General features: G+C 39.0%; 1 protein-coding gene and 1 long non-coding RNA gene across 14 annotated transcripts in view; both read left to right on the forward strand.

The window, feature by feature from the left end:
- Positions 1–11610, forward strand: part of LOC142055717 (uncharacterized) — a 13773-nt gene extending 2163 nt beyond the window's left edge. The window contains exons 2-3 of the long non-coding RNA XR_012660001.1: positions 11001–11164; positions 11490–11610. This is a non-coding gene — a long non-coding RNA (uncharacterized LOC142055717). The remainder of the gene's footprint in view (positions 1–11000; positions 11165–11489) is intronic.
- A 24004-nt stretch (positions 11611–35614) lies between these two features.
- Positions 35615–96646, forward strand: CYRIA (CYFIP related Rac1 interactor A). Of its 13 annotated transcripts, none has more exons than XM_075086767.1 (13): positions 35615–35706; positions 54659–54709; positions 56465–56612; positions 76170–76249; positions 85570–85691; positions 86595–86700; positions 87637–87773; positions 87857–87934; positions 88207–88323; positions 88421–88500; positions 90365–90491; positions 93140–93210; positions 94574–96646. In XM_075086767.1, exons 4-13 carry the CDS (start codon positions 76180–76182, stop codon positions 94635–94637), a joined length of 972 nt encoding a protein of 323 aa, XP_074942868.1. In that variant the 5' UTR covers positions 35615–35706; positions 54659–54709; positions 56465–56612; positions 76170–76179; the 3' UTR covers positions 94638–96646. The 13 variants fall into 13 exon arrangements, 10 of the variants coding, with proteins under 10 accessions (XP_074942868.1, XP_074942874.1, XP_074942871.1 ...); XM_075086773.1 differs by lacking the exon at positions 35615–35706 and adding an exon at positions 35953–36065 and having other exon boundaries at positions 56469–56612; XM_075086763.1 differs by lacking the exon at positions 35615–35706 and adding an exon at positions 35971–36065.
- Positions 96647–144179: the final 47533 nt, after the last annotated feature.

Here is a 144179-nt window from a genome sequence, read left to right on the forward strand (position 1 = left end):
GTAAGCGTAGTGGTTCCTGCTGTGCTGTGCATAGTCCTGGTGCAGGGTTGTGAGGCTTCCCTGGGCTCTCCTCTGCTTCATGCATTCCCCAGAGGATGGAAAGAAGGCCCCGGATCCTGGTGCATGGCTGTGGGACTTCTCTCCCTGGAGTAATTTTTCAGCCATTTTTTGTTATCCCAGTTACTCGTCAGTGTCCTTAGCTGCAGGACTGGCTAAAGAACACCTCACTGATGATCAGATAACTTTTTTTTAATTTGCTCTTGATTTCTGATTTGCCTCATTGTTGTTGGAGCTCACAATCTGCTTGTTCTGAACACTTTGGGTGGGACTTCTTGATGATCTACCAGTTGTTTTCCTGATTTGGCTATTTCCTTGATCACACAAAACCATCCTGTTGGCTGAGACAGGGGGTTGATCATGTTTTCATCTACTTCTGCTACAGAAAGAAGTTGATTAAAGTTCACATTGGAATAACCATATTATAAGTCGGACCCATTAGGAATAGTAGTGACTCCTAGATCTCAGAGACAGAACATCTGAAAACATACAGATCATCCAAAAAGGCAGAAAACCTTGGCAGCTCCATTTCTATATTCTCATACCTTAAACTTAATGAAAATGCTTAGACCCCTGATTTGTGAAGAATGAGGATCTCACTGACTGGGGTTCAACACATAAATATATTTTACCCTGTTGTAGAAGAAGATTCAGAAATTCACCCTGGAGTATATTAAACCATATGGTTTTATTCTGTGCTTGATTTTCAAATTCTAATGCCTTAAGTAGAGAGATTTGTAACCAAGGAAACATGAAGCAGTACTTCTCTTATTATTCAGTAAATTTGACACAAACTACAGAAAGCAACTGTCTATTTGCACTTTAAAGATAGAATGTTGTCCTACTTCCTTTCCTATAATTTCTCTCTGTCTCTGATAAATGACTTATAGCTTCAATGTCAGATATCATGGATATATAAACCATGGTAGAAGAAATTAAAAAGAAAAAAAAAGCAATTATTTTCCTTGACATAGATGAAGAAAGATTTATGATTTCTGTTTCCTCAGTAGATTAAATCTTTTTTTGCAGAACTACAGTATATTACCCAGCAGTTCCCTCAGCAAAGGGTCGTTGGGGGGGGGGTCAAAGATTTCAGAATGTTATTATTATCTCTGGTTTTAATTATTAACAGTTTTGACAGCTTTCAGACATCACAGCTAATTCTAATAAGAATAGTGATGATGTTCTGACTGGTACACATAATCAGGACTGAGAAGACCAAAGTTAGTCCTACAGGTTGGCTACAGAATTCTCCGTTCTGTTTAAAGCAATGTTCCAGATTTCTTAAGGTTGTTTAGACCCCAGCTGGGCTGAGTATTGAAGAGAGTATGAGCATGGATTTCTAGAGAAGGAGAGAAGGTGATTAGAAATAATTAATTAATGCCAAATGAACTCTTTGGCTTCCACTGCAGAAGTAGAAAAAAAAAAAAACATTCTGCATGACTTACAAACCTAAAACTGAATTTTCCAGTGTTTGTGGTTATGTTTGGGGGATTTTTCTTTCTCTGTCCACAGCCATCTGAAGTGCACCAAATAAACTATTCTGGACAAACTAGAAGGGCTATCTGTGTTGCTGCCAATGATGTGTATGGAGTTTGTGTTGCAGACAAGAGTCATCCAACTTCCATTTGCAATGAAGATCTTCTGTGAAATCTGTTAACAATTTCAGAGTAAAATCAAGGTGTTGAATTGTGAAGGTGCAAGCAGAAATCAAGTTATTCAGTGCCTTTTACTACGAGTATATGATTTATTATATCTGTCACAGTACTAAAGCAATTTGTAATTAGGGGAAAAAGGAGGAAGCTAGACTTGGTGCACATAGAAATTCAGATTAGATCAAAGCCTTCTGGTATAGCTATACCAGATTGGCAATATGATATGATATATGAGCTGTTAATTAAATCTACCTTCTCTGTGTCAGATTAAATATATGAGTATATATATCTTTATCTACACTGATAGCAGTTAGACAAGCCATAGCTTATATGATGACTGTACATGGCATACTGATGAAAAGGTAAACTCAAACAACTAAACACTTTGTAAATATGACAATAAAAGGCAAGCACAAGCAGAATAAATTCCCACTTGTCAGCTATTCCTAAATAAAATTGAGTATAAGATCGATAGTCCTTGCATTTTCTGTAGTCATGTAACAAAAATATTTTTATAAATATAATCAAAGTTTTTTATTAAGGTAGAACCACCTAAGGTAATTGCTAAAATAATATTAATTCCTTGATTCTAATAGGCTGCTAAAGTTACCAAAGGCAATTTTCTTACTTGTTAATAATTTAAAAAGTATAAAATAGCTAACTTTTATACTGCATTATGATTGATTTTATGGCTATTATGTATAAAATATGACAATTAGATTTCCCCAGAAAATAAAAGCCATAGTTTTGACATTCAATTCTATATATTGTAATCTAAGCAATCTATTTTGTAATATGAGTTGTGCAAGTATGCATTTCTCATCACTTGATCCATAAAAGAAAACAATTTTCACAATGTGTTGTGGTCGTTGTGCTTTGAACTCTAGCAGCTCCAGACGGAAATTCAGTACTGTTACAGCAAATTCTGTATTTTCTTCTACGTAGTGTCATCATCTGGTCCATAACTTCTCGTATACATAACATCATTAGACTCTATTACAAGAAGGAGGAAAATGGAGCAGTAGAATATTTTAACAGTTAATATGCAGAAAAACATAAAACATTAGATTTTTGTGCCCCTGTAAATGCACACTAAATCTTTATGAGAGTTCAGATAGCTAAGGTGACTTCTTTTTGCTGTAGCATTCTGTATTTCCATAGCGCCTCTCCTCTAAAAGGGTGACTACATGTGATAGTTAAGTATTGTTTATATTTCTGTCTTCTTTTTTTCCTTTACCCTTCAGATGCACCATCTGGGTCTCTATTTCTCGTTGTCTACTATGTTACGTCCTATTCAGCATTATGGAAGGCCTAATGCTGATGGCATTGCAAATGTACTATTTATTAACAGTGAATAATAATGAAAAGGGAAAGGATTATTAAGAAATGTCAGAAAAGGGGACGGGTGACATTTAGAAAGCATTCTACATTTCTGATATTACTGACATATTTCTGTGAAGGAAACTCAGAATCACAGAATCACAGAATCACAGGCTGGAAGGGACCTCAGGGATCATCTAGTCCAACCTTTCCAGGAAGAGCACAGTCTAGACAAGATGGCCCAACACCCTGTCCAGCTGACTCTTGAAGGTGTCCAACGTGACCGAGTCAACCACTTCCCTGGGGAGATTATTCCAATGGTTGACTCAAAATACTATTCTTCACAATATTCACCGGTTGCAGTGCTATTTTTTTCTTTTTTTGTTTTATTTTTGTAGTAAAGGACAATTTATTACCCCAAAGTAATCAGATAATTCTGGAAAAGGATACAGGACAGAATGCAGAAGTCTATGTTACAAAACTTTTACCACATCTGCACAACATTGCTATCCATCACATGAGTTTCTCTTGATTCTGTGTGGTTTTGATCGGCTTTATTTTGCCTGACTTGAATGCCTTGCTCTCTATCCAAAACAGAGAGACGACAGATGTAATTCATTTATCTGAACATAAGTATTCATGTCTATTTGATCTAGCTTAGACAAGCCTCAAGCTGCTGCTATAGAAGCATGGAAGTCTCCGCCAAGTCATGTGTTGCATTTGTAAACCCCATGCAGATGTTTGGAGAGAGTAGGACATCCCAAATGGTGCTAGACATCCTGAGTTTAGGCATCTGAATGGAGACCACACATATACGTATTTTCAGAATAGAAATCATCCCAATTGTCTGAGCCACATAGCTCAAAATGGCTAAATACATTGAGAGAAGGTACACTTTCTCTGCATTTAGTAGAGGGATTCTAGGGACTTCATTCAGTTCACTTCTGTGGCTATGCCTCCCACTAAATATGTGTTCATCATAGAATCATAGAATCGTTAAGGTTGGAAAAGACCCTTAAGATCATTGAGTCCAACCACTAACCTATCACTGCCAAGTCCACCACTAAACCATATCCTCAAGCACCATGTCTACCCTTCTTTTAAATACCTCCAGGGATGGAGACTCAACCACCTCCCTGGGCAGCCTGTTCCAATGCTTCACAACCCTTTCAGTGAAGAAGTTTTTCCTAATGTCCAACCTAAACTTCCCCTGGTGCAGCTTGAGGCCATTTCCTCTTGTCCTATTGCTTGTTACTAGGGAGAAGAGTCTGACCCCTGCCTCGCTACAACCTCCTTTCAGGTAGTTGTAGAGAGCGATGAGGTCTCCCCTCAGTCTCCTCTTCTCCAGACTAAACAACCGCAGCTCCCTCAGCTGCTCCTCATAAGACTTGTTCTCTAGACCCTTCACCAACTTTGTTGCCCTTCTCTGGACACACTCCAGCACCTCAGTGTCCTTGTAGTGAGGGGCCCAAACCTGAACACAGTACTCGAGGTGTGGCCTCACCAGTGCCGAGTACAGGGGCATGATCACCTCCCTGCTCCTGCTGGCCACACTATTCCTGATACAAGCCGGGATGACATTGGCCTTTTTGGCCGCCTGAGCACACTGCTGGCTCATGTTCAGCTGTCTGTCAACCAACACCCCCAAGTGCTTTTCCTCCAGGCAGCAAACATAACAGACAAAAATAGAAAAATTCATTCAGACAGTGATATTTCCTAATAGGGCCTTTGAAAACTGAACCCGAACCAGAAGCCTCCCCACCATCTACCCTCCTGAAAGTGTTAGTAGAGGTTAAGGCTATCTTCCTACTGTAAAACCTGGATCTACAACTAGGAAAAAGCCATCGGAGAAAAATTAGTAACTGTGAGGTATCATCACCTATGGGATACTCTCTAAAAGACAACAGAAATATTTTTTTGTATTTATTTGTTATTTGTTTTTGTTTTTGTTATTACTATTACCAGATATGCTAAGATAGAAGATCACAGAATCATGGAATCACAGAATGGCAGGGGTTGGAAAGGAAACTCTGGAGACCATCTTGTCCAACCCCCCTGCTTGAGCAGGGACACCCAGAGCAGGGGGCACAGGAACGCGTCCAGGAAGGGTTTGAATGTCTCCAGGGAAGGGACTCCACAGCCTCCCTGGGCAGCCTGTGCCCCTGCTCTGGCACCTGCACAGGAAAGAAGTTTTGTCTCACATTGCGGTGGACCTTCCTGTGTTCCAGTTTGTGCCCATTGCCCCTTGTCCTGTTGTTGGGCACTCCTGAAAAGAGTCCAGTCCTACTCTCCTGAGACTTAGCGGAGCCACTTTCCAGTAGTTCAGCCCCCAGCCTGTACTGGTGCATGGGGTTGTTCCTCCCCAGGTGCAGGACCTTGCCCTTGCTCTTGTTGAATTCCATGAGGTTCTCCTCGGCCCAGCTCTCCAGCCTGTCCAGGTCTCGCTGGATGGCAGCACAGCCTTGTGGCGTATCAGCCACTCCTCCCAGCTTGGTGTCATCAGTGAACTTGCTGAGGTTACACTCTATCCCATCATCTAGGTCATTGATGACTATGTTGAACAGGGCTGGACCCAGCACAGACTCCTGGGGAACACCACTAGTGACAGGCCTCCAACCAGACTCTGTGCCATGACTCTCTGAGCTCTCCTATTCAGCTAGTTTTCAATTCACTTCCCTGTCCTGATAATAATGAATTAATTAATTAATTAATATTTATAAATAAAGATAATGCCCTTTGGGGAAGAAACCTCTACTGGACATTTTTGCAAATATGTTAATAAAATACACAAAAAGTTGTTTTCCATGAAGGACTGTGGCACTGAAGTCCCAGAAAATAAGTATTCATCACTTCCTGAAATCACCTAAACTCCTTTGATGTGTTCCTTTCTTGTGGAACATATCATAATATTGCAAAAGTCCTGAAACCTGTTTCATGATGAGGCCATTATTGGAATTTCAAGGATTATATTTTACCCTGATGCTTCGTGAAGTGCTTGACCCAGTGGACATGCACAGATCAGTCATGATTCAGTCTGAGTATAATACCTAAATGTAGTGAGTTCTCATTGCAGACGTGTAGTCAGTACAGACGGTGGAGCTTGGAGGACACTATAGTAACAGGCAGAATGGAGCTATTGGCTGCACAACCAGAAGAAGCTCATCAGTAGCACAGGCATATTGTGTCATCTGAGATGCCCTGGGGTACGTAAGACCCACTTTAGAAGGGCTGAAGTCCTACATAGGCTCCACTGAGTGTATTTGTCTAGATTTCCATCAGGTGTAATAGGAAATCAGACATCTCCAGCTCAATACAACAGTGCATACTTAGATGTCTAGGGCGTATGAGGTGTCTTAAGAAGACCACAATGCATCTACAAGGGGCTAATAGACAGGACACAGGACCTGTATAAGACACATGCCTTTCCTTCTAGATTGCAGCTGCAGACGTTACAGGATGGCCCTAACCATCTGAAATGGCACTAGATAACTCTATAGGTAACTGAATTCCACTTACTATGGTCACCCAATAAATGTAATGATACTTTCCCTCTTCCTATAGCAATTCAAAAGTCAGAAAATTGACTAGAGTTTGATTTCCACCTCCAGTTTAGGGCTCTTTTTAAAATTTGCAGTAATGTCTTGGCCATTAGGATACAATATCCTCTTAGCCTTTCCTGCCTGATCTGTTCAGGTTTGTATAAACATACTTTAATAGTCTTTGGAGCATGGATTAGAAGGCTGGTGTTTGACTTCTCAGGGGACTGTCCTAACCTCCAGCCTCCAGAGTCGCTCTCACTTCCCATCTCAGACTGTAGCTGGCTTCCACTGCAGTTCCACAGTAAGGCAAGGCTCCAGTACAGTCATTGCAGGTAAATGCTACAATAATTCATCTTTTAGGTAGTATGAGAGGAACCCAAATACCCTTTCTGGTGGTTTTGGAAGGAAGATTCTGTCTATGAACATTAAATCCTACGAATCCTGTGTTTACGCTCTTAAAGAAAGTTTGTTTCAGTACAAAACTAGTTTTTAAAAAAGCACACGCACTCAGAAGCACTGCATCTTTTCAAGACATTTTCCCCCTTTGCGTTCCTTGCACAGACATTTGCTATGATCTGTGTATGGAAAATCAAACACAAAGCAACAGGTCCTGAATAGGACGTGTGAATTCAGTATGAATGCCTGTTATTTTTCTTATATGTAGATTCTCAAACCTTGCTATTGGAGAACAGTTTTAGAATCCGTTACCTCAAGTTTTATAATCTGTTGTTACATATTTATAGTAAGGAGTAGTCATGAAAAAATACAAAAGATTTTTGAAAATTCATCATATCAGAGAGTATCATTACGCTGAACCCAAAGCAATTACTCAAACAGCTAATAATCCATTGTTTATTGGTACAATATGTTTTTTTGAAGCATCTGGGTGTGGGTGTTAAATCTCTAACAGCTGTTAGTGATTCCCTGCTGTATTCCTGTATTTTTATTATTGTAATCCATGTATTTCTTGAATATTAGAAGCATTTTAATACATAGAGTTACCAAGCAACTACTCAAGACAGCTTTATTATATGCATGTTTTTTGCATGCTTCATGAGACTGCTTTGTGAACAGAATTATCAAAGCAAGAGAACAGAAGAGTAAGCTGGAGAAGGAGATCAGCTAAAGGAGACAGCAATCTTAGAGGACTAATTCTATGATATTCACACTAATAAACCTCAAAGACTCAAAGACTATAGAGGCTGGTAGCTTTCTACAGCTCCAGGCTTCACACTCTACCGTGTGAGGTTGGCTGCAAGCTTCTTACCACAAATAAGTTTTACAAGGACTACCACAAATAAATTTTTCAAGGACATAAGTCCTTTCATCTTGGCTCTGAAACTATACCTGTGTGGTGCATGTTCTCAAGCATACAACCTTACATCCAAAATTAATGATCCCAGCATAAAAAGCAGCTTCAAATGACAGAATTTTTATGTGGTGGTGGTAGTACTCATAAAACAAGGTGTGAGTATCCCTCATTTTATTTACAGTCTAGTTTTTGCATCCTTTAGGTGCATCTCAACATATTTTTAGGCCTTTTCTCCAATAGCAGGAGAGCTCAAAGCTTACATTTTTTATAAAAGCTAGATATTTCCTGTAATGACATGATTACTTAAAGCTGCAGTGTTTGGAGGGAAGCAACTACATAGACTTGATACACATTAGTCAGTATACTTTGGTTATGGTTAGACTGGAGAAGGGTAGATTCTAAGGAACAGGCGTGTCATGGTGCTTTTGGAAAACTGTGATTTATCTACATACTAATGCTAGTACATTAACAAAAATGCAATTTATTAAGAGATATGAGGACAAGATAGCAAGAACTTTATCAGAAACAGTTAACGTGGATTCACCAAGGGAAGATCATGCTTGACCAACCTGATAGCCTTCTATGATGATGTGACTGGCTCAGTCAACGAAGGGAAAGCGGTGGATATAGTCTACCTTGACTTCAGTAAGGCATTCGACCATGTCTCCCATAGCATTTTTACAGGCAAGCTAAGGAAGTGTGGGCTGGATGAATGGACAGTGAGGTGGAGAGATAACAGGCTGAACAGCAGCACTCAGAGGGTCGCGATCAACAGAGCAGAGTCTGGTTGGAGGCCTGTCACTAGCGGTGTTCCCCAGGGGTCTGTGCTGGGTCCAGCCCTGTTCAACATAGTCATCAATGACCTAGATGATGGGATAGAGTGTAACCTCAGCAAGTTCACTGATGACACCAAGCTGGGAGGAGTGGCTGATACGCCACAAGGCTGTGCTGCCATCCAGCGAGACCTGGACAGGCTGGAGAGCTGGGCCGAGGAGAACCTCATGGAATTCAACAAGAGCAAGGGCAAGGTCCTGCACCTGGGGAGGAACAACCCCATGCACCAGTACAGGCTGGGGGCTGAACTACTGGAAAGTGGCTCCGCTAAGTCTCAGGAGAGTAGGACTGGACTCTTTTCAGGAGTGCCCAACAACAGGACAAGGGGCAATGGGCACAAACTGGAACACAGGAAGGTCCACCGCAATGTGAGACAAAACTTCTTTCCTGTGCAGGTGCCAGAGCAGGGGCACAGGCTGCCCAGGGAGGCTGTGGAGTCCCTTCCCTGGAGACATTCAAACCCTTCCTGGACGCGTTCCTGTGCCCCCTGCTCTGGGTGTCCCTGCTCAAGCAGGGGGGTTGGACAAGATGGTCTCCAGAGTTTCCTTTCCAACCCCTGCCATTCTGTGATTCTGTAATATTCCCTTCTGGAAGACAATGTATTTCTAAGAATGATAAAAGCAAGCAGGACTACAGCACAAAAAAATGAATATGAAACATGAAACCTTGTTCTTTGAAAGGATTTTGGGTTTAAGGCTAAGTACTTGTAAGACAATATAATTTTGTTCAGTCTGGAAAATACAAACTGTTTTTCTTTGCTCTGTACTTCTAACTTGATATGTGGTTTAGAATTGTACCCTGAATTCTGCATAATATTTTTTTTTCTAGACATAACACCCACAAAGGTTCTACGGGAGTTTTAGCATATCTCCTGCAGAGCTTGTGTTCAGGCAAAATTAATAAATGTTTTCGGATAAGAACTGACATGGAATAGAGCCATGTGGCTTTTCACTGTAACCTCTAAAACTCTAGCTTCCAGGAACACAGCTTACTGCCATGATAAAAGGTCTGTTACCCACAGGCAGTTGTCTTGGGCTTTGCTAAATGGTTATGCTGCTAGCCTTGGAAGCAATATAAATGCATTTACAGGAGGCTATGCTTGGACTCATAATTAATAGTCCAAGAAGAATAAGCTCCAGTGTCTAATCTGCAAGCTGGACAAACTGCCTCTGGATAAATGGAAGTTTGCATTTATAAATGCTACAGTATACTTTCACGTAGTTAAACATATGGGATGTAACGTGCTGAAAAGCTGTAACATCCATATTTCCTATTAAAAAGACGATCACCTTAAGGTTAGTGAAAGTAAAAAGCTCTACAGGATATCACATAGGTCGAAAAAATACCTGATTATTATTAGCTGGCAGTAGTTTTCTGATAGCTTTTCCAAACTATAGTTCAGGGTCAAATTGATTTCAGATTACCTGTATTGTGAATTCACATCAAAAACTGTGGCAATCCTTTCCTGAGCAACTCAGATCTGAGAGCTGCACTAGTGGTTGCCATAGGTTGCCACCAGGGAGAAGAAGGACTGGATGGCTTTCTGCAACCCACCTAAAACCACTGTGGGTATCAGAGCAACAGCTGCGCATGAGACTACAGCATCTTTCATATGACATGAAGAACATAACAGACCAGGTAGACTCACATTGGGAGCTTTTATTTTCTAAGTCATTTATCACAACTTATAAAGCCTAGTTTTATGTTGCAAGGACATTAAGAAGATTTGCTTATAGTGGTGGGTTTTTTTATCCATTAGTAACTGGCCACACAATTTCAGACATTAGGATCCTGCTTTTCTACTGCCAAGCAGCTGTAAAGCTCTACCTGCACTTGTGGTTCATAAAGCATTAACCCTTCAGGCATTATCTGAAAGACTCATCTTTGTTAATAAAAAGGTCTGCTTCCAAAGACAGGCCAGCAAAAGTCACCTCTAGAAGGGCAAAAAGCATTATAATGATCATGTTGTTGCAGGCATCATCTTCTCTGGAATTACACTCACTGGCCTTCCCCCAGTGCCCTGAGGCATTACACAGGATAATAAAGATGATCTGGACTTCATTTCTTAAGGCTACTCCATTTTAGCTGAAGAAGGAACACAGCACTGTAGATAGAATATGCTTTTACTAAACAGGTTTTTGTGCAGCATGCAGAAAAAGAAACCAGCTTTGTGTTTCCTTTTGCATAATGCATTAACACCCTGTCACCTATAAATACTCAGACTCAACTTTCTGTCAGATTCCATTTATATTTCTATTTAATGTTTTCGTCCACTCCTTTCAGCACACTGTTTGACACTCTTCAAATCACAGAATCACAGGTTGGAAGGGACCTCAGGGATCATCTAGTCCAAACTTTCTTTGCTTTTTTACCGGCTTCTTGGGAGCTTGTCTACACATGAAATTAATTCATCAACTCCTCCTGAATATTCCTGTTTTGAAATAAAGGTATCTTATTCACATTTAGGTTGATTTGATTTCTGGACTAATCTGATTAAGTGATAAAATACTCTAATGATGATTTCTAGATATATTGGTATTGAGGGATAACTACATTCTCTACCTTAATCCAACATAGCTTGTTAGCTCTACTGTTAAAATAAAGTTTACTGCTATTAAGACTCATCCTAGTGAGATGAGACTATGCTTGATGCTGAGAATGTAATTAAATGAACTATAATGTAATATAATATAACATAATATCATATCATACATAGTCCTACCATAGTTATCTCTTTAATTCTACTTTAATCATATTTGATATAATTCCCAGAAGCTATGAATGATCCTGGGAACAGAAGACTTCTCATCTGATAGATTACATACTTTTGGAATGGATGGAATGAATGTTGCAATACAGAAGCGTCCAAGGAACTTCTACAGTGAACAGTATTAATTTGATTAGTATGATCTACTCTAATTAATTTTGTTTCATCTATTTGTTCCACCTCTGGTCACTTTGAGCCACTAGCATAAGGGTCCCCACATCGTCCTGTTGATGGTGGATGGAGTCTGGAGGGTTTGAGCCAGGAGAAATTGTCTCTCTTAATCTCTGCCCTCTTTCATCATGCAGGCTGCTGCATACATACACCTTCTCAGCTCTGGTGGATTGCCCTTATTATCAGGATATTGAATCAACAGCTGCTGCCTCCTCCTCCACAGTGTCTTTAAATATCTGCACTACACAGTGAAGCATGACCTGGGAGGGATGCTAAGCATGGGGACCCTTTTCCCATGCTGCAGCACTGGTCATTTCCCTGCCTTTTTCTGGGATTCTCTGTCATCTTTCCAAGACAAATCCTAGGGCAATCTTGGGGGCTGTTTGCCCCCTGTGAGGCAATAACATTAAATCTAACCCAAGTTTTTTTCCCTCTGCCCCACCCATTTCCCCATCTGCAAGCACCCCTTACTCTTGCTCATGCTGGGGTGGCGGGTAGGCTGTCCTGTATCTGCTGTTCCCGGCCGTGCTGCAGGCACTCTGAACCAGGAGAAAAACTCTATAAAAACGTTACCTCTGGGCCACAGGGCCATCAGATGCAGACACGTGACCTACTGCAACGCTATACGGTTGTGTGCAGTCTGTCGTAGAGGGAGCTAGGTCAGGACCATGGGGTTTTGTTAAATAAATGAGTTTAATTTACTCTTTATTCTTACTCTATACTTTACTCTTACCCCTTAAAAAAAAAAGAGTTGTTATTATCCACTCCTACCAGTGAAACATTTCTTAGAACTGGCCTTTAAGAGAGAGCAAATTACCTCAGTGCAATATTATATATATTTTTGATGTCATTCCTGAAAATCTTAATGTATCTTTTTGTTTTAAAAGTACATATGGGTATGTATACATATAGTACCACTGAGAAAAGCTACTGCTTAGCAAACAAAAGCATATCATCAATGGCAAACTTATCAAAATCCCAATTGTCTACAGCATCTTATGATGGTACATTTTTCTACCAGGTTTTATATGCCACCAGTGCAATTGCTGAGAGTAGACGGATTTTGGGGGTTTACACAGGTTAATTTACCTTATGACATTGTATGATTGCTTTGGAACACAGCAATATATCTACTATACCCACTGCTGAGGTCCTAGGTGCTGGCAACATTATTTAAAACAAGGACCTGTCAAAAAGATTCTGCACTCACTCTTAGCTCTATGTAAGGCTGGAGGAGCAAGGGCTCTGGCTTCAGAATATTTTTATTTAGCAAAAGAAAGAAAAAGAAATAACTTTTGCATTGTACACTTTTTATTCTGTTTCTGCTATTTGCACATCAATCTTCGAGTTAGGCTACAGACCAGAATAAAGATTTCTTACATTTTCAATGTAGTGAGATCTGAGATTAACCTGTTTTCTTAAGAGAGATGATTCAGTAACTTCAGGCATCTGCCTATGATCTCTCCCTGGGCCTGTAATAATGTAATAATAAAAATGTAATAATACAGTTATTTTCTGCATTGATGCAGGAGGAAACGAGAAAGAGGAGCAACTGTCAACACAGTGATGTCTTTAAAAGGTCAAAATGAAGCATGAAGTTAGAGCCTCCATGGGAGAGGAGAGCAGTGCACTAAAAAGGGAATGGCCATCCCCAAGGAAGTGTCCTGGTACTTCTGCACCAGGGCAACAGCAAGGAGTTTTTACTGTGTTTGCCAGCAAGGACGCAGCTTCCAACGTGGCATCTTTAGAGACAATGAAAAGCCAATCTGTGTCCTCTACATGGACTCTGCAGCACTGCCCGGCTGCCAGTGGCTCTGTGCTCTGCCTTAGGCACGGAGATGTGACAGGTCTAGCCTCCTAAAAAATCTGCTAGGCAGTTTTCAAGTCAGAGCCCACTGACAACAGACCTGAAGGCTCTTTATTCTTGTACAAAGACAAAACAAATATATGAGATTTATCTGGCTTTGCTTCATAATATCTAATTTGACCGGAAATCAGCTCACTTGTATCTATGGACAATATCTGACTTATTTTTAATACTTTTTCTAATAAATATCCCAAGGCATATTCAGAGAATTCTCGTTAATAGTGACGTTAAGCATTATGTGACTGTTATGCCAAATATTATTTAGTGTAATACAGTGAATTGTCTGTACTAGGACCAGATCTCTAAAGGATAAGCAGAATTTCTCTTTAAAAGTCTGGGGCTCTTCCACAGCAATTAACTGTCATTTCTACTGACACTATGATGGAGTTTACAGGTTTACAGGAATCTCAGAGCAGTCTGAATCCTACAGGATGCCATTAAGGAGCTTGCAGAAGATCTGTCAACAGCTAATCAACACCCCACCTAAAACTCATTATGATCATTTGTGAACGACATTGTAATATTAGCTGCAGGGTGATAAATCACAGGGAATGACACCAGAATAGCTGTTAGTCGCAGGAAAATGTAAACAACAACAAAAAAGCTTTCCCCGATTCTTCTTTGTTTTAAATTTCTTTTTGTTGGTACCGAGCACCATCTGGTGGATGGTGCCTGCTTGCACTAATACCCTTCCCCGGGGTGGAGAACAGCTTATTCTCACGCACACGAACTCAGTAAGGCAGGTCTTGCCCCCACATGCAAAGACAACACGTGTCTCACATAATTATCCTCCCAATCCTTATAAAACATAGGCAACTAACTGACGTATGTTCTATCGTTTATTTCTAAACACAAGAGACGCTCAATATACCAACAGATTACAAACTGTGGTTGAAGTGCTAAAAGACATTAGTGGTCAGCTGTACAGCTGCGTGCTTGTGTATCAGGCACTAACCTGCGCTTACCATGGGGCAAGCGCTCTCCAGAATATGTCTGAGGAAGGACAAGCTCTAATCCTAATTATCAGCCTCATCTTTACTTGGTGTTAGAAGATAAAGATGTAAAAAGTGGTTTTTAACCTTCCACATTTGTTTTAGGCTTATTATCCTGCCTTGTAATACAGCAGCCATACTTTAGCATGTTTGCTCCTTAGGAAATCCCAGCAGAATTTCTCCAAGAGGCCTGGTTTCACTGACTCCGATACTTCTCCATTAGAGACTCTTAGACTTTTATGAGGAAAACACAATCTCATCTCATTTTGTAATCCCCAAGACCCCTTCTTCAGATGCACAGTTACAACGTGCACGTAAACTGCAACATTAAAGAAGTGTTACCACTAGTCTTTATTAGCTGCATCTTAAAAATTTTTTTATATTAATTTTGTAAAGATGAGTTTTATGACAGGCATTTCATGCAAATCATTAGGGGGGAATGGCAATATATTTTTATTATCTGTACTGAGTCACTAATGTACAATTATTATCTGTGTGGATCTGAGTACAGTTATAAAGAGAACTGTACCAAATGTTTTTAAGCACAAAAATAGCTTTGACCTAGCTATACCTTGAAGAGGAAACATGAAAAAGGAGGGAGGTTCTCTTCCAGAACTGCCTTTTTTTCTTTTTTTTGTCAGAAGCCCCCTGATTCCCACCTGTAAATTGGGGCAGCGTGGAGGTGGTGTTGAGGGCAAAAGCAAGACTGAGTTACACAGAGGGAGGGAGCAAAATACAGCCTGTCTTGAACCGCATGTGAGAATGGTTCTATCCACATGCCCCAAAATTCAAGCCGTTTACTGCATGAAAGACACATGTCAAACACAAATCACCTCAGGAAAATTTCCATTTTTTATTTTTCCTTTGGTGGCATGGGATATGTAGACCAAATGGAATATACAGTCTGCAGTGCTTATTGTAAATAAATTCCTTCGGCTTTCGATTTTACTGTGAATATATCAAGAACTCTAGATAATACTATATATCTGCAAAGGGTAGAGCAAGAGCCATCATTATGAATTCCAAGATATTTTCATCCTGAAACATCCTCTTAATTTCCTTAGAGGCTTTGCTTTCTGGAATGAAAAATTGTTTGGTTTTTTTTTTCTTATTCCCAGTGTGACTGTTCTAGCATTCCAAATAATAACATTAAGGGTTTTATAAGCAAAGAAACACATTGCTGGGGGACAGAATAAAAAAGCTGGAAATTATTTTATGCCATTTATATTCAAAAAAATTAAATCAGCAGCACTAGAGTTATTAGTGTATTCCACATGGCATGGTGAATTGCCACTGTGCTCCAATAGAACTGGAAACAAAAATACTAAGGTTTATTGAAAGATGAAGGAGCCAATGCTCTTACTGCCTGAGAAGAATGTTCTTGTAATTTCTGTTAACATTACACATGTTTATTGAGATAGAATCAGTGTCGTGGAATAATTTTATTTGAAATGGATCTTTGGAAGCCATGTGGTCCAACTCCCTAGTCAAAGTATCAAATCTCAAAGTTGCATCCAATTTTGAAACCATGAGGCTGCTCAGGGCTTTGCCAAGCCAAATTCTGTGTCTCTGTAGGGATGGAGATTCCACAGCCTCTCTAGGCAACCCATTCCAGTATTTCACCACTCACATAGCAAGTGACTTTGTCCTAATACTTAATTGGAATTTTAACTGCAGATTGACCCTATTACCCCTAACATTGGAGGCTGTGCACCTCCAAGAGGAATCTGGCTCCATTTTCTCTATAAACACCTACTAAAGAGTTGAAAAAAAAGCAGTTACATCCTCCTTTGCCTGCTCTTCTTCAGACTAGATGAATCCATCTCTTTACAACTGTCTTCATGTCATGTATTCCAGCCCCCTGATTGTCTTGATGGCTTCTGCTATACTCATTTCAATTTTTCGCTGCCTTACTTGTACCAGGGAGCACAAAATTGGACATAGTACTTTAGATGCAGTCCTACAAGTGCTACACTGAAGAGACAGCAGCAGTCATGTCCCTTTTCCTGCTGGCTGTGGTCTTACTAATGCAGTCCAGTATGTTCTTAGGCTTCATGAAAATACATACAAAGCAGTTGCATGTAAACCAAACACTGGTGGTACTTTGTTGCGGTAATATAATGGTAATGTTTTTGTGTTGGTTTGTAAGTAAATTTCCAGAGGAAAACTGTAGTTAACTGTAGTTCTTATTGAATTAATAATCATATCATGTAAGCCATGTTATTTATTCTTAAGTTAATATCTTAATGAAATGCTATAAGCTGGAGATGCCCTCCTATGAGCTGTACAGAAAAATATCGCGTGGGCAGATGCGCAACAAATGCAACTGCAGTAGAAGCACACACCACTTTGCACTTCTGTAGTTAGTTTTATCCAACACTAATGAAGCTTTGTAGAACTCCTACAGAGCAGGTGATTATTACATCCATATGCACAGGGGAGGAATTGAAGCATAAATTAGCAACAGAACTAATTTTAAAGTCTGCAGTGATGGCCTAAATGACCTCTTACTGAGTGGGAGTTTTAGGAATTATTTAATTAGTGGAGAACCATGTCAAGGCCAAGTGGTTTTGGAAATCTCACGCTACCTTTTCTAACTTAAGGTCAAGCAGAGAACAAAAGTCAAGAGAAGGACCTCCTTCTAATCCTTTATTTTGTGTGCATATCATACTCATAAACAGTGAACCAGATTCCTCCTCCCCAGGTGCTAACCTTCCCATCAGGAGCAACACAGAGTGAAAAAGGGGAAAATTGGTTAGTTCCACAGTTCTGGGGATAAAAAACCAGCTAGCTAGATAGATGGATGTAATAGTTAATAGATTCTTCAAACCATTTCAGTAATGCAGTTGTTCAGTGCTTTGTCCACAGTACGTTGGTGCCCAGGACACTCTCCACCCATTTCAAAAATAATATTTTCCATTAACCTAATTTTTATCAGGGCAACCTGTCAAGCCACCTTTTTAACAATATATTTTCACAGCATGATTAGACAGTTTGCTTCCTTTCAAATCCTGAAATGTCTTTTAAAAGACATAGGGGGTTTTTCTTTTTTATTTAACAGTATGAAAATTTTTGTCAAAAGCAAAATAAAAAATCTCAAAAATGTTCCTGGGTGAACAGGGAATTTTTCTTTAAATATTTTCTTGAACAACATTTCAAAAATAATCTTGAAGGCCTTAAAATTAGGGGTGCTAACTATGCCAAAACAAAAATTAACATTCTTGAAAATGTTGACTTAATCAAAAAGTAATATAACTGAAAAATTAGGAAATATCTATACAACTGATGAGTGCCACAAGATGGCACTGTTTTATGCCACCTGATTTATTCTAAGACAATAAATAGATTAATGGAGATTATAAAAATAGTAAAGGATGTATAAACGGGTTAAATAAAACAAACAAAAAAAGGATTGTAATAAATTAACAAGAAATATAAAAAATTAGCTAAATAGTAGATTCAGTAGAAATAGGGTAGAACTCATTCAGCAATGACACATCTGCCCCAAAGTTATCGGGAGGCAGAGAGGGACTGGAAGTAAATACAGCTGGTCTGGTTCAGATTAAGCAAGAATGAATCAATATGATTACCTAGAATTAAATTTTCATTGTAAGTCTTCAGATTCAGGAAATAATACTTAACTGTCCCCACAGCATTTCTCAATCTTTTTCTTTTCTTTGAAAGACAAAATTTATCTACACTGATTTTCATGGTCAGAAAAAAATGTATTTTACAAGAGAAGGGAGTTCTAGGGCATGGCCACTTGTGCAGAATGTGTGTATTAACATTATTCACAGCCCTAACAATAATTTTACCCAAGCTTCACAGAACACGACACAAAGTAGCATGTTTTGATCCTAGGGAACAGGAATTTGTTTCATGTTGGTAGAAAGGAGGATCAAAAGAGCTTCTCAGACACACCTAATACACTTAGTTTGGTATTGCTGGTTGAAACTTAAGATAGTTGATACTTATTCAGACCTAAAATATTGTGGCTCTCCTATTAATGGGTTGCTTCATAAACCTCAGGTAGCTTTCTTCTCAACATTCCTGCATGAATGTCAAGATCAATTTTACCTGGGAGGCCATGTCCTACATCTTCTCTGCATTCCTCAAGGAACAGGTTGTTCCCAAAGGCATATGGAGGAAGGCATTTATTCCCACTGACTTCAGGGAGAAAATGTAGGCCATTAAATCTGTCTGTTTGGCAGTCTTAAGTTCAACATATAAGTCCTGCTGGGGAGCATCTCACACAATTAATATACAGCCTGTCTTTATATCAATACAGGTGAGGGGAAACTTTCTTACTCGTGGAAGAATGTCTAACTACAACATTTTTTTAGGCATACCTTTGAAAGATAGGCCCAGGACACTTGTGTCTGAGTTTTGAGTTGCCATTCATCACAAGTAGATCTGTGTCTTCACATAAAGCCAAAGATATTAGGAAAAGTCCCTGATGAATTTCAAGGAATGTCTGAAATTTGTCCCTTTCTGGATTATTTAAATATTACATTAATTTTTCTGTTTCTGTATTTGGAACATGCAGGAAAAGAAGATGTTTAGATACAAATTAACACTGCAGGTACAGCAATACAACCTCAACGAAGAAACATCAAACATGATAAACGTTGAAAGAAGCTTTTCTATTTATTTTCCATCCTCTTCTTAAACGGATCATAGAATCATTTAGGTTGGAAAGGACCTTTAAGATCATCAAGTCCAACCGTTAACCCAACACTGCCAAGTCCACCACTAAACCATGTCCCTAAGCACCACATCTACATGTCTTTTAAACACCTCTAGGGATGGTGACACAACCACTTTCCAGGGCAGCCTGTTCTAGTACTTGATAACCACTTCAGTAAAGAAATTTTTTCTATTACCCAATCTAAACCTCCCTGGTGCAACTTGAGTCTGTTTCCTCTCATCCTATCACTTGTTACTTGCGAAAAAGGTCAACACCCACACCACCACCCACCATGGTGAAGTGACCTGGGATAGTCCATCTTAAAAAACTATGACTTCATTGATCAAAGGTCCATTCATCCCTACTATAGGAAAAAAAAAAGCTTTGCAGCCATTATTTTAGCAGCCTCATGGGAGAGGAAAGCAGAAAAAAAGAGGAGTAGGATGAGGGATTTGGGATATCACCCACCTGGATGCGGTCCTGTGCTCTGGGTGCCCCTGCTCGAGCAGGGGGTTGGACAAGGTGATCTGTAGAGGAGGTCCCTTCCAACCCCTGTCATTCTGTGATTACATTCTGTGACATTTTAATCTATTCAAGTCAGGAAATGAATAATAAAGGCAAATCTTGGCAAAGGGTTTCTCAGCTTGGATCTTTATGTGTTTGCTGGGAAGGGAGGAGAGACAGGAGGGGGTCAAAACAGACACAGTGTTTGGAATATTGGCTCAGGACCCTGAAATATATGTTTGTAGTGAGTTTCTATTCTGCATAGTCCAGTCTTGTCATGTCTCTAAGCAACGAGATCTATTATATGCACTTGCACTAACACAGAGTAAATTGCCTAAAATATGAATAAATTTTAAGCCAGATCCAAATCTTTATTAAGTGATTGCTTTATTATCATACTAAGTAGGGGAATAAATATTGCTATGGGTTTAAGACCCTCATAAAGTTATTATTTTTCAGTATTCATATAAGAATAATATCTAGGAATTATTTATATTCAGAGTTCTGACTAATGCTCAAAATTATTGTGTGGGCAAGGTCTTCGCCTGTAATATTCACCTCTTGATATTTTTCAGAGTTTGGTGATGGCAGAATGTAGAAATCTCTGGATTATGGGATATTCAGTTGTGTTGCACTTTTATGCAAAATACACATTTTTTCCAATGCTTGTGATCTGTATGACACTAAAGGTTATAAATAAAATAGTAACAAATGCATGTCTCTCAAGCATAAACTATATCTAAAAATAATGTGCACTGAACTATGCATTCTATTAGAAGCAGACTTCTAAATTTCCACATGCAAACATGAAGTATGTTACCTGTATCCCGGGTGTTATAAAACATGACACAAATTAGATTTAAATCTTTCTGGTAATTCATTACATTCATCATAAAATATACAGGCAACATGGGATGATATCTTAAAATGGGAAATTAATGTTTTGGATATTAGAAACAAAAGAGTGTATTTATGGAACTTGAAAATTGGACTTTTTTGAATTTTTATACTCTGCTTTACGGTCACTAAAAGCTTTTCAATATTACTGAATAACTCTGCCATGAGTGATCAAATTTTACTGCACAGAAACACCATGCTATGGCACAAACAATAAAGAGGGGATAGTAATGGGCCAAATGCCACATAAAAAAATGCATGAATTTGGCCATCATAATAAATTTGATGCCATTGATGAAAGAATATTGGTCATGGGAGATTCACTTATTCATTAAACATGCCAAAGTAGATGTATAGCAACAACGTGCTGACCTGATAACATTTGAGGCCAATGTGTAATTGATACAAATTGATATATAATCTTATATACAGAACAATGCAAATTGATTATGTTGGACAGGAAACTGAAGAAGGTTCACTGCATTTACATTACTTGATAAAGTCTCTTTTATTTGCAATCTCCTCTGAACTGGATAGTGTTTCTAAATAGTTCTAAAAAGAAATTTTACTTTAGATGATTGCTTAGACTTCATAAAAGAGTATTTCTCCTTTACAGTTACTGAATGGCACAACATAGGAATGGTATTCAGGTCCAGATCTGGACATCCTCAGCTCAATTCAGCCATTGCAAAACTGCCATCTGCTACTATTTAAGAAATTACATAGGACTTGTGGAAGACACGTGCTTTTGTAGTGTTTGTTGGAGACAATGTATGATGCTCCAGGACATCTCATACACCATTACCTACCTATATGCAGGGGCGAAATCAAGCTTTAAGTTTTGTTGACTGTAACATGATCTTTAAACATGAAGCACACATACAGCCTCCTACAGGTAGAAACCTAAGGGTAGGTGTCTCCATCTGGAGCTGAATTCCACCCTAGATATCTTTTTAAAAGGACAGTAGAAAGCTGTTGTTGTTGCCCACACATTGGCATCTAGGATTGTTTGATACATCTTAGTGTTTGACCTGGTCTCTACCTGTCACTCCAAAATGGCTTGGATCACCTATGCTGTATTTGACAAACCCCTTAAATTCTTTCATATACCCAAGGCATCTCAGAAAGCAGTGGATGCTTATTTGTGAGCAAGTGAACAGAGGATATTTTGTGTTTATGAACCTCTCTACAACACAAAAATGGCTTAGCAAGCACCGAACACCTATAATTTTTCCTGGCACTGAGTAGCTTTAAGATCCAATCCTTTTCCCCCCCTGCCCCCTTCCTTTGTGGAATGTCTTACATAGTCTGGTCTCTGATTTCAGAGAGTTTAAATGGTATTCATCTGACCTATTTTAGACATCTTCATCTGATCAGGTATCTGTGAACTAATTTAATCCTCAAGGAGACTATGACACATTTCTAGACTGCAATTAAACTCATCCTAAAGTATGTGGCTAAAATAGCTCAGATGAATCACATGCCCATTTCTCTTCATTGTCTATAAAGTATGGCTAGCTCAGATGTAGACATGTAAAGTTAGGTCAGATGAATCATGTAATATGGTATCCCTCAAGGACAGAGTTGGAGGGAGGAGTTACATTCCTTCTGAAGTGACTTGTTACCATGGTGACTGGGTTTGTCAGAAGTCAGAAAGATTAATTCTACTTACATATTTGTATATAGTATGATTGTAATTTCATATGCTCTTATTGAGTCTCAACATATGAAAAGTTTCACACTGAGAAAATAGGGATATAATTATCAATACTCGACTGAGCATCTTTTGATCACCCAAGAATTTTAAACTTATCTGGATTAAAAACAGCGAGATAATCATGCTTTCACAGAGTTAGTCTTGAACATATGACACCGAATTCATGTTGGCTTTATGTCTTTCTGCAATGTTTATGCTGAACATGGGAGAACAACAAGCATTTGATTTAGCATAAGGTGGATCAGATAGACAATGACTTATTATGCATAAAACCTACCACTGCAAGGTCCAGGCCTCACAGAAATTAATAATTTAAAGAGACTTGAACTTACACAGCTGATTTATACCAGAATAATTATTATTATCATGTTTTCATTATATTCTGATCTGGTGCTAGGAGTCCTAAACCTAAATTTATTGTATCCTCTAAGCAAAGGCTGAGAGTAGATATTCAACTTCAGGTCTTGCTGGGATGAATATTTTACTAAATGCTTGATTCAGCATAGAAGAATCCCCTTCACTTTTGCCCCAATTCATCAAATCTTCTGTTGTGCCAATACAATTCCTTGTGAAATTGGATTGTAAGAAGGTCAGTCAAATTATGGGTGTTAAAAATAACTGGCATAATCTGAAAGTCCAGCAAACAGGAGAAGAAGGGGTACAAAACAGGAATGAGGAGGATAAGTAGGCTTCACTGTCAAACTGGCTTCAGTCTCAAGATGTCATGTTTACTACTAGGCAGCTAATAACTGCGTGTGGCCATAACAAAATCACACCACGTTTCTAAAACTCAAGGGGCTGAACAACCATCTAATGACAGGGAAGTCTAAACAACTTCCTGATGGAATTGAGGATGAAGAAATCTGTAAAGTAGGAAAAGACATGTGTGACTGAATCTGAATATCCTTCAAAGGCAGTTCTCAAGAGCTATACCAGAGTTCAGCTAAGTACCAGCTCTCGTGCAGCCTGAAGTTTTAATATTGAAGGAGGTACATACATATCCTTAGCCAGAGGACTGTGAGCCATTTAGAATCTAAATATTACATAAATATATGTGTTCCTATATTTACATTAAAACTGTGTTTTATAAGCCTTTATGTCAGTATTGTTTATCTTTGCCCATATGCCTTCATAATGAGAAGACTGCTCTCCCTGGCGGTTCCCAGTTGGGTGACACGGGTCTGTTCCCCATCCCCTAAGTCTGGAACTTGTAACAGCTGGGCATAATAGTAATGGTGTGCATCAGGAATGTGTTGACAGTTTGTGCCTCTCATGACTGAAGCAGAGTTACTATTTCTGCTTCCTAGAATGGGCTTAATTTGTGAAATAAGGGTGTAGATGCTTGCTTTAAAATGGCAGCAATTTTAAGCAAAGGCTCAAACCAAAGCTGTAGGAAACACTACTGATGAAATGTTGAGGTATCTGTGAAAAAGGGGGGATTTTGAGAACTGCTTTCCAGATTAAGCCATCAAGTTTCAGCCCCAATTACCACAACTTGCATTCATCACTACAGGCATCACCTATATGTTCTGAGATGGCAGCTGCTATAGAAAGGTAAATTTCTGTGATCATGTTACATTTTTGTCATATACATTGTAAGATTTCTCCTTTCTGTTTCCTTCATAACATGTATCATTGCTACAGCTATGCCCATTACTGCTGTTCTTAGCAACTTATCCAGGCCACCACAACCATTATGCCTTACTGAAGTGCATGTAGTGCAGCACAGTCCTAACACATCCAGCTGTGAGTGGGAAAACAGGGATGAAGAGTTACTTTTTCTTTTCTGCATGCAGGTAGCCTCTCTGTAATTAAAGCTATCAGAGGTTTTCTTCATCAGATTCTCCCTTGGCTCCCTGAAGTTCCACTCCCAAATTTCATTAAAACTCAATCTGTGCAATGTTTTTCTGTGCAAGGAATAAAAAGTCTCCCTTGAGAACAATTGTTTGTGAAGTGATGGGGTTTTGTTGCTCTGTAAAATAGTCCTAATACTTCTGCATATACATGAACACAGGTTACTTTACACATGTAAGTACATCACAAGCAGTTCCTTTAATTTGGTTTGAGCTGTATCAGCTTATGCTAACATAAACTGGCCCTTGACAGCTATAAGTATGTAGGTACGGTATTATAAAACTTGTAGGACATCAAAGATCAATTCTCATTACTAGAGTTTCTTAGGTTCTATTACATGCACAAGAAAAGGCTTCAGCCTGCAGGAAAGGAAATCAGAATGCTCAGGTTTAAGAAAATCTAATAAATATCACTGTTCATTTTTGGCTCTTACTTTACAACTTCATGCTTCATGTTGTCTATATAAATCTCCTCTTGGTATGTTTGTGACTTTTCACAAACATTGTGGTCTGAAAGTTCAGTGCCAGCTAACTTTGCCTTCTATCATTTTTTTTCAATGACAAGAAAGTGCACACATGTGTTTCCTGCTTGAGGTGAGGTTCATATTTACAGGATATGGAAAGTTAGCATGACAAAAGTAATGACTCTGTAGAAGGAAATTCACTTTCGTTAACAGGCATCCTATTTACTCTACTGTCAACTCGCATGATATGCTGCATACCAGTTCAGACACCAAAGTACTTTGGGTGAAAACTTCCTGCACAGAAGATGGAAACTTTGACAAAAAACAACAATAACAAAGAATATATGGCTGTGTTTACCCTGGAAAAAAATATATCAGTTAGATCCTTTCCTCAGATATGACCATCCATCTCCCATTGGGTCCACTGGTCACATACGAAATTGATCCCAGAAGATTATATTGAATTATTTGGTTTAATAAAAAATCATTGAAGAAAGATCCTTATTTTTTTACCCACTGGATTCCACTCACTGAGAGACCTCACTGCCTTCAAAACTGTTTTCCAAAACCTTTTAATTATGAGTGAAGCTTAATTCTTCTGGCAGTGGCTGAGGAATGATTCCCAGTCAGCAGAAAAACATCCAGGGAGATTGGGCAATGATCCTCAGCAGCTAATTGTAGGATCACTGTGAGGTGAAGAAGAAAAGGAGTAAGTCTGTATTCATAAATACTCAAAAAATGGACCCAGCGACCCAGTCACCAAGTTAGAAACCCCACATTCAAGCCAGTGGCTGGATTCGCAATGACAGGGGAACTGCCGGGCTGACTGATACTCTGTCTACAGGCGGGAACCACAGGAATGAGTCATTTAAAGGAAATAATTTTCCATGCACTTAACACTACTACAAGCCCTCTGCACTTAAATACTGGGTTTCACATGACTGCAACTCTAAGCACAAAAATCAGTATAAAACTGGGAGAAATTCCCATGAATTGGTGCAAAGATTTCTTTTGTAAGTTTTTTTTTAGGGTTTCTATAACAATAATGGGGCAAAAAATGTTTATTTGAGTGTTGCCAGAAACGGCATGTTTTGCATTTTTGTTTTAAAAATGAAATATTTTGGATGCTGATTTCACTCAAGATAATAATCACCTGCAACTGTTCTTTTGCAAAGGCTATAACACTAAAATTTAAAAGGATGGCATTTACCCTCAAAAGATATTATATTCTGTGAAGCAAGATTTGACCATAAGTCAGCTCATATGAATGACTGAATTGAGAGTCATGGAATAATATTCTTCTCTGCTCTGTGATGCATGAATTTAATTTTGCACAGTGATATGGATCACTGAAAATTATCATTTCCCGGGCTATGGAAGAGCTTGCCACTGATTAGAAATTGTAGAGTGCAACCAAATTTAGGCACAAAAAGGCTGAAAATCAGCTTAATGATATGAAGTTTTAGTCTTTGAGAAAAAAATGTGTGCATCGTTCACTAGTTACTAAAATACTCTGAGTGTTACAACAGCAAGAGCATGCAGACATTACTTGTGTAATAAAAATATGGGTGGTAACAAATTATATTTCTGTGAAGAGCAGATGAGGAGAGACGCCTACTGAAACCTGATGCTGCCTTTGAACTTTAAAATTTTGACTTAATAAGCTCTGCACTGGTGCTGCTTAGCAAAGAGCTGTCACGAAGGGCAGATTTGTTTCACAGCAGAACTGCTTTATTAAAAATCCTCAGCATTTCCATAAAGTCCTGATTCAGAAACAGAAGGAGGAGTTATACTGAACTTGACTGCTGACCTGACAGTGAGAATGGAGCTATTGTACCCAGAACTGAATATGCATATCTGTGCTTCTTCTAGCTGAGCTTCACACAGCAGTGACCCACCGAGAGAGAGGAACCCTTTAGAGATCTGAAAGTTGCTGACTGCCAGACACAGAAACCCTGAACCAGACCCTAAAGTCAGTAGGGTTCGTAGCCATTAAGAGGTTAAAATACAACTTTTAACCCTCTCCCTTTTTTCTCGATTTGCTGTAGGGTAATCAGTGGACTGCAAGCCATGTGTGGCAGTATGGCCCATGTCGTCATCTTTGTGCTATTCAACAAACTGCAAGTTATATGTGCTCAATTAATAGTGAAGATTGTCAGGGAAGCAGAGCTGGAAATGCTTATTTGGTACTGCATGAATTGAACCTGCTTGTTTGAATAAAACACTAATTACCTCATTGACTCTTTTGCATTAACCGTCTTCTTTATACTGTGCTTTACTTGGTGGGAGGGAGTCAGTACAGTTCAGTACAGAACGTGATACAAAATAATGGCTGGGAAGGAAAAGCTCTAATGGCACATTATGTGTTGTTCATTGGATGGCTTTCCCTATTACTGATGAACTTTCGGGATAAAGAAAATATAATCTGTAATGATTCATCGCAAAAATAAAACACATGGAAAGGAAGTTCATTCCCTCATCTTGAACCTCAGCAAAAGGCAGAGCTCCTTTCTTCTCTGCATGCCGTACTAGAACGACCACACCAGAGGTTTTTTCAGATTTTAATTGAATTTCAAACTCGGTGATGAAATAGTTTTTACCTAGTAATGGCAGCAAGAAAAGGTATCTTCTTTTTCTCCCCGGCCATCTTTGAGACGTAGAGGCTGACTTATCCAGGAAAATTTTTTATGCTTTTACAATCTTCATCCATGGTTTTCTTCTGTCTTCATCTTGACGGAAGCTGTGGTGCAGTTAGACATTTTCTTGTTAAAGCTGCAGTGAGATACAGATCTCAGTTCAGTCCTACAGTTCCTTTTAAAAATGATACCTGCAGCAGCAAGCCATCTCTCTTAACCAAAGGAATGTAGAAAGTGCACTGAAAGACTTAAAGCAGAGAAAATGCTTCTCTCCTGTTACAAGATCTATAAGGAGCTGACAGAAAGCTTTCCTATGAGTTTCATTTGTCTTACGCAAAATTAATTATTCTACAATTCAATGCTCAGTTGTTCCTTCTAACAACCAAATGAACATAACTTTTGTCATGGGAGAAATAGCTTTCTGTTCCCACCTATTAGTGAGCTAGAAAAGCCCGTTTGCATATCATGTTGTCAGAGAAATACTTTGTTTTGCACCACAGTGGCAAAGCTGAAACAAGCGTACAAGGTAGAACTGCAGGATGTCTAATTAGGACTGTTAAAAGAAGCAATGTCAATACAACAAGGCGCTCTTTCTGACTCGTAGAAACTTCTTGTCACTACACGTAAGTGAGGAGCTCCTCTCCCTAGAATAAAAGCTCAAGGCAACATCATGATGTAAGATGGCTTTGGGGGCTTTGGGGTGAATGAATCCCAAAAGACATAACAGGGAGAAGGACAGGGGATTAGGAGAGGTAGCATTATTGGGTAAACATAAGAAAGTGAGATGGAATAAGATGTTTATTCATAGCAGTTGATGGGAAAAATGAGGCAAAGACTGTCTATTGTATATCACTATTAGGGGGAACTAACAGCAGCTTTCTAATGCAGATGAGAATGTTATCAAGAAGACAGGGCCAGGCTCTTCAGAGTGATGTATGGCAGGAGGAGGAGATACAATGCATGTATGTTGAAGAAAGGGAGGTTCAGACTGGATGTAAGGACAAGCCTTTTCAATTCGAGGACAGTCAGCAGTAGAACAGCTTGCCCAGAGAGGTTGTGCAGTTTCCATTCTTGGGGATTTTCAAGACCCAACTGGATAAACACCAGAGTAACTTGGTCTGATCCCACAGCTGACCATGCTTTGAGCAGGAGGTTGGACTAGAAACTGCCTGAGGTCCCTTCCAACATGGATTATTTTATGATCCTGTGATCCTATGAATGTTTAATTTATTGTGGAAACAGGTCTTTTTCCACTTCCCATCTATCCTTATAATTGACTAGGCATTAATTATTGTTCATTATAAATATCTGCCTGACTGCTGACTGTTGACTTTTCATAACTACCGCTGTATTTATCGTTCAGATTAGTAATATTTTATTTCATTTTCACATAGACTCAGTGCTTGCAAGAAGAGATGTAATGGTTATTTAGAGAACTCAGGAGAATGTGTTTATCTTTCCTAGTTTAGATGCCAGAAAAGGACCAGCTATTTTACTACTAATAAGGACATTTACCTTTTTTTAAGTAGTTTTAACATCATCTAGCAAGGGGATGGTATATGGGCTACAATTATTCCAACTCTAATAACACAGAAAAAGACTAATGCATTTTTGGGAGGTGAAGAAAGCATTTTCTCAATGTTCCTAACACATCTATTGCTGTGCTGTTTGTATTACAAACTAGACAAATGATAGTCTAAGCATGGAATGCCTAGATTGCAGAAGACTTAAATTGTTTTCATGTTGGCACCATCTCAAACAGAGTCTTTAACGGAGCTGTTACACTTAAATTTTCTCTGAACTTTTGACTAAAAGAGAGAAGCACTCCTTTTTAAGGAGATACCATTCTTGATTTTTCAGATTTTAGGTGAAAAACAAATTAATGGAATGCAGGGGTTTTTGTCAGACGACTAAAACATGTAAGACAATTTTAAATCATAGAATCATAGAATGATTTGGGTTGGAAGGGACCTTAAATATCATCTAGTTCGCACCTCCCTGCCATGGTCAGGGACAGGTTGCTCAAAGCTCCATCCATCCTGGCCTGGAACAGTTCCAGGGATGGGGCATCCATGACTTCTCTGGGCAACCTGTTCCAGTGCCTCACCACCCTCAGAGTGAAGAACTTCTTCCCTTTATCTTAGGTAAATCTACCCTTTTTCAGTTTAAAGCCATTACCCCTTGTCTTATCACTACATGCTCTTGTGAAAAGTCCCTCTCCAGATTTCTTGTAGGCCCCTTTCAGGTACTGGAAAGGTGCTATAAGGTTTTCCTGCGGCCTTCTCTTCTCCAGGCTGAACAACCCCAACTCTCCCAGCCTGTCTTCATAGGAGAGGTGCTCCAGCCCTTGGATCATCTTTGTGGCCCTCCTCTGGACTTGATCAAACAGGTCCATGTCCCTCTTATGCTGCGGCCCCAGAGCTGAATGCAGTACTCCAGGTGGGGTCTCACGAGAGTGGAGTAGAAGGGGAGAAGAATAAAACTTATTTATCCTCCTTTTTCTCAAACAAAAAATGGAAAACAGAATGCTCATCACTTCGTACATCATCAAATTGGAGTCCTGACCTTTTAACTCTCTAACGAAGATTTTAGTCAAACCTAACTTCACTGACTGCCATGTAGCAATGGCGCAAAAATAGATGGCTGAAATTTCCATTTTCATCAGCTATGTTCTCCTCTCCTTCGGTAGAGCTTGTTGTACTCAAGGAAGGCTCTGCTTGTTATCTTATGAAGCACGTTCTGAATATTGTGTTGGTCAGTACCATGTATGAAGGTTAATTGAAAAGAGGGTCCTAGGCCACCTGAAAACTTCAGTGGCTCAGGAGCTGCTTCAGAAAGTGTTCAACCACTCTTGCTATATGTACACTTAACTCTGATACTAGGACAGGAAACATGAGTGAGGACCACTTCAGCTACCCACTTTGAATTTATTCTGGGTATAACTGAGTCCTACTAGTCAGCAGTAGAAGATTACTGTCATAGAGTGGGACAATACTACCTATCATGTTTACTGAGGACTAGCTGGTAGGGTTCTGGTTCAGCCTTCCAGCTATGCTGCTAAAGAAATTTTCATTTATTGTTGCTGCTTTAGAAGGAACTATATAGGCCTGGCTGTTAAAGTATTAAGGTTCAGTGACTTTGATCCAGGCTGAAAGCTTTTGAAGAACACAAGTGAAAAAAAGGAATGAATTATTTTATAAACATTCTGCACTTCTGAGGGTATTATACTCAGTATTTTTCTATAAACAGAGCTTTGTCCCAGCTGAACTCCTTAGTCCTTCTCAATATAAACAAAAAAGATGTTGATAGTAATAGAACACACTGAAGATACACAGGTTTCTGTAAACCTTCTTCCACAGCAAATGCAAACAAATCATTCACACATACCCATCAAAACCAGATGACAGCTTTCTGAAAAATGTCCTTTCAATGACATTTGCACACAATGTGATAGAAACCCCATATATATCACTTAAACTTAGTGTTTGCTGTAGATACTGTGCTAGCTTATCAAGCTATCAAGTCAGCATGCATGGATGTGGTCAGTGTTTGGAGCCTTTGCTCTTCCTTTTCCCTCCAAGTCCTCTGTGAGTTTGGGAAAAAAAAATGCAGCATTTTCAACTCAGAAAATAACAAAGCAGAAGCAGGGCTGTGGTGTGGGATAATCATTACCTCACAGGACACAGCTTGGGTTGCTACTCCTTTCCATTTTGGAGTAAAAGTATGTGAATCACGTCAGATAAACATTTTAGCTGGGTAGATACATTGAAGGAAATGTTTAATAGATTATTTAAAAAAAAATGACTCAGATTCCTAGTTATCTATCTATAGCTCTGAATGATGGAAGTTATCCATCTTGAATTCTCATGGTTTTTGCAGTATTGGTTACCTCATTTGCATAAAATGAATAGAATAAATTGTTACGAATCCAAAAATATACGGTTGCCAGGATACATCTTTCTAGATGCAAATGAAAATGGGTTTGTGCCGACCAGCTTAAAATACTTTGGTACTTAGACATTTTCCTATTAACATTAGTAGTGATAAATGAAACATTACATATCCAGTGAGCTATTGAAATTATTACTGTTTGTTTTACAATAGGAATATTATTTCAAGCAAATCCAAACTAATTTTTATACAATATAATTCTACTGAAATACCCTGCAGTTTCATTGTAGAAGCAGCACACAGAAAGAATAAAGATTCCATGTTTGCTTCTTGATAAACTTTTGAATTAAAAAGGTAAGTTTCCTGTTAACTGTTTTTTATGATTTTCAGTGCTACAGTATTAACAACAAGCATCTATCAGTGTGTAGGAAAACTATTATTATGTTTTGTCCATATATATATGGATAAGATAGTTAGAGTTGAGAACCATACCCAAAAAAAGGCCAAGTGTCTAACCACATTCCTATACAATTACATAGCCAAAGTCCCATTATTTAATGTATGTTACTCTGACTTGCTAAAAAATGACTGAAATATAATTTATTTTTATTTTAAACAATATGTTTTAAAAATATTGACTATTTTTAAGCTGTATGCATACTTATTGATATCTTTAAAAGCCTATATCAGAGGCTTAATCATATCCCTTTCCTTAGTAAAGTTGTTTGTGTAAGGTTGACAATGAAAATGAGTCTGCCTTGAATGCCTAATGAAGATAATTAACATATAAAACAAATTAACTTTTACTGTGTGCCATTGAAGGTGTGTACATGTATTTTTATGGGGATTATATTTCCAAAGAGGTCAGACCTCCAGCTGTATTCAGTTGAGACCTCTGTGGTTTTGGTGAGCAGTGTAGCTGCTCTAATCTGCTATGGCTGGTCCCTTGCCAGCAAAGGGCTGGCTGCCCATGCTTCTTCCAACATCGTGCATCGTGCATCTGTTGATACAAGAAATAAAACTGGGGATTTACTGCAATAAAGGCTCGATGTATGCTGAGGAAGAAACCTCCTCAGGTTGAAGGTATCTACTACAATTGAGATGCAGAAGTTTTCTCCGCCCCCTTACTAATGGTTGGTTCTTTGAGAGGGGAGCAAAATACCAACAAAACCACAGCAGCACAGTTCTCTCATCGGAAACAATTTCAGACACAATTCAGAGTTGTAAAATGATTGATCAACTCCCTCCTCTCCTTTTTTGGTTTGTTATGTCTCAAAAGCTACTGGCTTTACTCCTGATTTTCAGTGGTATAACTGAGAAGAATATTATGTCCCTAAATTCCAATATAGCACGGAGGTTCATCTTCACAAGCGATGAGCAACTACAATTCCAAACAATATCTTGGTAGGACTGTGAATTATGCAAGTGATGACAGGACTGTCTTGAATATTCATACAATTTACTTCATAGAATACATTAGCATTATCCTTTTTTTCTGTGTCAACCACAAAAATAAAGTACTTCCAGACTGAGGAGATAATTAAGGGGCTGATTCAATGACCACTGAAATTGAAGACACTTTCCTTTGCATTTGGTAATCTCTGAACTGGGCTCTAAACCATTCTTTTCTGAGAATGCTCTTTGCACTAACCTTCTTCATTTCAGTCTGCACAGATATCCTTTTATTCCACAAATGAACTCCTACATGTAATACTTGAGAAAACTGCTAGGTAAATACATTAGTTCTGCTTAGCAAGTTGAACATCAAAGGCTGAAAAGAGGTTCCCATCTGTTTTGAGGCCACTGGTCACATCCAGATGATTGTTAGAGCAATTCTGCATAAAGCCATGAGTTTCAAGACTTGCAAGACACCATACACTCTGCAGGAGACTACATAACACTGTTTCAGGTAGATAAAAATTCAAATATTTGCCGACATTGTAGATGGCTTTATGAATTATTCCTATTTTAAAAAAAATTCTCTATGTCACTATTCAAATTTCAGCAGATGTTATAAGGATAGCATCCAAAAAATTTGGGAGATTGCTGCTGTGCTGCTATCTCCCAGCTGAGCTATGGCAACTGGTTGTGTCTATATTGTCATAACTGTGAAATAAAATGTGTTAAATTCCCCTGAGATTGGAGATTGCAAATCAATTTGGATGGGATTCGGTCCAAGATTCAGACTCCTAAATTCTAGATGTCTGTATGCAGATGTCTTCAGCTAGGTGCATATGTTTCCACTGTAGCGAAGACAGATGCACTTGTGCAGCAATGGGCACTCTACCTTGGCTACTGTACGGGTCATAGAACCTGCAGGAGATCTGATGCATCCAGAAGAGTAGTAGAAAACAAGCTGAGGTACCCAAAGGCGTCTTAAAAAGTTCTGAATGTTTTTGTTTACCCCACCTGTGGATCAGGGCCTGGGTCAATGGAGCCTGGGTAGCTTTGAACCATGATAACACAGCCTTTTAGCAGCTGGCCCATTGGGTTGCCCACCAGATGATTGTAGGCACCTACCTGCTTTTTGTGAGGCATGAGACATTCAAGAAAACACCAGACCTGGACCCTACTACTGACTGTAGTGGCAGATTAGTCACCTAATTAATGTCTAAGAACATGCAGGTGTCTGTATACCTAAATTTCACCTGCGTATATGCAAGCACGTCCTTTTTCCTGAGAAAGTTTAGGGTGTTTGAGGTACTGGGATGGGGCTGGTAGAGATGAGATGGAACTCTATGTGAATCCTGCACCTCTTCAAAGCAAAAACTGGGTGCTATGTGAGATCCCTCATAGAGTCCAAGTGATCAGAGATGACTTTATTGAGGAATCTGAACCCTACCACACATGTCTCAAACTGGACTTGTCTCACACCAGCACTGGGATAACAGTTTTGCACAGACAGTTGCTGTAGCTTGGCTAATACTCAAGTAGCTGGTTAAACAATTACTTCCCAGTCTCTAATGTCATTGTCCAAAGCTGAGAATCTGAAATCTATCACTTGCCTGCCATTCCCCTACAGGCTGTTCAGCTTCAGTCTTATGGCAGTATGTGACGCTAAAGCTATGTAGATGTTCTACAGTTCATTTCATCAATATATAACCATCCCTCTGTTTTGGCAGGATTTAAAAGTTGGAATTTTCTAGCTCCTAAATACTATCCATATCCAGAATCAAAACACTCTTCTGGATGAGTCCCTGGTGCATTCAGTGCAGACAGTCTGAGAGCACACATAACATGCACTAACAGAGTCAGAATATTTCCAAAGGATGGGCAACAGCTGCCTCTTCGTTTGCAAAAGCATCCAGTTAAAGACACGTCCATTACACAGCGGTCAGAAGGCATGCCCCAGAAAAATAAGTAAAAGGGACATTAAGCTGCTAGCTGGGAATCTGAGGTTCAGTTCTCTCTCCTGGTTCGAGTTTTCCATGTGACTGGAAAGTGGAGCAATGTTATTTACTTCTTTTAAAAGGTACTTTGAGACTTGTGGATAAAAAAATGCAAGCCAGCATCTTAGTGTTCTGCTAAGCTGGGTGCTGTAAGGGTAGCTATATTAAATATGTGCTACAGCAGGAGACACCAAGCCTTTCAATAGACTAAGTATGTCACTTGAATTATTTTCTAACTAGAAAATTTGGAATCTTCAGACCAAAGAAGAACACTTCAAGAACATCTGGATACAGCCTGGGCAAAGGCAAGAAGTTAAAGTGTATAAGTGACGCTGCTCTGGCATGTTTGCTCAGCAGGGGTGACAGGCCAGAGGGTCAAGTCAGCAGCAGACCCTACGTGCTGGCAGCTCTACCAAACCGCTTGGCTTCACAGTGCTTCAAAACTCACCTCATTCGTGAGAATCACACCTCTTGGTGCACACAGGCCCTTTCCTCGACGCCTCTGCCCCAGGGAGAGCGCAGCTGTGAGCTCTCCGGTCCGGGACACAGTGCTGTAATGGCTTTGTGGTCAGCATCACGGCTTCTCACATTTAAAGAGCTCAGCAAGCAAAACCCTGATATGAACAAATAACCAGATATTTTTATGCTGTACTTCCAATATTGTTACTTGTAGGCTTTTTTCTTGCTTTCTTTTTTTTCTTTCTTTCTTCCTGTAAATGACTCATAGACTGGCTTTTGGGGAAGGGGGAAAACCAAGTGCCGTGTAGCCATTCTTGCAACTTTAACCTTATTTAACCCTCAAAACAGCAAGAGGAAGTACAAAGTATTTTCACAAGCTGTGAACGGGCTCAGATCTGGTTTTGACGTCCTGAGGAAGTACTGCCTTTTGCAAAGCCAGAAATGCAAAAAATGTATCTGCAGTGCCGCTGAACTCATTTACACACACGCACACTCCCCCCTCCCCGAAAAAAAAAAAAAAAAAAGAAAGATGCCACCAGCTGGGAGGAGAGGGGATGGGATCTCCGGGGAAGGGGGCGGATTTGGGTCAGGGCCGAGGTCCCGGGCGGGCTGCAGCACGGGTGGCAGCGGCACGCTGCCCTGCCCGTGTTTCTGAGCTGACCGCCGCGCCGGGGAGCCGAGGGTCCCTGCGGAAGGTCGGTGCGGAGGTGGGGGACCCCCGCCGCCTCTTCTCCCCCCTCCCGGGGATCTCCTCTCCCCCTCCCCAATGGCCACCCACCCCCGGCACCGCGTCTCCCCCTCCGGCCCCCGGCAGCGGCGGAGCCGCCTCGCCCCTCCTCAGCCCGCGGCGGCGGGGGGCGGGCCGAGGCAGCCGGGGCGGCCGCCGGCGGGAGCCGCACGCAGCCAGCGCGGGGCGGGCCTGCGAGCGTCGCGCTGGGGCTGGGGCTGGGGCTGGGGCTGGGGCGGGCCGGGCCGGGCCGCGTCGCCGGCTGTCTGTGAGGCGCGGGGGATGGACGGCCGTCCCTGCGGCGGCGAGCGGCGGCGGGCGGCTCAGGTAAGCGCGGGGAGGGAGGGAGGCACGGCGGGGCCGGGTGTTGCCGCCCGCCCGGGGGCTGCGCGGGGGCGGGCGGGCAGGCGGGGCCGCCGGGGGACGCGGCCAACTGTTGCCTGGGGAAGCGCCGGCCCCAGGCGGTTGCGGCTCCCGTAGCAGCGCGGCGGGGGGGCGCTGGGAGGGCTCGGTGCGCCTCGGCCGCCGGTTGCCTTTGGGAAGGGGGCGGCGGCGGTGCGAGCCCCGCGGAGGGTCCCCCGCCTTGCCCTGCCCTGCCCCGCCCCGCCCCGCCCCGCCCCGGCCGGGGGGACGCCTGCGCCGGGCACAGGCCCCGCGGGTGGAGCCCGCTGCGCTGTCGGCCGGTGAACGCGGAGCCGCTGGGGAGGGCAGCGCCGGAGCGGGGACCTGCTTCTGCTTGCGCCCGGGCCCAGGGAAGCCTGGCTTAACTCTGACACCGGCCCGGGATATAATTCGGCCAGCACGTCGTAGTGCCTTAGTGGAGTAAGTATGCCTTTGCTGTGGTGGGGGGGAGATAGGGTGATGAAGCTCGTACCGAAAACTTTGTTCCGGCTGCTGGTGGTTGTTGGATGCAGGGTGCTACAAAGGCGGTGTTTCCAGAGGGACCTACCTAGGCACGTGATGGCAAACACGATCTGTAATGCTGCATTCATCTCGTTGTTTGACCCTCTGTCCGCGTTGGGATGTGTTCCAGTGAACAGATACCAGATGCATCTATTCTTCCTACTATTATTTTTTTCCCCCTAATTGAATTTCAAGACCGTTTAGCTTTAATTTTATTTATCTGGGTTTTGCTAAGCTAAGGTCTTGGTAATACGTGATGCCACTATGTAAAATTGAATACTCCATAATACACTGGCAACACAGCAAGTGTCTTAACTTGATATGCTTTCGGTGGTGTTGCTAATAACTTTGCGAAGGTGGTGATGTGGGTTAGTTTCCAGCCTGTTCCTGGTAGTCCTTGATTGCCATAAGTCCGATCTTTGCACTCCTGTTTTGTTTACCAGCTCCTAAAGGCCGTTTGTATGCGGGTGGGGAAAGGGTAGGTTCAGGGGGAGAGGGATGTTTTTGCTTTGCGTCTCCTGTTGTCGCCATCTGCAAGGTCAGAAAAAAATGAAGACGTCTTTGGCTGTGAACTCTTAGGTGGGGAATGAAATGCTGTTGTGACATGAGGTTGTCTTGTGGGCAACGAATTTCACATGCTCAGCACTGCTTCACAAAAATACCTCAACTCATTGCACAGGGAAGAAGCAAGCTGATACTTCCCTTTTCTCTGTTGTGCTTTTGTATTTTTATACATGTAAGGAAGACTTATACATCAACAATGTACTACTTTATTTTTTTTAAGGAATAAACTTTGTAATTTCTCATGTTTGATTCTCCTTTCTACTCTTCTGCAGTACACCTACCCCCCCCCCCCACCTCACCAGGCCCAAATTAAAAAGTAATGGTAAAGCCCTACTACTCATGAATTTAGCTTTCCTAGGGTAGAATTTTAAAAACTGTTTTAATGAAATGAAATTACATATATGGGAAGAGCATGAAGGGTTTGACTTAAATTCATAAAAAGCATAAAGCAGCAACTAAGAATAAAATTCTTTAACTTCAGTTTGAACCACTATAGTATAGTCTAAATAGTCCTTAAGGTTTCACTTAAATGTAAACTATGGCAAGTATACGCGAGGTTTTCTGAGTTATTTATATGGTTTCTTAATGACTGCCCAATATTTTATTGTATTCTGCTCTGTACTTTTCACTACCCTCCTGTGCTGTTCTTGCAGCGATGCTTCGTTTTTTCCGTGAACTTCTGTTCTTTATTGAAAACAGAAAATAAACAAACGGCAAGTGATTAAAAAGACAGTGTATGACAGTAATTAGAATAAAAAAAATACTTGGTTAATTCACAAAGGAAAAATGGTGATCATCTTGGACACTACTGCATAGTTACTGTCAGCAGATGTCATTTCACCATAATAGTGAGTCTATTAGTGAATTTCACAGGGCTGGGAAGATAATTCATTGTTAGCGTGCTTAGCTTGTCTTCATGACATCATTTTTTGACACTGTTTTGTCGGTCTGGAATATCTTGTCCTCAGCAGTCTCACAAAGACATTGAGGATTTGCATGTGCAGTATGTTGCGGATTTCCACATTGTGTTACACAAAATGAGACCTTAAGATGTGTGTCAAAAATAGTAGATTTTTTAGATGAATAACAATTCCCATACTTTAACAGAAATCTGTACACCTATAAAATATTAAGTAGGACCTCTTTACTCGATCATATTTATATGTATTTCCAAATACCCTTTTAATTAGAGTTTTTTAGAGAAACTGTACAAGAGTTTTGGAGAATCACTGGCATTTTTAGCACTAGGTGCATAATGCATGCAGTAACACATGAACTTGGTCATTCAGTCCACATGTTATATAAAACAGAAAAATATTATTCTATATCCAAAACCTGTATGCAAACCAGACATCATTAGGTCTCCTGTTAAATCCCTGGAGACAAACTGAGCATGTCATTGTGACCTATAACATCAGTGGACAGGGGAATATGTATACTAATAATGTATGTCGATTTGAATGAGCCAAAACCTCGCAGTGCTTGCTCTGTACTGAATTCAGTATGTATTTGGATCTGTTTCAGTATTATCAATCATTCTTTTAGCAGTGCTTTCTACTCATGTTATCTAGGAATGCAAAACAGTAACATTAAATCAGAGAAAACAGTTTGAGAGGCATGAATTAAAATATTTAATATATGGGGCAGCTTGAGAGTTGCAAAAAATGCAGTCATAAATTTGAATTTTGTTGTTTAAATTAAAATTGTAATAGAAGGTGCTGTGCACTCGTGTGAATGATGATGACAGCGATGTGAATCATGTGAGATGTACAGGTCCTAATTCTCATGAAATACTGAATTTGCCATTCGTCTACTTTCACAGAATTCCAATTCACGCTTCCAATCAAAATGAAAAATGTGTTTTATTTTCTGTCTTTATATACTACTTGATACAAGTTCTCGATTAAAAATGGTAGCAGTAGTTGCTTCTACAGGAAAAAGAACAGTAATAGGTACAGGATAAATACCTTTTAGGACAGATAGGACCTAGTGCAGCACTGGCACATAGATGCTTGAAAGCTTTTTATTATTATTATTATTATTTTGGATTTTAAATGTTTAGAAATAATCTCATGGTTGGTGTCTCCACGTTTACGTTCGGTTAAATATCAGTCTTACCTAAATTCATGAATGGCTACTTTTGCATCCTAGCAGCTGAAATATTCTTCTCTAATTTATGAACTTGTCAATAGACTACGTCACCAGTGCTCTATGAGACTTTTTTGTGCCTTTTATCCTTTTTTTTCCTGTCTGTGATAATACTTCTGTAGGGCTATTCATAGTGGCAATGTACAGGCTGACTTTTAATATCATCGTTTGGATGAACGGCAGTGCAAAAGGTGAAGTGAATGCATAAGTCCGAGGCTTGTTTTTGAGGAGATCTGTGTAAGGAATTCGTGAAGTTTGTAAAACCTGAAAAGTTCATTTTGAAGGTTCCGGTAGCAGTGCAACTTGTGGTGTTATGTGTGCCAATCACCAGGGCCAGTCTGGTTTGGTTAAAGTCTTAAGTTAATGAATGTGATTCATGAAAGTCTGTTCCTCAGACCTGTTGAAGAGCATCAGTGCAGCTTGGGAGTTGTCATACCTAGAATATGGCATGGAGCATACTGGGATCTTGAGTTTGGCTGCCTGTTTTTCTGTGGTGAGCTCTGGATGACTGAGTCATATCTGGGCATTGGAGTTTGCACAATTTAATAATGCTGTGAATGTGGTTCGGTGTTTTTAATGGGATGTGTAGACTTATGCTGACATTTTAGATAACAGCCATTCTGTGCTCTCCTATAGCTCTCTGATACACATAGGTTTAACTTAAAATTTAAGTAGTTGTTAGAAGCTTTTTTATGTATAATTTATGGGATTTTCAGGGGGGAAATTCTTCTCCTTGTGGAATTACAGCCTGAATTCATAAATTATTTGAGTGGCCTATTTTACAATTAGATGCCTGAAAGCTAAGATTGATGATCTTAAAGCTCATGTCTGAAAGCACACTCTTGTCTATTTTATTACTGTAAAGAATATCAGATGCACAGAGCTTCATTTCTGCGCCCATCCAGAGCTGTTACTACCGTGACCGTTCTGGAGAGTGGCATCTCTCTCCTGCCTAACTGCCTTTGGCATCTGGAGATGGGAATGGTTCCCTCAGGATTTGAAAAGCTTGTTTTGCTAAGAAATAAGTAAGTGTAAGCTATTTACTCAAACTCGAGGAAAAAGCATTTGCAGTGATGTTTATCCTCCTCCTTATATTCAGTAGTGCATTAGTTACATCCCTTACCCATGAAGTGTGAAGCTTGATTCTCAGCCCCCTTTTCAGCTTGAAGGAACTTGAGCTCACATCTCCCTCTTCCCAGGAGAGTGCAACAAGCACCATGTCATAAGCTGTTCTTCATTTCACCTGCAACTGTGTTACTTTGAAAGAAGTAATTAGGCTAGAGGGAGAGTGACTCCTGCCCTGTGATCAAGGCTTTCAGCTGAGGTGAGGGAAATCAGGTTTGTATGGGTGTTTCATTCTTTCATCCAGTAAATATTTTTCCATGTCATAGCTTCAGCAGGAATAGTCTAAGACAGACTATAGTCTGTGGGTTAGGGCACTACCCTGGCGTGCAGAGATGCGGTTGTGAGCCTGCCTCTTCGCCTGGAAAGAGCTTAACGCCCACTTTTACTTCCTCTGTGGTTGCTTTCCTGATGCTCTTAAATTGCTCGATGGTGCTTGGGGGCATGCTCCTGCCTTCTCATCTGAAACTTCAGAATTGCATGACTCCTCTTCTCATCAGCTTGTGAAAGGAATGACTTTATATTTTGCTTCTGGGGAGGCCTGAAGGTTTTACCACTTTTTTAATAACAGAGGTACCTCTTGAGATTCCAGGGTAGGTGATGTTTAAGGTACAGCCTTCACAACTTTGTTTCATATTAGGTTAGATGGCTTCCTCCTTACTATCCCAGTTATTTTAATTTCTATTACATACCCAAAATTATTGTAGCCATGTTCAGAGTTCTCCTATGGGTCCATTTTGTGTTTCTAATCTCATAAGGACTAGTGAATCTAAGAAAAGTGTAGATTTTGGGGGGATGAAGGCCAGAATTTGGCAAGACTAGGGTTTCCTTCGGGGAAAGAAGTCTTTATTTGGGCGTTAGAACACAAGTTGAGACTGGTTTGATTTGGTTGTCCAGAATAGGCATCTCATCCTTGCTGACATGCTTTATGATATCCACTGTGTCTGCGCTTGGCTAGCAGATGCAAGATGGCCAGAAGACCCATGTCCTGCTTGGAGTAGCGCCTACTGGGAAGGTGGGATATTTTAAGACAGCTTGGTACTATTTGCCTCTGCAACTGAGCTGAGGCCAGTAACATCCTAAGTCAGTCGTTGGCTAAACTGAATGTGGTTAGACTGAGAAGCGGGAAGATGATGTTGTTTTCTTGCTTTTCAAAGACATTTCAAATAAAACCTGCTTTCTGTTTTATTTTCTTTATTGTGAGTCTATTTGGTACCTAGCCCGCTCATTACAATTTTAATTTTGCAGCTGCCCCAGATGAAGTCTGGGAGGTTAGCTTGAGTTAATGGCTTTCTGGGAAAGGGAGAGAGGAAGTTCATATTCTGGTTTCTCTCATGCATATTAATAGTGGTGTGGAGATGTGGGGCAAAAATTCATTACTGTTGGTTGTTAGCCGGTACAGAAATGCTGAGTGATGGTGCCCCTTACAGAGCTGAATAGGTTCTGGTGAATATGGAAAATCCTGTCTGGTAACTGATCCATATGATCCTATCTCCAGTAAATTGGTTTCAGAATTGTGTTTAAATAGCCTCCATGAGAGATGTGCAGTGGTATTTATCTGGTATAGATGATTTGTTGGTCCTAATTTTTTGGAGAGGGTTCATTTAATGCTGTGGGAATTGGGGGAGGGAGGCAATGGTGAGGGGAAAAATCTGTAACAATATTCTTCAGAGTTGTTCAAACCTGTTTAGAGTTGAGAAGGCTAGATTGTTAAATTTGTTATGTTTTATTTCTAGAAACAGTCTAATTTTGTCTCAGTTACACTTTACTTTACTCCCACCCACATATACATGGTCTGACTCCTTGTACTGAATTGCTTGTAATTGCAGTGTTTTGCTTCAAGGATCGTCTGTAGACTGTTGGTGACTCCTTCAGATGAAGATTTCATGATGGATGTAGGCATCTTTGGAAGCTTCTGGAAATAAGTCTGTAATAATCTCCCTAATAATTGATGGCAGCAGAGGAAGCGAGAGCTGATACTCTATAACCGTTTTTTCCTATGTTTTTATTATTAAAGCATAAATGTGCTGTAGGACTGGAACACTTCCCTCGCCCTCTCACAAGGCTGTGCTGCAGCGGAGCTCTGTAATACCAATTACTGCGGGGACAGTTTGCCGTTCCAAATGAGATCACGATGGGGATGCTGGAAAACGAGTCTCATTTGAAATGTGTTTCATGCTCTGAATACTTGAGAGATTTTGTTAGAATGCGATACTTAGGTCTACAGGGTTTATGTTTTTAATTAGAAAAGGTGTTAAGTAATCCACCTATCTTGTATCAACATCTCTTGTATTCAAGAGGAAAATAGAAAATATTTCCTGATTTTAAAGTATTCTGGGAATATGTTGCCTATAGAGCTGATTCGTATTTCTGCAACTAGACAATCTTACTACTTATTTTATTTTTTTCCCAAAAGACAGGAAGAGAGCTCACATATTAGAGGCCTTAGAAGTATAGATAATCTGCTTGTCCATTTTTATACTGTGAGACAAAAAATGACTGGGGTCTGACTACTTAGGCCTTTGTTTTCCTGAGGTTTTGATTCATTACGGCACAGACAGTATCATGTTGTCCTTTACTGAACTAAAAGTAAATCCGCCAAAAAAAAAAAAATCCCCTTTTGTTCTTCTGCTGACGAACACTGTGGGCTGCCAAATCCTGGCAGCCTGAGTCACCACAGTCGTAATAAAGTGTTTGTACTTTTGCGGTTGCTGTTATTCAGTGTCTTCTAATTTATTCATAAGGCAAAGGGACACCTACAGGTTTAAATAACACTTTTTAAAGAAATATTCTGTGTTTATACTGAAATAACATTTGTCAAAAGAGAATTAAATGTATACTGGTAACACTTCAAAGCTTCCAAGGAGCAAATGGTAATCTTTAACAATAAGAAATAAATATGTACATATATTTAACAAATTCCATTTTCTCTGTAAAAGCAATGCTAGTCTTCAAAAAATGACGGAATTATTTTAAACTCCTTACTGAACTCTGCTGTTTTGGCCATCTGATCTGACCTGATAATGATCTGATGACCAGGGAGACTGTTTCCTTCCTTAGAGAAAAAAAAACCAAAACCATGTTTGAAGGACAGAGACTCTGACCCTGGAAGTGCTTATCTGTATTTTAACTTTGATGCGTGGGCAGTGACCCCGCAAGTGTAACTCATGTAATTGAATTCAGTTGTTTTCAGGATCACTCCCAAACATAGCAGTCAAATATTCAGTTGCAGTATTCAAATAAAACTCAGAATGATTGCATGTAAGCAACTGAGGGAAAGCAAGGTGGTTCTGAATCAATGGTGGGTACCTGTAAGGCTGACAAATACATTCCCTGACTCCGCAGAAGGTATGTGTGGGTGTCCTGCGACTGTGTGTATGCTGTGGTGGTCTGGCTGATGTGCCGTTGTCCATGCTCGGGTGGGAGATGGGAGTTCTTAAAAATCCTTGATCCCATCACCTGTGCATGGAGAGGAGATGGGTTTCCTTGTAATGTCTCAATTCTTTAGCTATTTATGGGTAGGAGTTGTCGTGATTTAGGCTTTGAACTCTAATATTGGCTATTGAGGCAGAAACAGTAATTTATTTTTCTGTTGATATAAGAGTAACAGGGCTTTTATTCCTTTTTTGCCTGATACATAGGAAATTCTGTATGTCATTTACCTTTCCCTAGTGTTGAGCTAATGAAATTTCCACAGTTCTTTTAAAAAAGTCAAATTTGGTAAGTCAGATCATCAGTAACTTTCCATCCTGTGGAGCTGCTGAACAAAAGCAAGGTGGACTGAGCTGGGTGTGGGTGGTGGGCACCAGGGTGGTGTGGGATGCGGATGGAGATACATGCAGCAGAAAGTACTATAATTTTAATTGCTGCTCTGAGTCATACTATCGCTACAGCTGTTTCCAAAAGAAGAGGTTCTCATACAATCAACAGAACATTTACACAAAAAAAGGAGGTGGTAGATAAACAAATGCAAATATATTACATGCCCTCTATCCTTCAGTTTTTAATACATTCTCTAGTGGCGAGTTCAGTGTGAAACACTTGGTGACATGTAATTATATATGCATTAAGTAAATGGCAGTTGATTCATGGTATCCCTCTCTCAGGGTATGTATTCTTAATGCACTGAGGTAGGGATGTGCGAGTAGTAGTACAGCTCTGAGCTGCTTGATTCATGTGGCAATGCAGTCCCGCTCGGGGTGCTGACTTCCTTTCTCCTTTTTTTTTGCCCATAAAAGGAGAAAAGTGCTGCCATATGACTTGCTTTAGAGAGAATCACAAGATGAGGATGGTGGGGGGAGGTTATTCAGGTAGCTTTGTCTATTGTACATGGTACGAGACATTCTGCCTTCTGTGTTTAACGTGATATTCCTAGCAGAGTCTGTGATAGTATATCCTTCAACTGACATTGAAGTAAAACACTTCATTCTTCTAATAACTTTTTCTTTTCTGTATGGATAAGAGATTCTGAAGGGAAGTTGGATATAAATGGGTTTGGAAAGAAGATAAAAATCCCAGCTCTCGGGGATTAGGCTGTCTGCCAAACCTGCAGCCTCTTTCCTGCTGGTAGTTGAAGGAGGACTGTGTGTGGTATTCTCCCGTCTTGTGCCAGTGACTGTAGGTAGGCATGCTTCAGTTTATTGGTTAATTATGCACTGTTGGAAGGTTTCATCTCCAGTTTTCCAGAAAAGAGATTGTTCAGGTGATTCTCTGAAGACTTGCCCAGAAATGAAATCTGGACACCTTGCTGCCTTTCCCTGACTGGAGAAGTCCTCGAACACACTTGCTCTGCAGTCTTGTGGTAACTTTCAGTGTACAGTAAAGGAAGAGTTGCCTGGCTTCCTTTCATGTACTCTGACAAAAAGCATAGCCCTCCCACTGATGAGGGTCACATTTTCTCCATAGAGTGAAGGCAATTAACAGCTCTAAATAAGTTCCACCCAGCCTCTGCTGTGAGTTGCCAAGTCCTATTTGATGGGTTCTTGTTTCAGCATCGGAGTGTGCCACCAGCACCAGGGCAGTCTCAAACTGTCAGCTTCAACCGTGCTGCCTGCTGATGTCCTCCAAGTACTTTCAAAGCCACCTCTGAGTCGATGATTCATACTGTTGATCAGCTTGGGTTTAGTTAGCCCTGTATGTTCCCTTTACTTAGTGATGCTGTGAAAAGCTTTGACATGGAAGCGTGTAAATGAGCTCTCTCTCTTCTTGCTCAGTCTGGTACAAGATGTTTCAGAAATCACAGCAGAATGGATCTACCTGTGGAAACCAGACTTTTTTTCTTTGCCAGCTGTGAAAAGTGGAGATCTTCAACCTAAATGTTTACTTTCTCATGAAATGAAGCATTTTTTCGAGGAACCCAAAGGGAGCTGGAAAAAAATTAAGATATTGGTCGTGAGCAATCATTTCCTAGCGCCATCCTTTTCTCGTGTCACTGTGGGTATCCTGGTAACAGAGTAAAAGGACCATACTAATTCTGGATCCAAAGTCACATTTTCTTTCTTTTTTTTTCAAGGTGGTTTATTAATTTTTTTTCTACATCAGAACTAGGATGTAGGCCAGCATCTGTGAGAAACAGATGCCTGTCTCATGCCAGCAGCGTTATCATCGCTGAGATTTAATAAATTTGTTACTTCACTTACGTGGGAGGGTTTTTGTTGTGTTGTAGGTTTTTGGATGTTTTTCTTGAAAGATCTGATAGTAAGTTTTCTGGTTCATTGGAGCGACAGTCTTTAGTTGAGTGTTGATGTCACTGTGGGGGTAGATGTATCATCTTTTCATCTTCTTGAAAGATAGAAATTGTACCTGTAGTTCAGGGCACAACAATTAAAGTTTTCCCAGGTAAATCAGGGTGTGGGAGTTCATCATCTAGGACTATTAGGTTGGAGCAGATGGTTACTTTGTGGACTACTAGGTGGACTCACTGGACCAGACTGGCAGCTAATACTCCAAGAGTTAATAAATAGTTTGTCAAGGCTTTACAGAATAATAAGCAGTTTTGTCAGTACTGTGGTGGGTTGACTGTGGCTGGACACCAGGTACCCACCAAAGCTGCCCTGTCACTCCCCTCCTCAGCTGGGCAGGGAGAGGAAATATAATGAAAGGCTCGTGGGTCGCGATAAGGACGGGGAAAGATCATTCACCAATTACTGTCATGGGCAAAACAGACTTGACTTGGGAAAATGAATTTAATTTATTGCCAATCAAATGAGAGTAGGATAATGAGAAATAAGAACAAAGCTTAAAACGCCTTCCCCCCACCCCTCCCTTCTTCCTGGGCTTAACTTCACTCACGATTTTCTCTACCTCCTCCTCCCGAGCAGCGCAGGGGGATGTGGAATGGGGGTTGTGGTCAGTTCACCACACGCTCTCTCTGCTGCTCCTTCCTCCTTGGGGGAGGACTCCTCACACTCTTCCCCTGCTCCAGCGTGGGATCCCTCCCACACGAGACAGTCTTTCATGAACTTCTCCAACATGAGTCCTTCCCATGGGCTACAGTTCTTCGCTAACTGCTCCAGTGTGGGTCCCTCACAGGGTGCAGTCCTTCAGGAACAAGCTGCTCCCGCGTGGGTCCCTTGTGGAGTCACAGGTCCTGCCAGCAAAACCTGCTCCAGTGTGGGCTTCCCATGGGGTCACAGCCTCCTTTGGGCATCCACCTGCTCTGGTGTGGGGCCCTCCATGGGCTGCAGGTGGATATCTGCCGCAACGTTACCCTCCATGGGCTGCAGGGGCACAGCCTGCCTCACCATGGTCTTCACCATGGGCTGCAGGGGGATCTCTGCTCTGGTGCCTGGAGCACCTCCTCCCCCTCCTTCTTCACTGACCTTGGTGTCTGCAGGGTTGTTTCTCTCACATTTTCTCATTCCTCTCTTAGCTGTGGTTGTGCAGGGTTTTTCCCCACTTCAGATATGTTATCCCAGAGGCGCTACCACCATCACTGACAGACTCAGCCTTGGCCAGCAGCGGATCTATATTGGAGCTGGCTGACATTGGCTCTATCAGACATGGGAGAAGCTTCTAGCAGCTTCTCATGGAAGCCACCCCTGTAGACCCCCTGCTACCAAAACCTCGCCTCACAAACCCAATACACAATACCATTACCTATTTCAAGGTAAGCAGAGTTGGGAATGGAGAAGCACGTAGTGAGATAATCTGTAGGTAAGCAGTTGTGAAAGGTGTGTATGTTTTTGTACTGTCAGTATAATTTTTCGGTGTCCTGTGAAACTGCATAATTGCTTGTATCTATATAAGGTTTTAAACACAGTGATTCTTGCTAAGTATAATATTTACATCCGAGTTTGCACCAGGGTAGTTGTGTTTTCCTTTGAAGAATTTTTATAGGCCTCTGTTGTGTTCACAAAGACTTGTTGCTTGTGTTTCTTTTTGTGCAAAATAGGGTAAATGCTTTTGATTCAGGTTTGCATGAAATTTTTAAAGTTGGAATTTCTGACCTAAAGACACAAATTTATGAAGACATACAAAAGTTTGTGCATTACTGAAAAAAACCCAAACAAACAGATTTGTTCCTGAAATGCTGCTATTGTAAAATGAATTTCTTCCTTGCCTACCACCCCAGTGTGGGTAAAGTTTAGAGAAGCGGAATCTCAGCTGCTCTACATTGGGATGCTGTCAGTGGAGCTATGCCTGCTTTATACCAGCTGACAGTCAGGACCAATATTCTGGTGGCAGCAATCCAGGCTTGCTGAAATGAAGAAGTCAGATGCTTGTCTTCAGTCTGTCGGAACACACTGAAAAAGTCCAAAACCTAGAGAGGGCAAATTTTCCTGTGTGCTGCGTATAACACATGTGGAAACACAAATGTTCAACTGTTACATCGTTATTTGGTTCTGTTCTTGTGAACTGAAAGCAACAACCACGTAGGTGAGGATTTGATACTAAAGCGAGAAGCAACAATGCCTGGAAAAGGTGACCTGCTAATTCTGAAATGCATTGGCTACTTATGTAATTAACTTCTAAAAATTATATTCTCCAGAAGCAACTGGGTACTATAATCACAGTACATGTTCACAGTAGTAACTAAATAAGGAATGGATACGGCATGTGGCTGCACTGTTACATTTTTGGTACTGTTTGTGACACAATTTTGTCCTGTGCCAACTAACAGTCTCCCAGATAACGCCTAAGCATAGTCCTGGGGTTAGGAGAGATGGTGGACCATTTCCAAAAGGCTGTTTGGATCTGGCCAGGCTGTTTTAGAGGGATAGGATTGTAGTTGTACAGCCACGAGCTGTACCATGCTCTCTGGTTCCAAGCCCAGAGCGTGGCTGTGTGCCCTGGTCTGTTTTATTTTCTGACATATATGTGGTCACAGATTCTGCTTTCCAGGAAGCTAGGATTCAGCACCTTCTTTGGGAAGGCAACGGCAGGATAGTATTTGTGTGCTTAGAAAGGTAGGAGAAAAAATTCTATCAAACCTGAAAGTGAGAAGCTGTGTCTGGAAAGATAGAAAAATAATCCAGGGCAACTTAAAATCATAGAATAATTGAGTGTCATCATATTTTTATACGAAAAGACCCAGGGAATACACAGGTGTAATTAGCCATTTTGAAAGTGCTAGTTTAAAAAAAAGTATTTATGAAGAATTAGGGTCTGGTATTTTAAATCAAAATGAATAAATTAAATGTAGGCAGATGGCATCTACAGTGTTCTTAATGTGAGGATGTATATCCTGGCAGTACTGTAAAATTTATCCCTGTCCTAAGCTTTGCCTTCTGTTAACTAAAGGAGCAGTAGCAACCTGCTAGTGCAAACCTGACTTGGCATGATCTTTAGGTTTTCCCTGGGGAATTCCTGGCTCAAGCAGATGTTTCACCCTTTTTCTAATTGAGTGCCTCCTTCAAGGAGGAGCACGTCTAGCTTATATTTAGCAAAAATTGTAAGGTGTGGGGGTGTTTAGGTTTTTGGGGGGTTTTTTGTTTGGTTGGTTGGATTTTTTTAAAAGCAGTGTAAAGCTATTAGCATCCTAATGACTCAATAGAGTCTGGTCCAGCAGACAACTTACGGGTTGACTCTAGTCCGTGGAGTGTTTCCCTCTGCCTCACAACCCCTCTTCTGTAGGAGACAAGGAATTAGCTGTTGGGATGGTGTAGGCTGCCTGGTGAACTGGCCACATATCCTTCCACCTGGAAGTGGTCCAGCAATCAGAAACTGAGCTACCGGTCTCCATGTGGACAAGTGATGGGCCAAGTGCCATTCCCAGGCTGGGAATTCCTGGCGCAATTTGTGGTTTGAGGATTGCGTGGGGAGAGGATCAAAAGTCGGGTCAGGATGCTCTAAGGATGAACTGCCCTGAATTACCTGTGTTACCATCAATGTGTCTTGCATCTTTCTGCATAATATTTAAATAGTACCAGCTTTGTAGTAAAAGCTTTAATGAGGCTGTGGTTTTTTCAGTATGTACATTCATAAGTGTTTTCTGTTGCTCCTCTCTTTTTCCGTATCTTAAATCAAAATACAAATGTGTAACTTTGTTTTGGAACATGTACTTACTACTTTTTAAGTAAAGGACTTCTAAAACGTGAAATAATACTGCAGTTGCATAGTTAGGAATCAGAGTCTGGCCCTGACGCAAACTTCTTATTTAACTCTTCTGTTTCTGTAATGCAACTTCACTTAACTCCTTATTTGCAAGTAGAAATAATTTTGCATCTTTACTATATATGCTTTGTTGAATACTGATCATACAGCCTTAATTATTTCTTACACAGCAAGAAACTTTCAAAGTAGCAGCTGTGTTTTGCCTCAAGTCAAATTGGTTGTGGACTACAACTGCTCAAACCCCTGAGAGGATAATAAGCTTTACTCCCAGCAGGTTCCCCAGACTGCTACACTGAGGCTACTGACCTGACTTCTGTATCTCATTGTATAAATGCATTTTAACTAGGGATAAACTACTTACATGGTGTTACTAAAACAGTAAAAGAGAATTTTCTCTTCTGCATTAATATGTGATGATTTGCCTCCTTGTTGACATCCTTGCCTTAAAGCAGCACTGAGGTTTTTGCTAAGGTTTCCGGCTTGTCCCTTTGTTTCTGTCCAGTTTTAACGTGCTGGTGTTTAAGAAATGATGACTTTCCTTTCTTCTCAACTCACAAATTCTCCCCGGGAGAAAAATGGTTGCTCATAAACCCGTTTCTTCACCCCGTGTTTAGGTGAGAGTGTTGTAAGGAGTGTCTTGATATTTAGTTATTTTATAAGCATATTAAAGCATTGTCCCTCTTGATTCCCCCCGGCTTTCCTATGGAAGACTCTGATATCAATCTTGGACTGTTTATCTCCACTTCTAAAGGAATATTCTGGTTTAAAGACCTGAAACTGGAAATGTGAAGCTCTTCCACTCAGAGTAGTCAATCTTCTTTCTCTCCCATGGCCCTTGCTTTCCCATTCATTGGCATTTCTCTCAGTCCGAACACCTTGCCTCAGTGAACTTGCCTTGCAGGCTGTTCCATGCAGTAGTTGCTTGCTGAACAAGAAGTGTTTCCTGGCATCTGTTTGCAGTCCTTTTCTAATGCCTACTTCATACACCTTTGTCATATAAACTCTACAAATTGGACTGATGCAATTTTTATATCCCATTTGAGATTGTTATAGTTTGTTTCTGTTTTAGACTGAAAGAAATTTGATATCCAGGGTAAATTTTTTAAAAAGGTTAAAAAGCAAACTTGCAGAATATAATGTCTATTTTGTTAAAAATCTCATTCAGTGCTAGCTACTACTGAAGTTGTGCTTAGTATAGCTATTCTGTGTAAGTTGCAGAGTTTTTGTAATTTCATGATTCAGCTGAACAGGAGATACTCCTTAATAGTTGCTGGCTTGGTTTTTTTTGTTGTTGTTCCCAAAATTTAGGGGTTTTTATATAAAAATGTGTTTGGACTTCCAAAGTAAATGTGTTATAGTCTGTTTCCCAGCCACAGTCTGTAAACTTTTTGTATGTTTTTCATCTCTACATGAGATCTTATTGTTGCCAGCCCTGTTAATTTTCTCCAAATAAGGCAACTTACGTAACAGAACAAACAAGTTTAACATAAAAATATGGAAATTATAAATGTAATTCACAGAATCACAGAATGGTAAGACTTGGAAAGGACCTCTTGTCCAACCCCCCTGCTTGAGCAGGCACACCCAGAGCAGGGGGCACAGGAACGCGTCCAGGCAGGTTTTGAATGTCTCTAGGGAAGGGACTCCACAGCCTCCCTGGGCAGCCTGTGCCGCTGCTCTGGCACCCGCACAGGAAAGAAGTTTTGTCTCACATTGAGGTGGACCTTCCTGTGGACCTTCCTGTGTTCCAGTTTGTGCCCATTGCCCCTTGTCCTGTCATTGGGTACTACTGAAAAGAGTCCAGTCCCACATTCCTGACACCCTCCCTTTAGATATTTATAAGTATTGATGAAATTGCCCCCTCAGTCTTCTCTTCTCCAGGCTAAACAAACCCAAGTCTCTCAGCCTTTCCTCATAAGGGAGATGCTCCAGTCCCCTGAGCATCTTGGTAGCTCTCTGCTGGACTTGCTCAAGCAGTTCCACATCTTTCTTAAACTGGGGGCCCAAAACTGGACACAATACTCTAAATGTGGCCTCACTAGGGCACAGTAGAGGGGGAGGATAACCTCTCTTGATCTGCTGGCCACACTCCTTTTAATGCATCCCAGGATATCCTTGGCCTTCTTGGCCACAAGGGCACGGTGCTGGCTCATGGTCAGCTTGTTGTCCACCAGCACTCCCAGGTCCTTCTCAGCGGAGCTGCTTTCCAGTAGTTCAGCCCCCAGCCTGTACTGGTGCATGGGGTTGTTCCTCCCCAGGTGCAGGACCTTGCACTTGCTCTTGTTGAATTTCATGAGGTTCCCCTGGGCCCAGCTCTCCAGGTTGTCCAGGTCTTGCTGGATGGCAGCACAGCCTTCCGGTGTATCAGCCACTCCTCCCAGCTTGGTGTCATCAGTGAACTTGCTGAGGTTACACTCTATCCCATCATCTAGGTCATTGATGAGTATGTTGAACAGGACTGGACCGAGCACAGACCCCTGGGGAACACCACTAGTGACAGGCCTCCAACCAGACTCTGCTCTGTTGATCGTGACCCTCTGAGTGCTGCTGTTCAGCCTGTTATCTCTCTACCTCACTGTCCACTCATCCAACCCACACTTCCTTAGCTTGCCTGTAAAAATGCTATGGGAGACATGGTTGAATGCCTTACTGAAGTCAAGGTAAACATCCACCGCTCTCCCTTCATTGACTGAGCCAGTCACATCATCATAGAAGGCTATCAGGTTGGTCAAGCATGATCTTCTCTTGATGAATCCATGTTAACTGTTTCTGATAACATTCTTGTCCTCTACATGCCTGGAGATGACCTCCAGGATGAACTGCTCCATCGCCTTTCTGGGGATGGAGGTGAGGCTGACATTCAAGAAAATTCTCATTTATCTTTCTTTTGGTCTATATTAGATCTCAAAACTGATGAACATACAGTTTTTAAAAATAATCCAGTTGTCTTGTTTTGCAATATACAAATTCTAAACTTTCTGTCAAATTATATTTATTTTCTGTTCTTGCATCTACTTTACAACTTAAATGCTGTTTCATTTCTTACAGCATTCTTTTATTTTTATTCCGCAGAGTTTTAGCCTGGATTTTTTTCTGTCCCACTTGCAATTGGTTTAAAGGTTTCCGGCAATCTTTTACCATAGTTAAACCTAAAAGTCTTGTTCTATAATTAATTAATTTTCCTGAAGAAATGTTTCTCTTTGAATACTTCTGTAGAATTTGGTGAGACATGTCCTGTGCATTTAAAAGGAATGTAGTAGTTCTTCGCTCTCACGTTATGATCTATGTAGTCATATTTCCATTTAATACTTCTAGAAAAAAGCAGAAATTTAATACCTTTTCCCTTACTAAGATCTTTTTACTTCTGTTTTCTTTCTTATGATAGTGGGTCGTGAATTTAATTAAACTGTTGCCTGTGGCTTCAGTGACTAAAAACTTCTGATCTTTTTACATTGATGAACTCCTGGAGTGTATCAAATAAATTGATCAAATCATGTCTCCTATAAATATAATTCTGCAGGTACCTGCTTTGGTATGAGACTTTTTAATTGATTAATTGATTTAAGTTGTTTAACTAACAAATACTTTCCTCCCCTTTCACAAACTGATTTCAGGTCTTTTTTTCATGTCGTGACATTCCTTCAAAGCCAGTTGATGTTATGTCAGTATAGTGTCTCCTAGACTTGCCCTTTGAAAGCTAAATTCCACCTTTTTTATTTCTGACTATAATCCAGATTTCACAGTCCTCTTTCTTTACCTGCACTGTTTACATTTCTGTTCTTCCCAGTCTCCTTCCCACCTCTTAATCCTTTCTCATAATTTTCATCCATTCTGTTCTACCACCTTCACTTTTTCTCATTCCTGGTAGTAAATCTGCTTTAGTTTCTGTTTAACATGAATCTTGCTACATTGTTGCTTAACCACTCTTTCCAGTTAACCTTAATTACATGAAGTTTGGAAAAATACCTAAACACTTGGTAGCTTGGGAGTTAATGTGGCCCGATAAGTGGGATGCCCCTTCGAAACTTTCTCATGGATGCTTGTTTAATTAGTGCTGGGGTTCCTAAGTCCTTCAGACTTGGCATTTTTTTGTTGGGTCAGGAGGGAAGAGATCACGTTTTCATGTGTCTTCAACCAGTAAATGCTGTAGAAAACAACGGTATCTAGAGCTGGTTTCTGCAGCTCAGTAGGGCTGGAGGGTCAGAAGTTGCCTCTTACTACATCACTGCTCCGTAGGAAATGGTGGTTTTCTGGGTTCTGTGAGGTGCTTCCAGTCCTTTCCCTGTCCAGTGTTCCTGCTTTGCACGTTCCCTGACGCCTCCTTCCCAGCTTCTTTCCCATGTAAGCTGTATCACCCTCCAGAGTTAACCAAGTGTCCTAAACACAGTAACAGTAGTTCACTGTCCTGATGCATTCTGCTATGGGATTAATTGACCTTTTGCTCTGGGCGTAATGCGCAGTAGAAGATGCCCTGCGGCAGTACTGATTGTGTTTTTCCTTTAAAAAGGGAGGGCGTGGGGGAAACTACTGTGTTTTGAAAACATTTAAGTAACTTTTGTGATTTTTACTTAGTAATTAATACTGTTTCATTAATAACAATTCCTTTAAACAAATTCTAAAATCCACAGATTGCAGCCTCTGTCTAATTATCAGGAAAGCTCTGGATTATCTTCAACAAGGTAAGAGTCAGAGTCAACTCCGGTACTTTGTCTTGCACAGAACATCTGTCTAGCACATAAATGATAAAGGCTCAGCCTCTGTTGAATAGCATCCCGTTATGTAGTTTAACTGTTGGACTTAACTGGCACTCTCAGAATCCTATCTAGGCATAGTGTTCTTGCCTTGAGGTTTTTATTTGTTTGTATTTCTTATTATAGAACAACAACTGAGAATTCTTCTTCCCATGTACTTTTTTCATTTACTCCACTGTTTGTTTTGAATCACTTCACTGTTATTGTTCTGGTCTATGTAAACCCTTGGGACCGAACTGGCCTAGGCAGAGAGCAGGATTTGTTCTCATCCCTTTTGAAGTCCTAATTCTGTTTGGTTTGGGTGGTGGTTTTTTTTTGTTTGGTTTTTTTTTTTAAGCCTTACACTGCCTTTTTTATTTTTTGTCCCCCTCTACAAATCTTGATGAGGTTCCCATCAAACTCTCTGAAATATAAGTTCTAAACACCCTCTGCTGCTACAGAACTGGGGAGAATTTCCAGCCAGCAGCAAAATAAACCAATGCTGAAAATAGACTTTTTTCCCCTAGAGAAAGGGAGTTCCCTGACTTGACCAGCTACTAATTGGTACAAAGGTTTGTTTACACAGAGGAACTATTCCTAATTAGTTCCCTATGTGGGTGCCCTACTTGAAAAAATAGTGTTACTTTCTGATTTAATTTAATCTACTTTTATAATGAATGGTTATAATTTGCACTAAGGAACATATTTTTAGAGGAAAAAAAAAAAGCTGCATTGAACCACCCCCGAGTTTCAAACCATAATTCCTCTTTAGGCAGCAATAAAACACTCTTATTATTTTGAAATTAAATTAATAAAAATCCATTGTTAGATTAGAACTAGTCTTCAGTCATATCTTTATAAATATAGCTGCAGAAACACAGCCATGCATTTTTCAAAGCCAAAACTTAATTCAGCTGATTTATGGACCTGATGACTTGACCTGTGCTTTTCTGTAGTCGTGAGGATAGTGAACCAGAATATTTGGAAAGAAACGTTTGTGGAGTTATATTAGCATTGTTCAGGTTATGGTTGGAAAGGAAGTTCACTTCCAAGATTTTCTGTAGTGGATTTCTTTTCCTTAAGTTGACTTCACCTTTGTCTGGGAACAAACTTGTGTTGCTGTAGGTTCTTTTATTTAGAGAGTTGAAAAAGTGACATAAAAGCCATACCTTAAGAATAGCTGTCCCTAAAAATCCTTATAAAGGACCTGGTCCCCTTGTTTTTCTTCCAGCCTCCCCCCACATCTGCAGAATGAAACGATTACATTCTTTATTTTGGTAGTTTCAAAAGATTGGATGATTCAGATCTTAGAACTGCTTCTACAAGACCTTTTTCAATGTAAATATTGTTTTAAATAAACGTAGCCATTACAATAAATTGCCAAATATTTTGGAAATGGGTTCACATTTTCATGATTTCGTTATTGTTTGTTTAATTCTTAATATAATTAATAAGAGTACCAGTGAATATTATTTTCATTGGGCTGTACCAGTCTTGGTAACAGCTCATTATAAAATCCAAATTAAATTGAATCTGTTTTGCAGAATTATATGGGATAAAAACTCAGTTTAAGTAGCTGAGCATTTCAACCCAGCAGCATTTTTGAATGGTATTACTTTAAAAGTTTTTAGAAGTTCCAAATTTTACTTTTAAAAGAATAATTTCAGCATTCCACAGATATAATCTGGTATATTTCCTTTTAAGCTAGAAAGTTTCACCTGAAAATTGAGAGAGGGAAAAGCACAGTGATCCCAAGTGTAACCTTGAATGTTTTTCGTGACGGACGTACGTTGAATGTTCAGCACCACCTTTCTGGATTTTTGAATGTGAATTGGAACCACTGTATTTCTAGGTAAGATATAACCAAGTGTTTAAGTACCCTTTTTCTTTTGTATATGAATTGTGAGAAAGCTGGAATATACTGGACTTCATGTTTATGTCCAATGTTATCTGAGATTATTAAATTATAACAATCCAATTGTCCTAAATGTTTGTATTCCTGGAGACAAACCGCATCAGCAACTCTGCATGGTCTATCTACGTATGGGTTTAATTTTATGATGAAGTATGCAGTTTTTTTATTAGCTTGTTGCCATTCGACATGGTACTTCAGTTCTGTCTGCCCCTTCTGTTGCATCAACACTTGTACTCATCTGGAATATGCTGCTTTAGGGAATTTGCTGCTGAAAATCTACAGGATTGCAAAGGCTTCTCGGAGGATTAATTTTCTGGCAGTTTAGACCTCTGCATCAGATCACTGTGGACTCAGAACAAGTACTGGTGTTGACACAAGGAAATCAATGCCAGTACTTGCAGCAAAAAATTGTTGTATTGGCTTTAAACATCTCAATTCTCTCTGCATGACGGAAAGGTTTGATACATGAGGAAGACTATGAAAGGGTTGTGACCAGCCAGAGACTTCAATATCCGAGGAGGAAGCAGAGGGTGACAGAGAAGAGCTGGAAGACTCTGATCCGTAGATGTAATTACAAGAGTATCTGTCACTGAAGATTACCACTTTCTTCATAGTGAAATACCAGAGGTCGTGCCAATTTGGCCACTCGTGTTTACCACATAGATTATAAAGAACAGAAGGGAGATCTCCATGTCATGGTTCACATGCGGCCCAGTTGTGGTCAGCATTGTGCCACAGCTCTGAGGCTACAAGTCACAGACATTTCTAGTGGTTCTGACCCAAACACGCTGCTCTTTTCCAGCCCTTTCTGGACTGCTGGGAAACGTGAAGGAGACGTGACATTTGAGCTGGGCGGTTGCAGCATGTAACACTTAAAATCTGAAGGGGAGTAAAATCTGACTTTGTTGTGGGAAGTTAGACTGTGTGAGATGGTAGCTTCAATCCGACGGTTTCTCGGAGAGATGGAAGCCATCGGGTATGGAGAGGACTCTTTAAGCTAACCCTATGTGAGTAACAGCGAATGCTATCATTAATTCAGCTGCCATGAAAGGCATCCAACAAACAATGCTGTGGGCAAATGACCACAAAAACTTCAATTTGTTGCAGGTGAAAACAAGCCCAACACAGCAGCAGCTGACTGGCTTTCTATCAAAGCAGGTTTGCAGTACCCAAGTGAACCCAGGCATCTCGGTGGCAGTCTATAGAAGTAGTGGTGTTTGCTAATCATGTGGATGTTTGTTCAAAAGAAATAAAGCCACCTACAGAGGAGTTTGGAAGGTGTGGAGATACAATGATTTAAGGCCACAAAAAAGTCTAGTGGACATGGAACTGGCGTAGTTGAAAGACAGCAGTATTCCTCTTTCGTTCCACTGGATGGGCGAACAAACCCAGGTCCAAGGGAGGAGGTGGATGTGAGGGGTGGAAGGAGACACTTATTAAGGTTAAAGGCTATAATCATAGCTTTGACAACTTCTGCAGTGTAGGAGATTATTCTCTCCCTTGTAAACTACTGATGTGAGAGTTGTAAGGACTGTATACTTCACCAGTGAAGCTGCTTTGTGTATTTTATTTTTATACTTTTTCCTCCTTTAAAAGGCCTTCCAGCCTTCTGTTTTTGTTACAGTCATATGGGATTTAAAATAGGAATTATGTATATGACATACCTATTAAATATTATAAAGACAGCATTTCAAATAAAATTTAAGGCCCATTCTACTTTTCCAATGGAGGATGATCTGAGCTGGAGAGGGTCTCAGAAATGAATGCTCTGGATGGGCTTATCCATGCTAGTGGGGGGACTGAGATGAGCTGAAGGGAAATCTTAGAGACAGGACAACTAGAGTGCAAAGGAAGAATAAAAGGAAAAATGGTGGGCATGGAGACGAACACTCTCACATGTCAGAAGAAACAAGAACTTATGAGAAACAAGGAGTGTGAAATGAGGAAAAGGGATTTGCTAAATTATGGGTTCTTTTAAATTTAGTCCATAGAAAGTTACTATTACTACAGTGTAGTTCACTGCTGCTTTTTCATTGGTAGGAAATAATAAACTATTAGGAACTACAACTGGTAGGAATTTTCCTTTAGTAATTTTTTTTACCTGATGTATTTTTGAAGTTCTGTTTGCTATTAAAGACCTTTTACAGATATGAAGAAAAAGTATTTTTTCAAAATGAAACCCTTAAACATGCCTTTAATGACCTTAAAGATTGACTCTTTCAGAAGACTATGACAAAATATGGCCTGTAGAAGCATCTAAAATATTTTTTTCTAAAATAAAGAGTTCTGAAAAGTAAGTCTTAATATGACAGTGGCAAGCCGATAATTTGTAAATACTAATACAGCAGAAGCAATTATTTGTGCTCATAGCTGTGATCTGTTCGAGCTGTGCTGAGTCTTACATGATACTGTTTTTCGTTTCTCTTAGTGCAAAGAGAAAGTTTGAATCTCTTAGCCCATTTTTAAAGTTATCAGTATCCTTACAACTGTCTTGGACTGTATGGCGTGAAATATTGTTTTAATTCTCCAGAATTTGAATTTTCTTATCAGATTCAATATTTGCATAACCGTTTGCAGAAACGGTTTTGTGCGTACATATGCATTTGTATGGTGTTCTATTAATGTTGGTTTTTAAATGACCTTAGCGGGCAGGAGAATGTGGGGTGGGAAGAGAATAAACTAGTTTTCATTTTCAATTTTCTGTTTTCTAAGAATACATAGGGAAATTTCTTAATTAAAAAATATGATAGTAAACGTAAGCTGAAAGATTGATGGTGATATTCAGGTCTTCAGATGGTAAGTATGCTCTTAAAATAGCAGCCTGTTGACAAGAATTAGGCATCATTTTCTACCAGAACTAGTGTGAGCTGTTAAGATGAAGATAGCAATGCAGGGAGAGCAACATCAAACGTTTAACCTAATTCTGACAATTGAGTTGGATGCCTGTACTACATTTGGGGAAGCTTTGCTAACTGCATAAGGAATCCGGATTGATGCTTAGGTGCTAGAATTAATATCTAAAGCTGTATCTTTGGAGTCAATTTGTACTTCACATGCAAATGTGTCCTCACGTTTGGTAACTTTTACTAACTTTTCAGTTACCATGATAAAATGAGGAGCAGTGTGGTCATAGAAATTCAGAATGCACTTTAGACACTGTTTAGAAAATAATTAAAAGTTCAGAAACAAGATGATGGTGTTTTGGGCCTGTTACCCTGCAGTCTTTGAGAGATTGTTCTTTTTTATGGTCACAGAATATCTTGTACAGGCACGTTCTGTAGCGTCACAAGGAGTACCGTGTAATGAAGTTTTCAACACAGATCACTAGTTAATTCATTGCCAGGTGTTTTACAGATATAATGCGTACACATGTTTCAGGGAGAAGTGTGAAGAAAGGTACTGTGGTAACTGCAGTTCGTTGCCTTGCACTGTTGGCCAGATGTGTTTTCCAAAGAAGTGGGTGCACTCTCAATCTGAAATTCAGCTTTTGGCCTGGTTTTGGTCTGTAGTGGTAGACTATGACTCAGAGCCTAAAATCAAAATGCTTTTCCTGAATTTTGCGTCCTCAGAGGAGGATGGTTTCCCAGCAGGTGTTAATGATGAGGCATTTGCTAATTACAGCAGTGAAACTTCATGAAGTCCATGAAATTAAAGGTAGAATTTTTCAGAAGTAGCCAAAGATACAGACTCTATTGACTTCTGAAAAAAAGGCTTTAATTTTTCATCAATAGCAAAAAGTAAGGCTTTGTATTATTTTTTAAACAAAAAACTCTTTCAAAGATATTTTTCTTTCATGAAAAATATTGCAAACTTTTTTCAGTGTTCACCTTCATTAACGACTTCCTGACTTCCTTCCTCAGCTGCAGTTCTTCCTACACTCAGAGGTCAGAAAAGAGCAAGATCAACAAGCCACACATCTGGCTGTCTCTCTTTCCAACTGGAACAAAGAAACTATTTTTTTAATGGGTTTTTGAGTTAATTGTAAACAATTTGGTTTAGGAGTCGCTGACTTGCAGCGAGTGTTTGTTGTTGGCGGATGTAGGGAAAAAGGGCTATGTCCTAATGCAGTTCCTCTGTGGCCAGCAAGGGGAAAAAAATAATTTAAAAAAGGAATGTCTTGATCTTTCTAGCGTTGCAGTATGCTCAGAATTTTGTGTGTATGTATAGGACATTTTACAAGCTTAACATATATGCTTTGAAGAGGCAAAGAGACAGAAGTAGTTGCTCATTTCATTTTCCTGTACTCTTCTACACAATAATACTGATTTGCACCTTATTTTCAGTGTCTGTTTATGTAAGTACAAATTGACAGTGATAAAAGACCAGGGACGAACAATAGGAGTGTGGGAGCAGAGGGAACACCCACAGATGGGAATGGACTATTTTAAAATGAAAGTTCTGTTCTAACACATTTTTCTTGTATTTATACCATTCCTAAGTGCTTTGTTCCAGTAAGCATTTCTCAAAAAACCTATATTTACAGTCATTAATCCTTAAATAGCATTTTGGAAACAAATTGTTCAATAATCAGTGAAACACCTTATTTTCTTACTCTCCCAATTATTGTAATTTTTTAAATGCCTTCTAGCATCACATAACATCAGTTTACCTAATCTATTAGGTTTACCTTTTTTGAAGTGTTTTAAATGAAGTAAACATCTGGTGTGACTTTCGGTGCTTTCACACTTCACAACAGGAAATACAAGAATTGTTGATGTACAGTACTTCTGAAACGCCAGCTACTTTTAAAATTCTTTATTATACTTCATATAATTCATATTACTCTGATACTTTGGTTGCTTGGTTTAAGATGTCTGTATTGATACTTTTATTTCTAACCTGACCATTCTGTTAAACATACAGATGTCTTGATGTGAAAAGTAAATTGGTAATGCTGGTTTATTAGTACATATGACTGTTTGGAATGATGCCTAAATTTCTGACAAACCTGAATAAAATTAATCATCCAAGGAAAATGCTTTCCATCAATTTGTTTGTAGGAGGTAAAATGGACTGTACTGATTATTTTTTGTCAAATTTAGGTGTTTGAGTTGACGATGCCACTTAGTGGATAACAGCCTTAACTGCAGCCTTTTTTCAAACCAAATCAAGTAGCAGAGAGCTATCTTGATTTATATCGGAGTTTTCCTCCTGGTTAGAATATGCTGATTGTAACATGCTTTCAAAGAACCTTTTATAATCAACACCATTTTAGGAAGTTTATGAAAGCCAGTTCAGTGTCTGGATGGAGCCTATTAAAATAGGCTTCTTAAAATACATATTAAAATATGTGCTTTTGCCAAGAAAGGTTGGACCAGATGATCTTTGAGGTCCCTTCCAAGTTGTTATTCCATGATTCTGTTATTCTATGAAAATGTAGGAATCATTTATTACAAAATTTTAAACTACTACTGTGAAAATAAGGATCATCTTATTTGCATAGTTAATTTGATTGGAAAGATAGAACAACAGTCCTGGTCTTCTTGCACTGGTTCTTTAGGTTAATGAAATGTAATTGGTGGCATGGTGATAATTGTGTTTTAGGCAGTGCTTGGTTTTAGCGTGTACAGTTGGAAGATTGGTGGGTGGGAAAACTCTGAACTAGAACCTAGAACAAGCTGATTCTTCAAGAATTGAATTAAAGAGGACCTGACTGAAAGTAGCTAGTGCGTTCTCTTGGATGACATTGTGGAGGGCATACAAAAAAAGGGGAGTGTAGCACTGGGCTGGTCCTGTTTTAGTTGGACTTATGTAGACTTCAAATAATTCTTCAAATGATATCAGAAAGGTGAGATAGATGCCAAACGTCTATTCCAGCACTGTCATTACTTCCTGAATATATTCTTTTCATAAAGACTTTTCTAAGTAGTTTGGGTGGCAGTATTAATAACAGTCTATCTGATATAAAGTTTAAATATATAAATATTAAAACTTTTTATCTGAGACCAAAATATATTAATATATACAATTTATATTCTGTATTTATGTATATTTTTTCTAATATCAGTATATTTTAAAAATCGTTCTATAATAAAAGGATACTATCCTCTGCAATTTAATGGCTTCTATTACTGATAAGGCTCTTTGCACTGTTGAAACATGTGTTGGTTTAGGACTTTCCTTTTCAGTCTTTAAACTGTATTCTTTGAACTTTTTCCCCCCTAAGTACATTGCCATTACTTACCATCAACCCCGATAATCTTCAATCACTGAGCATTTTTTTACTTGATCTCTCTGTCTTTTCTGAAGTTTTCAGTTATGCTGTTTTCATTATTAAGTCAGTTGAATAAACTACGACTAAAATGATTGGCTCAGAGAAGAGGAAGAAAACATAATTCAATTTCCAGCCATGTTTCAGTGCTGTATTACAAAATGATTTTATTAATGATGAATATTAACACTTTTTTCCCAGAAAAATTCTATCTTTGATTTGTTTATCATGAAATTAGGAATAATTGAAGGGGTTTTTTTCTGCTTCATCCCATCTTCCAGAGAACTCGCATCATCTAAGTCATGAGCTAAGAGAAACCCAGGTTTTAAGACCCATTAGTGCTGCAATCGCACAGGTGTTCTTCCTCGCCCTAACTCTCTACGCTGTGGTGTTGTACCACTGCTGTGTCTCCAGACACCTAGAGTAGATGGCTTCGAGTCAGCAAACAGAAAGTTTAGTTAACTTAAACGATTATTTTAATCTTGATTTCTATTATTGTGTTACAGTTTTAATCTTGATTCATCTGCATTTTTTTCCTGTAACAAGCAACTGTGTCTCAGTTCTTGCTTAAACATGCTGAGTTGCAGCTCTCTGTGTACATATACATAATTATGTACATCTGTGTGTGTGCATGTGTAATTTTTACACTATTTTTTTAACAACATACATGGCTGTTTCTAAAAATATTTTTAAACAAACTATTTAAACAGTTGTTTATAATTTGACTTTTTGTTAGAAAGTAATGAATGATGCCTGTATGAGGGTGTATTTCTTTTATATTTAACTTACGTCACCTCTATTGTAGTGTGAATGGGGAGTTAGTTACAACTAAAAATGAAACAAAAAAGGCTCTTAGATCCCTTTAGGTAAAAATAAATTTTGCTCTAAACCTAAATATAGTGTCTTTCCTATAGTTTCTAGTTCTAAAAGGCTTTATTTGCCTTTCAAACAGGAGTACTCAACAAAGGCAATAAGAAAATACTGAATGTAACTACCTCCCTCCATTACTGATTGCAGATAATTGGCATTTTAAAGCTAGTGTATCTCACCCCATGTATCTGGGTTTTAGTCAGAGGCTACAAAAGGAAAACCAGATTTCTTCTTTTTCAACTTTTAGTCTGCTGCTTAACTTCAAAAGAAATAAGGTTAATAGAAACTTCTTCAATAAGGGCAGATAAAATGGTATTTCTGTTCACGTGGAGAAAGCAGGACTGCTGCGGGGGGCTGATTGTAGCATGTGGGCTGGGATGCCCTCCTAAGAACACTTGCCAGCCACAGGACTTCACTGTCCCATACACTGTCTAACGTTACAGTAGAAATGATGGTTTTCATAATTTTAGATACAGTCACAGTATCTTTTAAAGGAAATTCTGAGTTTCACTCAGAGGAACAGGAAAGCAATATGATTTTTTTTAATATTGTCACTTGTTCTGAAATGTGGTTATTAAACTATTATCTAGATTAATTTGATTTTAGTTAGAAAAGTAAGGATAAAGGAGAAACTTATCCACTGATACTGGAGGTGTCGTCCCTGCAAAAGTTCAGTCTGAAGTGTGTGTTTCCTGCAGGAGTAAGTTGGCACTGAGGATTCTGTGCGTATGGGAACTAATGATGAGATCTAGTTGTCACATTTTGTGTAGCTGTAAAGGTAGTAAGTATTTCAGATGACTTAACCAGTTTTTATTTAGAGCATAAATTTTCCTCTGCTTTGCGTCAAAACCTGTTCAGCGATGGGCAGGTGCTGTGCCAGGCTGGGGGGACGAACGCCCGCAGTGGAGGCAGCCGTGCAGCAGCAGAACGTGCCCCCATGCCCTGACGGTGCCGGCTGAGCACACGTCTGTGGGCTGCCCTGCCAGTTTTATGTGTCTCCTTCACAGGAAATCCACCCAAAAGTGTTGTAGGGTTGTCAAAACAGCTGTACAATGTCCACTTCTGTGCATAGGTTTGACTTTGCTCGCATGGTTGAACAATGCTCTTGTTTTCTTTGCGTAATGGGCCTCTCTAGACGTATGCATCTTGTAACAGGAAGGGAGCAAACTGTGTCGTAAATAGGCTTGTGATTAATTGCCATCCAAATTTGTCAATTAGCTAAAAATAGATTTTATAGCAAAGTAGAATACGATATAAAGTCACTACTGTGCATCAATTTTATCGTCTTAATAAAAAGTTATTGTGCAAATTTCATTGCTATATTAGGAATAGCTTCCAGTAGTGATTTGAACTAATTACTGTGGAGCCTGTCAGGGTCAGTATGTTATTTTAATTTTCATTTACACTTACAAGAAATCTAGTTTTTAATTAAAAGGATGGTGTTAATTCAGCACCATCCACAGTACTCCTTCCTTATTTGTCAGCTTAGGCAAATAGCAGACTTGTTAATATACCAAAAACAGTTGCAATGGTTTTTAGCAGCTCATGTTGGGGCACAAAAGCTTGTTTGGCATTCTCTGTAAGTAAAACACATTATTTGAAAATAGATCTACTAGGGAATGTGCTTCTTCAAGTATTAGGCACAATGCAAAATTAAGAATCTATGCTTACATCATGAAGAGGGCTAATGTGCTTGTTTATTAACTAAATGCAATTTTCAAGGCAGGCTATTTGGCAGAAAAATGCCATGGACCCAATCCCCTATATGTTTTAATGAATTGAGTGTTTAATGTGAAAGAACAGGAATTAATAAAATAATAACAGAAGGGATTAAAAAACAGTCACAAAGTTAATTAAGAAAAAAGGAGGAGTTTTATTGGAATTTATACTTTTCTGTAGATCCTGCAGAATTGCAGATTAGGCTAATGTTTTGGAGAAAATCTGTTCATGTTCAATATTTGGTCCCCTTGTCTCTTCACTTGAACATGAGAGCTATCTTTGAAAAATTCTGGAGTTTAGCAACTTTCTAACCTGCTTTATGTTTAATGTATAGTCCAGTATAATGATTAAATATTTTTTCCTCAGCCTCTCTGCTTACCGGTCCATCTGCATTTGCGGGATTGATTTGTTTTTATACCTGAGTGGAGTATTTTACATTTATATTAACTGAATTTCTTCTGGCTAGTATCTCCAGTTTATCAAAGAGATTTTGAGTTATGATCCTATTTGCCAGAATATTTTAATTCCCTTCTAGCTTACTGCATATTTTAAAACGGTATTTTCTTCTCTATCTGTCACTAATTAAAAGTATTGAACAAAACAAGTTCTATACAACACACACCAGATACTGTTTAAAAATATTGTCCTCTTTTTTTGCCAATAAACCACTGACAACTACTTTTTCTGATTTTCAGTGTTGCAGCAAATTTATGGTACTGAATAGCATTTTCTCTTTTCTCATCTCCAGTCATTTGTCAAAGCACCCTGGCCTTCTAGACAAAGTGACTTGCCTGGTTGACATGGGGCGGGTGGTGGACATTGTCTACCTGGACTTCTCCAAGGCCTTTGATATGGTCCCCCACGGCCTCCTCCTGGAGAAATTAATGCGTTTTGGCCAAGACAAGTGGTCTGTGGAGTGGGTGGGGAACTGGCTGACAGGCCGCACCCAAGGGGTGGTGGTAAATAGCTCTTTCTCAAACTGGCAACCTGTCACTAGTGGAGTCCCCCAGGGATCGATATTGGTCACAATTTCTTCAATACCTTTCAGTGATCTGGATAACAGGGTCAAGTGTAGCCTATAGTCATTATCCCGCTCTACTCAGCGCCTGTCAGGCCACACCTGGAGTACTGGGTACAGTTCTGGTCCCCGCTATACAAAAAGGATGTGGACAGGCTGGGAGGGGTCCAGAGAAGGGCCACGGAGATGATCAAAGGACTGGGAAGCTGCCATAGGAGGATAGGCTGGGAGAACTGTGTTTGTTCAGCCCTGAGAAAAGGAGGCTCAGAGGGGATCTCATCCCCATGTACCAGTATTTAAGGGGCAGCTACAAAGAAGATGGAGACTCCCTTTTTACAAGGAGTCCCATGGAGAGGACAAGGGGGAATGGACACAAGTTGCTTTTGGGGAGATTCCAATTGGACACCAGAGGGGAATTTTTTACTGTGAGGACAGTCACCATTGGAATAATCTCCCCAGGGAAGGGGTTGACTCGGCCACGTTGGACACCTTCAAGAGTCGTCTGGGCAGGGTGCTGGGCCACCTTGTCTAGACTGTGCTCTTCCTAGAAAGGTTGGACTAGGTGACCCCTGAGGTCCCTTCCAACCTCGGATTCTGTGAATTCTTCAGTATGCTTATACAGGCATATTGATTTCCAAGTCTCCATTTTGTCATTTTTGTCCATTGGAATAACCTGTTGTGTATTTTCTTAACTGTTGAGTTTCCTGCACTCCCTTACCCCTTAAATCAACTTTCCAGGAGACCTGTTCATCTAGATATCTGAGATTACTGGAACTGCTTTTTGAAATCATGCTTTTTAGTTTGCTGTTTTCTCCTTGTTTAGTAACGTCTGCTGTTTTTAATTAATTTCTTCTGTATCTCCATCCTTATATTTAGTTAATTCTCCCCATAAGTATCAAACAAGACTGAAATAGCCATTCCTCTGGCAAACTCCTCTGTGTTCTAGAAAGAACATTTATCCCTCCAGGAGCTTGTACAAATACATGGTTAATTAACCCTCTTGAAGCTTCTTACCCAGTTCTGTTACTCAGTTGCCTCCAAAGTTCAGCAAAAACTTCTTTACCACTTTCTTGGGATTAGGTGGTCTCTCAAATTGCTGTCTTAGGATGATACCTGTTGTCTCCTCCTTCACCCTCCCCCAGAGACACATAGGGAGTTTTTCTTGTGCCTTTTTTATTAAATTTTAAATTAAAAAAAAAGTATATATTATCCTCCAGTCTATTTAAAGTGGGGGGTTTTTAATAATTTTTTTTTTCCTCATGGAAGTCTTCCTATTTCCATCAAAAGCATTGTAACACAGATTGGTCAGCAAGTTTTCTTATTTTGTGTAATGAGATATTAAACAAGACCACTATTACACAAATGAAAGTATTTTAATGGTAACTAATCCCTACAGAGATCCACATTTCATCTTTAAGTCCTCAAATCTTGAGCTGTGTAGTCAGCCACAGCAATTTTAACGCCAGTGATGTTAATGTTTCTTTGATCAGAACTCTCTGCTTAGTATTTTAAGATATTGTTTGACTTCTTTCCCCTTTTCCAGAAAATAATACTTCTAAAGACTGCTTCAGATCCATATCTTATAGGTTATTACCCTTCAAACCAGAAATAGAAATTTAGCTGGCAAAATGCATTATGTCCTACATACTGACACATTCAGAGCAGGTCGCTAGCAAATATGCATAAGAAATCCAGTCCCTGTAGGATTTATGTCTGGTTTGACTGAGATTAGATGTACTGTTTTGGCATTTATGTATTAAAAAGAGAAGTAAAACAGAAAAAGAACAAAGTTAACATGTGAAGACTGATTCCCATTATCAACTGGCACAAGAAATAACTTGAAAATAAAATCACTCTGAGGAAAGTCTTTACCATAGTTGCTCAAACAACTAGGATAAGGTGGTTTTTTTCAGACACTTCGATTGAATTTTCTGAGAGTATAGTACAAAATACTCTCTGTCATAGCCAGAAGGCTGAAAAATTGGCAGTCATTAACAGGCAGAAAGGACCAACATAATTTTTTTCTGTTTCTGATCATTCACCTGAGAGTCCCGTTTCTGATTCTGTATCTAAGAATGTATATGTTCTAGAATAGATTTTTCACTCATATTCACAAATGTTGAAACCAGATGCCTTTTCCTATGCCTGAATCCTTAGATTTCCAAAACTGAGTGTGTTCTAAGATGGTTTATTTCCTTTTTTCACTGTGATTTTGCTGAGAGAAGACAAGGACAAGGAAACATTAGGAGGAAGGTGATGATGTGGCTGTTCTCTTGTAAGAGTTTGGAAGAACTGAGTCAAACTCCACCTGGAAAAAAAATGAAGTGGTTTTGTTTTGAAGGAAGAAACATTTAAACTAGCCAAACCTGTTCTGTTAAAGGTGTCTCTCTTCTGTGTATCAGTTTGGTAAACATTAGTATCCTGCTTTGCTTACCTGACAGCATCAACTGACAGAGGGTCCATTTATTGTGTACAGGGAAATTGTGTCCCTGTTTTGTGTGTAAGCATCTGTGCATGCAATGCCATATTCAGCATAGGTTACTGTAGTTACTATACACTCAGGTGGAAGGATCAAAGTGCAACTGTGTTTTCTTAATTTCAAATATAATTTTATTCTAATTATGTAATTGGCTTCCATTCCAAATTTTTTTGTTGGAGTTTGTGTTTGAGTTTTTTTGGGATTTTTGGTTTGGTTTTGGTTTTTATTTTTTATTATGACCGGTGAATCAGAATCCAGGTATTTTGATTGCCTGGTTTTCATCCTTTCATGATGGCTCTTCTGACATTATACACTTTGAAAATATATAGGAGTTCTGTTCAAATTATATTCAGGTGTGAGGGTTGGCATATAGAAAAATTCCTCCCTTGAATAAATTATAAGTTCATCTGAGGTAATCCTTTCTTTAACATTTTGATTTTAGTGAACCGTGAGCCAAAGTCTTTTAATCCTTGGGGCTATGAGTACTAATATTGTTGGCCAGGTCTTTTAACATTTTATGATTAGTGAAAGATGTATTTGTCATTACAAACCATTAACTCCCTTTGACTTGCCTTACCTTTTTTTGTAGGTTTTAACTGTGTCCTGCAATCTCCATATCAGTTAGCAGCAACAGCTCTTGGCTTGAAGTGTTGCTTATCTAGGAATTGTAATAAAATAATAGTTCAAAGCAGAAATGATTCTTTTTATCTTGGGTTACTTTTACCTGGAGCAACTTTCTTCTCTTATGCCACTTTTCACTTCTTTACATCTGTTTTTTGGGTCTGAGTTTTGTTGGGGTGTTTTGTCTGTTTATGCTTCACCTGCATAAGGAATGTGTGGCACTGGGGTTTTTTTCACTTGTGTGTGTATGTTGCTTATTGGTGCATCTGGTTATATATGTTATTTATGTTATGAGAAATCTTATATACAGTATTTAGAGGCCAATATTGGGGATAATTTGATTTTTTATATCTGGAAAATACATATAGCTTGACCTCTGAAAAGAACCTGGGTGTGTTTTTCCCTTATCTGTGCCTTGTAGAGAATACTGTAGGTACATCACTGTGAAATATCTTTGGTGTTTTTTTGCAATTAGCATCTCAAACACAAATGTGTGACTTGTTTTACATTTTTTTCCCTTAATATAACAATATGGTGTTATGCTTATTTCTAAAACAAAATCCATAGAGGAATAATACCACTTCTCAAAACTAACATCTGTTTGCACAACTGAGACTATTAAACTTCAGTTGTTTTATTTCTCCTCATCAACGCAACTACAGTTTGTAAAATTTAAGCATTTACCAGTAAAACAACTGAAGATAATGATACTACCATATCCATTAAAATATTCTTAACTATAAGAAGATTGGAGCGATGACCCCTACAGTGGAGTTTGATGGGGATAAATATAAGGTACTGTATAGAAGCAGGACTAATGAATTGCCAAAATGCAGAAAGGAAAGCAATGGGTAAAATAGAACTATACAAATAATATTGAGGGAAGTGTAAAGCACAGTTTTCTGCAAGACACCATTCCTTCATTATATTTGGCACCATACTTGGATGGATTTGGAGCACTGTACCTAGAGTCGAGTGACCCACTGGAATTTGGACCCCTTGGAGAGATTGCATAGAAGGCCAGTGAGAATGGTCCGGTACAATAAAACATGAACTATTATGACGGAACTTAAAGAGCTTTTTGAAGAGCTTTAAGAATAGTTTAGGCCAACATCTGTGCAGAATGGCAGAGCTGTGGCTGTTCCTGTTTTGTGGTCTGGACACCCCCCCACTCCAATGATTTTATGGCATTGCTGTGAACATGAACCATAATGCTTCCTTGACTAATCCTGACTCCAGCACCGCACTTTTCACAGCAATAATATTCCCAGGTTCTTACCTATGGTAATGTCTGTCTGGTTGCTTGAGCCTTGCAGAACTCCATTCAGGTGCTGATGGTGAAAGGGAGAAGAAGGGGATGTGTGTGGGGGGCACCCCTGTGAAAGTGCACTGGTCTCTGCCTGTACCTTCATGCCATGGATGACTCCTAGCACTGCAGCATTCCAGTTTACTTGGAGCTAGTCTCACACAAATACTCTTAAGAGATTAAACATTTTTAATGTTTATTGCACAGAAAAATGCCCAAAATACTGGTAGTAGAGTTGGCAAATGCAATTAAAAACTATCTTTTATATCTTCCTTACTGTCCCAAACAAAAAACAGTGAGCGATATAGGGTTTCCTTCAGCAAACAAAGTAGACTTTAATTAATAAACTTCTGCATTTTTTAAATCTTTGTCCATTTTTATTTTATTCCTTAATGGAATAAAACTGTTTTCTGAGTTTTGTACTTCTGCTGTTTACTTACAAGCACCTCAACAACCTTTATAGGTGAATATCACAACAAATTGGAATCATGCGTTTGATCTCAGAGGTTTTCTTGGGTTCAGATGCTGGGGGTTTTTTTGAAAACACAGTTAATTCATGCAGTAAGGTGTGTTCCACTGCTCAGTGATGCTAATATGCTTAGTCCAGTATGGTTCCCTTTAGGCTGCAGACTGAGTGCCCCTCTCTTCCCATGTAGGTGTGCCATTAGAACTTATCTTTCCTAATCATTCATTGATTAGCCCCCAACACAGGAAGGACATGGACCTGTTGGAGCGGGTCCAGAGGAAGGCCACAAAGATCATCCGAGGGCTGGAGCTCCTCTGCTGACTGAGAGGCTGAGAGAGTTGAGGTTGTTCATCCTGGAGAAGTCTGAGGGGAGCCCTTATTGCGGGCTTTCATTACTTTAAGGGGGATTATAGGACAGATGGGGGCAACCTGTTTAGCAAGGCCTGCTGTGACAGGACAAAGGGTGATGGTTTTAAACTAAAGGAGGGCAGATTTAGACTGGATATAAGGAAGAGATTTTTTACAATGAGGGTGGTGAAGTGCTGGAACAGGTTGCTCAGAGAGGTGGTGGATGCCCCATCCCTGGCAATATGGAAGGTCAGGTTGGACAGGGCTCTGAGCAACCTGTTCTGGTTGAAGATGCCCCTGCTCATTGTAGCGAGGTTGGACTAGATGACCTTTAAAGGTCCCGTCCAACCCAAACCATTCTATGATTGTCATTCCTGAATTTGGGAGTCTCTGTTTCTCCTAAAACTCCCAATGGAGCTGCTCATGAGACCACTCCCAGCCCCACTTCGTTAGGATGATCTAAATGAGTTTAAGCAGTAGGTATTTGCTGATCCAGCTCATTTTAACAAAAGCCTTTTAGGCTGTGTTTATGTAAACAGGCAGGTGTAGGAAATAGTATCTGGCAAAGGAGTGCTGATGAGAAGGGTTGAGCTGGTGAATGTCTCTGTCTTTGCTAACACGAGGTTTAAATGCGCTGATGGGTTTGAGTTGGTACTGATCAAATCAGTCCTGTAAAGGAAGAAGAAATGAATTAGTACTTCTCTAACAATTTATATAGTACTATGGCTATTATTTGAACTCCACACTTCAAAATTATGTAAATGCTCAAAACTGTGTGTAAACAAAGAATTTTAAAGAGCTAAATAAAGGATATATATCTTTAGGTAGGCAATACTTAGTTGGTAATACTCAGTTTTGAACATTTACTAAGCTTTCAAAACTGTATTTTAGTTTATAATAAATACATATTTCAGTATATTTTCAGTATATGTATATAAAATCCATGTCAGATTTGAAGGGTTGCATTTTGTTTTGTTTTGGAAGGGTAGTATTTTATTTATCACAATCCAAAAATAAACTGGTTGTTTTAGTGGAGGAGAAGGAATTTATTTTCCCATCCTAGATAATGCCTTTAGAATGTCAAAATTACATTAATGCAGTTTTAAGAGCAAAGCGATCTGTTAGAAAATCAGCCTGTGTTATTTTGCTTAAAGCTCAACATTTTTAAATGTGCGACTGGATAATAGTATATACAATGCAAAATGCTAAACGTACCTTTTTGTTTGTTACTGTTTTTACGGTTTATTTACGTCTGTGTACCACTAATTAAACATTGAGCATCAAAAATCAACTAATGAGCTTTAAGCTGTCGGCAGTAACTTAGAAAGTATTTTCTGTCTGCTTATATAATATTTTAGAGTAAACTTTAACAGTTCGGAAAACAGTAGAAAACATGAAATTGCAAACACCATTGTCCTGTCAACATGTCACCATTCTTAAAGCATACTGTTAAAAATCAGAATTTTAAGGGATTTGGACACTAAAGAGAAGCTGCTATCATTTACGAGTGCTGCAACAGCAATATTTTTATATATGCATTGGGTCTTATTTAAACTGATTTAACAGTAAGTAAAATAAAATGCTTTCCAGTTTAATGAAATTGAATTTTATGCTCTTCTGATTTGCCCCTGTGCGTCAGCTGTTTATTTGCATACCTGTTACAACTGCAGTATATATACTGACCTGCTCAGAATGTATGTAATTAGTTACTCTGAAATATCATTAAAAGTTATCCTGGAAGTGACTTGCGGTTGCTGAGGTATGGAATACATCATTAGAGTTTCCAGGGAAAGACAGTTTAGAAGATCAAAGTACTGGGAAGCAGCAAGCTATAAAGAAAACAAAAAATCAGTTTGGGGCAAGGAAATATATTTATTAGCACTTTCATTCAGGTCAAGGTTGGCCTTTTAATACAGAGTTAAAAACTTAGTGTTGAATGATGAGTTATAGTTTTAAGTGAAAGTTTCTTGGAACTGGATCTTACTTTTAGTTTGTTTTTTAAGAAACCATAAAGAAATTATTTCAAATCATAAAGAAGTAAAGCATGTTTAGCAGCTGCCTGAACTGTAGCTTCTAGATACTGATGTTGAACATCACTGTTTTTGGGTTGATGTACACTGAAAATAGATGGTGTCAAGCCAGTGCCCTTGAGATCATTGGAAAATGCTGGCTGACCATGAAAATGGGTATGAAGTTTGTGGCAGGGTTCTTGTTTCCTGCTTGTGACTGAAATAGCTGAATCAGATTCTACATAGGGATTGAAGGAGAGGGGAATAAAATTAAAAACAAGCTAAGAAATATAGTAAAAGTTCAGGAAAAATACTCATACTTAGAAACCTCTAGAGCTGTGATGTGCTGTATTTCTGTAAGAAGGATCAGAAACTAGAGCTTGGGCACATGACCTCAAGCTACTCAACGCACATGAGGGAGCGTATCCTCCGGTTTTTTGGCAAAGGGAGCAGCTTTCTCGCTGTTTGAAGCATTCTATCAACTAAACGGGTCTCTGGCTGCAGTGCTGACTTTGGCAGTAGAAGAAATGGTTGGATACTGTCTGAAGATTGAAGGCAATGAGGTAAGATATGGCTTAAAATGAGCTGAGAGTGAGGAATCCAAACTGAGTCAGTAATTTAGATTGTAATAGTATTTCATGGTAATATAAATTGTTTCTTTCAAGGTTATGAAAAGGAAAATAAGTGTATGCATGTTATCTTGTTCGTCTTACATGATGCTGATAAAATGTATTATACCAGTGTGATGAAAATGTTAAATTATTGAAGATACAAGGTTTAATGCTGTATAAAATGTATATTGCTTTGTTTGCATGTTTTCCCCTTTGTAGCCTAATCATACAGTGCAATTCATACAGTGCAGATCTTGTTCTGAAAGTAGAATTTTACATTTTTTTCCTGCATACAAATGGATGTAACTTTGTGAATAATGGAGAATGTTTCTTCATGTTTCGATATTGTGTATGCAAGATGTTGCTAATTGTAAAGGGCTTGACAGTCTGCTCACTGGATTTGTTCTGGAGGGAAAATTTTGAAGAGTATTAAATGCAAAATAAAGCCATTTGTCTAACAAAAACCTGGTTTACATGAAGCTGCCTGCTCTGAATGGATTATTGATTAAATTTATATCATTTTATGGAATCACTGTGACTGCTTTGAAATCTCTAAGCCTTACATTACCTTCTTAGGTTTTCCTGCTATAGAAATATAGCCCTCAGTTGCATATAGAAGTTAGGGTGGTTGGCACTTTTCTTCTGTAATGCTTGGGGGAAAATTTGAAAAAAACTTTGTCTCCTCATATGGAGTATCAGCCATGTACGTGCATAGAATATTTTTTGTCGTCTGATTTCTTAAGCGGGAAAAGAGTTAAACTGAAAAACAGATGAGCGTTAGATGTGAGCCCCAAGAGCCGTGGTTTAGAGTACTGAGAATATTTATTTCTGAAGCAAAAATTTTCAGTTTTCAATCTGAGTTTCAAATCTAAAATCACATTTTTCTGTATCCCTCCAGGCAAACCTTTTTATCCTTATATGTGCTTTTCATGGATTCATTTTTCTGTCTTGTAAGAAAAAGTTTAAGTTTGCAAAAAACAAGCTATACTTTTACATAGTTTTAGAATAATGTATCTTCCTAAGGACGGTACTGGTAAAAAAACCTTTTCTTCAAATCTCCTGCCTTCTTGTCTTCCACGGAGACTTGCTTTTTTGAGAATTGGTCACTTCCATTTGGGATTTTTTCATAACTTGAAATGCAAAGATTTCCAACATGATAAAAGATAGGAATAATAGATAAAAAGATAGAGTTTGAACTTCTTTTTCCCCCCTTCCCTCCTTTTTTCCCTGATTCCCCCCCTTTTCCTCCCCTTTTTCCTTCTTTCTTTTTCAAAAATGCATACATACAGTTTTAAAAGTTGCAAAGAGCCAGCTTTTTAGCTTTTCTTTGATAGATTTTTATAGTAATATTTTATAAAACCTTAGTGATTAGAAACAATTAGATTATTTTTTCCTTAAATGGAGTTATTTTCATGAAATAACATGGATTTATGCTAAAGAATCCAAGTCAAGGATTACAACCTCATTTTTTCCTCTGGAATGGTATTCAGTCATCTTGAGTCCAGCATTTTAGAGGATTTGCAAATACAGTTATAGTACTGAGATTGTTTCTCTTGCTAAGTAAATAAACCCATAATTATCTGTCTGAACTTTGTGATTTTATACTGATGTTTAAATTCCAATTTGTTGAATATCATTATTTCTGTATTGATCCAAGGTCTTACTCTTTCAGTCCCCATGCATAAATATCACAGAACTGACCACCAAAAATGTTTCTCATGGTCCAGAATGAACTTGTCATAATGTTTGATATATGATGCAGACTGTGTCAAGCCCTTAGTTGTAGTATTCTACATTTACGTATATAACTGTTTACGATTTTGTTGCATTTACTAGGTTTGCTGGGATGGGTAATCTTCTTAAGGTCCTTACCAGGGAAATTGAAAACTATCCACATTTTTTCCTGGATTTTGAAAGTAAGTTCAAACAATTACAAGACAATGAGAGAATCTTTTCCCTGACTTAACAGCGAGCTAAGGAAAAACTTTTTAAGTTCGTTTGCAGTGTATATTTTCCAGCACAACCAATCTGTCCAAGTCCTTGTCTCTAAAATCATCTGTTCACTCAGGACTGCTTCTCTCTTCCTTTTCTATTTTTCAGGAACCAAATGGGAAATCTTTTAAAAGTTCTCACTTGCACAGAGCTTGATCAGGGGCCAAATTTTTTCCTTGACTTTGAAAGTGAGCAAAGCTTCTTGCCTGGCTTGCCTTCTTTGCTTATTGTTTCCTAATAAATTGCATGTGCTTACGCATCATAAAGCAATTCAAAAGGGATTTGCAAACAAATCGAATTACACTTCAGTTGAGTATTACTTTTTGATATTTACAAAACCATACAAAATTATTTAAATTCATTCTGAGCAGAGAAGGGTGCAGAATGATATGTGTGCAAGTAAAATCTTACCTTGAATCAATTTGAGAACATTTATAAGCCATTGTTAAATTTAAATATGGCTGAACTTGACTTTGTCTTTCTTTTACAAATCAGGGTTAAAAAAAGTTTCATTATGTTGCTTCCTTGAATGGAAATATATATTGGAAATAAAAATAAAAAGTTGAAAAATTTTAAGCAGTGGAGATGGCACTATTTTTGCCTGGTTCAGTGGTGACTGAACTGGGGTTATTGCAAGTTTCTAAAAAGTAGCGAAGTGGTCAAAGTGTATGTGCTTGATTGCATCTCTCTTAATTGCATGGTTATCAGTTTGCAGAACATTCTAATTTCCTTGTCACATCTATATCTGATTCAAAGCTATTTCACTTTTGCTGGTTACAGTTTCCCTGCATGTACTTCTAGATGTTGTCTTGAAAACTGGTCATCAAATCCTTACATACGGGTTTAATCTTACTCCACTACTTAACATGAAATGCTTTTTATTTAAAATGCTAACAGCGTGTGATGTGTTGTCTCTTAATACCTTTATTCTAAAAAAAGAAAAACATTTTGAGAGAAGCCAGTGTTTTTAAAAGAACTTTGTTTCAAAACATGATTTAAGAGAGAATTTCAGGTGGTTAGGCACACGTTTTATCACCTTGAAATAGTTTTCTTGAATCACTTATTCCTTGATGATTTTTCTGGGAAAAAAAGTTGCTGATGTGATATGAGACTGTATGTGTGTATGCACTCTGAAGCACTGGTTCAAAAAGTCATTTAAACGCATACTTAAATCTCATTAAATTGTTCAAACGTGCTTTCTTGGATGAGAGCTAGAGTGTATAACTTTGCACAAATTTTAATCTTCCCATCTAGATCATATTTACCTCATTTTGAAGGATCAGTTTTAAATTATGAAAAAATGTAATCGGTTAGTTTCAATATAGGAGAGGGTACTGTGAGCTGTATATCCCTTTTTCTTTTCTATGTCATCTGACAATTTTATGGTAAAGCTGGGATGTCAGACCTTTATCCAAACCACCATGTAATTCTTTTCTATCAAACTTTCGAAGGCTTTGGTGGCACGCTGTGGCTTTGCCAAGCTCTTACGAAGGTTTCCAGCTGCTCTGAGCTTCCAGGTTTAATCAGCCCCATCATGTCCTGGATGGTAAGAAAGAACTCCTGACCCAGGCTGCAGACTTGGCAGGAAACAGATGGTCTGGCAGTGGGAGATCTCGGTAGAGCGGAGCTGGTGGTGAGAGGGGGAAATATCTGTTTTGGCAGCCTTGGCAGCAAAGGTTGTGGTTTTTTTTCCAAAAGTGCATTGCCAAGAACTGATCAGAGTGAAGCACCCTCTCCCATGGGAGGTGACCAGTGGTTAGTGCAAGCACTTGAGCACACTAGTCAGGAATATCTAGCGTGGATATCTAGAGAGGAACAAAACTATTATTTCCAAATTCCAGTGAATTTGATGCTCCTGAGCAAAACGTTAAAATGTTTTACTTGTGAAATACATACAGTCCTGGAGGTTTTCATGGCACAACTGTATTGTGTTGAAGTGATGTGACTGAAAACACCTGTAACTGTGTGCATTGGTCTCCTTTCATTAGCCATTGTATGGTGTAAAAGGACACCTTTGTTGGTGGACATAGATAAGAGCCCGCTTGTGTGCTCGCTGGATGTGTGGCTTTCTGTGGTCTGAGTTTTCAGTTTGAGTTCATGGATGCAAATGGTCACTACAGTTGGCAATTTGGAGGATGAGGGGTATGTTGGGTTGATGTGTTTACTGTATTTTATTATTTGCATCAGCATATTGCCTTCTAGTTTCTGTGTATTTTTTCATTAGCCATAAGCTGAAATCTCAAATCTGTCAGCACTGCTTCTGAAATGTTTACAGAGTTTTTGGATGCTCCTGCTATGATATTTTTTTTTTTTATTTTGCTGCTTTTCATTTGGTACATGTTGTACCTGAAAGGAGGGTGTGTGACATACTTCCTCCTGCTGCACATACAATGTGCCACACAAATTTTGCTTAAAAAACCAGAAGCAGCCTTTTTCCTTGTATGCAGCAGTAGAACAGATACAATCTGTCTCCGTGCCTCAAAAATCAGAGGCTTTATGGGCTGATTTTTGTCAAAAGTAATGCAAGTGTTTATATAAAGAAAGTGGGGAAAGAACATTAAGGTGTTAAATTCATTTGACAGTTGGCTTAATCTGCATTGCTCCAAAGGGGTCATCCCATGGGTGATACTTTGCCACATAGTCTCATATTCTTGTGCTAGAATTAAAATGTACAAATACATGATTGCACCCATCCTGAATGATAGCTGTGTAGGAAAATGAACTTGCTAACAACTAGATGTTCAAAAAAAACCCACCAAGCTACCACCTTACCTCTCTCTCCCACCTACTAAGTATTCTGCCAGTCAGGTGAGGGGGATGTGGATGATGGTGTAGTTGGAAGAGCCCCAGCACTGGCACATGAATGGGAACAGAAATGCAGGAGAAGGTGGCAAGCAGTGGTACAGATTTAGATGTCTTAGGTCAGTCATGAAGGTACACATTAAGGTCAGCACAGTAGGTTTTTATTTTATTGTTTTCCTGCATTATCCTTAGTTAATACACATTTTATAGGCAATGTGTTGTAAGGATGAGTTGTTCTGTGCAGAAAAATGAATTCATTTTCTGGTGATTATTGTTCTCCAGGGCCGAATTCTATTTTGATGAAAAATTTTAGGAGGACAACCTTGTATTGTATCTTTTGAAAGATTCCATTATGGCTTTTAATTTGTTCCTTTTAAAATATATTTAATTACAAGTTGCTTTTCATCAGTTGCATGCTCACTTTTATATTATTTTCACCAACCTAATTTTATCATATTTAGCCTCTTCTGTGCAATTCTTGAGGTATTGAAAAATGTGCAGGTAGAAACAGGAACACTCTGGAAAAGTTAAGTTTTCTCACCTAATTCAAAGTTGTGGGTTTTTTCAAATTCTGCCTGTGCTATATTTGAAAATGGAAAAGAATCACAAAACAAAAAGTAGTTTAAAAATTTCACCTTCCAGGTTTTTTTTTTAATACCCATTTTAATTTTTCCCTAGAAAAAAAATGTTGAAAATCATCTCTCTTTCCTCCCTTTCCTGCAGCTGTCTATATCATCAGTTGCAACTGTAATGACACCTTTTACTGGCATTGTTCTTCATTCCAAACTGGGAACCAAGTTTCATAACTCCATGGTCATACCTGAGAAAGCTTGAATCCTGCATTAATTTCAGTTAATGCTGTATAGCAAAAGCAGTTCTGTATGCTCTCCAGTAATCACTTCATAGTTAGGCAGTTACTCTGGGTCTGAGCAAGGAGGAGCAATTTGAAGATCCATTCAGTTCAGCCTTCCAAGCAAACAGGAACAAATGAGAACTGTGGTAACTTCAGCGAGTGATATGGAGGATAGTGCTCTCCTGTGCAGGTGAAAAAGCGTTTTCTTTGAGGTGAAATGTAAACTATATGCATTCAGCCAAATTACTCTTTTCTAAGGTCTATTGAAAGGTTTGTGTAAAGAAAAAGTTCGTTCCCGGGAAGTGAACTGTGGTGCTGTTTTACACTTGTATCTCCGTGTGGGTACTCTTAATCAAACTGCTACGTATTGGATTTGATTATATACCACTTACTTTACTTTAATTCCTTTTTAGCTCTCAACTTGAAAATAATGTTAGGAAGAGTGAGTGCATGGCAGGTCTTGTGAAATCCTGAAATCCACAGACTCTCAAGCCCGTGGGGCAAATTCTCTTGAAATGGATCGTGTCAGTTCAAGAACTGCTTTTTCTATAGATGTTGACCTTGTTTAAATTAGACACAGGTAAATGAATTCTGGGTATTTAAGGCTCTTCCCATAGCAGCTTACGAGTGCTCTTTTTTTGCAGAAAATCTATTGCCAAATTACTGCTGCCCATAGAGGGCCTTTTTTGGGTAAAGTAAACAACTAATTCCACATGAATTCTTGGAAATAATTTGAAGGTTGAGGTAACAACAATTTGTTTGAACCTAAAAGACTAAAGCTTATAGATTACTGGGAGGAGATGCCCTGAAGTGACATCTTCTCATTGGATACAAATACGTTTTGTAAGATGTATAACCTTAACATTAGCAGGTTCCCCTTTTTCTAAATGTTATCTAGTTGGGCTTGTTTCCTGATCCTAATTTAATCCCACCCCCCAAGAATCAAGGACACTCACTTTCTAGGATTCCCCCCCCCATCCTCAGAAAGGTTCATTAAATTTTCAGTGATCGTTGTTCATGTCTGATTAAAAATGTCTATTATTAGAAAATATCTGGCAGCAGAGCAACTGCCCACTTTTTATGTAATAGGATATTAATTAATACCCTCGCTCTACAGGCAACAAGGCTGGAGATGTGATCTGTATCCAGCCTGTGGAAGAGTAAACTCTTGTCTCCCGTGCTGCAGAGTGTGCCCTAAGCAAGAAGCTACGGCTCAGAGAGAGGCTGTCCACTCCGTGTCTGCCGCGGGGCTGAAGCCTGGCACTGACACCCCTGGCACAGCATTGTGCCCGTAGCAAGTACTAACAATTTAGGGAGCTTCGCTTTGTTCTGGCTAGTTGAGAAAGGGCAAAATTCAAAAATCCATTGTAGACTGGAATTTTGGCTTATATCATGGATAGGGTAGTGTTTCTACATAATACCCTTTTTTTTAATGTATGGAGTAGAGCAGGTTCTGAAATACTTTATTCACTGTAATTGTAATGCCTTTTATCTTTTCCAAGGGCATGATCTGTCTTTTCATCTAATTGTGTCCCAGATTGGAATGGGAAAAATCATTGTCATGGTGACAAATCTGAAATAGGACTGTAGCATCATACTGTAACACACACACACACTCTCACTCACTCACTCACACATACACACTCACACACTCTCTCTCTCTCACTGGTGAAATTACTGGCCATGTTCAGCAGTGGATAGGACAAGAAAAGGTGAAAGCAGAGTCTCTAAGACATCTGGATTTCCTCTCTATTCTTTTGCTAGTCTGTTGAGGCCAGGTGATTATGATGTTTTTGACAAATATGATTTCACATTGAATGAAATGCAAGCACTAACCAGCTTCAGTGGGAATCCTCTTAACTTGCCATCGGTTTGGCTGAGGGTGGAATAAAGTTCTGTGCTTTTGGTTTGCATTTCAGACACAGAAAGGGTGTATGATTTGGAAGCACTTCTTTTAGTACTGTCCTGTTATCTCTTCATTAAAATTAATTATTGAGATATACTTCATAAAAATTAGTTACTGAGATATTGTTGTGCTTAAATTTGTGTTGGTAAAGGCTTCATATCCATTCTTTCTATATTTAATCTTGTCCTATGACTACTAATGTCTTACCTACATAGCAGTTTCTATGCTTTTTCTAATGCACACTTGGTGAAGAATAAGGTAGATATGTTGTGCTGTTAGGTTGGTTTGTTTTTTTTTTAAACAAACAGCAGGTATTTTCCTAAGAAAAAAAAAGTATGATTCCACACTCCCACCCTGCCACACATCTTAAATATTTAATGTATCCACAAATGGACTGTAGTTGGTCCAACTTTCCCCCTTTTTTTATGAAATCTGAAGCCTCATTCAAAACATGGAATAGACCATGTATAAAGATGAAAGAGAGCATTTGTTCATGGAATGAATGAATTATCAAATCTTGGTTATTTCTGGCGGAGCCAATGGAATTGCATTTCTCTGCAGTGCTAAATTTTTTGCTTTCTGAATTAAAATTTGCTGGTAGAATCTGTATATGGAAGAGTCAAACCTGGTCTGACTCTTGAAATAATTGGTAGAGGATTAATTTAGTTGTCAGGTTTAGGGTTCACATTGGAAACACTCAGGCAAAGGGAGGTAGAAGGGTTTCCAATTTTGTCTTATTAAAGACAGTGTACTCAGAATGCTAGTCATGAGTACTCTAAACACTCAGACTTGAAATGCAGTAAGTCTGGTGATTATGATAACTTATTACTGAGAGGGCTTGCATTCAGTGCGGATTAGTCAGTGGCTATGATTTTATTTATAAGTGGGATCAAATTGCTTAAGCACGTGCTGGTTCTCTGGAAGCATGGGGATAAGAGGTGAGCACTGCCAAGCAGTGATTCCACTCTGTGATTCAGGAATGGCATTTTTTTAACTTGGAACAGAGAAATGAGTTTTGGTATTGTTGGAATAGAAAACAATTTAAAAAGCCAAAATCCCTCATGAAGTCGTCTGTATTCCTTTTAGCTGTTGTTGCTGTTATTGTTGTGGACAACAAGATGAAATATTTTTCAAAGTAATGGATTACAGGTATTTTAGTTGACCATTTGTGGCAAGATCTTCATGTAAAATCTCTTTTGAAACATGGCCATAACAGAACATCTGTTTGCATAACGTATTTCATAAGTAAGATGCATGGTTTTTTACAAAAGCCTGAATCATTCTCCCTGCCTTTATTTTTAAGCTAAACACTTTCAGCATAAATATAAACTGCTTCTGCAAATGCAAGCTAAGCCTGTTGCTCTGTAGCCTTTGCAGCCCTCTTCCTCTCCCTTTTTTTCCCTCTTCCACCCACCTACCTTCTTCCTACTCCTATGCCAGGTGCTGGGATACTACAGAATGCTCAGTGGGTCCCAAATATTCAACCTTCCCCCAGCTTCCAAAAGGTGAATTGGGAAAAACTGAAAAAGACCAACCATAATGGATTGTACTAAAGGCCATTTTTAAGTCCCAAAGCGCTGAGCAGTCTGTAGTGTTTACATATCTATTAGGGGCTAATATTTTTTAAAGCAAAGAAATTGTGAAAAGTTGCATAGAAGTACCTTGTTAACCAACCCATGCTTCAGGTGACCTGAACGTGCAAATTTTACACTCGTAAACTGTACTAATAAATCACTTATTATTCCTTCATGTCTTAATATTAACTGAAAATGTTATTTTAATTAACTTTTATTTAACTATTACAATATAGATATTGATTTATAGGTGACCCCTACCTTCCCCCTACTCTGTTGTTCTATAGTATGTGACTGTGTAGCAAGATCACCACTTTCTTCTTTAAACTGAGAAGTGTTTACTGTTTTGTTTCTTTATCACAAGATGACAAACCCCTTACAGTGTATACCTAAGATTTCTTGCAGCTTGGGGAAAGAACCAATCAGTAACACTGTAAACTTAATGTGTCCGATAGGTTGGTTCAACAGCCGTGTCCCTGCTGGAGTTTTCCTGTTTGGGATAGTTTTTCCCTTTGGTGCTACTTTCCCTTGCTTTTTAGAGGATAGTGGAATTTTTTAGTAATGTGAAGTATTTTGGATATAAAACCCAGCTGAGTAAGCCCAGTTTATTTTTACTTTGACTCATTCTCTCTTTTAAACAAGATGAGGGAAAACTTCCAGAAAAAAAGGGAAGTCAAGTCAGTATTGTTTCATGTGTCCAGTCTCATGGGACTCATGGTGACATACAAATATAGAAAAGATTTCAAGTATTAGTTGCCTCAGAGCTACAGACACAGTTGTCTCAGCCATTTAGTCTGGTTGGTGCAAGGTCAGTAGATAACTTGACACATTTAAACAGATTATCCTAACCTGAAGCATCATGGAGAAAGGCTTTGAGAAGCCTGCTCTTTCCATGTTCTCCAAAGTGAACCAGTTCATTTGTTTCTACTGGGGAGTGGGTAAAGGAGTCACATACTGGTATATGGGTGGAGAACAGGGTCTCATTTCTTGATGAGACTAAGACGACTAAATAGAAAAAGTATTTTTAATATTTCTTGTTTATTTATGTAGAGAAGTCTACAGTAGCTCTTCCTACTCAGTGAGTTTTGAACTGAAGGTATCTTATTGCTTTTAATTCAAGCAAGTAACCCTTAAGTCCTAAGTTTGCCTTCAAAGTATTTTTTCTTCCATAAAAATTAAAATTCTATCTTTATAAGTTAATACAAATTTAAGAAGAAAAAAAATGTGTCTCTGTAGAAACCTGGGACAATGTGATCGTTTCTGTAAATACTGGCTACGGTTCTATATATAGGTCATCCAGTCTTTAGTCTGTGCCAGTCATCTTTATGTTTTAAGGCAAAAGAAGGCAGAAGATCTCTACCTTCTCTAACATGTCAATGTTCTAGGGAAAACATCACCCCTTGGTATCACACTGTTGTGAAAACCCCATTGGATGGGATTTGAATGGGAAAATTGACCTACTTCCAAATGTCATTTCTCTGAACAGTAAAGGTCTACAGGTCACTCCCACCCTGAAAAACTGATCATTGACAGGGATTTATTTTAGTAGAAGAAATAATCTCTGACATACATAAGAAAAATGTTTATTTTTAACAGTATTGTATCTGTGTTTTACAAAAGGAGAAATAAATTACCCTGGTTAAGGAAGCGTGGATGAAAGTCAAAGTGGCATAATATCCCACTGCTCCATCCACTGAAAAGCCTGATTTTATCCCCAAGCTGCAAGAAAAGTGAACAATCCTTTGTAATCAAGCTGTGGAGCTCAGGAAAGAGAGGGACATTTTTGCTAAAGGACTGACGCATTATCCTATTTTCTGACAACATTGCTTTATGATACTGCTTCACTTCAAAATGCTGTGTCTTGAGAAGAGGCATTATGAGCCAGAGCATACAAAACTTGTACTGTTTTTCCTTCCTTGCTATAGAAAAGAAAGAACTTGGATGTTAGCAAAATGGCAGCACAGTGTAATTGTGTATTTTAAAGAAACACATCAGAATGGAGTTACACATAGTCAAGCTGGATATAATGTTGTTAAGCAGAACTGAGTAATCTTGCCGTTTGTATTGCAGCTACCTTTTGACTTTGTGTATTTTGCTTTTGTTTCTTAGATGCACAGCCCACAGATGGAGAAAGGGAGGTATGGAATCAGATCAGTGCAGTTTTACAGGACTCGGAAAGTATGCTTGCAGACCTCCAGGCTTACAAAGGAGCTGGTCAAGAAATTAAAGACGTATGTTTGTTAATGACAGTTCTTTGGAAGCAAAATCAAGCAAAACTCAATGTGCTCCTGCTTCTGTTCTGTATCCAAGCACGTTCTATGAAACGTTATGAAAATCTTCATTAAAATTGTATTTAGGAAATACGTTACAGATTAGGTGTAACATAGAATATAAAGCCCTAATAAATTATTAAATGATGGCTGTTGGAACTTCTTTTAGGTTTCCTATTGGTAATTAGTAATTTTTTTCACTTTGAGAAATATAGGAGTCAAAGTTGAGGATGTGTAAGACACAGTACTGAGATACCACAAATACACTGTAAAAAAAAAGTTGAAAATAGTTGTTATTCTGTGTAAGTGAAATAATGAAATGCAGTAAATTATAACCTTACATCCACTTTGCAGGCATCTTATTCTATGAAACTGGTCGCGAAGTACAGTTCTGAACTGTAATTTAGAACTTGGTTCAACTGACCAAACCTTTCCCTTTATCAACTTTACGGTTACTGTTCGTGTGAGCTGTTGGTTACTGAAGAACCTGAATATGTTGAAGATTTCAAAAGCATCAGAATCTTTAAAAAAAAAAACCACCTATTTCTGCAACCAGTAATCATACAAAAGGTCTCCTCTGGTGTTTCTGCCATATTTTTTCCCCAAATATTGTGATAAAACATATTTCTGTATGTCAGTGGTGCATTCAAATGGATAATTTTAAATAACTATGTTACAGGGGGAGAGGAAAGGTGGAAAAATGGTATTTTGGGGGCTCACTAATTTCCTACTCTGTGCAATGTAATTGCTCATAATTATTCTGTTTTACAATACTTTCTAAAATAGTGAACTAGAAAACTTCCAAACCATCTTTTGTTTGTTATTCATAGATCACAGTTCTTTACAGTAATATTTTCATTTCAGGCAATACAAAACCCCAATGATATCCAGTTGCAAGAAAGAGCATGGAATTCAGTATGTCCTCTGGTTGTAAGGCTGAAGCGCTTTTATGAGTTTTCACTCAGATTAGGTGAGCCCTGTATTTATTGAGGCACATTTTTAATCTTCTTTTATTTTCAAAATTGTCATAGTTTGTTAGTTTGTCACCTAAAATAATTTGTCACTTAAAAATCTGCATTATCTAAATGGAGCACAAGCAAAGAATGTGATAAAACTATAAAAGGTTTTTCTCTGGTGCCCACCAGTCTTCTGCACTTCACCGGTCCATTGTACTAACTCGTTGTGCAATGTCATTTGGATCTTTCATAGATTTAAAAGGAGTGTAAGCCAGTAATATTTTGAAACTTCTATAAACAGGGGTAATGGGGAGAAGGGTATCAGTAAACTATCTCACAGGGTGAAAATCCAAAGTTGGGCATGTTTTACACTGGCTTTGTCATCCCTACAAACCCCAAAATGATGTAATTACTCCTTGAATTAGGACTCTGGAAGAGAACCACTGTGCAAAAATTTATGTATAAAGTGGGAGAGCTCCCAATGCAAGGGAATTCTTCCACACCATCCTGCTTACTAAGTCTTTCTCTTTTTGGGTTAGGCTAGTAATTATAGCCATGGGAGCTGAACTAGCGCCTAAGAGTATACTTTTAGTAACAGAGATGCCACAATAATCTCTATACTGAGCTGATGGCTAATTGGGGAAGATGAAAGAGAGAGTTGAATATCTAAATGCAAGGAAAATGCTTTCTCTATAATTTTTGCTAGGGAACGCAGATAAAGGGTGATAAAAAGGGGAAAGAGCTCAGTTATAGAAAATTGAGAGAAAATGGCAGAGAGCCTGAAGAGGCAGGTGTCTTTCACTAATGTTTCTCACCTTAGAGTGGTACAAAAAAGCATTTCTATTAGGGCTCTGGATGTTCAGAGGGTTCTTTCCCTTCAAACAAAGTATATTTAGATATAAAACTTTGTCATAATGTGATTAGAATTTGTGCTTCTGATTTTTATTCAGAGAAAGCCCTGCAGAGCTTATTGGAGTCCTTGACGTGCCCACCTTATACTCCAACCCAGCACTTGGAACGGGAACAGGCTCTAGCGAAAGAGTTTGCAGAAATCTTACATTTCACTCTTCGTTTTGATGAACTTAAGGTTAATAAAATCTTTTTAATACGTGCTGATTTTTTCCATGTATTTTGAACCGAAACTGATTATTTCCTATGTCTTCCTCTAAGATGAGAAACCCAGCAATTCAGAATGACTTCAGTTATTATAGGCGGACAATAAGTCGCAACAGAATAAACAACATGCATGTAAGTAAATACAATCTGATCTGTTTTTCATACTGAGGTATTTATCAGTGTGAATTTATACCATTTGTTGTAATGTTTTTTCTTTTCATTCACTAGCTGTCATGTTCTCTCCTTCCCACTGAGAGTTAATCAACACTCTGGATGAAGTGATTAGAGTGCAACTATTCATGCAACAATCTGCTTGCTGACATGAGCACGCACTGTATCTTTTTCTTGCTGCTGACAAGACTTTAAAGTGTTTTACTGACTATTTTTTCTCATTTTTTCATCAGCTAGACATTGAGAATGAAGTAAACAATGAAATGGCCAATAGGATGTCCCTGTTTTATGCAGAAGCCACACCAATGCTGAAAACACTCAGTAATGCAACTACACATTTTGTATCAGAAGTAGGTAATGGGGGAGAAAAGGTCTATATATAGACATTCTTGATTTTAATTTTTGCAAGATGATTTACTGAACAATGGCTGTTTTTAACCCTTCTAGAACAAAACGTTACCAATTGAAAATACAACGGACTGTCTAAGTACTATGGCTAGTGTATGTAAAGTCATGTTGGAAACACCGTAAGTTTTACCTTAAATCTTGTTTTTCTTGTATGAGAGAATTTGTATAGTATTTTAAGTAGCCACCTGGGATAAACAGATTTTTTTTTTCCAAATTAATGCCTGTATGTTTGCCTTAAGTTGTTATCACATTTGTATACAAAGCATGACCTGGTATTAGAAAGCCGTGCCTTCTGTTTTAACCACCTTATGATATTTTTCATGAATCAGCATTGAATTTTGTTAGGGAGAGTTTACATGGTCAGCCAGTATTTGAACAAAAGTTTAAAATGCAAGTGTAACCTTATGCACTCATAGGCTTCTGTGTCTTGTCTAACCAGGGCCATAGGCCAACTGGTGTCTCTTGATTGCCCATGCTGCTCGGTTATCAGCACACTTAAGGCCAAGATTTTGGCTTTTGCAAGTAGCGCTTTCACAAATGATACACGAGGACTATTTTGAGGATCAGTTGTGTAGAGCTTTTTTGGATGTAACCATCCTATCCTGTATATGAGAAACTTCAGCTGTATGGAAACTCTAGTTATTTTCTTAGCTGCTAGCATAGGTATAGCCAGTGGGGTTACTATTGTTATGCTATGCATTTAGTCAAGTGGTTTTTGGGTTAGATGTCTCTTCAAGTGGAAAACACATACAAGACAGAGTCAAGGTAGCCTTCCTGTATTTTAATTGTTTGTTCACGGTGCCATGGAAAGGGTAGAATTCCTGAGGTTATTGTATTTGGTTATGAAAATTCTGGAGAAGTATATGTATATGGTGGCACTCGCCTCACAGCCCTGGGACATCATAGAAGTAGTCACTGAAAAGTAAACTTATGTGTCAGCTCAGTTTTTGGCAGGAGTAGAGGAACAGAAAGTTGTGAGTCATCTACCAGAAGATTATCTGATATTTAATTCTAATTGTGGGATAATGAAGAATTTTTACCTCAAAATGTCTGTAGCCTTTAAATCTGTTCATGTTATGACGCTGTGTTAATTAAACAGAAGAATAAAAGTTGAAGTTACTGTAAACTGAGAGGTAATATAGTACAGATTTTAGTATTTTTAATGATATGTTTCAGTGAAAAAAATCAAGTTTTATGTTGAAAACCAATGAATGACAGTAGGCAAATCTATGTATTATCTATGCAAAATAATACTTGTTAGAAAAATTGTGTTAATTTATGTTTTTCAGGATTTCTGTTATTCTCTAGTTTGTTTTTCATTTCCTGATGATGGTTTCAGGGATTAGAGCTGATAGGGGCTGTCAACTGTGCCATCCTTATTCTTATTTTGGAATTGAAAAGTCAAAGAAGACCTCCTTGGAATGAGTTTAGTGTAGTCCTATCTAGTGGGCTTCTGCATTTTAGATGCTCAGTGAACCCGGGTTGCTGAAGTTGCCTATGGGCTTAGAAGAGAGAGAGAGCAGGCAATGACTATGATCCGCTTAGGTGAAGCCCTAAACTTACTAGCTGCTGCAGTTAGATCCCACTTAAATGTTAACTGTTTCAAAGTAGGAATTTAAGCAAAAAGAGTAGCTTTCCTTTGCATTTTGATATGTTGTGTTTCTAAGATTAAACAGAACTAAATCAGTCTCCATCATTTTTCATGAACTATGCAAGTCTTCTGTGAAGCCATCATCTTAGACATTTTGCTGAACTGAGGGTCTGAACTGTGAAGAGGTGTTAGAAGGGGTTTACTTATCTTTATTTGCTTTCGAGCCTTCCTTCTAAATTGACAAGGACTTACTCAATTCAAAGATCTTTAAAATCTTACTAAGATTCATCTTCAACTTTCAAATACAATGTTCAGATTTCGTGCACTAATAGCCTAGTTTGCAAAATTGTCCAGTAGAAAGTCAAGACTGTTTCCTTTGTTCTCTTTTCCAGAGAGTACAGGGGTAGATTCACCAGTGAAGAGACCCTTATGTTCTGCATGCGAGTAATGGTGGGAGTTATTATTCTGTACGATCACGTTCATCCTGTGGGAGCTTTCTCAAAGACATCAAAGATTGATGTAAGAGTGACTTTTCTTTAATACTCTGTAGGTTTGAGAATACTAGTCTGCAGCTTGTTTTCAGCCAAGCTTATGACTTTGTATAAATCATTTTAGTTACTTTTGAATGGCAAAATTTAGAATTTATCTTCACCTGTGTAGTTCAATATATCAGCCTCTTTGAAATTAAAATAAGGATCGCTCTTTTTTATCTCTGTATTTTCTTCCAGACACAGATACTCATTTGTCTTTGTTAGCTCTGCTTTCCTGCCGACTGTGTGGTTACACTAAAATAATCTTGTATTACACCTACCCTGGAATAAGTTCTATGGTCATAATTTTTTATTAATCATGTAATTTATGCTGAAACGCTCATCTTTGGCAGTAGTTATGTTGTAAATAAGCAGAGATTTGACATTGTCTCTGCATTGTCTGAGATCTGAAGTAGCAGAACTGAAATGTTATTGTTGTAATGCTGATAATGAGCCTTCAGTTTTAGCTTTGGCATGATAGTCACACCAAAATCAACCTTATTTTTTCATCTGAGATATTGCAAGCACACACAAAAAAAGTACTCTTCTTTTTGCTACATCTTTTTACAAACCTAAATCTCATGCACCATGCCTTTCAGTAGAATTAAACTGTAATGCATGAAAAAAAAGATGCTAAGTCTTTCCCTTTACAAGACAGCCTACTTCAAAAGAAAATAAAACATATATATATATATATATATGAGTCTTCATTAGCATTTTTCATCTGCAGATATCAGTATTTTACCACATCTCCTCTTTGGCTCTGTTTTACAGAGAAGGTATGTCACAAAGAGGTGAATTGATCTGCTGAAGGTCATGCCACAGATAGAGCCTGGGAATTGAATGCAGACTTCCTGACTTCTAACTCAGTCTCTTGCCTACAGACACAACACGAGTAAAATTTTGATAGGACCCCGATACACAATGTGTGTACTTTGTTTTTCACATTTATCCTAACACCCTATAATCTTACAGGATAGTTAGCTAGATGTAAATGGGAGGCAGGAGATGTATGACTAATAAAAATTCTAAAAATGAGTACATGGTCCCAAATCTTAATTTGCCTAATTAGTTTAGTGATTATTCCCTAATAAAAAAAATCTTATAATATTTCAGATGATGAGTTTATTTTACTGTAGGAAAAAAAATGCTTTTCTCCAAACTAGTAATTTCTTAGGAGCCATGTCAAGAGAATTTCAGGGACAGTGGAACAATTACCCTTTCCTCACTCTTTCAAGACTGACGACTGTATTTCAAGCTGTTGATTACAGGCTCCTAGTTTAGATGTCCTAAACAGCTTCTCTTTTTTGACTGTTTTAGCAATTCTGATTCCCACAAAAATGGAAAAGAATGGTTTGAATTTTTATCCCCTTTGAGTTTGTCTGATCTGATCTGACGGGGCATGTAAACCTGTACTGAGTGTTGTGAATATAGCCTAGAGTTTCTCCAGTTCAGAGAAAGTGACTGTGTCACTTCAGAACATGTGCTGCTACCCTGAGAATTTGATCTGCTCTGCTATTTGCAAGGCTAATTTTATCTTCCAGATAGAAATGAGCCAACTGAACAGTGATCAGTGATTGTTAGGCTGGTCATTGTGCAGGAGGCTGAGTTACATTTTCCATATCATTTTTATTGGTAAATACATGGACCCTGACTTCAGTTAAGTATTTCATCACCCACTTCCATAATAAAGCAGAGTTGCTCTTTAGCTGCAAAGAAAATACTGGCATTTAGCTTTGGCACTGGAATGCAACTTGGAAACTTAAAAGGTTCAGATCTTGACTCTGCCAGGTCTTTGTCATTTTCAATAAGATGGAATTAATCTAGACTAATTTCTGGATAGCTTTTCGATGTCTTCATAGCAATTGGAAGAAATAGGTACTTCTGGAGCATGTTTCACTACATATGAAAGTATATTCTGAATAGGTTAGAGGAATTTCCTATTTCTCTCTATTGACAAGATAGGGAGTCTGTATAGAGGGTCAAATGAGTTTTACCTCTGCTTTCTCTCCTTCGTTTCCCCTTTTGTAAATTTGGACAGAGTTTCAGCCTGTTGTTTACATTCTCCACAAGGGTGTTCATCCAGTGTGGTGTTTAAAATCAACATCGTGGACTTCTTATCTCAGATTAAATTTGTAATCACTAGTTACAAAACAAATCAGTTATCACCAGTTAAGCCTAAAACTGAAAACTGAATACTGAAAATTACTTCCTTGTGTGCAAGCATAAAAATAAAAGTCAAAGTTGAAACATCTCTTCTGATAGTTGCTAACAGCTGTGACATGGAAAACTCTTCCAAAATCTCTTCTTTTTAGCCTATATCAGCTGTTATTGACTTTTTTTTTAAGCTGGAATTGAAGAAATCATGTGCAAGTTAAAATATATACACTTTGTATATAATTCACTATCAACAAATGCTTATTAAAGTAGATGCTATTTTCTCAAAAGTTTTTCTCAAAAGAGGTTTTTAACTTTAAGACAATTTTAATAAGTTATAATGCTTTCATTGTGTCATATAAGGCAGCATTAACACTCAGTAGGAAAAAAAACCTGCCTGTCTTTGTTGAAATTTTTCCTTGTTTTCAGCTAGTACAATTCATATATTATTGTTCAATAGTGGCATGCTTCTGTTCCCAGATGAAGGGATGCATAAAAGTTTTAAAGGAACAACCACCCGACACTGTGGAAGGACTTCTGAATGCTCTCAGGTATGTGTGGAATGATTGTTCGATTCAGCCTTAACAAATTCCTCTTATTTTTCTCCCAGTCTCTTTATATTTAAGACTTTTCACCTTAGAAGCTTGGTTCATTAAGGAAATTGTCCTTTCAGGTATGCCTTCATCACCTGGGGTTTTATTAGGTAATATTCATTTCTTTCTATTTCACTTTCATAAGCAATGACTATTGATATTGAAAGTCTTAATGTCCTTCTTCAGAGATACTTAAGGTTTGTTTTATCGCCTAAAACTTAGCCATCTAAAAGGTAAACAATACATCGGAGGTAAAAAATGTATTTAAGATAAGATGTGTGAAATAAAATACTCCAGTAACTAGAATATTTTAGAAGCAAGAGAAGAATTTCTGTTTCTCAAACCCTTGATATTTCCCTCTCTCTTTCCCTGTGATTTAATAAGACTTTTTTAAAAAAAAAATTTTGCTAAAGGATACAACTTCAAGAACACAGCAACGTAAATCCCAGCTCTGTAGCGAAGTGTTTAAGGTGCTGTCTTGGGCAGTGAGACACAATGGTCTGACACTTCTCTGAAGCTGAGAAGGGAGTCTTACTATCAAGTTTTTCAGAGCTGTGTTGAATTCTGTAGCTGTTGAATACTCGCATAGAGTGAAAACTGCACCCATAACCACCTCTGTATATATTCGCTATGTCTTTCGAGTTAAAATTGATGTGGAGTTAAATCCTACGGGTATCAGGTGTGTTTTGAGTTTATGTGATGATTGATCTCCCTGCGAACATAAGCAATGAAGAATGTTTGGGCTTAAATAGAAAAAAACCCACAAAAGCTCTTCAGTCCTCACAAGATATCCCCAAAAGTAACTCTGCTGGTTACAAAATCCCAAAAAAATAGAAAACCCTCTATGTGATGGTACATTGTAAGATATTAAGGTACAGGACATTTAAGAAAGCTGCCTAAAGTTAGGCTTCTGGATGATGCCAAAATTCAAGATTCTTAAATCATTTCAGTAATTACTCTATTTCTTGTGTCTTTGCATGTTTTTTACTCCTTTTGAGGCTTTTAGCTGGAAAAAAAAAAGATATAATTTTGACCCAAAATTATGACAGTGTTATAGACAGATGGCAAACAGTATTCAGCCAGGATTTATCCACAATTCTCCACCTGTTAACAAGGAATAACTTATTGCAAGGGGTATTTAGAAGATAAAGAACACCAGACTATTAGCAGTTAAATTCCAGCGATCGGTGACTAGAGGAGCATGTAAGTTCCTCCTTTGAGTAATTGAACTGCACTGATTTCAAAAACAGGCACTGAAGTTTTCAGACTTTTCTAATTCCTGTTCATTTTATAAAATATTGTTTTAATTTGTAATTTCTAGGTTCACTACAAAACACCTGAATGATGAATCTACTTCAAAACAAATTCGAGCTATGCTGCAGTAGTATCCTGGGACGAGTAGATGTTTGTATTGATCACAGAAGATGTGTATGTTTACATAATTTAATGCAGGTTGATGTTAATACTTGTGTGTATTTACATAACCATCATCTTCATGTTGCTGAAATATATGAATCTGTTCATAACCTGACTGACTTTATATAGTGCAGCAAAACTTTTTATGCTAGCATTTATCTTTTGACTTTTAAAATACTTTTTTACATAGATACTTCAGCTACAACAGTTTATCTGTGCATTTTAATCCTTAAACACCTTCTCTATCAGAGAAGTAAGTAGTGAAGACAAAATGGAAATCGAATAAATGGAAATGTCAAAGATACAACAGAAAAGGAACTCTAAAGAAGGAGAAAGCTTATATCTAAGAGAAAGTAAAATTCATTGGATATGTTTTAAGAACATGCACACAGGGTTTTAGTGAGTTGGTTTTAGGTTCTCATCAAACTTGTATGAATAGGACAATACCTGAATGTTCATCACTCTCATAAAATGCATTCTTTCCTGTAGTAAGTGGAGATCCACCTAAATTGAAGGATTATGTGCTGGCTGACATCCAAAAACGGATTGCAAAGGGGTCATTTTACCTCTTTTATTAAGTATAACCTGTATGTTTCAGCCACTGAGGAAATTAATATCCTCTTTCAGATTCAATATAAATAAACAGAAAACGTGTTTTAAGACCATGGCTAGGTTCTGAAAATTCTGTATAGTTTGATTTAGAAAGGAAAGAGAAAATACTAATGCCTTGACTTAACTAGAAAGGGTTTGTCAGAGTAGATACATTATGATAAACATAATGTCTCAGACAGCTCTATCTGGTAAGTAATGTTTTTACTGATATAAACTGGTATGAAGCAGAACATGCTTCTGGAACAGCAAACTTCCCTAGTGTCAAATTGGCCTCATCAGACTAGGAATGATATAAATAAGTTTCAAGAGCTGAGCTGTTCTCAGACACTCCATCAAGTTCCTTGATAGTATTATTCATCAGATGATTCAGAGTCAACACAGAAACATATATCAGCTGACTGCTCTTCATTGGGTTTTGAGATGTGATTGATGCTTCAAGGAGTTGAGTTCCTTGCAGAGTTATTTGTTCTTACTTCTGTGTAATTTTGGAGTAAATGGAATAGAAGTACTTTGCCAAAAACAGCAAAGTGCTCTTGCTCTTTTAAGTGGGTCTTCTGGATGGTTTGCAGTTGCTGTACATATTCTTGCAGAAGTCGCGCTCTGAAAATGTGTTTGATTTTGTGTACTTTTCTTGCATGTGTGTGTGAAAACTCCAGTGCTTGTGCACAGATTCCGATTTGTATTTGCTCATTCTTGTGTACGTAAGTCAGGGTTTGTGTGCTCTCACTGGAATTTTCATGCCTATCTCTTCTAAAAACATTACATTAAGACATTGAATATACATTTGGTCTGCTGAAACTCAGCTGCACTGTGACAAATTCAGTTGTTGAACTCGGACATTAAACAGTATTAATATCATGAGTTCTTTGGAGAAGGAATTGCCTTAGAGTTTATTTCGGAGCAGTACGACCACCCTGAGGTTTCTCAGGCCAGATCAGAACCCATAGGCACTGACGTGGTATGTGTCGCGATACTGGACAGCACCACAGCTCCACGCTTCGTGTCACCCCTCTGCAGTTGTAGCAGCAGATTGCTGTGTGGTCAGGAACAGAAATAGAAATCACGCTAGTTTTTTTGCTTTTCTGGAATCAGTGATCACACCCCTTTTTTACAGCAGTAAATCCACTGTTTACAAACTCCATTCTTAATGGGGGGGACATTTACAAATGTATATTGGGGGAGTCCTGCTTTGTTCATAGTCATTTCCAGTTAGGAGAATCTAGGTGGAGGACAGGTCGTTCTGTTGAGCTTTGGTAACTGAAGTTAGTACATGCTTTACCTGTGATTATTTGTCCAACAATGAAGTATCCCAAAGGAAAGCTATTTGCCACTTGTATAATAAAAATGTAAACCTTAAAGCATTCTACGAGTTGTCATGTGATGTTTGCTGAAGTCACTGAATTTCTTTGCCTGCTATGATGTTTTGTACAGAGGTTGGTTTGAAATAATAAAAAGTTTGGTACAGTAAGCATTGGGACTGTCTGTATTTAGAGACAACATAAACAGGTTGAGAAGTATCTCATTTCAAGTTTTGGATCTGAGATATAGTAGGCTCACCTTTATGTATCCAGTTTGTACTTTATTTAAAAAGCATTTAAAATGTTTCACTTGTATGCCATAACAATATAACCTCTCGTCACTGAAATAATTCCTGGGTTTTCTGGTGATACTTGGCACTTGTCTGTCGTCTTGACATGGGGAAATTGTTGATGCTGTTTTACAGACTAGGAGGCGTGAATCCCTTCTATGACTATTATATCTTCACATTAGTCATCCTAGGCTATGGTGGCCATCTCAGGTGGCATTTATAATCAATAAGGTCACCGGAGGATGAGTCATTTCATCTTAAGGTAAGTGCAAATGAATTGCTTTAGCAAGAAGAGGTATACAGACTAATGGTCAAAGTTACTGATCTCCATTTTGTCAGTGTTTCGTCTTATTTTGGCTCATCATTATGTAAGAATACATGTTTGTAGTATCATAAATATTTAAGCCTCATAATGACACTATTTCAGAATAGGCACAAATGAGGGTGACTGGTTTAGGTCAGAAAAGCCCTCAAAAATTTGCTTGGTTTGTGGTAGTAGAAAATACTATTTTAGGGTGGTGTGAATTTGAAAGACAGGAATTTGCTGCTGCAAATGAATGGGTTTGAAGCATAATTTATGACTTGTAGGCTTTCTGCTGCGATATATAGAGTATAATATAATGTATTTAGCAATTAAATATATATTATTTTATTATAGAAATGATATATATTTAAATATATTACATAATTTCATATAGTAATTTATTACCATATATTATTTTGTTATAATATGTTTCTATATTATATATAATATATAATATATTATTGCAGTAAAATATTTTATAATATACTATAAATTATTTCAATACTTAATATTTTAATATTAATACTTATTAAAATATATGTCTCTATAATAAGTAATTCATATTATTATATGATGTATGCTATTTACATAATTGTATAGTGTGTTTAAATATGTCTATATATTAAATATTGTACAAATATACACTATTAATATAGTAACTTAAATATTATATATATATTAGTTATGCTACTAAGATTATATTTACTGGTATGTGATAGACCTCATCACTAGATAAAATGATCTAATATTTTCCATGTCTACTAACATTTACAAAGCAACAAGAAGTCTTCTCTGTGTTGCTTTCTGTGTTGTATTTCAGCGAAATTTAAACTGGAAGTAAGACATACATAGTATATAAGATGGCTTGTGTTCATACATTTACTCTGAATTAAACAAAGTAGGACATAAATTCTTCACATGAAATGATCTGTCTTCCCCCCCGCCATTTACTTCTTGAGAAGTGTAATGGAATCAATATATTCCTACAAAAACGCAGTGCCAGTTAGGTAGTTGCACATTTGGGAAATACTGCATCATTTTTTTCATGCCACACCTGGTTTTGGCCAGAACCAGTATGGATTCTTGTCTGTCCACTTCTCAGTCTGTCAAGGGCCCTCTGAACAGCAGCACAACCCTTTGGTGTACCAACAACTCCTCCCAGTTTTGTACCATCTGCAGAATTCCTGTGGGTGCATTCTGTCCCACCCGCCAAGTCACTAATGAAGAAGTTAAACAGTATTCGTCCCAGTACCAGCCACTGGGGTACACCACTAGTGGCTGGCCTCTGGGTGGATTTTGTGCTGCTAATCACAACCTCCTTGAGCCTGGCAGTTCCGCCAGTTCTCAATATATGTCACTGTCTGTCTATCTCGTCCATGTTTCATCAGTTTGTCTATGAGGACGTTATGGAGGCAGTGTCAAAAGCCTTGCTAAAGTCAAGATAAACAAGCCAGTGACATTGGCCAGCTCTCCAGCATTTGCGCTACGTACCGTCCGGTCCCATAGGCTTGTGTATGTCCAGTTTGTTTAAATGTTCCCTAACCTTGTCCTTCTCTGCCAAGAGTAAGTCTGCCTCGCTCCAGAGTTTCTCTCTGGTCTCAGGGGCCTGGCATTCCTGGAGGCAAATCCTTCCATTAAAGGCCGAGGCAAAGAAGGTGCCAAGTTCCTTGACGCATTCTGCATTGCCACCTGGTCCCATGCCCCATTCAGCAGCAGGTGCACGTTTTCCATAGCTTTCCTGTTGCTGCTTATATACTTGTAGAAGTCCTTTGTGTTGGCCTTCACATCCTTCACCAGATTTAACATCAGAAGGGCTCTGGCTTTCCTAACCCCAACCACGCATGCTCAGACACTGTCTTTATATTCTTCCTGGGTCTCTTGTCCCTGCTCCCACTCCCTGCATGCTGTCTCTATATGTTTGAGTTTAGTCAGGAGCTCTGCGTTCATCCATGCAGGCCTCCTGCCATCTTTGCTTGGTTTCCGTGCTTATCAGGAAGGACCATTTGTGAGCTTGGAGGAGGAGATCCTTGAAAATAAACCAGCTCTCCTGGGCTCCTCTTCTTTCCAGCACTGTATCCCATGCAATTCTTTCAACCAGATCCCTGAACAAGCCAAATTAAAGTTCCCAAATTAAATCATTCCTGTAAATCATCTTGTGGCTGTATAGTTAGGAACATGCTTTTAAAATTGCATGTGTTATATGACTATTAGAAGTGCATGATTCTATGAATGTCAAAAGTCAATAAATATAACAACTTGCCTATCTAATAGTTGCAAATAGTTGGAAGAGGTGGTTTTGTTTTTTTTCTTCAAAAAGTAGGACACGAATTACTACATTCTTTTGCCTCAGATGAATTCTCTAATGCAAAATTACAGAATCTATGAATCCACACAGTGAAGCAGATTAGATAACACAATGGGAGCCAGTGAGCTGAAACAGGGTCATGAATTTGATTCGCCAATAAGAGAATAAAACCTATTTTGGTTAAAAAGCTGATGTAGCAGATCTAGTATTTTAACTTACGAGTCTGTAATGCTTCCTGCTACAGACTAATAAAGGTGAATTCCTGACTGCCACATAATCCACATTCTGCAAACACAGAATTCTTTCACACCGATTTGACCAAATATGACTCAATTTATTTCATTATAGCTGTTTCTGATTGACATGGGTGTAAATGATACCCTTTGTCTTTTCTCAGTCTTGGCCTTTGACCTAAGTTGCTTCTTACTGAACAAATTGAGTCTTCTGGTGCAAATCAATGACATAACATGAAAATCTTGCAGAGATCTCTTGCATTTGGCTGCTTTGAAATTAAAACTAAAATGATCAGTGCAGTAGGTGTTCTAGAAACTCAGTAAGTATATAGATACAAGGTAGACAACCAAGTGCTAATTCCTACTTTAAGAGGAAGATCTATCATGATTTTTCAACAGATCTTAATTTGGGGTCTAGCTGGAATTAGAGTAACTCTCTTCTCTTGGATATTTGGGCTGTGGCAATTAAATATGTAGAATTAGGTATTAAGAACTTGACATTCCTCATGACATTTTAAAATTGCTAACAGGACTTAAAGGCGAGAATATTTGTATGTGGCTTGGATCAAAATTGCTAATACAGCTTGTGATTGTTCTCATTCTGATTCTGCATTCAATTCAGTGAAATACTAGGGTTTAAAGACTTTTTCCATGGATTATTGTGATGTGTCAAACAGCTGCTCTCTTACTGCATTGAAAATTGTGGAAGAACGTGTCTGTCTTCTCTAGACACACAAAAGAAGTTGGAAGAGGACAGTGGAAGATGATCGGCCTCAACTGGTTTAGACCTCCCATAATGAAAAGAGGACAAAGCATGAGACTTGACAGGGACGCAGTCACCGCGCAGTTCAGAAATTATCCTGTCCTGTGGGTCGTGTGACATGGTAATGTCTGAAGGTCAGATCATGTTAGATGGACAGAGAACTTCTGAAGGGCTTTGACCAGGAAAGGTTTCTACCCAAAATGAAGAAACTTGTCTCTACAGACACGATTTTAGGATGCAATGGTAGAAGGAAGCTTAAGAGCTCTTACGAATCTTACCTTCCTTTCTGTCGCAGCAGCACAGCACTGTGCAGAGCCTCAGTTTCCACTCCAGTTGCTGCCTGAGGGCCCACCTCAGGCTGTCACCTCCCTCTTTGATGCTTGGCTTTATCTTTATCCTGTAATGTAAAGCAGCATGTGAGGGAATGCGAGGTGGCTCACCGGCTCACCTGTGTGCAGCCTCCATCTGCCTGCTGCGCTTGCAAACAGTCTTCCCAGTGAATCCAAGCAGATGGGTACTGAACCTCACTTTGGTAATGCTTCTGAGAAGGTTATTGAAAAAAGTGATCTCGTACTGGTTTTTCAACAGTATTAATACTTGACAATTTCAGATATATTGCTAAATTGAATGCAATGTTTGGGGTTTTTTCCCCACTAGAATTTTCTATGCAGTTCCTATTTGTCTTTATAAACTCATAATAAAGAAATGTCTGACAGTGAAATACAGCAGTCCCATGATCTTTTGTGTTCGATTTAGTTTAGGGTGGCTGGGGAAAAAAAAGTTAAAATCCATTTAGTGTCTTTTTTTTTTTTTTTTTTTGTATTGCACACAAAGCTGTGATTAATTTTAGGCACTTTAACTATTAAACTCAGACACAAATAAAACATGCAGCATCAGATCTCAAAGGTTTTTTAATAGAAACCTTCCCAAACAAGATTCCTTACAGTGGACTTGAATTAGAATCCTTAAATGGACTTCCATGAACAGGTATACATGGTTCTAGTTACTGAGATATGAATATATCAGTATAAGACTGAACCAGGTATTACATCTCTATGAAATTTTTTAATTTGGAGAAAGAAAAGTTGTGTTACCTAGCCAACCTCAGGAAAGGATTTTGTGGAGATTTTTGTTACGTGTATCAGATGAAATGTACATATTTGTTCTTTTGATTAGTTTTGGATTATGCATACTCAGGTTTACATTCATAATAATATCTATGATATTTATACAACGAAAGATTATTTGTAACCACTGACTTAGCTGATTCTTTGCAGCTGTGTTTTAAAACTGCAGGGTGAATGCCGCATGTGTTTTACACGGCCTGTCAAAGTGACATTCGCTTTATTAAATTTGGAAACTTAAAAAGCTAATGAAGATTCCTTTTGTTCGGTGGTTTCACATTCACATTGAGACCCGCTATTCTGATTACATGTTGTTCAACTGTAATTGCTTTAATTGAGTTATGCAAATAAGACCAATATTTTTTCTTTATTTTTGTCATTCATTATATAATTGGCCAGATTTTTTTAAAATAATGCAGTCCAGTGTAGGTTAAATGAATTCAGCCAAAGTGTTCAAATGCACGCTGTCTGAAAATCAGTTTAAATTATTTTGCTGAAAAATATTACTTCTGAGACAAGATTATTTTTCAAACGAGTGTCAGTAGTCCTTAGTATAGGTATTTTTCCAAATAGAATCTGGGGGTTTACTGTTACAGATATTACCTGAGTATGCAAGTAGTTTGAATCAAAAGGCATGGTGTAACTGCACTAAGGAAAGACAGAGCAATTTTGGTAGAGTTTGACACAGGTGCACAAGCCACTGGTCAATGTTCATGCTGGAAAGTTTGATCCTCTGTTCTTTCAAACTTCTGAAATTTTTTAAAAAAAAAAAAAGTCTGTCCTCTTTGACCCCAAAAACAATTTGAAATGCCATACTTAATAAAAATCAGCCAAATAAAGACTAACAAGCAAATATTTGTGGTTTTTAGCTCTGAGAGGTACAGGCTTCAATTTAATTCAGATAATTTTCATGCGAGGTGGCCATTTCTGTGTAAAACAAAGGTGAAATAGCAAGGTTTTGGGCTTGTGTGGAAAGTCAGTTTGGGATTTTGTGTGTATTTGGAAAGTTCATTTCTCCTGGGGTGTTCATTCAATTGTATCACTATTGTATTTAGAGACTTCTGCTGGAAGAATTCTCTGAGACGTCTTTTATTGACTTCATGGGTCAACAAGCATAAAAATGAAAGATAGCATTCTAGAGATCGCAGTGATGGGTCATTTACCTCCCTGATCTTGAAAGCAGAACAAAAATAATTCATGGTCAGCGTACCGGCTTTGGAGCTGCTAAAAGGGCATCCTCTCACCTTCTTTTTAATGGCATTATTTTTTTAATCTCTTTTCAAAATTAGAAAATATATTTTTGCCTCCATTTGAAGCAGATGAATTCTTCCACAGCTTTTTTCATCAATTTGACCTGATATGCTGTTTGAAGCACAAACTTTGGAGCCCTGCCTGCCACAGGCATCTTGAAAATGCAGGTGGCAGGTGTTATAACCTTAATTTTCAGTTGGCATTTCAAGGGATGCCACTTGGAACGGCCACGGGCTTTGCCTGAGGTAGCAAAGTATGTCCTCCTATGCGCAGTCCTCCAAAGACTATGGAAAGGCAGACCACTAAAGACCCTCATTCTTTCTTCAAGTCCTATGTCAGGGTGGACTGAATCACCCCCAAGAAATGCCTCTGTCTTCCCACTGTGGACTGTGGGGATCCTGGACGAAATGCTAACTCTTACACTGATCCTCGGGAGAGGCAACTGCACATCTAAGCGTTCCCAGTATCTGAAGGTTTTTGCTTTGAGCATTGCCTGCTGCTGTCCTGCCCTGGGATTTCTGCAACAGCAAAAGAGAGGCAACAGAAGCAGCAATGTAAAATAAAATTCTTAGGTATCATTTTTACTTACTTTATCTTTGAGGATCTGATTCAAAGCCTGTTCAAGTTGTTAGCCTTCAAATTGCCAACCTGAAAACAAACAAACAAAACCCAAACAAAACCTTCGTCCTTTACAAGTTGTAACTTTTTCTTCATGTGTGCAAATAAATCATCTGTTCTGTCTAGTAGCACTCGGCTGCCTGACAGCATCACCAGCGATGCTAATTTCCACAGCAGGGTTCAGCAGTTCAACCTTACTGAGTTACTAGGAACTCCTTTTGACTTACCCTCTCTGGTCTCTTCCATCTGTATCCACTTTGAATAAATGTCCTCTAAATACCATGTTTTAAGACATGTTACCTTATATTTGCCAAAACATTGGTTTCATGCTCTGCCACAGGAGCGGAGTTACCCCAGATTTCCTTAGTAACATCTGGGTGTGAATCTGCCAACTCATTGTAGGTTGTAATTACAAGAATATTCACAGTTATTTTTTGTTACCATAAATAACTGTTCAATTGGAATTATTCAACAGTTATTCAAAGAAAGCATTTACATTGGTGACAGTATGCAGCAACTAATAAAAACACAGAGCAGTTTTATCACATGTTCTAAATAAAGTCTCTACTTTCAAAACGGCAGCATTTACTAAAATAAAATCTAAGAATAAATAAACCTTAAATAATATATAGTTATATTATCGTATTGTGGGGGTTTGCTTGTATTTTAAAAGAAATGTCTCCATCATTTGATGCCCATTAATGTTTTTGGTTTCTCTGAGATGAGGAGCATTTGCTGATAGGGCGTGTATATTCTATAGCACACAGAGGAGAGATCCTCTACTGAAACCATGCCAAAAGTTTTGCTCATCCAAGCAAAGAATAGTAAGCATTTACTTCAGCTGGAAATCTCAGTATCAGAACAAACCACTGTTCAATAACAGCTCTCAAAGACATGTTGATATTTTGTATTTGAATCTGTTGAATCTATTGAAGAATATTACAAACCACTGATGGGCAAACAACTAACAAAAGAATTCAAACTCAAGTTGAGCTCCGACTTGAACTGCATTCAGTAGAAAGACTGCATTAATCTTGCCTCACTTGGGATCAGGTTTAAACTGACTTTCAATGATCACCTTTGTTTCAAAGACAGATCAAAAGCACATAAAGTTACAGCTCTTTCTCATTTAAAGTTTATTGCGATGATATGAGTGAGGATTTGTCTGAGTAAAGTTGAGGGACTGGGTCATTTACCAAGATTGAATGTGCTTTCATTGTTCGTATTTTTCCCTGAGTTAGACTTGGTAACTTTAAATTGTTTTGACCTGCAAACGTTCTGAAAACCATGGACAAAAATGTTTAACCCTATGAATATAGGTGTCCTAGACATAAAAAATAGCTTTTTATCACAGACATGGTATGTTGCATGAGGCAGAGGTCTGCAATGTACTATTTATACATCATCAAATGCAAGACAGCATAGGGAAGGACAGAAATCGGCCCTTAGTTTAATCTTGTTAGGCATTTTAATTTTTCTTGGTTCTCATTGCAAGGCAGATTTCTCCTTTATTACCAGTGCTTCTCTGGCAACTTTTTTTTCCAGTACTTATATTTCATAGGATATTTTTTACTTCTAGTTAGATCTGCTTTTGTCTTATAGGGGAAGAAAGTAAAAAGGCAAGTCTGTTATCTCACATTTCAGTGAAGTCTAACATATATTTGCTTAGGGGTAAAAAAGATTGAAGAAAAAAGGGAAATGTCAAAAATGAATAATAAATGGCGTATAAACAGAAGCAGATTTTCTATGATATGTTACCCCTGATAAACTTGATAATGTTTCCCAAATGTGTTGCCTTGGTTCAGATCCAAATCTACTGGTCAGGTTTTATGTGCTATTTTTAATTTTACTGCTTAAAAAACTTTACATCATCTTGTAGGAATTCCCTCCTACTGCATAGCTGTATCTAGTTATTTGTAGGTTAAAATTCATCTTAATATAGATTCATATAAAACATGTGTTACCACAGAGGCAGCAAAAAGACAAATCTGGGTGGGTAAAACAAGCTGAATTTGCAAGGAAACTTTTTTTTCTTTTTAATGAAATATGTTTTCCTTTGAGGTCACTCCCCTGTTTGATATTGTAGACTCCAAGGTCTTTCCATTCAGTAAACTTTCCTTGCCCTTTAAACGGTGAAATCAGAGCATGAGAGGTGAATACAAACAACAAGGGATGGGGGACCTGGAAATGTTTAGGATCCACAAAAAGCCTCCAAAACTAGGCAATGAAATCAAGAAGTACTGCAAAGCAATTCAGCTCTTCCCAATATTTAAAACCAGAATTTGGCTCCTATAGGAGTACTGCTGCACTGACTTAGAGGAGTTACTGTATTCTAGATTAATATTAGGAGAGATATTTTTAGAGAAAGAATCATTGTCAACATCAAATATTAAAGATGTGGAAGCATTAAAATGGGCTGAGAAAAGAAAGGAATGATGCTTCCAATGGCACATAGCACTGGCAGTACTGATACAAGAAAACACAACCCTAGTAATGGAAAAGCTTTGCAGGGTTACTTGCTGATCGGTCCGTTAGCTAGCGTTTTTTCACCATTACCCCACAGCAAGTAGTAGATATGCTGCATGTAATATCTTTAAATCTCAAGTTCATGCCTTAGCTAAATTCACTATTTTGGAGCAGGTCGGGCCTGATAAACTTCATCATAAGGTATTTGATGAACTGGCTTGGCACACAGACTGTAGTTATGAGTGGTTTCTTCTAAAGGGGGGGGTGAGGCAAGTGCCTGATTTTAAAAGTCAGGAAGGGTTGTGAAAATAAGAGCCCAGTTAGATAACAGGCCATGTCAGACCATGTCAAAGCAGTATTGTTTCCTTAATAGAAGGGAAGAACAGAGGAGAAGCAGCAATATCAAGTCATTTGCTTCTGTGAGGCTTTTGATACTACCCTGCACTTATTGCCTGTAAGTAGCTAAAGAAAAGTAATCTAGATAAATTTGTTACAGGTGAATAAAAGCCCTTTCTTGAACACAGACACTGTATGGGGCCAGGGCACAGGTGTGAGTGCCAAGAGTGTCTCGGTGCCTGGCATGCGTCAGTCCCACCCCATACCTTAGTACTGAGAAGGTCAGCCTACAGCTCGAGCCTTTGCTCTGTCAGTTGTGACAATGCTATTTCGGAGGCAGAGAAGGAATAAGGGTATGGCTGTAGGCAGATCATGCCAGTCAGCCCACGGACCAGAGACTAGACCTGTTGAATTTGTTTGTAGAGAGGTAGCCTTTTTATGTAGGCTCTTTGAATCTTACTTTAGGTAGCTGTGGTTCAAGAAGACAGAGATGTTGTGTGGGGGAAAAAAATGGGTTGTCAGACTTTTTTTTTGTATTGCATTATACTTTTTGTGTAGTTATTCCTTTAAACAAACACCAAAATATGTTTATTTCTTTAAGGAAAATGTTAAATTTTATTAAGTGGTATTATATAAAATTGGAGCCAGCTGATGAGATACAAACTTTGCTAGGCAGTCTAAGGTATGAGGGACTTACATGTCATCTCTTATCCCCTGCTGAAACACCATAACTCATTTCAAATGTAAGAATTTATCCTGATTGAAGTTTGTGAACATTAAGGCAGAATACTAACATTCTAACAATAGTATTTTTAAAGCTTCAGTGAAAATTAATGGATAAGATATCCTTGTGCTGGTTCTCGCTAGGAAAGCCACCATTTTGCCTTTGTTTACCAGTTCATATAACAGGGATAATTATGCAAGGCTAGATCATTTAATCAGTGGGTTAACAGGGTTTGCATGAGTACCCTGGAGTCAGAGATTACATTTGTTTTTCTTCCTTATTTGAGTGCCCTTTAACTGTAAGAGTGGTTTGCTAAAGCCATGTATTATAATTAATATAATCTGAGAAAGGTGAAGTGTAGCATAATTGAATATGGGTAAAATGTTACTCTCACTCTCTTATTCCTGCTATATAATTATTATCAGCAGATAGTCAAAATAAGTAAGAAAAGAACAAAAGAAAATCTAATAGTTATAATGGTGGATTTAATAACCACGGGTGCCAAACAACAGCTGAATTTTGCGAACCATTCTCCATCTCAGTTCCATCACTCCTTGGTCTTACTAGGGGAGGGAAAGACCCTTCTCTCTTTTCAGCATAAGCTGTTGAGCACAGTGTTTTGGAAGCAAACTTAAATCCAGTATTACACGTTTTGTGTTTTCTTTGTTTTTTTTTTTTTTATATGCCTGTAGAGTAAAACCAGGGGTGTGTGAGTTACTGGTGACACAGGCTAAATGCTGAGCCATGGACTTCCCCACCCTGCGGTTCACTTTGCTGCCAGAAGCCAAGGGTCTCAGGATCTGTTTAGAGAAGCTCCCGGTCCCTGGCTGGGGCTGATGTAGCGGTGCGTTCCTGTGGGCTGCAGGCTGGTTTAAAAGAGACACACTGTTTGTGTGCTGAGAGGTGGGAGTCGGAGCTCTGCTACATCCTGCAAAGAGGCCAAAGAAGGAAGCAGGACACAGCAACAGTAAGAAGAAAGAGAGAAAAATGGGCTGTGTATATGACTGGGGAGGAAAAAAGGCAGCAAAAAACACAAAAAGCCCTCTGAGTGAATTGGAAGAGGGAACAATACAGCTTTATACAAACCACACTCCATAGAGAATGATGTGTGTGCAGCTCAGAAAAAGGGTTTCCTCACTCAGGCGCCTATGTAAACATGGCTTAGGAGCCCAAGTCTCTTCTTCTGCGTATTGTTTATATTCTGGTGTAATTCCATTAGTTTAAACGACATCAGAAGGTAATTCTTAAAAAAAAGAAAAAGAAAAAAAAAAGGCTTTCCTTTAATCTGTATGCTATGAAAAGAAATTATTATACCCCTGGTAAAAGCCTAAGAAAAGCAATCTCACATAATATTGCTCCATTCATAGCAGGAAGGTAACGGGGCAATGTAGGAAACTATATAGGCCTTGTACCCTGTTAAAGTATAGAAGGGTGCAGGTATATCTTTGGGGTGCCTGTCCGTAAAAGCAAATAAACATAAAGCCTAAATATAAGAGAGAATGATATCTAGAGAAGGCAGCTGAGATCACTGGTGAGCTGAACCTTTCCACAAGGTTTCCTCCTGAGTAAGGACTGCTTGAAGACTTGAGGAAAGACCTCAGTGTTGGGTTTAACTGTGGATATACGACATGAAAGACATGAAGCCTTCTAACCATATTATTTAGGCTGTGATTTTTGCTTGTGAGAGCAGATTGTTTGTTTGTGTTGTCTCCTGCCTTGTTTGAAAAGGCCGAAACTGAAGGCTCTGGTGAAACAAGTGTAGGACACAAGGGTTACTACAGATGTTATCTGCAGTAGGCATTGGCAGCAGGTTGAGTATCGGCTCGCCGACTTGTAGAACAGCCTTCTCTCTGGTTTGCCCTAATACTTAGTCATAACCAAACTGGAAAGACAACACAAAATTCGCATGGGTAGCACAGAGGCACAGGTCAAGGTGGTGCATTCAGAAGTCAGAGTCGAAACAAACTTCAAAGGCGGAACTGCAATCTTGTAATGCACCTACAATAGCCATTTATATTACTTAAGTACCGTACTTTGCCCCTGTTTAATCCTATTTTCAGTTAATTTCCCATTTGTCAAGATTATTATGAACTCTGTTTCTGGCCTTCGGTGCATTATCAGGCTGAAATTGCAGGGTCCCTTTACAATGTCTGTGGCTGAAAACATCCACCCACCCCGAGCTCTGTTCACACATTCCCACCCTTGTTCTGAGCCAGGTGTCATGTCACTTTGCAGTCTACAATATGCAGCTGAAAAACTAATCCTTTTGGCGGTTTTGGTCAGGTTAGTTCCCAACCGCTCCATGAATGACTGTGTCTGAGGAAAAGAGTGGCCTGAGGAAAATGGGACTATTTTTCAGTAGCAAGCATTTTCGTTACTCTCAGTCCTTCCCACATTCGTATTATCTATAAATGTAATCAAAGTATTATCTAGCCCATTTTCATGACTTTTATAAATATATTGAAGAACAGTGGGCTTTAGGACAGGCCTTTGCAAATCTCCTTTTGATACATGCTTTCCTTCTGGCAATGAACAGCTAATGACTCTAAATATGTTTTTCCTGTATGAGGTTAATTTAAATTAACTATTTTGGATTAATCTGGATTCCTTTTTCCATTTTTATGGACAGGTTTGTCTATACAACCATGTTCATGCTAAATTGGTAGTCTGTAAGGCCTCTACTAGATGAATGGATTTTAAGTAAATACTTCCCCTTGAACATCCAGATGTTAGACTAGAGAGCTAATCCTTGAGACTTCACTCCTATCTGGAATTAATGCTCCTGATATGGACAAGTATAAGTGTACAGTTTTAGAGTCTATGAACAGAGATTTTAAATTAAGAAATTCTCTGTACCAAATACAAGGAATATATTCCTTCATTGGTCTTCAGGGATGATGTATCTAATTTTTAGGAACTTTGTCTTCACATCATATCAATCATCTCTTGAATTGGCACAAACCAGAACAGCTGTAATGAGCAACTCTAATTTATCCAAGTGGAGGATGTAGCCTTACCAAGCACTGCATTCTGAGGCAAAATGCTGGCAATTTACACTTGAACCCTGTTTAACTACCTTATCTGTGTAGAAGTATACATTCTTATTTTTGGTGTTCAGTTATAAAGCTAGAAAAACAGGCAAAAATAATAGAGGACAGGGAAGATTTCAGTGTAAGCCGAGGACAAAAAGCAATTTTTACCTAATAAAAAGGCCACTGCACCTACAGAACTGCCAACACTAGAAGCAATGATGACTGGGACACCTGTGCACCAGCAGCATCTTCATCCATGCCAGGAAAGCAAAGCAATTTGCAAATTATACAGAAGCTGCAGGATGGGGTTTACCTATACTAGTTTTGTGCAAAGCATGATGGATTTTAGATGCATTGGTCTCTGAGGTCAAGTGTTGGGTGCTGCACACTTCAGATGTGCTTACATCCTCTGTGGTCTGGTCCTCAGAGTAAGAATGGTAAAATAAGGGAAGGGTACACTGCAATGAGTTCCCAAACAGGAACATCATTTCATCATCATGTCCTTCCTATTCAGCCAGTCTTTGCCATGGTGTACAACAGATTCAGGAAGTTTTGTCATTCCCGTGAAAAAGAGCTGTAGTAGCACAACAGTGCCACTTTTGAAGACAGAGGATTTATCTTGCTCCGATGTATTTGTTTTATTCAATTATCAAATTAAAAACTGTAAACAAAAAAAAGCAGGAAGTGGAAGAGAGATATGTGCACCTTCACTACAGGAAAGCAAGGCTTTTACCTGAGGAGACCCTGGTTTTGGAGGGAAGAGAGCTTACGTGTATGGGTGTGAGCCAAGCCATGATTTTTGGCTGGCATGTTTTATATTCAAGCAAAGACATAGCCTGAGGTCATCAGACACATATTTCCCACTTCCTGAATATCCAATCTGCAGATTAAACTGAGGAAATGTGAGTCGCATTTATCACCTCTTCTCTTACAAACAAGATGTGTGTGTGTTGGGGGCAGGACAGTTGTGGCTTTTTTTGCAAACACAATAGCCTGTGGCTGGATCTAAGATGAGGGCGACTGACATGGCAGAGTTTGCAGCCATATTCAGCAAGCTTCATGGTAGTAATTAAGCAATATATTAGGGTGTGTCTGCATTATTTTTTTATTTAGATCATGAAAATGGAGTTTTCAAAGCAAGTCTCTCACCCATGTGGTGGAGCTCTGTTGGAGCACATGAAGCAACTCCTTTCTCTGATACTAAACCAGCAAATGTTCTCCAGAAGTTCACTTCACAGCTCTAGGTGCTAATGAACTTTCAGTGCACGACACCAGAATAGGTCTGGACTTAGGTAAAACCTCCAAAATACATATACAGGTGCCATCATGTCCTCAGCACCACGAGTTTTGCTCTGCAGATCCATTCCTTTTGGTCCACACAAATTCTTAAGTATTACATAATCTGATCAGTTAACATTTTTTGGCATCCTACTTTGGCTCTGTTTAGCAACAGCATTATGACTAGGAACGGGCCAAATTCACTGTTATTAACGCTAGTCAAAGCTTCAGTATACACTTATTTATTGCAATGCTGTTTACCATAATCAGCAGGACATGGTGGTAAAAGGCTCAACATCTTCCCTGATTTCCCAGCAATCACAGGAAGATGCAACTTGCATCAATATTCACCTTAGGAAAACATTTGTATCAAGGTGACCAGAGCTTCAGCATCTCAAACAGGAACCAGCAAAAAATAAACCTCCCAGAAAACTAAACCAAAAACTAACTAACCCCACCTTCCCTCCAGCCAGCTGAACCCCTGCCTGTGAATATCAGTTACTAAAGCACACCAATGTGCAGTGTCTTACTTCAAAAACAATTTGAGAAAAATAATCTTCCTTTTTAAAACCCTACCGCTCCAGTGTCGCATAATAACACATAACCCAGCAGTCCCATAAAAATTAGAATTCATGGAAAACCTAACTGAATATTTACCTGGGTGTTGAAATGTTCTTCCATTGCAGGCAATTCCACCCATATAAGTGAGCTGGGATCCAGTTTAGGATGATCATCCCAAGGTGCCAAGAGTACTTGGAGGAAAGAAAATTCTCTCTCCCCTTTTTCACATGTTCATTTTCATGTTCCTTGCAGTTGCTTGTAATAATTTCCAAGTGTGGGAGCCTGATAGGATGAAACAATTGAGAAGTTTTTTGCTGTCAGCAGCAACCTGAACTAATTCTGGTTTATTAGCATTATGCAGGATAATTTGTTGCAGAACTGTGAAGGTTTTCTTGGGAATATTTCTGACAAAACCTGCTGGAAGTTGGTTTTATCATGAGATAAAGATGTTTTCCAAATTATGTTCTGGATCTTCTCTGTCATAAATATTTAACAGAATTCTAATCTCATTAGGCAATCTCAGTAATCCAAAGTTAATATATGTACAGAAAATTGCTCATAGCAATACTTTCCGTTAGTAAGAACAGTAGGGAGCAAGTTAAGGTTTCAACACATGGACAGGGACTGTAAATAGAAAGTTCGGGTACTGTAATTTATGGAAACATATTATCAGGGAAATTTAAAGCAAATATTTTGATACAGCTAAGTTTTATCAGTGCAGATAGCCAAACATTAATGGCAGAATGTTATATAACATGGTAGTGTTCCACGGAAAATGGGATAAATGTTGCACAATTCCCCTATGTGAATAGTTTCATTAAATTAATCAGAAACACATGTATGACCAAGCAAACAGATCTTTAATTTTAATTTAAGATTTTGACCATGCCCAGCAGTGCCTCTCTGAGTCTAAGTGAGGAAAAGTATTCCCAGGATTTCTGTTCAGCTTTATTCACCCATCCAAGCCAAATTCTCTGGACTGAATCCAGCAGCTTTACACAAGTGGAAGTTCCGTCTGCTCGAAATGTCAAGATCACCTGTGATTTCAAAGCAAAACTTTGGTGCCTGCAAACAGTTGTGCTCCACCACCCCTACAGCCTTATTAAAGCTGGTCTCAGGAATGCAGAAATCACAGCATCAGAAAGTGAGCAAGTTAAAAGGGGGTGCGGAAGGGAACCTGTAAGGTAACTGAACTTTGCCTGGGACTCAAAATGATCTCTATTTGCTAATCACAGCAAAATACAAAATGTTTAATTAGATTAGAACTACTTATGCGATCTGCAAGGTATCATAGAAAAATTTTCATATATACCACCAGTTCATGCCTTAAACGGAGCTGAAGAGAGTGTTTGCATCAACCAAATTCATCTAACAGCATGGTGGAAATGTCAGCAATGGTCTGAGAATGGGCACAAACCTTACTGGCAATCTGAAGTCGCCTACTGCAAGTTATAGAAATAAAGGAATTGGGTTTCTTCTCTTTTGGTTTTTTATTTTTAGATAAATCTATACAGCTGGCAGCTGGGTTGCTCAATGAAAAGGGTAACATTTGGCATGCAATGCCAACTAGAGCTTGAATTTTTGAAGGTCTCGCTAACATTGTATCAAATCCAGATTTTTGTAATTTAAAATAGTGGCATCACTGCCTAAAACGGCTTTACTGCTCTGCTTTTTAAATGACCTGTTTATGTGCTGAGAAAATCTAAATAAAATCTGTTCATCAGCAATATGAAGCGCTTCATGGAATTAATGAGAACACGTCTGTGTGTTTTGTGAGGTCAGGAAATTGCCAGTCTTAAGAAGCAAAACAATCTGAAAGCTGGTAACCAGGTTTACCTTTTTACCTTTAAAAGCCACAACAGTTCACCTCAACTTTCTATCTTGTTGCTTTTCCAGTCCATCTAGATATCATTTATATTAATGCTTTATTGTTCAGCCTCATTATTAATCAGCTTAATGGCATGCATTCTTCATTGCTCACCTGAAGTCTGTACAACACTGTGGACTCAAAGCCCTCTATATTAATCAGTTTTGCTGTCGTTCACTGAAGTATTAGTTTTTGCGTATTAACTAGCAATATTGGGGATACTGGGCACATCAATCACGGTCTATCAGGAGCAAGCTCAGATGGTTTCTCGTTGCTTCCCCAAGCTTCTTTTTATGCCTCTGAATCACCTTCTACAGGTGCAACCACTCCACCATATGTGCACATAGAAGAAAAAACATTTTGGCTTCTCTGTGATTTTTCCCTGAAGTGCAACCCCACCCCCCACAAATTACCTAAGCTCAATAACTATGTTTGCAGGGAAAGTACACCCTTACACTGATGCATAAAAAAGGCCGTGGATGTGATAGTTCCATACCTGTCTTAACAATGACAGATATAAATATTCTAAATTTTCTACACATAACACTCCATTAAATTCAGTTCTTTTTAAAGATCACTCATTCTTCATTCAGTTCTTACTCCCTCCCAAGCCCAATTAAATACACTATTATCTCTTCTATAATATTTGTACTTAATCCTTCATGATCCTTCTTGTCTCATTATCTGAAATATAATAGAAAGTGAGTCAAAAATTCCAGGTTAAACTGCAGGGAATTTCTTGCTTTCTAATCAGATCTTTTTTTTAGCTTACAAAGTGGCACTACTGCTGTGCCACCAGAAGTTTTAAAGCTTAATTTTTTTCTTAGTTAGTAAGTATGAGTTTGAAGCACATAACCAAGAGGACTTTAGATTCTTTAGAGCATTTTAGACTTTAGATGATTTTGAGGGAAGTGATTGATTCATGGAGTTAAATCTTTATATCACTGGAGAGCTAAACAAGCTGCTGTAAAGGTGCTTAATGAATATTTCCTCATATAGTAGCAACTAGACCGAAACGTCCTGACCTGCCAACCAGGTTAGATAGTTTTTATCTTTTTGTACAAGCCCCATGTGCACAGGCTAAAATCCTCCTGGGCTGAGACTTGTGAAAGGCTGAATCCAGCTGTCCAGCGAAGGATGGAGCAGAAGAAATCCACCACTTGTGCTCCTGTTCCTCTCTAAGTGTCTCCCTCTGGGAACCTGGAGGGATACATCCCATAACATTTGCACAACGGTCACATCTGATGGTGATTATGACCACAAAATATAGAATACCTAAAGTGACAGAGGGCTGCAAAGGGCGTTCAGTGCCTCAGGCAGCTAAAGGTGTGATGGGGGTGATGGCAGCCGAGACCCAGGAACGTGGATCACTGAAAGGTCCGCAGGTCTGGTTGCCCTCGCCACAGACGCACAGAGCGACGTGATGCCCAGCCAGCCATGCCCCGCACGTGCAGCAATGCCATACGTGCGACACCCCCACAGCAGTGCCAGCCACGCACATACACCCCCGCCCTCCCGCTCCCCGCCCGGCCGGTCGCAGCTCAGGCTGGGGCACCCGTCCCCCACGGTCTGGTCTGTGGGGACGTCCCTCAGCTGCCGGGAGGGCCGGGGAGAGCCGGGGGCGTGGGGTGGGATAATGGGCGCAGTGTGCTGGGCCATAAACCGCGCAGTGTTGGGGAGGACATGGGGAAGTCGTGTCGGTTTCTGCTCATCCATCACCTGTCAGGGCTCTGCTCCAGCAGCCCATAGATGAAAGAGCCCAGCTTTGTCTATTGTCTCTCTCGCCGGTTGCTCTGGAACAGTTCCCGCGCCAGAGCCTTGATGTTAATCCCAGCGAATGGGGGGCTGTCAGGCCAACCTGATGGCAATTTAGTAAAAAAAATCATTTTGGGGTAGACGCTCCACTGAGTTATCTTCCCTAACATGGTGTCCCATGTCTTTGCAAGCAGTGCTAATCTTTTTCGCATCAGCGACAGGGCTCTGGGGACTCTTTCACATGTGCCTGCAGCCCTCCACCCCTCTGGGGGATCACTGAAATTATGAACTGTGAAAAGATACACATAACTTCCTGCAAGGTTAGGAGGGGGCAATGTTTAAGTCTCTAAACCTACAGCAAATGGTCCCTTTCTGAACAGGCATAGCTGAGAAATGACTGTCATGTCCTCACTACATGACCCATGTAGTTTCCCTCTTTACATTTCTTATTTTCCTCTTTACATTTCTTATTTTTCTCTTTACATTTATAACTCTTACTAAGCACTTTTATCATGCTTATTTAAAAAAATGAAAATCCGCTCTTCCTCACAGCACCTTTTTTTTCTTCAGGGCATGCGGCTTCCCTCCTTACCTAAGCACTTGGCACCTTTATCTTGGGAATCTTAATTAAAAAATAGAAATAATCTCTCCACCTTGGAGAATCAAAACACTGTGTTATGGAGAAGCTGTGGTTGCATAAACGCTAACCTCTGCCTTGGTAACAGGTATAGGGCTTTTTCTTGCCTCTTAACTTTGCAGATGAAGACATTTACCATAGATATATTACAGATAAATGCAACTGTGCTGGTTTTTTATTATTTGTCAAGCAGATAACAAACTTAAAAATTGTTTATTAGGCATATACTAGTAAAGTGCCAGGAGCTGTACCTGAACACTGAAGTTTGGTTTGACCTGAGTCTCTCAGAGGCACCTTGTCCCAGTTGCAATATGAACACAGGCAACCTGTTTGGAAGCACCAAGAGTGGTGACAAGTGGTGTCCCTCAGGGGTCCGTATTGGGACCAACAGTGTTTATTATCTTCATCAACAATGTAGACAGTGAGACTGAGTGTGTCCTCAGCAAATTTGCAGACAACACCAAGCTGAGTGGAGTGGTTGACACACTTGTGAGACAGGATGCCACCCAGAGGGAACAGGACAAGCTTGAGAAGTGGGCCTGTGTGAACCATGAGATATTCAACAAGGCCAAAAGCAGGGCCCTGTACCTGGGTCGGGGCAACCCCCAGTATCAATACAGGCTGGGGGGTGAAGAGATTGAGAGCAGCCCTGCAGAGAAGGAAGGACTTGGGCATACTGGTGGACGGAAAGCTGGACATGAGCCAACAATGTGCGCTCGCAGCCCAGAAGGCCAACCATATCCAGGGCTGCATCAAAAGCAGCGTGGCCAGCAGGTCAAGGGAGGGGATTCTGCCCCTCTGCTCCGCTCTTGTGAGAGCCCACCTGGAGTCCTGCATCCAGCTCTGGAGCCCTCAGCACAGGAAGGGCATGGACCTGTTGGAGCGGGTCCAGAGGAGGCCACAAAGATGATTCAAGGGCCACAAAGATGATCCGAGGACTGGAGCCCCTCTGCTGTGAGAACGGGCTGAGAGAGTTGGGGTTGTTCATCCTGGAGAAGAGAAGGTTGTGGGGACACCTTATTGTGGCTTCTCAGTAATTAAAGGGGGCTTATAAGAAAGACGGGGACAAACTTTTGAGTAGACCCTGTTGCGATAGGACAAAGAATAATGGTTTTAAGCTAAAAGAGGGTAGATTTAGACTGGATATGAGGAAGAGATTTTTTACAGTGAGGGTGGTGAAACACCAGAACAAGTTGCCCAGAGAGGTGGTAGATGCCCCATCCCTGGAAACATTGAAGGTCAAGTTGGAGTTGGACAAGTCTCTCAACAACCTGATCTAGTTGAAGATGTCCCTGCTCATTGCAGGGGGTTTGGACTAGATGACCTTTAAGGGTCCCTTCCAACCCAAACTTTTCTATGATTCTGTGATTCTAAGAGCTTAATACTGTGGACGTGGCCTGCTCATGCTGGCTGTTGACCTGGGAGCCCAAGGAATGGGCTTTAGTGTGGTTTAATTTCCAAGTATAGGCACACTCTAGTGCAAAAGAGAAAAAAAGGGCACAGGATTTTAGGCCCTCTGATCTCAGGAAAACCATGCATTTCTATTCCATATGTAGTTCACACAGGGAGCTAGACATCCCTGACAAGATGTAAGGGCGGTGGGCATGAGACCATGCGCTGTGGGCACGGTCAGTGTTTCTGCCTAGAAGCAGCCACTAGAGACAGTTCCTCAAAACTGCCTGTCAGGCATGACCATTGCATGTCCATTGCAGGGCTCCTTCGTGCTCCTGGGATCCATGGCCTCAAGAAATGTGCGGGAGCAGGGGACAGAAAGCGAGGCTGCAAAAAGTCCTTTGAAATAACAATGTACAAAAAGTGAAAGCTATTTGCAAATATCATGCCTTGATATAAGGTCTTGAACTGTCTTAAATAGAAAGGCATAAAGCACTCAAAGGTCTAAGAGTTCTGGAAATAAAATAAAATCATGTTTTCAACAGACATTACTCCTGCGTATCATCAGTATGGTATAGTAACAGAACAGGAATTTAAAGGAATGGTATGAAAAATAGCAAACATATTTTCACATTGACACTAGCCTTTCAATATTATTTATTCACCAATCAGAACAGAATGGTCCTGCCTCACTCAGTGAAGCCATTTTGCAGTAACAATGGCAAAACTGTCCTTAGTGATTCTTTGGATTGATTTGGTTTGGGGTTTTTTTGTTCTGAAAATCTCCTAGCTTTGCCATAACTCTACTTTTATCTTTCTGGAGCTCTTCCAGTGACTTTCCTTTGTACAAAATTCACTTAATGACATGCTTTCTGAAATCCCACCTTAAAATGTCCATATAGAAGCTATTGAAAAACTCAGATTTTAATGGGAAACCATCAATAAGGTTGATAGATTGCTAGTAATGCATATATTATCAGGGAATATGATTTTTTTTTAGATCCATTTTTACAAGAAGTAGGGAAGAATGGACTTGCAAAGAGATTTCTCCACTGTGAGTTACCTCAGTGCAAACTAACCCTACCAAAGGAAACTTTTGGGATTAGTGCACAGGAGGTGTAGGTACACAGACATCGCAGACACACATGCACTGTACTCTTGCATTTGCATGCTGCTAGCTTGCATTAAGCTCAAGGTGACTCTCTCTTGGGTGCAGGCCCATAAGAATACTCAATTCCCTTAGAATACTGAGGCTGAACTGCATTAAATAAGCTGCACAATATCAAAATAGGAACAAATATAAACAACTCTAAATGATGTTGAAGGGCAATACTTGAAGTATTATATTTCAGGGAAGGAATTCTGAAAGTAACAATCCAGTTTGCCTTACACTGCAACACCTGGTGGCCCATAGAAACTTCCCCTGTCCTAGCGTTTGTGTTCATAAGCTTTCAATGATCACTGTAGCATAGCTTATTTACCCGATTTCCATAGCAATACCATTTAGTAGTGTTCAGTGGCTTCTGCCCCCTGAGATCACCCAAAATATCAGTTGCCTACTAGTGTTCTTATACTGTGCACGCAACTGGATGATATTATCTAAAAGCAAAATATTTCTTGTGGATAGAGCCCATGTGCTGTTTTCTGCAGTAGCAAATAAAACCAAAAACAAAACTAAAAACCAACAAAACAAAACCACCTCCAAAATCCTGAAAGGCCACTTTTCTTAATAACCTACACAGCTTTTTTGTGTGCATAAACTTAAAAAAAAATTGTTTTAAAACTAAGCTGTGCTGCATACTGAATTGTAGAGGACAAGATTGACATGTCTTACTGAGATGGGGCTGCACTTGTCTGCAAACTGTCTCTTCATGATCTTGTGAAGAGCATGGTGGCCATGCAAAGGAGTTCTGGTGAGAAACAAGCTATTTTGGGGTGAGGTACAAGCTCCTAGGGTGGAGGGAGAGTTTAGGAACAGAGCCACTGTATAGGCAAAGTCAAGGTAGTGCTCCGAGTATCACTGTGGTTGTTCTCCTGACAGTTGAAGGATGTCTTTTTTAAGTCAGGAAATGTTTGCTAGTGCTTTTTCTATTGTACTGACATTTGACATGACATTTCAGAACTGCATGAGCAACTTTGATGAACCTGACTGCTGATTTCCCTGTATCCCCTGTGACCACAATTCCATGAGTTACCACATGTCAGCTGAGTGGCAGTAGCTGGCTCTGTGTGTGTGTGCTTTTAGTTTGTAGCGAATGTAGATAAAATGAGTCACACCAGACCTCAGTGAAAAAGGTAATACTTTTATGTTATCTTTGGCGGTAGCAATGGGATAAAATTAAGCATGCAGTGGGCTGCTGTGGTTCAGCTGATGCACAGTAACTCATTAATATTCAATATATTGATCATGTGTCAGAGCCCTCAGTTTTCTCTAGCTCCTTTAAAAAGTCTTAGGCAGAGATTGGGAAGCACTTTCCACCTTGGACATGTATGATTTTCCCAGGAGTTTAAGCTTGTGGCAGCTGGGGAATGTTCTGCCCTTGAGACTCTGTGGTGAATTACATCTAAGAAAAAACTTCAGATCCTACGCTGGCCTCTGTCTGGTACAGAAAATCTGTAAAAATCACTCCTGCCGAGGGGCATGGATCCACATAGACCTACGCAGAATATAAATAACATAATCCTAAGAAAACTGCCTGGGCCGCATAGAAGATGAACTGTAGCATGCACAGAATACCTAAGAGGGACATATGTAAAGGCAGGCTCTTCCCCCCACAGGTGATTTGTGAGAGTTAACATTTGGTTTGTGAGAGATTAACTGCTGCCTTCTCCCCCCACAGACTGTTTGGTAACAGCCGTGGGGGGAAGATGCAAGCTGCTCCTTGCAGTATAAAAGAACAAGAGCTGGGTGGCCCAGGCAAAAACAAGTTTTATGAAGCGGGTTTTAAAAAGTAGGCATTTAAAACCAGGGTATTGTACCCTTTCTGTCAGCTAAAGTGGCTTTTTATGGATATCAGCTCCTGAGGCTTGACTGAGGTATGTCAGGAATGCCGATAGGTCAGCTGGGTGCTGAACTGACATGTCCTGAAGGAGTGCGACATGATCCAAGAGCAATGTGAACATTAGAACATGTGTTAGGGTGTGTCGGAACAGAAAATGATCAATGCCTACTACTTTTAATAATCCTCAGTTCTGCACAGCAGCAGTGAGCAGTCCATGAGATGTTTTATTGATGACAGCATGGGCTGTGAGAAAAACTCCATGGGTAAAGATTTTCATGTTTGCTTTATGGCCTTTCCAATAAGGAGTAATCTTTTTTCAATAAGAAAAGAATTATCGGCAATCCTTTAAATTATAACAAATGCCTGAAATGTACCTTAGCTATCTTTAATAGGAAAGTAATTACAAAGCCAATACATACCTATTGATTGCTACAGTTGCATTTAATAGGCTTCATCATCTGCCTACACACGCACACACAGTCTGCTAAATCTTTCAATTCATATTTTAAAATCCTAGGGAGGGACTGTATCTTATTAAGGTTAAAGGCACTGCTGCATACAGGAATCTGTTTCCAGTTGTTTAGAATTTCCCTTATGTTTTGGGCTATTAGTTTTTTAAGCCAAGCATCTGCTTTGTGTGGAATTCTGTGCATATGCATAGAAAATTTTGTCCAAAATTCTTCAGCAGTTTAACTAATACATCACTTTTAAGAAAAGTATATGATTTTGTTTACATTACAGAGGTGATTTACTTTAAGTAATCCAATTACCCACATGCCATGGGACTTTAAATTAGGCAGGGAGGGATTGTGCTTTTTACAGCGTCTCGGCCCTCGTCTTCCCACAGCAACACATGTCACCCCATTCTCTCTGTAAAGTCATTCCTTTTTCTCATTTCATTGTCCGCACTTTTACAGACCCACCAGATCTCAGGCCAAGTTTCTTTTTTGTGGCTGAGCAGGAGGTTTGGCCAGAGACCTCCCAAAGCCCCGTCCCAGGCACCTGGTTTGACCTCTGATTTTCCATCCAGCCTCCGCTTCTCGCAGGCACTGCTCTTCACATCCTGCTCGCATTTTCCTCCCAGTCTCCTGCTACATGCCTTTTTTTTCCCCCCACAAAAACCCAGTGTCAAATTCAACCTCTCATTTCATATTTCTAAAGCTGTTCTGAACTTTTCCCTATTTTTTTCTTGTTTTCGTTTTTTTTTTACTGAGATCTTTTCCTTTTCTGAGGCACATTTGGCCCTGTCTGGGTGCTTCTAAATTCCTGCAGTACCACACTAAAAATATAGCCTTTTCCCTACAGGGACAAAAAAGATTACAGAGACTGGAGAAGCTCCTTGTAACTTCACCCACACACCTGCACAGGGGTGAGGCTCTGTTTGCTTCCTCGAGGCTCACTCCTCATGATCTCATTCAAAATTCTGACTCAGATAGAACTACCCTTGAAATCGATGGCTATATAGACTAAATAAGAACTTCTGGACTGGAACAAAACATCTTGTTGGAAGCCTAATTAGGGATGATTATAAGTTGATTGTCTACAGTAAACTAAATAGGCCTTCTTCATTTTCTTTTCTGCTCTTCTTAGAAAGCTGAGAGTGACTGCAGGAAAAATGTTTGTGTTGATGTTTTTTGTGCACTGCTGTATGTAGGTGGCCACTCTTTGTGAGTGTTCAACACTGTACAAACCTTCTCGTTAAAAATAAATAAAATAAAATAAAATAAAATGAAATAAAATAAAATAAAATAAAATAAAATAAATTTTTAAAAAAACCCATGTGCTAAAATTCACAAAATTATTTCAGTGAATGTGCCTGGGCTCATTTCGCAGGAGACAGGGTAGACATACTGTTGCTTTACCCAGCTGTAACCTCAAAGTTCCTTTGAAAAGAGTGATAGAAAAATTATTATATGAATCCTGCATGAGATTGTAAGTCTGGTCTTATGCTTCATTCTCATTACTTTTTCAATTATTTCAGTTCTATAACAGGCTGTTGGCTTTAACTTCACAGTGGGATCTGACCAAGCCACAGTCCAAGCATCACCAAAGTAACACTGAAAAATTCATAGGTAATTTCAATGAGGATTGAAACAGTTTCTGTATATTGTGGGTTTTGTTAGAGTCTGGAAAATAAGATTTCATTGGGAATTTAAAAATGACAACAAAACCAGCCATATGTACAGAACTCAATAATAAATGTGTACAACATGATATTATTCCTGTAAGCACAGGAATTCCATATCTAGTGCTGGGATTATTATTCAAGAAAACCGATGCATTTCTGTACTAACAAATGAAGTGGTGTCGTAGAGCCCTGACTGCTGATGCCAGGCAAGCAAGTATATACACTACAATCTGAAATACATGGATTTTATGAAAAATTTCCAAAGAACAATACCAAAACATTAAAAATTGTCATTTATAATTTTTTTCCTCCCTCCATGACCTGTAGAATTTCATTCATATTGATACTCATGAACAGCAGTTTTCCAAAAATAAGCAAAGAGGTAGTTTTTTTGTGCAATATATTTCAGATGTGGAAATCTTCCTCTGACTCCATTTCTTTCCTTGACCAGGTGGGGGTGTTCTTGGCATAACATTTCTCAAGGATAAGATCCACAAATATATGGCAATTCTCTGCTGACATCTGGGGAGAGTTGGTTTTAGTCCGTGTTCCAGCTCTGACAGCAAGCAGATGGGATCACCATTTTGACTGGATCATAGAAATGGTTTTATTCTGAGAGTCCTATTACACCAAAATCCACAGCAATTAGTCTGGGCCAACAGTTCTGGGGGAAGGCATTATAATTAATATAATCATTGGACACAATGTGGAACAATTACCCTAACAAAAGTGTTCTGTTTATTGTTTAGATCTCTAGCTGGGGGAAGATTTCAGGGGGGAAAACACGCCAAACAACTATGGGGTTTTTTGTTTTTGTTAAAATTATGGAACAAAGTAAGAATCCTGCAAATAGTTTTCTGTAGTCTATAAAACATTAGCCTTTTTTCTGAATTCAGTTGTTTATCCTATATCTGTGAGTTACTAAGTAGCTCTGGAACTATATTAATCTTACATTAATTCTTATATGGATGTATATAGACTTTTATGCTTTAGTACCTTTATATCTAAAAAGAGAAAGGAGTAGTAATTTACAATGACCCTGTTAGTGAAGAATTTCACAGTGTGAAAAATGGTACAAGATTTCAAGTCACACAGAAAGGCTGCAATCAAGCCAGGAAATTAAGCCAGGGTAGTGCCAAATATAAGACCATCTCTATTATTTTATTGTCACTCTTAAAGTTTACAAAAAATAGGAGTTAAGTAAGATGCTCAGATAACTGGCCCACTTGTTCCAGTGCCAAGAAGAGCTGGGTGTCCAAAACATTCATTCCAATTTTGCAGACCTTTACTTTAAAGCTCTGGACTTTCTCTTGAAGGTGACTTCTGCTTCCCAAAAATGAAAGTGCTGTCATATGAAATAGCTGGTCCTGGTGACACAAGTCGGATACCCAACAATCAACAGTGATCACCATCATCATCGTAATATGTGACCATTCCCCAGCGAAAGGGGTATCAGTCCATGAAAACGTGACGTGAAATTAGTGAAAAGGATAACATATGGATGGAAGAGATAACTATTTTCCTCTTACAAGCAGGAGAAGTTGTAGCTGAAGTTGCTGTCCCAAAATTACCCCATAAATTTCACATTGCCTTTGTCCCACAGAGGTATCTACCCACTAGCCTGTACTGTCCCTTGTTAAACCAAAAGGCATATGTCTCCAAGAACACTTCTGTACTCACTGTCATCTTAGTAAACATCATCACCTTGACAGAAGACATGTTTCAGCTTTTATTATTTAACTCACAATCCAACACTACCCAGGGCGAAATATTGTAGGTCCATATATATACTTTCACAGCAGATGATATTCTCTGAGTGAACTCTGTGAGATTACACTGCATTTGTGCAGGAATCTGTGCTCATAGGTCTGCCCATCTTTTCCATCTACATCCCAATAACTTCTGAATCACTTAACTAGTTTCAACCCAGTATAACAGAAGTTAGCAGGAATTAAATATCCAGTTTTGTAGGATTAGGCTGCTGAGCAGGAAAGAGAGACATCATTAGTGGTCTAATCGAGTCAGACCTTCTCTGATCACAAGGTTGCAGCGTGCTCTCCACCCACGGGAGAATTCACAGAGAAGACAGATATTATGGCTGCCCCAACCACCGGAAAAGTTTTAATTGGTACTCACACCAGAGTATCCAACCACAAGACACAAATCCATAAAAAACCCCAAGCTTCATTAGCTCTCCTGCAGATGGAGCTGCTTGTCTCTCCAGGAACAACTCTTTACCTCATTTGTGGCAATTTCACCAGACTTTTCATCTTCCATTTCATTTAAGCTAATCTCTCTCCATTGCAGCTGGCCTGCTGAGCTCTGAGAAACACATGTATGAGGTCCCTGACTGTTGCTTGGTGAGCTCATCTTGTGCCATTTTAGTGCTAGTGCTGAGCTGCGCCATTCCTCCACATGCACTCGCTTTCCAATCTCTGACTACTCTGAGCTATCACAATGCAGCTGTGGATCAGTGAAGGTTTCACAGAGAGCCCTCTTACATTTATGAAGGGAAGAAATATCTGCAACTCCTATTTTTGTCATCTTTTTCAAAAACATCACCTCCAGTTTCCCAGTGTTGGCTAATGGACCCAGTGAATTGGTTTTGGAACAAACGCACTTCGTCCCTAAACTAACTCTGGTTGTCTGAACAAGCTTGGTACAACCTCCTTTTATCAGCAAACTGTTTTTCCTGCCTCTATAAAACCCAGATTTTTCCTGACTTTGGGAATTACCTAAAGGATCACCCTCTCTATAGAGAAAAGCAGGCATCTCTGAAGAGAAACATTCATGCCAGCTATTTTTCAGGAGCTTTATGGACACTCTTTGGCGGTGCCTGTATATTTTATCGGTACGGGTGGGGTCTAGATAAGTAGATTAGATAGATATCTAAACTTGAACTTTGTTGAAAATGTGTTACAACTTCTTATTCAAAATATATGAACTATAACCTATCATGAATGTAACATAAAGCAGAACATAATATCCAATTTTGAAAAGAGATTTGGAAGTTAAGTGATTTTTCGATGACAGCCCAATCGTCACTTAGAATAAACTGGCATCATCAGCCATCAAAATCAATAAGATCACGTTAACAAAACACCAGCTAAGGCTATGGACTTAAAATAACTTTATTCTATTTTCACTAAATAGAAAATGCTAGGGAGGCAGTTGTTCTCTTGAGAAGAGCTGAGAAAGTTGCCATAATTTCTCTATGCCCATCTCTTCTACCAGCAGGGGAAAAAAATACTGACACACAAAAGTCTTGTGAAACTTAGCATACTATAGCAGAAAAAAAATTCCTGAAGAGAAAATCTGTTTTGTCTGTTAAGGGCGGGTCTAACAACAGCTCGCACAGGTGAGGTGCCAGTGAAGCTGGCCCGTTTCCACTCCGGATGGGAACACCGCATTCGCTTTGCCGACAGAGGGCAAAGAGGTACGTTCCAACACGATGACCGTGGGCTCACAGAGCTGTTAGCTGGCCCTTCACATTTGCTTTGTAGTGCTCTCTACCTGTGGAAGAAGGGAAACCTTTAAGCTGTCATCTTTAGGTTCAAATCAGATGTGCTACTTTAACTGGTAGATTCTTAAAAGCCTCCAAATGCTCAGGCACTTAACATAAGTTACATGGAAATGGAAACACAGGAGGTAATGTTTTCTGGAAGTTATAGCTTACCCTCATGAGATCATGGGACAAATTAATCTAATCAATCCTTTACATCCCTAATTATAATAAATCCTACTTTATATTAGCGTATAAGGCTTTTTGATTTAGATTACTTTCCTAATAATTACAAATATGCTATGTTAGGACCTCCTTATGCAGCTTTAATATAAAATTCTGCAGTATTTTACAGTGCATGACAGTACCATTCTAGGCTGGGAGACAGACTGTAGGAGAAAAATTATAACATACAGAGATTGCCAATAAATTTCAGAAGACTGTCTATCCCCAAACAATTTTGGCTGCAGATTAATATAATTTTGCTTTTGGAAATAAGCCTTGAGATATGCAATGGCCTTGGTCACATATTTAAAATGCCACCCAAGGGCAAGAGCATGGAGAGCTTTCACACAATTTAGGGAGAGCATCGTCAGACTTTTCTGAAAGCTTTCTCCTCTAGCTACAGTTCTAGAAGCTCTTGATTTATAGATCTGATGGGATTGGTGAATGTAGTAGAACATATTCTACTGTGTGTGATGCATGGTCTTTCATAAAATCAGCTAAATGGCAAGGTGGAACAAGAGTTACCGCAGTAGCACACAAGGAATCCCTCATGAGCTACCAAGGGATATACCTCTTATCTTATAATTTTCTGAAAAATCTCAGGATACCAGAATTTCTCCTTTTAACATCTTCATGTGGATGTCAAGAAGGAAAGGACCATTACTGACAGAGAATAATATTTTTCTACCTCTGATGGCTACTCCTGTACTTCCCAAATTCATGTGTACAGTCTTGGCAAAATGCCAGGTGTTTCTGTTTCGTTACAGCCCAGCATTGGCAAAAAGCCAAGGAATCAGCAGTTTTGGTTTCCATGAGGAAAAAATTCTTCCCAGAGAGTTTGAATGTGATGGGATTTTAATGTGATCCAGGATGTTTCTTAGGTCAGCGAGTCTTTTCTAGGTGGCGAAAGGAAGTGTTACAAAGAGGAAGGCCCTAAAACCTGGCATTCAAGGTGTTTTCTGAGGTAACTCTACCCCTGCTTTTGGTGTGTTGCCCCTCACTGCATGCAGGGAAACTATTCAGTTAATGATATCCATAACTGAGAACTTCATAGAGCTGTCACAAATGCAGCTGATTGCTTTTCTCAGGCTTTGCTTGCTCTGTTTTTCAAGTGCAGACCAGCTGCTGGAAAATGGTACATCAACTCTTTCTTGAAGCCACAGCTCTTGGTGTGGAGGCACTACTTCAGCCTTTTCTAAGAATGTCAGTTCCCCCAAACTGAAACCACTGACACTGTTCAGGGCCATTTGATTAATTTTCCTTTTGTATTTTAAGCAGTATCTGCTAACATCCAAATTATTCTCTGCTTCCTGCAATGCTCCCTAAGATAAGAGTTGTTCAAGAATGTACATTTGTGGTAATTAAACCATCATGAAAGTTGCAATGTCGGGAAATATATGGTTCTCCCTTTTTTGCCCCCTTCTCTTTTCCGCCCCCCCCTTGCCAGCTAATTGTCTATTTATAGAAATACACTTCACCATTTACTTCAGAGGCAGTGACATGGAGAAGCAGATATTTAGAGGAAGTCCATCTGCTTGACAAAAACATCCATTACCTTTATCACTAGTGGAGACCAAAAAAGAATCAATTACAATACTTCACTTGGGAATGACTAACTGAATTGTGAAACATACTGACACTCTGAAGTCACTGTGGTAAGCTAAATACTGGTACTTGTAAAAGGCAGGAAATGTAGATAAGATGCTGGTTCACATGATTTGAGACTAGAATACATTTTCAGCTTTTGTTGATGCTCTAAGCTTGCCTAATTTCCACCAACTCTTACTAATCAACGGTCAGGGAATTAGCTCAGAAGAGAGAACCACAGAGGATTTGCACCTGCTTGGTTCAACTATGAAATTAGCTCCGAGTGATAAATACACCTCATCCCATCTTACAGTCAGAGATCAGCTGTCAACTCCTTATTTAATCATAGAACCACTTAAATTAGTCACTTGGCTGGCTTTAGTGGTGCATCCATCATAAGTACTCTATTATCCTCCTCCATGTGTGCTAACACCTTCAAATCCTGCAGGCGATGGAGGAGGACATAGGCAAGAGTATTGCTGGATGGCCTCACTGTGGGTGTGCTCTGAGTCCTCACCCTGCAGCTGTTCAGCTGTGTTGTGTATTACTACTGTACATTGAAAAGCTCCACTGAACAACCCTGGGGACTGGAACTTCATCATCTGTGCTGTTAAATTGTTAGGAAGATCCTTGACACGTCTTTAGCTGGGGCCAACCTCCCTATCCCAAATGCCTCAGAAATGCTTCAGAAGATATCACGGAGCAAATACTATTTCCAGTAGGACTTTGGGTGAATGTTCTCCATTTGGTCATTCATACTGAGTGAGAACTTCTCAATGGAGGTTTAACTGTGTCATTTGACCTCAGTGACAGAGAACAATATGGACCACAGTTAATTTACTCTTTCTGTATTGCAACAAATAACTGTTCAACATAAAATACTGGAAATCAGGACGTCTAACCCAAGAAACTGACATTTTATACATATGTACTGCAAAATTAATCAAATAATATGCTAGTACTATTCAGTTAATTGAGATATAAAAAGCTACACATGGATATAATATACTTACTATGCTTACTTAGCAACAAGCATGTGGCTCATTACTGAAGGAGACTTGCGTGTGCTCAGGGGATCCTCTTTTTCACATTCCCCCTGAGGTCCAGGAAGGAAAGGGTGACCTTCCTGCCCTGGTAGAATCCACCCCACAGACACATCCAAATCAAAAGGTAACTTTTATTTCTAGGGCTTTCTGAAAAGCTTCTGAAGAGGAAAATGCTTTGGTCTTTGCAATGTCCTAGGGGCCTGATCCAAGCACTTTGTGAGCAAAGAGAATTGCTGAGTTTGCTACGGAAGGTGAAATCTCAGTGCCTTTGAAATAAATGCCACTGTCCCCTTGATCTACTGAAGTTAGGATTTCAGTCCATAATATTGAAGAAATCTACCTCCATATCTCTAAACTTTAACTCTTTGAAATAACAGTAGTCCAGCAACACACTTCAGTGGTAAAGTACTCAATGCTTTTTTTTTTGCATAAAGGAAATGAAAGCACATTCTATGGTACACACAATCAAAACTGGCTACTAATTGATTTCTCTAATAATTTTATTTAAATTCTAAAAGGTCCAACCTTCTTTACAAAATTAAATTAACTATTAGATTCTTTGGATTCTACCTCCTAAATTGACTCAGTCTCATTTGTATCTAAGCGATTTGTGATTCATCATGGTGTCAGGAAGGAATGTCCCTGTTAGAATTGGTCAGGCTATTCATTATAGCAGAAAAAAAAATATCAGAAAGAAATGTGCATTTATGACCTGTGATCTGAAGAAGAGTGGAAAGGCTCGAGGAGTAGAAAGTAAGAGCCTGTTTCCACTACCAAGCTCAAGGTAGAGGTGAAGGAAAGAGAGAAAGAGGAAGAGATGTAAAAAGGGTGATTTGCTGCATATTTTTTAGTGTATATTTACATTGCGAGATGCTTTATGGGGACATCACATGAGAAATTGTATTCTAGGCACAGTCTATCAGTGTGGAAAAACTGGCAGAAGAACCTTTACTTTTTTGGGCAGGGTCACAGTGTAATTCTACATACTAAACATTAAATAACATGTATATAATGCACTGGATATCATGATGCTGTTGAGTGGGACTCAGCACTAATTCTGGTTCAAACACTGTTCAAAAGAGTAGTGTCTATAACTTGGATGAAAAAATAACAAGGGAAGAAACAGATGAAGCTGAAGTAACTTGCCTATGGGTAGACAACAGCAAGCTGGCAGGACTGGGTTTAAACCTGATTTTCTGACTCTTAATCCCCTGCCCTGCTTGTTCAGTGGTAGTGGGCAGAAATGTAAAATGAAACAGAAATTGTAACAAACTTCTGTATCTCTCTATTGGCTTAAGGCTTTTTACTTATGAAATTACTTCCTATCCAAACTGATTCCTTAAACCTAAAGAAAAAAAGCTTTGAACCAACCATGATATGATTTTATGCAGATAATTTATTTTAAGTAGTTATTTCTGCTTTTGTATAAGATGCAATGTGTTCATTAATGTACGGACAAAACTAAGAGGACAAAACGTAGCTTCAGAAAAATAATTTAAAGAATACAGACTTGTTAAACGGAGATGCCAGGACATTTGCATACACAAACACAGGGGAAAAGGCAACTCTGTATTTTAGAAAATAGGTTTTCACATATGGTTTGGATTCCTAGGTGCACGTGTCTTAAAGCTCTCAAAACTCAGCAAGATTAGAAAACTTCGATGTCATCCTGAAAAATCAGATTTTTTTACAAGGAAGTTCTCAAAGTGTTTACAAGAACAAGTACACAATTTTTCAGTCATGTCACACGCAAAAAATGACACGCACTCCAAACTCATTTCCAAGGGTTTACACCACATATTTTCAGTGCACCTGTTATGCAAGTCAAAATTGCACTTCCAACTGAAATTTTATCTGACCATGTCCACATTCTGTAGTAAAAGTTGGCTTGCTACTGAACACTAAAACACTAGAGCCTGAGGATGGTGCTGAAGAAATGCTAACACAGATCCTCAGTTTTCCCATATTTTCAATTAAGTAGAGGATGAGCTTCTTGGATGAACTTAATTTTGTACAAAAAGGCAGTCATGAATATAGATGTACTGTGGGAAAAGGAGTCTGGCCAATGAACTCGAATGAGATGGCCAGGAATGCAAACTGTAATTCCTGCAAACTCCTTTGGCAGCATCTAGTTATAAGTTTATCCCAAGAAAAGAATGATGTTAGCCACAGTAAAGTCTGCTTTTTTGTGTTCTCTTCCTGTAAATCCTTATGCTAGCATCAATTTGCAGCACTTCCATTTCCTGAAAAATTACCTTTAGTAATCTCATCTGGGAATTATACCCATGTTGCTGTCAATATATTTTATATTGTCCATAAGTGATGGCAAATGTGCAATGTGCAGAGACCCCAACAACTGCTCAGAGCCTTGACAACTGCAAAACAAAGATGTTCTGTACTGGCCTAAGCTTGCAAGAATGAGAGAAGTGCTGGAGCCAACCGCATACTTTGGGAGTTTTCCAACTCTGGCAGGAAAACATTTTTTTTTCTTTTTTGGTAACAAATGGCACTAATGAGAACAATGAATTTCAGTAATTAGGTTAAGAGGCTTAAACAAACAACCTAACTAGAACAACTTACGACGAAGATGGGAATATAGATTATTTTAAGTTTACTGTCATTGTAGACTGATAGTGGTTTAGTGGGCTATCTGGCATTATTCTAATTCATTTCATCACAAGCTTCATTTCAGGGCTGCCCATTTCTCTATCTGCTGTTTAGATTTAGAAACAGATAAACTGTGTAACAGAACTGGAAGAAAGTATAGCTGAGAGCTGCTGGGGGGTGAATTGACTGCACAGGAAGTAAATTCCTTGTTCAGTCAAAGAACAGCTGTAGTTTTTACAGAAAGGGAGCTCAGTCCACAAGTTCATGTCTCTAAGCTTTTGGCAAACAGCATTCAAATCCCTGCTCTGCCGCACATTTTGTGTATGAACCTCAGTTCCCCATTAGCTAAAAACTACAGTAAAAAACAGAAGAGGTTCTGTCTTGCAGAGGCATAGCAAAGCTTATGACGTGCTCCAATAAGAGGTAATGAGTTCATTTAAACATCTTTTGGACCACTGCAGTATTTTGCAAATTACGTTAATAATTGGCTTTCATTGAAACCTGAAGGATGCTCAGTGGAAAGCCTGACTTTGCACGCAGGCTGGTGTTTTCAGTGAGGAATCAGGTTTTTTCTTTCTCTGGTGATATTTGTTCAACTGTTCTTTACATGTGAAATTACTACACCTTGTCCAAATTGGCCCTGTTTTTTGCTGTACAGTCAGTCATGGCAAACATGTTTGCAAGATTTCAATTTTAGAACAGTTAGTAGAGAAACTAGGGGGAACACTTCCACTGAAGGGGGACAACTTCATTTTATTCTTCAGGACAGAGACTGCTGTGATCATAAAAGCCAGCTTTGCTGATAAACTTCTTCAGGAACAAATGGAGCATCATTCCATGCTTCCACGCTTCCACAGCAGTGTAACAAGATGGGTTAAGTGATGGATAAAGGTAAGAGTGGCATTAGACTGGAAACGTGGTGCTTAAAGACCGTTGATTGCAATTTGTCTATATTTAAAGTGAGAAAACAGAAGGTATATCTCAAAAAATATTTATTATGTATTTATTAATTACTTCAAAGTGTCTTCAAAAGGATTCAATTTACTAAAGCAAAACCAGTTTGGAGAACCTGATGAAGAGGAGGAATTGGACAGGAAATTTAGGCTGATAATGGGTTTTGCTTTAATATATATTTGCTACATACCTAAACCTTCCAATGACTCGCATCGAAGTCTCTAAATTGTTTATTAAGAAAACACACACAAAAAAAACCCCAACAAAACAAAACAAAAAAACCTGGTTATATTAAGAAATAAGGTGACAGGACCCCTCCCTGCAATGATATACAATATGTAGAAATACCTATGCATGTAGCTTGGAGGTTAAGAAAAATACTGAAAAGAGAATGTGAGAAGCTAAAAGTGCTGAGGGAAAATGATAGCATGATAGAATGTACATTTTTAATGTATATTGGAAGAAAAGTATGCCTGAGCAGAGAATTGTTCTGATGTTGGAAATCATCAAATTCTTGTTAGAAGACATAGAATAGTTAAAATTTGTAAAATAGCTGGATTCCTAGAAACAAAATACAAATGAGGTACATCTACCATAAAAACCCAGCAAATTTCTTTCTGGCTTGTCATGATCTGAGGGAAATATAAAGCAACTTTAAGTAGAATTAAACACTTTTAATTCAGTGGACACAGATGGTTTGCACACAAATTGCTCTAGGAAACCCTCATTTTTAACAAATTCTGGAATACCAGGACCATTCTAGAAGACTGAGAGTGAACTTATGATGTGCCAATATTCCAGAAAGTATGACAAGATGACTGGAGTAAGTGTAGGTCAATTAGTCTGACATCTGTTCCAGAAAAAAATAACAGAAAAGCTGGGAAGAGAATCAGCTGAGAAATAATTAAAGGACAGAAATAAAATGAATTCCAGACAACTTGGTTTTATGAAAAGCAGATCATGTCAAAGAAATCTCACTTTATTCTTTGATGAAGTTGCAAGCTTGTTTGAGTAATCTGATTTTTGTAAAATATTCGAATTTAGCAGCACAGGATGTTCTGATTAAAACATTGGCATTCTATACTATTAATAAAGCAAATGTTTTATGAATTAAGGACTGGTTAAGTGATAGATCTTAAAAAGAGATTGTCTCCAGGAAATTATCAACAGCTGAACATACTTATAATGGAGTTTCATGGGGATCAGTAGCAGACTTGATACCATTCAACGACTTCACTGATTATTTTTGAAAGTAAATAATAAATCACTTATAACAACATTTGTAATTAAAAGGGTAAAAAAAAAAGCCCTTGGTAAAACAGTAAATAAGGATAAGGCAATGAGGCAGGATGATCTGGATCTTTTCATAAACAGGACTCTGAAAAACACCTATGGATCAAAGTGAAGGAGCAACCTGATGTGAGGTCTCAGCACGGTAAAAGTGCTGATAATTGGCTCTAATTGTAGCCTGCCTGCAAATACAACTACGCTGTTCTCTGGATTCAGCCTCTTCAACATGCAATCAGCTCTGCTGTCTCTGTACTGCACTTCTTTATGCTTGCTCTTCTGCTGGTTAGTATATACTGAGACAGCTCAGATGCCTTGGATGCCTCTGCCAGCATGATGTCGTTTTGCCCTTGATCACAATCATGGTACTTTCACAGGGAGAATGTAATGGGTGTTAAATAACCCTTCAATCTAGTAGGAAGGAAGTAACAGGAACCAATGGCTGGAAGTTGAAGACATGCAAATTTGAGGTAAAATGTATTATAGTTAGTATATGGATATCACTGGAAGAAATTATCAAGGGAATGACCATCTTTAGTCATGTCTGTGCCTTTGGAAGCATGTAATTTTGTGAAAGGGGCTGGCAATTTCCATAAGACCTATGTGAAAAATGCTGTATAACTTTCTCATTATTGTTTTTAAGAACAGTGACCTGGTAGCAATTTTTGTTTATGGCTCAGAATGATCAACTTGCTAACACTGGTTCTAGACTGGAAGAAGTTGAAATCTCATACTCACAGGCAGAAGAATATAATATGTACCGAAGAATTTGTAAAGCAAAAGAAAGTTTTAATAAAAGGTACTAATAAGTCAAATCTGAAGCTGTGCTCTCAAGCAGCAAGCCTGCTGGTTGAAAAAAAGAAGTCCTAGAATGGCCCACGGTTAATGCTTTTCAGACGACAGAAAGGGTATGACCTTGAGAGGTCATCCCCTATCTTAAGTCAAGATCAACTCTACTGAAAGCAAATTAAGAGAAAAATGAAATGCCAGTAATGTTAAGCTCACAGGTATAAAAAAGTGTCCTTGCTGCAACAATATAAATAGCTTCTAATCCAACTGAACCCCCTCCTAACCCAGGCATCTCAGAGAAATAATAGGAGCTTCTCATACAACCTGCGAATGCGTGACCCTTCCAGAAGAATCCTTAAAAGTCCCCAAACTTGCTGTTTTATCAGAGACTGCGGACTACAAAACCAGAAGGCACTGCAGCTAAATCTGTGTGCTTGTAAGCTAGTCTGGGTCAAGGATTAAAGGGTGTCCTGACCCTGATTCTCCCCAGCTAGTGTGGAAGTGCTGAACAAGTTGTATTTCAAGAGCAGCAGAACAATGAGATCAATTACAAGTGACTGAACTTCTCAGCGTAGACAAGGGTCCTTATTTGGGGATATGCCCTTTTAAATTCAGATTTATAGGAGGATTCTGTAGCCAGTACCCTAACCTGCCTATAACTCTCCTTCTGTCCATTACTGAAACAATAACAAACCTTCAGCACTCCAGTTCCTGTAGAATCACTTATCCAATCTGATGATAGTATACTTAAGGATCTTTAAATTAAAGTTTTGGAAAACCACAGTAATTTGCAATTAAAAATTTATATTTAAATATTTTCTTGGCAAAATGATCTTAAAAATCCCACCTTTTTCAGTATTTTTAGTTGGTGTATGTGGTATATACATCTTCAGTACAATTTCATTTAGGGAATATTGCTGTAAATTGGTCTAACTAGGGGAGCATGCCACAGGCAGTGTTCATTTTCCATTATTAATTATTTTGGGATGCAGACTAATGCTCTCTGAATAATGATTTTCAAAGTTGAATACAAGAAATATTGGAAGAGATATCATCCATCTTTCTAGACAAAATAATGTAAGAACTGGAAGAGTTCTGATACAGCTGCTTGGGGAAATATCTGGACTGTTAGTTGTATAAGACAATGATTTACACAGTCTACTCAAATTATATCTTACAAACCCCAGCCAAAGACCCTGAAATTGCACAAGCTAAAGAAATGTAGAATCTGACCACAGTAGATCAATTTAAATAAGCAAGATTTGACCTAAAAATAGTAATAACATAGGCACTTTCTGCTCCTACTTGCTGTCAACCATAGTGCTGTCAGCCGAGAATAATGTATTTGGCTCCATGGGTTTGAATTTACAAGGATTAAGAAATTGAAATTACTTTTGTATGTTCTATATTTATTATCATAAAAACACTTGCTCTGGCACAAGTGGGAAGAAGAAGTCGGGGTAGGGAGAGAGCAGAATTAGCCTGTCAGTACAAGGGTAGATTAGCTCAAAGCGGCTGTGAAACCTCACCTGAAGTCTCTCTTGTCAGGTTAGTCTGCTCTGTGCCCAAACTCCCTAATGACCTGGCTCTTGTCCTGAGCAAATGGAGCAGGTGTCCAGGCAGGGGCCCTGGCTTATGCAGGGGCTCTAGTCATACATCTGCTATAGGCACTGTTGTCTCAGACCCAGGCTTGATCTTGAACTGCCCCATCAAGCGGTGCAGACATCATGGTGCTTCACGGATGCTCTCCTTGGGCTGTGTGTGATGCAAACTCACAATGAAAAGATTGTGCCTTACCCAGTTTTAAGGCTCTTAAAAGACAAATCTAAAGTGAAAGACAGGAGGTGACAGAAACCGACAGATGCAGCACAGTGAGATGCATGGGAATTGCCACAGGAATGCCGGATCACTCATCTTTCCATTAACAGCTGTTTATACACAAGGTGAGAATCTAGCTTTAACAGTTAACATACAGCATGCAAATCACTCTCAAACTCAACTCGCATAGATCGTGTCATCATTTTCTCCTCCGACCTAGGGCAGTTTAGCAGCATCTTGTGTCTCCATAGTGCTTTCTCTAATGGACATAACAAGCATTCTGCCTTTGGGATAATGTCCACGTGTCCCATCATTTGTTTCGCAGTGCCAATGACACTAAAGATGCTCAATAAACAACTCTGTGGTAGCAGGCTGGGAGCAGTTTGTAATAATCTATTGGCACTGCTTGATGAGAAATATTAAGAAGGTTATGCATTTACTATCCAAATTCCATAGCTGGATGATCAGGAGGATGGACAAGAGCCGAAATAGCCACTCCCCAGCAATTGTGGTGGATTACTTCTGCTCCGTTGTGGGCTCAGCAGACTGTCTTCCCCAGGATAATAAACACAGGTGGAGGAGATCGAATTGATAAAGATGGAGGAGAGGAATTTAGTCTCTCTGAAGGGAGAGATCCATTGCTTTTGCTTGAGTAAAGCAAGACCTCCAGCCTAATGTATCAAAAGAAAGGAATGTGCAAAAGATCTCATGTAGAAGATAGAAGCATTCTTGTAGACTTATATTAACCCTTTTCCTTGTTACACTGTGTTACTTATGTGGAGATTAAATCACTCTTTGCTTTAAGAAAACTGTGTTGGCTCATCAATGGCAGGCCCTGAAGGGAAGCCTTTAAGCTGACTCAGGATGTGTTCAGTAAATGTATTTCTCAGTCCTCTGCAGTGTGGATTGAATTTACCACTCTGCTCCTCTTCACAGGTGTTACCCGAAATATATTCCTTAATAATTCTGCTGGAACACTACTCATGTTTCACCATAAGCACAAGTTTATATTGCTATAACTTTCTGAGGAGTTATTCCAGCAAAAACTCATATACAGATTCAGTTACACAAGTGCACAATATCAGCATATTTTTGTGTCCACACTAGCAAACCTCATCCAAACACCTCTATACAGACGCTTCTTTATTGCCTTGAATTGTAGCCATACTGTGCTGAATACAACACTATATGCTATGCTGCTGTCTGTCTTCCCTGAAGAAAGAATCAACCCTGAATTTTTAACCTGAACCATTAAAAGCCAAAGGTGTTGAAACTGCAGAGTGACAGCTTTTCACCTATTTCTCCAACTGTCTGTATCACACTTAGCTTTATAGAAGTCTTTGAACTTACAAGATCCCTTTTGGTGTAACACTCAAGTAAAAAGACAAGACGCGTCAGCTGTGGGTTTCCTTACATCTGCAGACTTCAACAGTCCTGAATGTTTAAACTTTACTAAAAGTTATGTAGTTGATTCACTCAGTATTTATTAAGCGTAAGTGTAAGCAAGGTAGTAAGACCTTGTCATAGAACATTTGTAGTTTCAGTGTAGACTTAGGGCTTTGGTACTCAGGTGTAACCATTGCAAACCCAAAAGACAGCTGCCAGCTCAGAAGATAATGGAAAGGACACCAAGTAGGAGGCCATCGGCCAGCAGAACATGAGAAAATAATTTTGAGAGGAGAGCTGCTGGCCTCTGGGGGATGACACACAGTTCAGTGTTTCTGTCACTGCTACAACTGACTGACCTTCAGACTGGCCCCAGACCTGGGAACAGCATGCGCAGTTATCAGCCCAGAAATGAATGCTTCGGCAGCTGAGCATGTGAAACAGAGAAGGAAGAAAGAAATGTACTAATGAGGTTTTATGCAGAATTTTGTGAATAGAACATAGAAATAATGAAATAAAGCATCAAAAGTGGTAGGACCTGGGAGGGGAGAAAAACAAATTTAACTGGGTTTGGAAAGTGCTAAAGCTAAGAATTTAGAAAGTAGCAGCCATTAAATAAATAAATAATGAGGTCCACATAAATTCATGGTCCAAGAGATGAAAAATTAATAAACTTTCCAGACTTACATCATCAACGGTTCTAAAATGAGTGTTAGTAATTATTAAATATACTTGCTGATTAATTGATGACCTGCTTGGATCTGCTTATTTGGGAAACACAGTCTCATTCTGAATCTGAATAAGGTGGCATATCCACATGGGGACTGTGCAGCCCAAGCAGAGGGGTTGCCTCAGTTTGCAGCTGTATAATTGCATCAGTTTGTGATGTGTCTAAGCAAATTAGTTCCACACGGGAGAAGTAATTAGCCAGTGAATGGAGGTGGAGCATCAGCCTAAGCATTGTGTACTCAAAGACCGAGAAAAAAAGGCACATAGTCTTGCTTATTTCTACACAGAGTATGTAAATCTTTATAAGTTATGTAAAAATATGTGGAACCTCTTTTTTCCTCCATTGCCTGAGTCACTGAAAATAAAATTTTGAGAAGTAGATGCAGAAAGTTTCCCTGCTGTCTAGAGAAGTGAAGAATCCAGGAGAAAAGGGGAGTGTAGACTCATGAATGAACAAAAGTGAAAGGCAGAATATGCCAGGAATATATGAAAAGTAGAACATGCCAGTTCTATTGGCACAGAAAGTTTCCTCAGTGAGTGGAGGGTGCTGCAGTAGATGTCTCATGAAAGTAAGTTGACCATTGCTACCTTTTCAGGACTTCATTCCATAGTAACCTGCAGCATTCATGTGCTCAGTAAATGGATCCTGGATGATACTTTCCTCAGCCTTTTGGGGGCTGCATTAGTGTCTTCGGGGTCTTCTTTTCTGTCACCCCAGTTTCTCCTGAAGTTATGACAACATTTGCTGCCTTAAGTGCTGCAGTCATCTCTGCCATGGTCTGGTCTGGTACCCAGTGAGCTCTACCTAGAGGACTGAGCATAAACCCTCTTTATCTATGAGTAATGACACAACAGGCCAAGCCACGTATCCAGGGCAGCAGAGCAATTTGAATTGTGTATTTGGGACCATATCCTCCTCTCCTCCCTGCATTTAGAGACTCAGCTTTAGAGAGAGGGACTCACTAGCTTGGCTTTAGGCAGTCTTTCCCCCCTAGGTTTCTGCAATACCACAACAGAAGTAGACAGGAAAAAGGAGAAGGAAATTAGAAAATTTTGAGCACATCCAGAAACAAAGCCATTCTTGCAGGACGCATAAAATATGAATGTGTAAACAAAGTGAAAGAACTCAAACACCTGCAGTGACAATGCCTCCTTTGCAAAAATACTTTTCAATATTTAAATAACCATTTCTGGTAGCCTTTGGGGTAACAATGCAGCTTGATTGCTGGCCATTCCCTACAATGGAAAGTTAAGGGGCATCCAGAGTAATTTTACTGTAATAAATAGAATCAGAAAAAAACCAAACTGTAAGGCTGCAAAAGCAGACTGTTTTCCTGAACTGCTTTGCCCTCTGAAATATTTTGATGGCATGACATACAATGTTTATTGTTTTACATGTCTTTATAGCCTTCAGCCTCTCTCTCTGTCAACACATTACTTTTCAGCTTCATTGTGCTCTTCTCTCTTCTCTGGTGCCGTGGGAACATAAAGCAAATGATTCTACTGTTCTCAGCTAGAAATTGTTTTTCATTATAATTTCAAGAGGGGCTTTGAAGTATCTACTTAGGCTCTCACAGCTAATGAGAGACAAGGCAGTTGCTATGCTACTTGTTGATTAAATGAAAAACAGAGCTGATAACATGTGAAATCTTCCTAAGGGAGGTGTTTCTCTTATGGACATGAGTACTGAACAGTTAAGACCTGAATTGCAAAGTTGTATGTCTAAGGTTAAATGCCTAAATGGTAACTTTAAGTTCCCAAAGTGATGGGCTGGCTATCTGGAGCCAGAGTGTCAGCTGGTGTAAATCATCATTTACACTAGCTAAGCATTTGGGCATGAGGGGCTTTGAGGCCAAAATGTCCATTTTGTATTCCAATCATTAAAAATCTTAAATTTTCAATTAGGAACTAAATGAAAAAAAAAAAAAGCATTTCTCTGAGATACAATGTGACAGACAATGCTAATGACACCCAGGAGAAGATAAGATCTTCAGGTCTGCCAAAAGCAGGATAGTATATTTAAGGCCATAAAAAACATGTAGTTTCATACTTATAAGTCACAGGTTGAAAATTAGTTTCTAGGGAAAGCTTCAAAATACAATTTATGTTTCTGAAATAATGTAATACCTCTAAATTCAGGACAACAGTCCAAACCAAAGCCCTGAATCTGTTTAGACATTGGAAGTCTCTTAAATATGTTTTACCCCTCAAGTCAGACTTAACATATTCTGAGAGCATGGAGTTCAGAATAAAATATAAGTCGCAATGACTTCCACTGTGAAACACAACAAAAAGACGTGCCAGAGCAGTTTATTCATTAAAGATTTTGCACAGGGAATAGAATATGTATAATTTAAAATTTCATACTGAAAACTGCAATTCTACTTTTTCCCCTTTCTTTTGAAAATGGGTAACTCTGCAGCAAAGGATGTAAGAGCGATAAGACCATAGAGAGAGAACAGGTAAGAGAAAGCATAATTTTGTAGTTCAGTGATTTAAACACTGTTGGGAGAGAGCAGAAATGGTTCTGCTCTGTACATCATTTCCTTTTATGTTCATTTGTCTGTTTAAATTGAAATGTAGGAGCAATCCACAACAGCAGAACAGAAAATGCTATTATGCCTTGTCTTACTTTCTGTATTTTTGGTCCCATGTTTGTTAGCTGGACTGCAGTTACCATGTGAACTGCCTAAGCTTATGGTTATCCTCTTAGAGTAGAGGAGACCTGAGTTTAACTCCCTTAAACTAAGAAGGGCTTTCTTCTGTTCCAGTTACCAGCAGCAAAACACCTGATTTTGTACCTGCTCACAAATCAGCAGAGATAACAAGGGTCTGCATTCTGTCTTAAGTGAGGAGCAAACATCAACTACACATATGCATTGGATGCCAAAGCTCAAGACAGAGATGGGTACACAATTTCAGATACAATTCTATCTCCAGCTGGAAGAACAAACCAGCTGCTGTTGGCACCCTTCTCACCCATGTGTGAGCAGCTGATGTGTTTTCCACCCCTACACGAGAAGTCTAAATTTTAGGTGACACATTACTGTCTGTTGCAACATATGTCTCTCTTTGAATGGGGTTCTACACAGAGGTCATCAAGGTGTATTATCTACCATATTTATTTCATGCATATGGTGTGTTAACACCTCAATAATCACCTTAATAATATATACTAGGTGAAGAAGTAACAGCTCACTATCAATTTGTTAGATAGTAGCATTGGACATACCAGTTTCTGAAAGCAAAGATATTTAAGATGTTAAAATAATAGGAAACTTATTCTATTAATTCATACTTTCTGGAAAGGATGTGAAAGTAGGGACATTCTCCTAGGGTAACGGTGTCCACAGATATTTTCCATTTTATACCTTTATTTCACCTTTATTTTAATTTTATATTTTTTATTATGATGTGGGGTTGTTGTTTTGGTTTGGGTTTGGGTTTAGCTTTTTATTTTTGCTTTGAATAGCTTCATTTTTTAAAAACTATGCACATCCTTTAACAATTAGATACAGAGAAATAGATCAGTAATTTCAAGCTCATAAATGGAAATTATATGCAGGGATAATTTTTTTTTTTTTCAGATTTTCTTTATAGCACTTGGCAATTTCACCCAATCCATGCACTGAAAAAAGAGATCTTGTATTTCCAAAACAAACAAAAATTTCAGTTGCGTGGTAACCAGCCCACATACTAAGCCCTAGAAATATCAGATCCAGAGGGCTCATAACTTTGCCAAAGAATCGTAGTGCTTCTAACTGATTTCTTCATACGATAATAGCTGCAACAGGTATTTTAACCACTATGCTACACAAAAAGATTCTGTAGTCAAATTCTTTGCTTTCATTGAAGTCAAGGGAGTTACACAATTGGAGAAGAGGATTCTAGGTCTTCCCAAGCAGTTTGTCCTTGTGCAGCCTGCAGAGGGGAGTTTGCCTCCATCAAAGAGGGGAAATTTCACCAGGCAACATGCTCTTTCTGTTAAAAAGGAACTTTAAAGACACCGTGGACTTTAGATCCACAAAGTAAAGGGGGCATAAGAATGAAGGGCATGGGGGAGCCAGGAAGGCCCCTTAATGTTTGCCATCCTTCTAATGTTACAGAACAAAAAAGACAGACACAGCTGCACGATTTTCCTCTGGGCATTTCACATTAACCTGATAGTTTCAAAGGTTGTAATTACTTTGGCTGTCCTGATGATGTGGATCCACTGGAGATATGTCTCAAGAAGCTGGAAGGAAGTTCTGAAACTGTATAAATGTCTTGCTAAGGGTCACAGTATAGGGAATTATGAACAGGAAGATCTTCACTGCTCTATTGAGCAAGGACGAAAGAAGGTCCCAGACCAAAAATTTCTTCCTCAGAGTTCAGTTTGTGATGCATTTTCATGAAGAACAAGCTAACAAAGTTTCTTATTCATAACATGTGGTTTCTCGACACTCTTGAACTTAAGTAAAAGTGAGCTGATATCAAAGCACTCATCGAGATATTCTTGATTTTCTGCCTAACATTGAATTCACCTCAGACTGGGGCTGCCACCTCTGTGCTTCATCCAATTATAGTTTTTGTTTCACTTAAATCCTCAACCTTTAATCCATGGACAATGGCTGCTAGGACATCAGTGTAATGAGAGTTGTTTCTATGGCAAGGTAGATATTGTGTGTTCAGCAGATGCAGATGGAAATACCTTCATAATACAAACTTTATAAGAAGGTAAAGAACACCATCATTGCTGAATTCATGTTTGAATGGAAGGGGAACACCTGACTTTCACTGCCAAAGTTTTGAGACTGTTTTAATTCCAAAGATTTTTCTTTTTGAACAATGGAGACAATGCGCCATTTTTCAGCTATTCAAGTTCTCAGCCTGAACATACACAGAGTGTTCAAGGGGTACATTTCTTCACAAGTGTACGAACTCAAGAGAGCTGTTAATCTTTGGGGGCACTGGCATTCAGTAGATTGACAGTGGTGAATCTTTGCCAAAATTAGCCATATCTCTTTCACTCATGTTGGTTTGCTCTCTGCATGCCCCCAGTTCTATGAGCAACACTCAGTCCTCAGGTTTGCAACAGTTCAGTCTGACACAGCTGCTTGTTGCAGCCCAACCCATGTGGTGTTTCTTATTGCCCCTCCACCTCTCCTTCCTGTGCCAAGTCCTTTACTTACTGTGGTTTTGACTCTCTGGAGGTGGTAGAAAGCACCTCTTTTCACATCTTGATTATCACATCTCTTGATTTAGGTGTCCTTTCTCTTGCTAGCTGCAAAAGCACTGATTTTCCCTAGTCCTGGTAACACAGTTAGGCTTGCCCAATCTGTCTGGACCCAAATCTGCATGTCACAAGGGCAATCCTGTCTTGCTCTGTGGTTGTCGCTGAAGCATCTATCTTATCTGTGCTCTCCAGGGTAGACTATCAGACTTCTAATGGTCCCATTTCAACTGGTAAGGTTGCTTGACCTGAAAAATAAATGGATGAATCACAGACTTTTTGGTCTAGGTATGGCATTTTTGGAGCCAATCTGCTGCTGGAATGAGACGGGATTCCAGAGAATCAGCTGGAGTGTGGTATGTAGGATTTCTGGACTAAAGCCAGGGAGCTTAG

The sequence above is a fragment of the Phalacrocorax aristotelis genome, chromosome 3 (genome assembly GCF_949628215.1).
Source record: "Phalacrocorax aristotelis chromosome 3, bGulAri2.1, whole genome shotgun sequence".
Classification (NCBI taxonomy): Eukaryota; Metazoa; Chordata; class Aves; order Suliformes; family Phalacrocoracidae; genus Phalacrocorax; species Phalacrocorax aristotelis.

Excerpts from the sequence above, each read along its gene's own strand:
- CYRIA (XM_075086769.1), top strand. The coding sequence starts at position 76,441 with ATGGGAAATCTTTTAAAAGTTCTCACTTGCACAGAGCTTGATCAGGGG. Across the intron at positions 88,324-88,420 it reads CTACACATTTTGTATCAGAA|AACAAAACGTTACCAATTGA; the intron begins GTAGGTAATGGG and ends TAACCCTTCTAG. Across the intron at positions 90,492-93,139 it reads CAAAGACATCAAAGATTGAT|ATGAAGGGATGCATAAAAGT; the intron begins GTAAGAGTGACT and ends TTCTGTTCCCAG.